Here is a 144179-nt window from a genome sequence, read left to right as displayed (position 1 = left end):
AGCTGAGATATCAAAATTCAAAATTTCGACCCGAAAAAAAAACGACAGTGTTACCCCTTTCGTTTTTTTTCATTTTCGGGCGAAAAATTAAGTTTCTCCAATCTTCTCAAAAGTCTGGATTATGATAGAGGGCTGTGAGACTTTGACCTGAGTGCAAAAATGGAGGCTCTAGACCCTTCCAGAGCTGAGATATCAAAATTCAAAATTTCGACCCGAAAAAAAAACAACAGTGTTACCCCTTTCGTTTTTTTTCATTTTTGGGCGAAAAATTAAGTTTCTCCAATCTTCTCAAAAGTCTGGATTATGATAGAGGGCTGTGAGACTTTGACCTGAGTGCAAAAATGGAGGCTCTAGACCCTTCCAGATCTGAGATATCAAAATTCAAAATTTCGACCCGAAAAAAAAACGACAGTGTTACCCCTTTCGTTTTTTTTCATTTTCGGGCGAAAAATTAAGTTTCTCCAATCTTCTCAAAAGTCTGGATTATGATAGAGGGCTGTGAGACTTTGACCTGAGTGCAAAAATGGAGGCTCTAGACCCTTCTAGAGCTGAGATATCGAAACTCAAAATTTCGACCCGAAAAAAAAACGACAGTGTTACCCCTTTCGTTTTTTTTCATTTTCGGGCGAAAATTAAGTTTCTCCAATCTTCTCAAAACTCTGGATTATGATAGAGGGCTGTGAGACTTTGACCTGAGTGCAAAAATGGAGGCTCTAGACCCTTCCAGAGCTGAGATATCAAAATTCAAAATTTCGACCCGAAAAAAAAACGACAGTGTTACCCCTTTCGTTTTTTTTCATTGTCGGGCGAAAAATTAAGTTTCTCCAATCTTCTCAAAACTCTGGATTATGATAGAGGGCTGTGAGACTTTGACCTAAGTGCAAAAATGGAGGCTCTAGACCCTTCCAGAGCTGAGATATCAAAATTCAAAATTTCGACCCGAAAAAAAAAACGACAGTGTTACCCCTTTCGTTTTTTTCCATTTTTGGGCGAAAAATTAAGTTTCTCCAATCTTCTCAAAACTCTGGATTATGATAGAGGACTGTGAGACTTTGACCTGAGTGCAAAAATGGAGGCTCTAGACCCTTCTAGAGCTGAGATATCGAAACTCAAAATTTCGACCCGAAAAAAAAACGACAGTGTTACCCCTTTCGTTTTTTTCCATTTTCGGGCGAAAAATTAAGTTTCTCCAATCTTCTCAAAACTCTGGATTATGATAGAGGGCTGTGAGACTTTGACCTGAGTGCAAAAATTGAGGCTCTAGACCCTTCTAGAGCTGAGATATCGAAACTCAAAATTTCGACCCGAAAAAAAAAACGACAGTGTTACCCCTTTCGTTTTTTTTCATTTTCGGGCGAAAAATTAAGTTTCTCCAATCTTCTCAAAACTCTGGATTATGATAGAGGGCTGTGAGACTTTGACCTGAGTGCAAAAATGGAGGCTCTAGACCCTTCCAGAGCTGAGATATCAAAATTCAAAATTTCGACCCGAAAAAAAAACGACAGTGTTACCCCTTTCGTTTTTTTTCATTTTTGGGCGAAAAATTAAGTTTCTCCAATCTTCTCAAAACTCTGGATTATGATAGAGGGCTGTGAGACTTTGACCTGAGTGCAAAAATGGAGGCTCTAGACCCTTCCAGAGCTGAGATATCAAAATTCAAAATTTCGACCCGAAAAAAAAAAAACGACAGTGTTACCCCTTTCGTTTTTTTCCATTTTCGGGCGAAAAATTAAGTTTCTCCAACCTTCTCAAAACTCTGGATTATGATAGAGGGCTGTGAGACTTTGACCTGAGTGCAAAAATGGAGGCTCTAGACCCTTCCAGAGCTGAGATATCAAAATTCAAAATTTCGACCCGAAAAAAAAACGACAGTGTTACCCCTTTTGTTTTTTTTCATTTTCGGGCAAAAAATTAAGTTTCTCCAATCTTCTCAAAACTCTGGATTATGATAGAGGGCTGTGAGACTTTGACCTGAGTGCAAAAATGGAGGCTCTAGACCCTTCTAGAGCTGAGATATCAAAACTCAAAATTTCGATCCGAAAAAAAACGACAGTGTTACCCCTTTCGTTTTTTTTTCATTTTCGGGCGAAAAATTAAGTTTCTCCAATCTTCTCAAAACTCTGGATTATGATAGAGGGCTGTGAGACTTTGACCTGAGTGCAAAAATGGAGGCTCTAGACCCTTCCAGAGCTGAGATATCAAAATTCAAAATTTCGACCCGAAAAAAAAACGACAGTGTTACCCCTTTCGTTTTTTTTCATTTTCGGGCGAAAATTAAGTTTCTCCAATCTTCTCAAAAGTCTGGATTATGATAGAGGGCTGTGAGACTTTGACCTGAGTGCAAAAATGCAGGCTCTAGACCCTTCCAGAGCTGAGATATCAAAATTCAAAATTTCGACCCGAAAAAAAAACGACAGTGTTACCCCTTTCGTTTTTTTTCATTTTCGGGCGAAAAATTAAGTTTCTTCAATCTTCTCAAAAGTCTGGATTATGATAGAGGGCTGTGAGACTTTGACCTGAGTGCAAAAATGGAGGCTCTAGACCCTTCTAGAGCTGAGATATCGAAACTCAAAATTTCGACCCGAAAAAAAAACGACAGTGTTACCCCTTTCGTTTTTTTTCATTTTCGGGCGAAAATTAAGTTTCTCCAATCTTCTCAAAACTCTGGATTATGATAGAGGGCTGTGAGACTTTGACCTGAGTGCAAAAATGGAGGCTCTAGACCCTTCCAGAGCTGAGATATCAAAATTCAAAATTTCGACCCGAAAAAAAAACGACAGTGTTACCCCTTTCGTTTTTTTTCATTTTCGGGCGAAAAATTAAGTTTCTCCAATCTTCTCAAAACTCTGGATTATGATAGAGGGCTGTGAGACTTTGACCTGAGTGCAAAAATGGAGGCTCTAGACCCTTCCAGAGCTGAGATATCAAAATTCAAAATTTCGACCCGAAAAAAAAACGACAGTGTTACCCCTTTCGTTTTTTTTCATTTTCGGGCGAAAAATTAAGTTTCTCCAATCTTCTCAAAACTCTGGATTATGATAGAGGGCTGTGAGACTTTGACCTGAGTGCAAAAATGGAGGCTCTAGACCCTTCCAGAGCTGAGATATCAAAATTCAAAATTTCGACCCGAAAAAAAAACAACAGTGTTACCCCTTTCGTTTTTTTTCATTTTTGGGCGAAAAATTAAGTTTCTCCAATCTTCTCAAAACTCTGGATTATGATAGAGGGCTGTGAGACTTTGACCTGAGTGCAAAAATGGAGGCTCTAGACCCTTCCAGAGCTGAGATATCAAAATTCAAAATTTCGACCCGAAAAAAAAACGACAGTGTTACCCCTTTCGTTTTTTTTCATTTTCGGGCAAAAAATTAAGTTTCTCCAATCTTCTCAAAACTCTGGATTATGATAGAGGGCTGTGAGACTTTGACCTGAGTGCAAAAATGGAGGCTCTAGACCCTTCCAGAGCTGAGATATCAAAATTCAAAATTTCGACCAGAAAAAAACACCGACAGTGTTACCCCTTTCGTTTTTTTTTCATTTTCGGGCGAAAAATTAAGTTTCTCCAATCTTCTCAAAAGTCTGGATTATGATAGAGGGCTGTGAGACTTTGACCTGAGTGCAAAAATGGAGGCTCTAGACCCTTCCAGATCTGAGATATCAAAATTCAAAATTTCGACCCGAAAAAAAAACGACAGTGTTACCCCTTTCGTTTTTTTTCATTTTCGGGCGAAAAATTAAGTTTCTCCAATCTTCTCAAAAGTCTGGATTATGATAGAGGGCTGTGAGACTTTGACCTGAGTGCAAAAATGGAGGCTCTAGACCCTTCTAGAGCTGAGATATCGAAACTCAAAATTTCGACCCGAAAAAAAAACGACAGTGTTACCCCTTTCGTTTTTTTTCATTTTCGGGCGAAAATTAAGTTTCTCCAATCTTCTCAAAACTCTGGATTATGATAGAGGGCTGTGAGACTTTGACCTGAGTGCAAAAATGGAGGCTCTAGACCCTTCCAGAGCTGAGATATCAAAATTCAAAATTTCGACCCGAAAAAAAAACGACAGTGTTACCCCTTTCGTTTTTTTTCATTGTCGGGCGAAAAATTAAGTTTCTCCAATCTTCTCAAAACTCTGGATTATGATAGAGGGCTGTGAGACTTTGACCTGAGTGCAAAAATGGAGGCTCTAGACCCTTCCAGAGCTGAGATATCAAAATTCAAAATTTCGACCCGAAAAAAAAAAGACAGTGTTACCCCTTTCGTTTTTTTCCATTTTTGGGCGAAAAATTAAGTTTCTCCAATCTTCTCAAAACTCTGGATTATGATAGAGGACTGTGAGACTTTGACCTGAGTGCAAAAATGGAGGCTCTAGACCCTTCTAGAGCTGAGATATCGAAACTCAAAATTTCGACCCGAAAAAAAAACGACAGTGTTACCCCTTTCGTTTTTTATCATTTTCGGGCGAAAAATTTAGTTTCTCCAATCTTCTCAAAACTCTGGATTATGATAGAGGGCTGTGAGACTTTGACCTGAGTGCAAAAATGGAGGCTCTAGACCCTTCCAGAGCTGAGATATCAAAATTCAAAATTTCGACCCGAAAAAAAAAACGACAGTGTTACCCCTTTCGTTTTTTTCCATTTTCGGGCGAAAAATTAAGTTTCTCCAATCTTCTCAAAACTCTGGATTATGATAGAGGGCTGTGAGACTTTGACCTGAGTGCAAAAATTGAGGCTCTAGACCCTTCTAGAGCTGAGATATCGAAACTCAAAATTTCGACCCGAAAAAAAAAAACGACAGTGTTACCCCTTTCGTTTTTTTTCATTTTCGGGCGAAAAATTAAGTTTCTCCAATCTTCTCAAAACTCTGGATTATGATAGAGGGCTGTGAGACTTTGACCTGAGTGCAAAAATGGAGGCTCTAGACCCTTCCAGAGCTGAGATATCAAAATTCAAAATTTCGACCCGAAAAAAAAACGACAGTGTTACCCCTTTCGTTTTTTTTCATTTTTGGGCGAAAAATTAAGTTTCTCCAATCTTCTCAAAACTCTGGATTATGATAGAGGGCTGTGAGACTTTGACCTGAGTGCAAAAATGGAGGCTCTAGACCCTTCCAGAGCTGAGATATCAAAATTCAAAATTTCGACCCGAAAAAAAAAACGACAGTGTTACCCCTTTCGTTTTTTTCCATTTTCGGGCGAAAAAATAAGTTTCTCCAATCTTCTCAAAAGTCTGGATTATGATAGAGGGCTTTGAGACTTTGACCTGAGTGCAAAAATGGAGGCTCTAGACCCTTCCAGAGCTGAGATATCAAAATTCAAAATTTCGACCCGAAAAAAAAACGACAGTCTTACCCCTTTCGTTTTTTTTTCATTTTCGGGCGAAAAATTAAGTTTCTCCAATCTTCTCAAAAGTCTGGATTATGATAGAGGGCTGTGAGACTTTGACCTGAGTGCAAAAATGGAGGCTCTAGACCCTTCCAGAGCTGAGATATCAAAATTCAAAATTTCGACCCGAAAAAAAAACCACAGTGTTACCCCTTTCGTTTTTTTCCATTTTCGGGCGAAAAATTAAGTTTCTCCAATCTTCTCAAAAGTCTGGATTATGATAGAGGGCTGTGAGACTTTGACCTGAGTGCAAAAATGGAGGCTCTAGACCCTTCCAGAGCTGAGATATCAAAATTCAAAATTTCGACCTGAAAAAAAAAACGACAGTGTTACCCCTTTCGTTTTTTTTCATTTTCGGGCGAAAAATTAAGTTTCTCCAATCTTCTCAAAACTCTGGATTATGAAAGAGGGCTGTGAGACTTTGACCTGAGTGCAAAAATGGAGGCTCTAGACCCTTCCAGAGCTGAGATATCAAAATTCAAAATTTCGACCCGAAAAAAAAACGACAGTGTTACCCCTTTCGTTTTTTTTCATTTTCGGGCGAAAATTAAGTTTCTCCAATCTTCTCAAAAGTCTGGATTATGATAGAGGGCTGTGAGACTTTGACCTGAGTGCAAAAATGCAGGCTCTAGACCCTTCCAGAGCTGAGATATCAAAATTCAAAATTTCGACCCGAAAAAAAAACGACAGTGTTACCCCTTTCGTTTTTTTTCATTTTCGGGCGAAAAATTAAGTTTCTCCAATCTTCTCAAAACTCTGGATTATGATAGAGGGCTGTGAGACTTTGACCTGAGTGCAAAAATGGAGGCTCTAGACCCTTCCAGAGCTGAGATATCAAAATTCAAAATTTCGACCAGAAAAAAAAAACGACAGTGTTACCCCTTTCGTTTTTTTTCATTTTCGGGCGAAAAATTAAGTTTCTCCAATCTTCTCAAAAGTCTGGATTATGATAGAGGGCTGTGAGACTTTGACCTGAGTGCAAAAATGGAGGCTCTAGACCCTTCCAGATCTGAGATATCAAAATTCAAAATTTCGACCCGAAAAAAAAACGACAGTGTTACCCCTTTCGTTTTTTTTTCATTTTCGGGCGAAAAATTAAGTTTCTCCAATCTTCTCAAAACTCTGGATTATGATAGAGGGCTGTGAGACTTTGACCTGAGTGCAAAAATTGAGGCTCTAGACCCTTCTAGAGCTGAGATATCGAAACTCAAAATTTCAACCCGAAAAAAAAACGACAGTGTTACCCCTTTCGTTTTTTTTCATTTTCGGGCGAAAAATTAAGTTTCTCCAATCTTCTCAAAACTCTGGATTATGATAGAGGGCTGTGAGACTTTGACCTGAGTGCAAAAATGGAGGCTCTAGACCCTTCCAGAGCTGAGATATCAAAATTCAAAATTTCGACCCGAAAAAAAAAAACGACAGTGTTACCCCTTTCGTTTTTTTTTCATTTTCGGGCGAAAAATTAAGTTTCTCCAATCTTCTCAAAAGTCTGGATTATGATAGAGGGCTGTGAGACTTTGACCTGAGTGCAAAAGTGGAGGCTCTAGACCCTTCCAGAGCTGAGATATCAAAATTCAAAATTTCGACCCGAAAAAAAACCCACAGTGTTACCCCTTTCGTTTTTTTTAATTTTCGGGCGAAAAATTAAGTTTCTCCAATCTTCTCAAAAGTCTGGATTATGATAGAGGGCTGTGAGACTTTGACCTGAGTGCAAAAATGGAGGCTCTAGACCCTTCCAGAGCTGAGATATCAAAATTCAAAATTTCGACCCGAAAAAAAAACGACAGTGTTACCCCTTTCGTTTTTTTCCATTTTCGGGCGAAAAATTAAGTTTCTCCAATCTTCTCAAAAGTCTGGATTATGATAGAGGGATGTGAGACTTTGACCTGAGTGCAAAAATGGAGGCTCTAGACCCTTCCAGAGCTGAGATATCAAAATTCAAAATTTTGACCCGAAAAAAAAAACGACAGTGTTACCCCTTTCGTTTTTTTTCATTTTCGGGCGAAAAATTAAGTTTCTCCAATCTTCTCAAAACTCTGGATTATGATAGAGGGCTGTGAGACTTTGACCTGAGTGCAAAAATGGAGGCTCTAGACCCTTCCAGAGCTGAGATATCAAAATTCAAAATTTCGACCCGAAAAAAAAACGACAGTGTTACCCCTTTCGTTTTTTTTCATTTTTGGGCGAAAAATTAAGTTTCTCCAATCTTCTCAAAACTCTGGATTATGATAGAGGGCTGTGAGACTTTGACCTGAGTGCAAAAATGGAGGCTCTAGACCCTTCCAGAGCTGAGATATCAAAATTCAAAATTTCGACCCGAAAAAAAAAAAACGACAGTGTTACCCCTTTCGTTTTTTTCCATTTTCGGGCGAAAAATTAAGTTTCTCCAATCTTCTCAAAACTCTGGATTATGATAGAGGGCTGTGAGACATTGACCTGAGTGCAAAAATGGAGGCTCTAGACCCTTCCAGAGCTGAGATATCAAAATTCAAAATTTCGACCCGAAAAAAAAACGACAGTGTTACCCCTTTCGTTTTTTTCCATTTTCGGGCGAAAAATTAAGTTTCTCCAATCTTCTCAAAACTCTGGATTATGATAGAGGGCTGTGAGACTTTGACCTGAGTGCAAAAATGGAGGCTCTAGACCCTTCTAGAGCTGAGATATCAAAACTCAAAATTTCGATCCGAAAAAAAACGACAGTGTTACCCCTTTCGTTTTTTTTCATTTTCGGGCGAAAAATTAAGTTTCTCCAATCTTCTCAAAACTCTGGATTATGATAGAGGGCTGTGAGACTTTGACCTGAGTGCAAAAATGGAGGCTCTAGACCCTTCCAGAGCTGAGATATCAAAATTCAAAATTTCGACCCGAAAAAAAAACGACAGTGTTACCCCTTTCGTTTTTTTTCATTTTCGGGCGAAAAATTAAGTTTCTCCAATCTTCTCAAAAGTCTGGATTATGATAGAGGGCTGTGAGACTTTGACCTGAGTGCAAAAATGGAGGCTCTAGACCCTTCTAGAGCTGAGATATCGAAACTCAAAATTTCGACCCGAAAAAAAAACGACAGTGTTACCCCTTTCGTTTTTTTTCATTTTCGGGCGAAAATTAAGTTTCTCCAATCTTCTCAAAACTCTGGATTATGATAGAGGGCTGTGAGACTTTGACCTGAGTGCAAAAATGGAGGCTCTAGACCCTTCCAGAGCTGAGATATCAAAATTCAAAATTTCGACCCGAAAAAAAAACGACAGTGTTACCCCTTTCGTTTTTTTCCATTTTTGGGCGAAAAATTAAGTTTCTCCAATCTTCTCAAAACTCTGGATTATGATAGAGGACTGTGAGACTTTGACCTGAGTGCAAAAATGGAGGCTCTAGACCCTTCTAGAGCTGAGATATCGAAACTCAAAATTTCGACCCGAAAAAAAAACGACAGTGTTACCCCTTTCGTTTTTTTCCATTTTCGGGCGAAAAATTAAGTTTCTCCAATCTTCTCAAAACTCTGGATTATGATAGAGGGCTGTGAGACTTTGACCTGAGTGCAAAAATTGAGGCTCTAGACCCTTCTAGAGCTGAGATATCGAAACTCAAAATTTCGACCCGAAAAAAAAAACGACAGTGTTACCCCTTTCGTTTTTTTTCATTTTCGGGCGAAAAATTAAGTTTCTCCAATCTTCTCAAAACTCTGGATTATGATAGAGGGCTGTGAGACTTTGACCTGAGTGCAAAAATGGAGGCTCTAGACCCTTCCAGAGCTGAGATATCAAAATTCAAAATTTCGACACGAAAAAAAAACGACAGTGTTACCCCTTTCGTTTTTTTTCATTTTTGGGCGAAAAATTAAGTTTCTCCAATCTTCTCAAAACTCTGGATTATGATAGAGGGCTGTGAGACTTTGACCTGAGTGCAAAAATGGAGGCTCTAGACCCTTCCAGAGCTGAGATATCAAAATTCAAAATTTCGACCCGAAAAAAAAAAAACGACAGTGTTACCCCTTTCGTTTTTTTCCATTTTCGGGCGAAAAATTAAGTTTCTCCAATCTTCTCAAAACTCTGGATTATGATAGAGGGCTGTGAGACTTTGACCTGAGTGCAAAAATGGAGGCTCTAGACCCTTCCAGAGCTGAGATATCAAAATTCAAAATTTCGACCCGAAAAAAAAACGACAGTGTTACCCCTTTTGTTTTTTTTCATTTTCGGGCAAAAAATTAAGTTTCTCCAATCTTCTCAAAACTCTGGATTATGATAGAGGGCTGTGAGACTTTGACCTGAGTGCAAAAATGGAGGCTCTAGACCCTTCTAGAGCTGAGATATCAAAACTCAAAATTTCGATCCGAAAAAAAACGACAGTGTTACCCCTTTCGTTTTTTTTCATTTTCGGGCGAAAAATTAAGTTTCTCCAATCTTCTCAAAACTCTGGATTATGATAGAGGGCTGTGAGACTTTGACCTGAGTGCAAAAATGGAGGCTCTAGACCCTTCCAGAGCTGAGATATCAAAATTCAAAATTTCGACCCGAAAAAAAAACGACAGTGTTACCCCTTTCGTTTTTTTTCATTTTCGGGCGAAAATTAAGTTTCTCCAATCTTCTCAAAAGTCTGGATTATGATAGAGGGCTGTGAGACTTTGACCTGAGTGCAAAAATGCAGGCTCTAGACCCTTCCAGAGCTGAGATATCAAAATTCAAAATTTCGACCCGAAAAAAAAACGACAGTGTTACCCCTTTCGTTTTTTTTCATTTTCGGGCGAAAAATTAAGTTTCTTCAATCTTCTCAAAAGTCTGGATTATGATAGAGGGCTGTGAGACTTTGACCTGAGTGCAAAAATGGAGGCTCTAGACCCTTCTAGAGCTGAGATATCGAAACTCAAAATTTCGACCCGAAAAAAAAAACGACAGTGTTACCCCTTTCGTTTTTTTTCATTTTCGGGCGAAAATTAAGTTTCTCCAATCTTCTCAAAACTCTGGATTATGATAGAGGGCTGTGAGACTTTGACCTGAGTGCAAAAATGGAGGCTCTAGACCCTTCCAGAGCTGAGATATCAAAATTCAAAATTTCGACCCGAAAAAAAAACGACAGTGTTACCCCTTTCGTTTTTTTTCATTTTCGGGCGAAAAATTAAGTTTCTCCAATCTTCTCAAAACTCTGGATTATGATAGAGGGCTGTGAGACTTTGACCTGAGTGCAAAAATGGAGGCTCTAGACCCTTCCAGAGCTGAGATATCAAAATTCAAAATTTCGACCCGAAAAAAAAACGACAGTGTTACCCCTTTCGTTTTTTTTTCATTTTCGGGCGAAAAATTAAGTTTCTCCAATCTTCTCAAAACTCTGGATTATGATAGAGGGCTGTGAGACTTTGACCTGAGTGCAAAAATGGAGGCTCTAGACCCTTCCAGAGCTGAGATATCAAAATTCAAAATTTCGACCCGAAAAAACAACAACAGTGTTACCCCTTTCGTTTTTTTTCATTTTTGGGCGAAAAATTAAGTTTCTCCAATCTTCTCAAAACTCTGGATTATGATAGAGGGCTGTGAGACTTTGACCTGAGTGCAAAAATGGAGGCTCTAGACCCTTCCAGAGCTGAGATATCAAAATTCAAAATTTCGACCCGAAAAAAAAACGACAGTGTTACCCCTTTCGTTTTTTTTCATTTTCGGGCAAAAAATTAAGTTTCTCCAATCTTCTCAAAACTCTGGATTATGATAGAGGGCTGTGAGACTTTGACCTGAGTGCAAAAATGGAGGCTCTAGACCCTTCCAGAGCTGAGATATCAAAATTCAAAATTTCGACCAGAAAAAAACACCGACAGTGTTACCCCTTTCGTTTTTTTTTCATTTTCGGGCGAAAAATTAAGTTTCTCCAATCTTCTCAAAAGTCTGGATTATGATAGAGGGCTGTGAGACTTTGACCTGAGTGCAAAAATGGAGGCTCTAGACCCTTCCAGATCTGAGATATCAAAATTCAAAATTTCGACCCGAAAAAAAAACGACAGTGTTACCCCTTTCGTTTTTTTTCATTTTCGGGCGAAAAATTAAGTTTCTCCAATCTTCTCAAAAGTCTGGATTATGATAGAGGGCTGTGAGACTTTGACCTGAGTGCAAAAATGGAGGCTCTAGACCCTTCTAGAGCTGAGATATCGAAACTCAAAATTTCGACCCGAAAAAAAAACGACAGTGTTACCCCTTTCGTTTTTTTTTCATTTTCGGGCGAAAATTAAGTTTCTCCAATCTTCTCAAAACTCTGGATTATGATAGAGGGCTGTGAGACTTTGACCTGAGTGCAAAAATGGAGGCTCTAGACCCTTCCAGAGCTGAGATATCAAAATTCAAAATTTCGACCCGAAAAAAAAACGACAGTGTTACCCCTTTCGTTTTTTTTCATTGTCGGGCGAAAAATTAAGTTTCTCCAATCTTCTCAAAACTCTGGATTATGATAGAGGGCTGTGAGACTTTGACCTGAGTGCAAAAATGGAGGCTCTAGACCCTTCCAGAGCTGAGATATCAAAATTCAAAATTTCGACCCGAAAAAAAAAGACAGTGTTACCCCTTTCGTTTTTTTCCATTTTTGGGCGAAAAATTAAGTTTCTCCAATCTTCTCAAAACTCTGGATTATGATAGAGGACTGTGAGACTTTGACCTGAGTGCAAAAATGGAGGCTCTAGACCCTTCTAGAGCTGAGATATCGAAACTCAAAATTTCGACCCGAAAAAAAAACGACAGTGTTACCCCTTTCGTTTTTTATCATTTTCGGGCGAAAAATTTAGTTTCTCCAATCTTCTCAAAACTCTGGATTATGATAGAGGGCTGTGAGACTTTGACCTGAGTGCAAAAATGGAGGCTCTAGACCCTTCCAGAGCTGAGATATCAAAATTCAAAATTTCGACCCGAAAAAAAAAACGACAGTGTTACCCCTTTCGTTTTTTTCCATTTTCGGGCGAAAAATTAAGTTTCTCCAATCTTCTCAAAACTCTGGATTATGATAGAGGGCTGTGAGACTTTGACCTGAGTGCAAAAATTGAGGCTCTAGACCCTTCTAGAGCTGAGATATCGAAACTCAAAATTTCGACCCGAAAAAAAAAAACGACAGTGTTACCCCTTTCGTTTTTTTTCATTTTCGGGCGAAAAATTAAGTTTCTCCAATCTTCTCAAAACTCTGGATTATGATAGAGGGCTGTGAGACTTTGACCTGAGTGCAAAAATGGAGGCTCTAGACCCTTCCAGAGCTGAGATATCAAAATTCAAAATTTCGACCCGAAAAAAAAACGACAGTGTTACCGCTTTCGTTTTTTTTCATTTTTGGGCGAAAAATTAAGTTTCTCCAATCTTCTCAAAACTCTGGATTATGATAGAGGGCTGTGAGACTTTGACCTGAGTGCAAAAATGGAGGCTCTAGACCCTTCCAGAGCTGAGATATCAAAATTCAAAATTTCGACCCGAAAAAAAAACGACAGTGTTACCCCTTTCGTTTTTTTCCATTTTCGGGCGAAAAATTAAGTTTCTCCAATCTTCTCAAAAGTCTGGATTATGATAGAGGGCTGTGAGACTTTGACCTGAGTGCAAAAATGGAGGCTCTAGACCCTTCCAGAGCTGAGATATCAAAATTCAAAATTTCGACCCGAAAAAAAAACGACAGTCTTACCCCTTTCGTTTTTTTTTCATTTTCGGGCGAAAAATTAAGTTTCTCCAATCTTCTCAAAAGTCTGGATTATGATAGAGGGCTGTGAGACTTTGACCTGAGTGCAAAAATGGAGGCTCTAGACCCTTCCAGAGCTGAGATATCAAAATTCAAAATTTCGACCCGAAAAAAAAACCACAGTGTTACCCCTTTCGTTTTTTTCCATTTTCGGGCGAAAAATTAAGTTTCTCCAATCTTCTCAAAAGTCTGGATTATGATAGAGGGCTGTGAGACTTTGACCTGAGTGCAAAAATGGAGGCTCTAGACCCTTCCAGAGCTGAGATATCAAAATTCAAAATTTCGACCTGAAAAAAAAAACGACAGTGTTACCCCTTTCGTTTTTTTTCATTTTCGGGCGAAAAATTAAGTTTCTCCAATCTTCTCAAAACTCTGGATTATGAAAGAGGGCTGTGAGACTTTGACCTGAGTGCAAAAATGGAGGCTCTAGACCCTTCCAGAGCTGAGATATCAAAATTCAAAATTTCGACCCGAAAAAAAAACGACAGTGTTACCCCTTTCGTTTTTTTTCATTTTCGGGCGAAAATTAAGTTTCTCCAATCTTCTCAAAAGTCTGGATTATGATAGAGGGCTGTGAGACTTTGACCTGAGTGCAAAAATGCAGGCTCTAGACCCTTCCAGAGCTGAGATATCAAAATTCAAAATTTCGACCCGAAAAAAAAACGACAGTGTTACCCCTTTCGTTTTTTTTCATTTTCGGGCGAAAAATTAAGTTTCTCCAATCTTCTCAAAACTCTGGATTATGATAGAGGGCTGTGAGACTTTGACCTGAGTGCAAAAATGGAGGCTCTAGACCCTTCCAGAGCTGAGATATCAAAATTCAAAATTTCGACCAGAAAAAAAAAACGACAGTGTTACCCCTTTCGTTTTTTTTCATTTTCGGGCGAAAAATTAAGTTTCTCCAATCTTCTCAAAAGTCTGGATTATGATAGAGGGCTGTGAGACTTTGACCTGAGTGCAAAAATGGAGGCTCTAGACCCTTCCAGATCTGAGATATCAAAATTCAAAATTTCGACCCGAAAAAAAAACGACAGTGTTACCCCTTTCGTTTTTTTTCATTTTCGGGCGAAAAATTAAGTTTCTCCAATCTTCTCAAAACTCTGGATTATGATAGAGGGCTGTGAGACTTTGACCTGAGTGCAAAAATTGAGGCTCTAGACCCTTCTAGAGCTGAGATATCGAAACTCAAAATTTCAACCCGAAAAAAAAACGACAGTGTTACCCCTTTCGTTTTTTTTCATTTTCGGGCGAAAAATTAAGTTTCTCCAATCTTCTCAAAACTCTGGATTATGATAGAGGGCTGTGAGACTTTGACCTGAGTGCAAAAATGGAGGCTCTAGACCCTTCCAGAGCTGAGATATCAAAATTCAAAATTTCGACCCGAAAAAAAAAAACGACAGTGTTACCCCTTTCGTTTTTTTTTCATTTTCGGGCGAAAAATTAAGTTTCTCCAATCTTCTCAAAAGTCTGGATTATGATAGAGGGCTGTGAGACTTTGACCTGAGTGCAAAAATGGAGGCTCTAGACCCTTCCAGAGCTGAGATATCAAAATTCAAAATTTCGACCCGAAAAAAAACCCACAGTGTTACCCCTTTCGTTTTTTTTAATTTTCGGGCGAAAAATTAAGTTTCTCCAATCTTCTCAAAAGTCTGGATTATGATAGAGGGCTGTGAGACTTTGACCTGAGTGCAAAAATGGAGGCTCTAGACCCTTCCAGAGCTGAGATATCAAAATTCAAAATTTCGACCCGAAAAAAAAACGACAGTGTTACCCCTTTCGTTTTTTTCCATTTTCGGGCGAAAAATTAAGTTTCTCCAATCTTCTCAAAAGTCTGGATTATGATAGAGGGATGTGAGACTTTGACCTGAGTGCAAAAATGGAGGCTCTAGACCCTTCCAGAGCTGAGATATCAAAATTCAAAATTTTGACCCGAAAAAAAAAACGACAGTGTTACCCCTTTCGTTTTTTTTCATTTTCGGGCGAAAAATTAAGTTTCTCAAATCTTCTCAAAACTCTGGATTATGATAGAGGGCTGTGAGACTTTGACCTGAGTGCAAAAATGGAGGCTCTAGACCCTTCCAGAGCTGAGATATCAAAATTCATAATTTCGACCCGAAAAAAAAACGACAGTGTTACCCCTTTCGTTTTTTTTCATTTTCGGGCGAAAAATTAAGTTTCTTCAATCTTCTCAAAAGTCTGGATTATGATAGAGGGCTGTGAGACTTTGACCTGAGTGCAAAAATGGAGGCTCTAGACCCTTCTAGAGCTGAGATATCGAAACTCAAAATTTCGACCCGAAAAAAAAACGACAGTGTTACCCCTTTCGTTTTTTTCCATTTTCGGGCGAAAAATTAAGTTTCTCCAATCTTCTCAAAACTCTGGATTATGATAGAGGGCTGTGAGACTTTGACCTGAGTGCAAAAATTGAGGCTCTAGACCCTTCTAGAGCTGAGATATCGAAACTCAAAATTTCGACCCGAAAAAAAAAACGACAGTGTTACCCCTTTCGTTTTTTTTCATTTTCGGGCGAAAAATTAAGTTTCTCCAATCTTCTCAAAACTCTGGATTATGATAGAGGGCTGTGAGACTTTGACCTGAGTGCAAAAATGGAGGCTCTAGACCCTTCCAGAGCTGAGATATCAAAATTCAAAATTTCGACCCGAAAAAAAAACGACAGTGTTACCCCTTTCGTTTTTTTTCATTTTTGGGCGAAAAATTAAGTTTCTCCAATCTTCTCAAAACTCTGGATTATGATAGAGGGCTGTGAGACTTTGACCTGAGTGCAAAAATGGAGGCTCTAGACCCTTCCAGAGCTGAGATATCAAAATTCAAAATTTCGACCCGAAAAAAAAAAAACGACAGTGTTACCCCTTTCGTTTTTTTCCATTTTCGGGCGAAAAATTAAGTTTCTCCAATCTTCTCAAAACTCTGGATTATGATAGAGGGCTGTGAGACTTTGACCTGAGTGCAAAAATGGAGGCTCTAGACCCTTCCAGAGCTGAGATATCAAAATTCAAAATTTCGACCCGAAAAAAAAACGACAGTGTTACCCCTTTTGTTTTTTTTCATTTTCGGGCAAAAAATTAAGTTTCTCCAATCTTCTCAAAACTCTGGATTATGATAGAGGGCTGTGAGACTTTGACCTGAGTGCAAAAATGGAGGCTCTAGACCCTTCCAGAGCTGAGATATCAAAATTCAAAATTTCGACCCGAAAAAAAAACGACAGTGTTACCCCTTTCGTTTTTTTCCATTTTCGGGCGAAAAATTAAGTTTCTCCAATCTTCTCAAAACTCTGGATTATGATAGAGGGCTGTGAGACTTTGACCTGAGTGCAAAAATGGAGGCTCTAGACCCTTCTAGAGCTGAGATATCAAAACTCAAAATTTCGATCCGAAAAAAAAAAAACGACAGTGTTACCCCTTTCGTTTTTTTTCATTTTCGGGCGAAAAATTAAGTTTCTCCAATCTTCTCAAAACTCTGGATTATGATAGAGGGCTGTGAGACTTTGACCTGAGTGCAAAAATGGAGGCTCTAGACCCTTCCAGAGCTGAGATATCAAAATTCAAAATTTCAACCCGAAAAAAAAACGACAGTGTTACCCCTTTCGTTTTTTTTCATTTTCGGGCGAAAATTAAGTTTCTCCAATCTTCTCAAAAGTCTGGATTATGATAGAGGGCTGTGAGACTTTGACCTGAGTGCAAAAATGCAGGCTCTAGACCAGCCTTTCTCAAAGTGGGTGCCGCGGCACACTGGGGTGCCCCCTAGCTGTGTCAGGGGTGCCGCCAAAAAATTACGTAGGCTAAAAAAAATGTGAAAAAAAAAAAACCCAGAAAAAAAAAAACAGCTGACATTTCATATATAAATATATTTGAATTTACATTCTTCTTTTTAAACATATGAACATATTAATAAAATTGTAAATTCATTTTAGATAAACATATAAAATTAATCATAAAAAAATCCGTCTCACAAGACCGAAGCAAGACACACACAACTTGACGCAAGTGACGCAATCCATAGCAACGCGTTATAGCAACACCTCAGACTGACAGAAACGTAAAAATAAACGTGAATTTAGGCCACTTTAGTTACAGCATTATGGATCGTTTTTTGAAAAGAAAATCCCCACAAGAGCCGGGGATTTTTATTTTATTTTATCTGCATCCTGCACTTCATTTGAGTTCTCCTGGTCTGGATTTGTTATTGGGTTCTTGTATTGGGCGGTCCACCTCTTACGGTTTTATGGCATTTGTGTCTCTGATTAATTACTTTGTGAATTACTTTGCAAACCTGTGTTTTTAAAGGTGCTATAAAGTTTTTATTATTATTGTTATTTACAGTTCATATTATGCTCTGTTCATTACTGTTCTGTCTAACTAAACAAGACATTTGCATTTAAATTTGGGTTATGCAGTGTTTTTAAATTATATTTTACACTGGGGTGCCTTGAGATTTTATGCACTTTTGAAAGGTGCCCTGACTGAAAAAAGTTTGAGAAAGGCTGCTCTAGACCCTTCCAGAGCTGAGATATCAAAATTCAAAATTTCGACCCGAAAAAAAAACGACAGTGTTACCCCTTTCGTTTTTTTTCATTTTCGGGCGAAAAATTAAGTTTCTTCAATCTTCTCAAAAGTCTGGATTATGATAGAGGGCTGTGAGACTTTGACCTGAGTGCAAAAATGGAGGCTCTAGACCCTTCTAGAGCTGAGATATCGAAACTCAAAATTTCGACCCGAAAAAAAAACGACAGTGTTACCCCTTTCGTTTTTTTTCATTTTCGGGCGAAAATTAAGTTTCTCCAATCTTCTCAAAACTCTGGATTATGATAGAGGGCTGTGAGACTTTGACCTGAGTGCAAAAATGGAGGCTCTAGACCCTTCCAGAGCTGAGATATCAAAATTCAAAATTTCGACCCGAAAAAAAAACGACAGTGTTACCCCTTTCGTTTTTTTTCATTTTCGGGCGAAAAATTAAGTTTCTCCAATCTTCTCAAAACTCTGGATTATGATAGAGGGCTGTGAGACTTTGACCTGAGTGCAAAAATGGAGGCTCTAGACCCTTCCAGAGCTGAGATATCAAAATTCAAAATTTCGACCCGAAAAAAAAACGACAGTGTTACCCCTTTCGTTTTTTTTCATTTTCGGGCGAAAAAATAAGTTTCTCCAATCTTCTCAAAACTCTGGATTATGATAGAGGGCTGTGAGACTTTGACCTGAGTGCAAAAATGGAGGCTCTAGACCCTTCCAGAGCTGAGATATCAAAATTCAAAATTTCGACCCGAAAAAAAAACAACAGTGTAAAACCCCTTTCGTTTTTTTTCATTTTCGGGCAAAAAATTAAGTTTCTCCAATCTTCTCAAAACTCTGGATTATGATAGAGGGCTGTGAGACTTTGACCTGAGTGCAAAAATGGAGGCTCTAGACCCTTCCAGAGCTGAGATATCAAAATTCAAAATTTCGACCAGAAAAAAACACCGACAGTGTTACCCCTTTCGTTTTTTTTTCATTTTCGGGCGAAAAATTAAGTTTCTCCAATCTTCTCAAAAGTCTGGATTATGATAGAGGGCTGTGAGACTTTGACCTGAGTGCAAAAATGGAGGCTCTAGACCCTTCCAGATCTGAGATATCAAAATTCAAAATTTCGACCCGAAAAAAAAACGACAGTGTTACCCCTTTCGTTTTTTTTCATTTTCGGGCGAAAAATTAAGTTTCTCCAATCTTCTCAAAAGTCTGGATTATGATAGAGGGCTGTGAGACTTTGACCTGAGTGCAAAAATGGAGGCTCTAGACCCTTCTAGAGCTGAGATATCGAAACTCAAAATTTCGACCCGAAAAAAAAACGACAGTGTTACCCCTTTCGTTTTTTTTCATTTTCGGGCGAAAATTAAGTTTCTCCAATCTTCTCAAAACTCTGGATTATGATAGAGGGCTGTGAGACTTTGACCTGAGTGCAAAAATGGAGGCTCTAGACCCTTCCAGAGCTGAGATATCAAAATTCAAAATTTCGACCCGAAAAAAAAACGACAGTGTTACCCCTTTCGTTTTTTTTCATTGTCGGGCGAAAAATTAAGTTTCTCCAATCTTCTCAAAACTCTGGATTATGATAGAGGGCTGTGAGACTTTGACCTGAGTGCAAAAATGGAGGCTCTAGACCCTTCCAGAGCTGAGATATCAAAATTCAAAATTTCGACCCGAAAAAAAAAAGACAGTGTTACCCCTTTCGTTTTTTTCCATTTTTGGGCGAAAAATTAAGTTTCTCCAATCTTCTCAAAACTCTGGATTATGATAGAGGACTGTGAGACTTTGACCTGAGTGCAAAAATGGAGGCTCTAGACCCTTCTAGAGCTGAGATATCGAAACTCAAAATTTCGACCCGAAAAAAAAACGACAGTGTTACCCCTTTCGTTTTTTATCATTTTCGGGTGAAAAATTTAGTTTCTCCAATCTTCTCAAAACTCTGGATTATGATAGAGGGCTGTGAGACTTTGACCTGAGTGCAAAAATGGAGGCTCTAGACCCTTCCAGAGCTGAGATATCAAAATTCAAAATTTCGACCCGAAAAAAAAAACGACAGTGTTACCCCTTTCGTTTTTTTCCATTTTCGGGCGAAAAATTAAGTTTCTCCAATCTTCTCAAAACTCTGGATTATGATAGAGGGCTGTGAGACTTTGACCTGAGTGCAAAAATTGAGGCTCTAGACCCTTCTAGAGCTGAGATATCGAAACTCAAAATTTCGACCCGAAAAAAAAACGACAGTGTTACCCCTTTCGTTTTTTTTCATTTTCGGGCGAAAAATTAAGTTTCTCCAATCTTCTCAAAACTCTGGATTATGATAGAGGGCTGTGAGACTTTGACCTGAGTGCAAAAATGGAGGCTCTAGACCCTTCCAGAGCTGAGATATCAAAATTCAAAATTTCGACCCGAAAAAAAAACGACAGTGTTACCCCTTTCGTTTTTTTTCATTTTTGGGCGAAAAATTAAGTTTCTCCAATCTTCTCAAAACTCTGGATTATGATAGAGGGCTGTGAGACTTTGACCTGAGTGCAAAAATGGAGGCTCTAGACCCTTCCAGAGCTGAGATATCAAAATTCAAAATTTCGACCCGAAAAAAAAACGACAGTGTTACCCCTTTCGTTTTTTTCCATTTTCGGGCGAAAAATTAAGTTTCTCCAATCTTCTCAAAAGTCTAGATTATGATAGAGGGCTGTGAGACTTTGACCTGAGTGCAAAAATGGAGGCTCTAGACCCTTCCAGAGCTGAGATATCAAAATTCAAAATTTCGACCCGAAAAAAAAACGACAGTCTTACCCCTTTCGTTTTTTTTTCATTTTCGGGCGAAAAATTAAGTTTCTCCAATCTTCTCAAAAGTCTGGATTATGATAGAGGGCTGTGAGACTTTGACCTGAGTGCAAAAATGGAGGCTCTAGACCCTTCCAGAGCTGAGATATCAAAATTCAAAATTTCGACCTGAAAAAAAAACCACAGTGTTACCCCTTTCGTTTTTTTCCATTTTCGGGCGAAAAATTAAGTTTCTCCAATCTTCTCAAAAGTCTGGATTATGATAGAGGGCTGTGAGACTTTGACCTGAGTGCAAAAATGGAGGCTCTAGACCCTTCCAGAGCTGAGATATCAAAATTCAAAATTTCGACCTGAAAAAAAAAATGACAGTGTTACCCCTTTCGTTTTTTTTCATTTTCGGGCGAAAAATTAAGTTTCTCCAATCTTCTCAAAACTCTGGATTATGAAAGAGGGCTGTGAGACTTTGACCTGAGTGCAAAAATGGAGGCTCTAGACCCTTCCAGAGCTGAGATATCAAAATTCAAAATTTCGACCCGAAAAAAAAACGACAGTGTTACCCCTTTCGTTTTTTTTCATTTTCGGGCGAAAATTAAGTTTCTCCAATCTTCTCAAAAGTCTGGATTATGATAGAGGGCTGTGAGACTTTGACCTGAGTGCAAAAATGCAGGCTCTAGACCCTTCCAGAGCTGAGATATCAAAATTCAAAATTTCGACCCGAAAAAAAAACGACAGTGTTACCCATTTCGTTTTTTTTCATTTTCGGGCGAAAAATTAAGTTTCTCCAATCTTCTCAAAACTCTGGATTATGATAGAGGGCTGTGAGACTTTGACCTGAGTGCAAAAATGGAGGCTCTAGACCCTTCCAGAGCTGAGATATCAAAATTCAAAATTTCGACCAGAAAAAAAAAACGACAGTGTTACCCCTTTCGTTTTTTTTCATTTTCGGGCGAAAAATTAAGTTTCTCCAATCTTCTCAAAAGTCTGGATTATGATAGAGGGCTGTGAGACTTTGACCTGAGTGCAAAAATGGAGGCTCTAGACCCTTCCAGATCTGAGATATCAAAATTCAAAATTTCGACCCGAAAAAAAAACGACAGTGTTACCCCTTTCGTTTTTTTTCATTTTCGGGCGAAAAATTAAGTTTCTCCAATCTTCTCAAAACTCTGGATTATGATAGAGGGCTGTGAGACTTTGACCTGAGTGCAAAAATTGAGGCTCTAGACCCTTCTAGAGCTGAGATATCGAAACTCAAAATTTCAACCCGAAAAAAAAACGACAGTGTTACCCCTTTCGTTTTTTTTCATTTTCGGGCGAAAAATTAAGTTTCTCCAATCTTCTCAAAACTCTGGATTATGATAGAGGGCTGTGAGACTTTGACCTGAGTGCAAAAATGGAGGCTCTAGACCCTTCCAGAGCTGAGATATCAAAATTCAAAATTTCGACCCGAAAAAAAAAACGACAGTGTTACCCCTTTCGTTTTTTTTTCATTTTCGGGCGAAAAATTAAGTTTCTCCAATCTTCTCAAAAGTCTGGATTATGATAGAGGGCTGTGAGACTTTGACCTGAGTGCAAAAATGGAGGCTCTAGACCCTTCCAGAGCTGAGATATCAAAATTCAAAATTTCGACCCGAAAAAAAACCCACAGTGTTACCCCTTTCGTTTTTTTTAATTTTCGGGCGAAAAATTAAGTTTCTCCAATCTTCTCAAAAGTCTGGATTATGATAGAGGGCTGTGAGACTTTGACCTGAGTGCAAAAATGGAGGCTCTAGACCCTTCCAGAGCTGAGATATCAAAATTCAAAATTTCGACCCGAAAAAAAAACGACAGTGTTACCCCTTTCGTTTTTTTCCATTTTCGGGCGAAAAATTAAGTTTCTCCAATCTTCTCAAAAGTCTGGATTATGATAGAGGGATGTGAGACTTTGACCTGAGTGCAAAAATGGAGGCTCTAGACCCTTCCAGAGCTGAGATATCAAAATTCAAAATTTTGACCCGAAAAAAAAAACGACAGTGTTACCCCTTTCGTTTTTTTTCATTTTCGGGCGAAAAATTAAGTTTCTCAAATCTTCTCAAAACTCTGGATTATGATAGAGGGCTGTGAGACTTTGACCTGAGTGCAAAAATGGAGGCTCTAGACCCTTCCAGAGCTGAGATATCAAAATTCATAATTTCGACCCGAAAAAAAAACGACAGTGTTACCCCTTTCGTTTTTTTTTCATTTTCGGGCGAAAAATTAAGTTTCTCCAATCTTCTCAAAACTCTGGATTATGATAGAGGGCTGTGAGACTTTGACCTGAGTGCAAAAATGGAGGCTCTAGACCCTTCCAGAGCTGAGATATCAAAATTCAAAATTTCGACCCGAAAAAAAAAACGACAGTGTTACCCCTTTCGTTTTTTTTTCATTTTCGGGCGAAAAATTAAGTTTCTCCAATCTTCTCAAAAGTCTGGATTATGATAGAGGGCTGTGAGACTTTGACCTGAGTGCAAAAATGGAGGCTCTAGACCCTTCCAGAGCTGAGATATCAAAATTCAAAATTTCGACCCGAAAAAAAAAACGACAGTGTTACCCCTTTCGTTTTTTTTAATTTTCGGGCGAAAAATTAAGTTTCTCCAATCTTCTCAAAAGTCTGGATTATGATAGAGGGCTGTGAGACTTTGACCTGAGTGCAAAAATGGAGGCTCTAGACCCTTCCAGAGCTGAGATATCAAAATTCAAAATTTCGACCCGAAAAAAAAACGACAGTGTTACCCCTTTCGTTTTTTTCCATTTTCGGGCGAAAAATTAAGTTTCTCCAATCTTCCCAAAAGTCTGGATTATGATAGAGGGCTGTGAGACTTTGACCTGAGTGCAAAAATGGAGGCTCTAGACCCTTCCAGAGCTGAGATATCAAAATTCAAAATTTTGACCCGAAAAAAAAAACGACAGTGTTACCCCTTTCGTTTTTTTTCATTTTCGGGCGAAAAATTAAGTTTCTCAAATCTTCTCAAAACTCTGGATTATGATAGAGGGCTGTGAGACTTTGACCTGAGTGCAAAAATGGAGGCTCTAGACCCTTCCAGAGCTGAGATATCAAAATTCAAAATTTCGACCCGAAAAAAAAACGACAGTGTTACCCCTTTCGTTTTTTTTCATTTTCGGGCGAAAAATTAAGTTTCTCCAATCTTCTCAAAACTCTGGATTATGATAGAGGGCTGTGAGACTTTGACCTGAGTGCAAAAATGGAGGCTCTAGACCCTTCCAGAGCTGAGATATCAAAATTCAAAATTTGGACCCGAAAAAAAAAACGACAGTGTTACCCCTTTCGTTTTTTTTCATTTTCGGGCGAAAAATTAAGTTTCTCCAATCTTCTCAAAAGTCTGGATTATGATAGAGGGCTGTGAGACTTTGACCTGAGTGCAAAAATGGAGGCTCTAGACCCTTCCAGAGCTGAGATATCAAAATTCAAAATTTCGACCCGAAAAAAAACGACAGTGTTACCCCTTTCGTTTTTTTTCATTTTCGGGCGAAAAATTAAGTTTCTCCAATCTTCTCAAAAGTCTGGATTATGATAGAGGGCTGTGAGACTTTGACCTGAGTGCAAAAATGGAGGCTCTAGACCCTTCCAGAGCTGAGATATCAAAATTCAAAATTTCGACCCGAAAAAAAAACGACAGTGTTACCCCTTTCGTTTTTTTTCATTTTCGGGCGAAAAATTAAGTTTCTCCAATCTTCTCAAAAGTCTGGATTATGATAGAGGGCTGTGAGACTTTGACCTGAGTGCAAAAATGGAGGCTCTAGACCCTTCCAGAGCTGAGATATCAAAATTCAAAATTTTGACCCGAAAAAAAAAACGACAGTGTTACCCCTTTCGTTTTTTTTCATTTTCGGGCGAAAAATTAAGTTTCTCAAATCTTCTCAAAACTCTGGATTATGATAGAGGGCTGTGAGACTTTGACCTGAGTGCAAAAATGGAGACTCTAGACCCTTCCAGAGCTGAGATATCAAAATTCAAAATTTCGACCCGAAAAAAAAACGACAGTGTTACCCCTTTCGTTTTTTTTTCATTTTCGGGCGAAAAATTAAGTTTCTCCAATCTTCTCAAAACTCTGGATTATGATAGAGGGCTGTGAGACTTTGACCTGAGTGCAAAAATGGAGGCTCTAGACCCTTCCAGAGCTGAGATATCAAAATTCAAAATTTCGACCCGAAAAAAAAAACGACAGTGTTACCCCTTTCGTTTTTTTTCATTTTCGGGCGAAAAATTAAGTTTCTCCAATCTTCTCAAAACTCTGGATTATGATAGAGGGCTGTGAGACTTTGACCTGAGTGCAAAAATGGAGGCTCTAGACCCTTCCAGAGCTGAGATATCAAAATTCAAAATTTCGACCCGAAAAAAAAAACCGACAGTGTTACCCCTTTCGTTTTTTTTCATTTTCGGGTGAAAAATTAAGTTTCTCCAATCTTCTCAAAACTCTGGATTATGATAGAGGGCTGTGATACTTTGACCTGAGTGCAAAAATTGAGGCTCTAGACCCTTCCAGAGCTGAGATATCGAAACTCAAAATTTCGACCCGAAAAAAAAACGACAGTGTTACCCCTTTCGTTTTTTTTCATTTTCGGGCGAAAAATTAAGTTTCTCCAATCTTCTCAAAACTCTGGATTATGATAGAGGGCTGTGAGACTTTGACCTGAGTGCAAAAATGGAGGCTCTAGACCCCTTCCAGAGCTGAGATATCAAAATTCAAAATTTCGACCTGAAAAAAAAACGACAGTGTTACCCCTTTCGTTTTTTTCCATTTTCGGGCGAAAAATTAATTTTCTCCAATCTTCTCAAAAGTCTGGATTATGATAGAGGGCTGTGAGACTTTGACCTGAGTGCAAAAATGGAGGCTCTAGACCCTTCCAGAGCGGAGATATCAAAATTCAAAATTTCGACCCGAAAAAAAAACGACAGTGTTACCCCTTTCGTTTTTTTTCATTTTCGGGCGAAAAATTAAGTTTCTCCAATCTTCTCAAAACTCTGGATTATGATAGAGGGCTGTGAGACTTTGACCTGAGTGCAAAAATGGAGGCTCTAGACCCTTCCAGAGCTGAGATATCAAAATTCAAAATTTCGACCCGAAAAAAAAAACGACAGTGTTACCCCTTTCGTTTTTTTTCATTTTCGGGCGAAAAATTAAGTTTCTCCAATCTTCTCAAAACTCTGGATTATGATAGAGGGCTGTGAGACTTTGACCTGAGTGCAAAAATTGTTATCAGAATCCCGATAATGACATGGATCCATCACAACATGTCTTCATATTAGGGACTGAAGTGAGTGTTGGCAGTCAGGTGCTGGAGGAGTGGAGGAACGGATGTGAAGAGGACACAATCAGCGCCAACACGCACTCATTCACATAAACACTGCTGGGCTTATTACACACATCACAGGGCTCCAGACTGCGACCAAAATTTGAGACTGTGCGACTGAATTTTACATCCAATCGCACATGTGCGACCAGTAAATTTGCCACACGTTAAACGCATGGTAAAGCGTGGAAGGGATGAGTCAATGAATCCGTGACAAGAATAGCGCGCGTAAACGTTTGGGAAGGAGACGGAGACAAATATCACAACCTGATGTGCGTCTGAGCAATCAGCGATCTATCGACTCGTTAGTCGTTACCTAGCAGCGAATGCAAACAAAATGAAAGCGGAACGAAAATACGCCACTCATGTATGATTAGGACCGTGGAGCAGCAGCTGCGATCCGAACCATAAAGCCTCGAACTTGCCAGTCGCGGGCCGATCTCGCTCACGCAACTACTGTTACTAGGAGATCCAGTGAAGAAATCCATTGAATTCGCCTCAGAATTAATAACATCAACACCACGAGATCCAGTGAGAAACACTCCGATTCGGCGCAGAGTTCTGTTATCAGATCAAACAGCGCTGACGTGGAAACCAGGAGAAATACTTATAGAAGGCTTTCAGTCCACAAATCAGCCTAACAGAACCATGGAATTAGGCTAATGTAGTAAGTTAACTCTAACCATAAATATGATAATGTGTAAGAAATAGTCAAATGCTTACAAGTAGCCTACTACACATCTTTTCCCAGCACTTCAATAATATCATATATAAATGTTTTTTTGTTTTTTTTTTATGTGATTACCAACGCATTTTTTGGTCAACCTTTAAAGATTGTCCTAAAAAGAAAAAATTTAAGATGTTGGAAAACTCTTATTTAAACACTTAAAAAATAATAATACCATTGTAAACAGTAGGATGTTTATTGGCTATTTTCACTCCATGTACATATTTTCACTACTTTTATTAATTAATATTAAGACATTATAAATGATAATAACTAAAGTTAATTTCATCTACACCCTAAATTAAGCTTAGTGATTTATTGTCAGTGCTACCAGAATTTTTTTTTTTTTTTTTGTAGAACTCGCTGTGAGTTCTCATTTGAGGTGATGCTGCCCTCAACTTTGGGTCTGGAGCCCTGTGAAGTTAAAATAAAACAGCATATCATAATGTTAAGTCTATTTATTATTAAAGAATTTGTCAGTATTATAGTTATTTTGGGGGAAATTTGAATAATTGCATTGCAAGCTGAGTGTGCCCCTAAATTTTCTGCTTGCGCTCCTAAAATTTTCAGTCAGGGGCAACAGCGCTCCTAGTAAAAAAAGTTAGTCTGGAGCCCTGCATCACTGATCTGGCACTGCACTACTGTGTACTAGAACAGAAGTAGGTGCACACGCACAAACACACAAACACACAAACACACAAACACACACACACACACACACACACACACACACACACACACACACACACACACACACACACACACACACACACACACACACACACACACACACACACACACACACACACACACACACACACACACACACACACACACACACACACACACACACACACACACACACACACACACACACACACACACACACACACACACACACACACACACAGTGTGTGAATCTCAACAAAACCAGATCCTGGTCACACTTCACCCCAAAATATAAAGCAGGAAATATAAAGACTTAGACCTGAGTGCAAAAATGGAGGCTCTGGACCCTTCCAGAGCTGAGATATTTATTATGGCATAAATGCTACGTGGGATCTCAATATCTCGGCTCTGGAAATGTCTAGAGACTCAGAGACTTAGACCTGAGACTCAGAGCTGAGATATTGAGATCCCACATAGCATTTATGCCCTTAAATATCTCAGCTCTGGAAGGGTCTAGAGCCTCCATTTTTGCACTCAAGTCTAAGTCTCATGGCCCTCTATCAGAATCCAGAGTTTTGAGAAGATTGGAGAAACTCAATTTCTCAGCGCTAAAAAAAATAAATAAATTAAAAAAAAAATAAATGTAAAAAAATAAACGAAAGGGACACTGTCGTTATCTTTTTTGGTCGAAATTTGGAGTTTCTCTGATCTTCTTGAAACTCTGGATTCTGATAAGGGCCATACTTGCCGACAGGTCAGGGTGTTATCGCGTGCAAATCGCGGGGGATTAGCAGACGATGAACACTTGCCAATCTGTTAGTATGAAAGAGCCAACAACGCAGCGAAAACGCTCGCAGACGCCTCGCAGAGCCCAGAAAAATATCTAGCCTGCTAGATATCCAGAGCCGTAGCGCAACTCAACCTCAGGGATGTCATGAGTGCAGCCAATCATAGCAATGCATGGGTTGAGGACACCAGGTAAATCTTTGTTTTTCTTTTCTTTTTTGCATTTTTTTTTTCTCAGAGCAGATTGTCGCACAAACAGTGTGCAGCACTAGTTTCTGTCTGACATCCGCATGTTGCCTTCTCTTCTTTACTGGGTATTGGCGCACATGCAGTTTCGTGTCATTTCTGGTTTGTTTTATTGCTTGGTTTTTCTTGACAAAACATATTGTAGACAAGATAGAATCGTTGGGTGTTGGGAGTTGTGAACTCGTTATTTATTTGATTATTTTCAGGATTTAGACCATACCATAGTAGGCTGAAACAGCTCTCATTAGTGTCAAAAATGATTTGCTCTTATCATCCAATCGTGGTTGTATCTTTATGTAGTGCGTTGTCAACTCATGTAGTGAGTTACCTCCTGTTGTGGATCAATCACGTTGTGTTCTGTGGTGTGAACAGCTAACAACTTGAACACTCCTGATTTTACTCAGAGCAAGTCATGTAGAGTGAACTGCACAGTTTTAAAATTATGTAGTGTGAACAAGGCTTAACCGTCACTTCTATGGCAATTTTTTTTTTAAATGTAATGTAAATCATATTTATCTCCGCCAAGGAGGCTATGGTTTTGATGGAGTTTGTTAGCAAAATAACTCAGAGTTATGAACAGATTTCAACTAAATTTTAACCCTTGTGCATCAATTAAAAAAAGTTACACATAGGTAAAAAGAGGACGAAAATGTCCATGTCAAAAAACTGTCATAAAAATGTGATGCTTTGGAGCACAGACTTAAGTTTCATTTTTAAGGTATCATTTTAAAGACCCTTTGCAGATTATTGCTGAAGTAAAAAATTAATAATAAGTAAATAAAAAAAAGTTATATAGGTATAAGTTTATGAAAATTATTTATAAAAAATATTTTATATAAAATATATATTTTATAAATCAGGTTGAACTCAAAACTGCAATAAAATCAAAGCCATAAATCTAAATAGGTTGTGTTCCAAAGTTGAGGTTGATATCTCAAAAAATGAGCTTTCAGTAACAGTTTGTTTGGGCGTAGTAAAATATTTTCCCCATTGGGTGCCAGCAAAACCCCACTGGTGCTCACAGTGATTGGATTTGAATTTGCAGTTTTTCTCTCTCAGTATTATAAACACACACATGCACACACACACATATTTTTTTATAACACACATACTAACCACACTCTGACATCCATACCAACACACCCACACAAATATTGTTGCATAATTTATCCAGTTGGCTCTATAGTATGCAGAAGCAGAAAACAGGAATAAAGTGATGTTTGTTTTACAGGCCAAACTTAAAAAAAAGGCATCATCTGATAAAAAAATAGTAAAAAATAAAAATTTGAATCCTTGCCATCAGAATGAAAGCCTCTTAACAAAGATTGCATAATTTTATAGTTAACTGAACCGGGGATTAAAAATGGAAGTTTTAATGGGTTTCAATGGGGACATTTTTGTCCAAAAGGTGCTGAGAGGGAGTATTTTTTGTACCTAATGTATTTTTTGTAACCTAATTTTTTTAAGAAAATGGCGGTGAAATAATAAAATTCCAATAAAAATACACACCTGTGCCAAGTTTTTTGCAGTTAGCTTTAACATAGGCAAAGTGATCAAAAAAACAAAACTGAAAAGGACAAAAATGTCCATAAGGATGCACAAGGGTTACGGAAATGTTGATAATGGGAAAAGGAACAGATGATTACATTTTGTTGGTGATCGGTTGAAGAAAAGTGGATCAAATAATACACAATGCCGGGAAATCCAAGCTGCTTGGCGGAGGTCTGTTTTCCAAGAGCTTTTCTAGTTCAAATATATGTGTACCTGTGAGAAACTCCTTCTGTAACGCTCCTGTATCAAGGCCCGCCTCCCCAATGAACCTGATTTTTAACCGACTAGTAGGCAATGCCTTCTTTTGTTGCTTCCATCGAGCAAGGCCCCACTCCACCAGATGGGATATTGATACAGTGAGAGGAAATTCTTCCTCATTGTTAACAGCAGCAGAGATGGCCTGCAGGACACCAAGGCTGAGGAAGAAATAAATGCCTGTTAGGCAGTGTGATTCTGGAAAGTGTGTATTGTTAGGTTAGAGGTCAAACTGTGGTGTATGTATGTGATTTATTCTTTCTCTATTGTGTGTTAGTATTTGCATATTTGTGTCATTTACCTTTTCGTTGCTTCTGTAGGGTCATATCTTACAGGTAATCCCTGGATTCTTTGACATGATATGAGGTACTTGGCCCCAAAAGTTTGAGAGCCTTAGGTTATTCACTGTTGAAGGAGACTATAGAAGCGTACAAACCTAGAAATTCTCATCTTTTGTTCTGAAGATGAAGAAGTTGAAGGAATGAAGTCAGCTTTGCTGAAATGACAAAACGAGTATGAAGTTAAGAGTGAAACCCATATCCTCTGACCTTAGCTGTAAAAATGTGTACAATAAACTCAGTACAGAAGCCACATAATAAAAGTTTACTTTATAGAAAAGTTGAATTTAAAGTTGAATTTAAACTTTTTAATTTAAACTTTTTGAGAGAAATAAATTGTTATGGTCAGGACTAACTGATCAATAAAATCATATAGCAACAGAAAAAAAAAAAAAAAAAAAAAACTTGTGTACTGTTGAAAGTAAATGTATATCACACACAGCACAGTCAGCCTTTATGGTAACAGCTCAGTCAATTTAAACGTATTAAATCCAACTGGTCAATACATTAGTCCATTGGTGGAAAGACTGACGCTTGGAGGGATATCACAAATATCTCACTAAAATGCTACAAAATCTTGACATTTTTATATTGACTAAATTGTGCTAAGATTCTGTTACCGCTCTTCACACTGTTACCTCTCTTGCATGTTCCTCCAGGTCATCGGGAGGAAAATTATGGCCACAGATTGGGCACATGGTCTGCAACTGGAATCACTTAAATGTTTAACATTAAAAGGTGGAGACAATAATACCTCAAAAATAAACACTCCACATCACAACATTCCTGTCTTTGAGGACACAAAAAACACATCTTCCTCCGTAGGCTGTCAGGAGGAATAAAAAATTGAAAAAGAAATTGTGACATGATTGCATATGTGTTGTTACTCATATTCAACAGATGTTTTTGCATAAACTGTTCATTGACTGACACAGCCTCATTGCAAATATAGCTTAACTACCTTAAATCCACATCACATAAGGTGGAACTGGCCACTATACAAGTTATGACAAAATTCAACTGTAATGTTGAGCCTCCTCTTTGTTCTCTTAAGACGTTGTATTCAAGCTTAATGGTTTCCCAACATTATCCATACAATGGGTTTATCCACACCTCAAGCACACCTCAAGTGGATAAGTATCTGAAGGCTTGCATGTTTCAACATGCAGCGCTAGGATTTGCAATGGATAGCTGGTGTGACAGGAGTGGCACCTTTGTCATACTAGAGAAGGACCTGGAGTCAGGAGGCAGTGGTTGAGTGTCTATCCTCCTGTACGGAGCAATACAGCTTAGAGCTCCGGACGTCACGTGACCTACTCTGTTTAAACCGCCATATTGGCAGGCAAGGCGGTCAGGGACCGGGACGTGAATGAATGACGGCAGCTTTAGTTTCAAGGCAACAGAGTTCACAGCACACTTTAATTCAAAAATACATATAATCTATGTATAATCTATGTAGATCTATAATGCCCCCGGGTGCTTTTCATGTTTATTGATAAAGGAACTGATAATTTTCCTGAAAGTAATAGGAGGAAGAAGAGCTAGTCAGCCTCCACAGAACATACAATCTTTTTATTTATTTTATTTTTCGTGCAATTTATGAGGGGGAAAAAAAAAAATTTAACGGACATGACAGTTCTCCATTATAGACCGATGTGAACGTGACTTTAAAGAAAGGCTGTGCTTTCTGAAGTCTGTGAAAGTTTTAAAGTAGCCTAATTGTATCTTATACAATTCCCATCTTATTTTAATAAATGTTTCATCAACCAATTGCCTTGGTGAAATAAATAAGACGTAAATGTAGAAGACGATAGAAAAGAAACAGATGCCGGCAGGTGAACTGGACTTTCATAGGCTAAATAAACCGAAACTCACCGTAAATGTTGCTAGGCTACTTGCCTCACAAACCTTATAAAATGTATAGAAAGCGTGATGTCAACTTTTAAAACAGAACATTTAAAAACGAAAAACATGATCTCTGCATGCTTACGTAATAATCCATATGAAATGTACGTGCATTTCTCTCTGGTGCGTTACTGTGAAGATCTCGAGTCAGCATCATCAACTTCATATCTTGAAGACGAAACTGACTAACAAAACCTTGTTTAATAATAAACAATTCAAATGTCTCCTTGCTATATTTGACATATTCATAATCATTAGCCTACCTTTGCCGGTTCTTTGCAGCTTTTAGATACCTTGGAGCGCCACCCTTGTTACATGAACGCACCATGGATCAGCACCAAAAACGTGATTTTTTTTAGCATTATCATTTTTTTTAATCTAAAATAAAAAAATCATGATACGAACCGAATTTTGGTATATTGTTACAGCTTTAGCAGGATGATTGTTACAGCCTTAGTCGTTTGTTGGTTGTAAAAAAATAAATAAAAAAATAAAAAGGCTATCTGAACATCTTTGCCAAGCACAAACCAGTACAGAAGTACTCAATAAATTATCGGGGAGGGTCATGCTTTTTTCACAATCGTTTGAGGGTCATAGAAAAATTAATTACTGGTGAAGGGAGTCTCTTCAAGTCTTTTTTGACTTTCCCAAATTTTTCCCAGACATGAAAATATCCTAATGATGCGTCATTAGTTGTCCATTGAAATAATCAATAAAAAAAAAAAATGAAAAACCGTTTATGGAAAGTGTGTGAAACATTGTGTTTTATGGGATAATGATAATATCTTTACTGACACTATTGTACAATTATTCTTTTATATCTTTATGGTGGGATTAAATGGATTAATCAACAGTTTAAACATTCCCCGAGTCATTTTGAAATTATATGGTTTTAAAATTTTAAATAGACTTTAAATCATTCAACCGCTATATCACAGCCGCTCTGGTGGCTGGCGCTCTCCTGATTTGCCTGCCAAAATGGCGGAGTTTAGATTGCGTGACGTCAGCTGCCGGAGCTCTATACTTGCAGTCTTCAAGATTAGCCCAGTATATCACTGTTCCCAGGAGACACCATATATAGTTTTCTAGAACCCCACCCACTTAACAAGAAAAGTTATTTAATAGTTGAACTCTATTGAAATGTGACAGTACTCATCACTCAAGATATTGATTCAAATTTTTTTATACCAAGATTAGATTGGCCATGGGTAAGTGTTCTATGTACCTGTTCCTTTGTAAATCAGCCAGCCCCCAGACACACTTTCCAGTTTTGGATAAAGATCTTTGAGGGTTGAACATACCTTCAAGAGTAATATACACTACCGGTCAATTATTTTAGATCAGTAAGATTTATGTTTTTAAATGAAGTCTCTTCTGCACACCAAGGCTGCTTTATTTGATGAAAAAAAAAAAAAGACAAACAGTATTATTGTGAAATATTATGACAATTTAAAATGACTGTTTTCTATTTTAACATATTTTAAAATGTAATCTGAAAGCTGAATTTAACATCATTACTGTTGCGGATTGCACATCAGTTTTCAGTGTCACATGATCCTTCAGAAATTATTCTAATATGCTGATTTTATGCTCAAAAAACATCACTTATTATTTATGTTGAAAACAGTCGTGTACCATTTCCCCCCCCCCAAAATTCTATGATGAATAGGAAGTTCAAAAGAAAAGCGTTTATTTAAAATATAATCTTTTCTAACATTATAAATGTCTTTACTGTAACTTTTGATCAATTTAACTCAAATAAAAGTATTTTCTAATTTCTTTCCCCTAAAAATAAAAAATAAAAAATTTTTAATGACCCCAAACTTTTGAATGGTAGTGATTAATGTTACAAAAGCTTTCCATTTCAGATCAATTCTGTTCTTTTGAACTTTCTTTTCATCAAAGAATCCTGAAATAAAAATGTAAAAAACTGTTTTCAACATGGATAATAATCATAAATGTTTCTTGAGCATCATATTATAATAATTTCTGTAGGATCATGCGACACTGAAGACTGGATTAATGATGCTGTAAATTCAGCTTTGATCACAGGAATAAATTACACTTCACTATATATTCACATAGAAGACCGGTGTTTTAAATTGTAATAATATTTCACAATATTACTGGGGTTTTTTTGGACCTGCGTCCCAAACCAGCTTGCAGATGGAAAACTTCTTCACTGCCTTTGGGAGTGCGCTCAACAATTTTGGGTAAGACATAAAATGTAACTTCTATCTCTTTGACTGGTGTGGAGTGGTTGGAAGGCCCTTGAACGTGCCGGCGCTTTCCCTTGGCTCCAAAAAGGGCAGGAAAAGACCGGTGATGATAATTTATTAATTTGAAATTACACAATACAAATACACATTTCACTAGCTATAGTTTGAGAATTTAAATTGATGAATGTAAGGGACGAGTCAGTTTGAAAATGAAACCAAATACAGTGAAGAACCTTGTCATTTCTGTGTGGACACTGGGTCGGCCAGCTCTCCCTCTTCCGTCTGCTAGAATGACATGCCGTGCACAGGAGATGCATCACATTATTTTATACATGAAGAGTTCAGATGCAAAAGCCTCTAAACGCCATTTGAAATTTTCTTCTAAAATGACCATTTTTATCAAGCTTGTATATTTAAGTACAGTAATTTCACTTAAATGACAATTAATAGGTAATCTTCATTGCCATTTAAGTGAAATTACTGAACTTAAATATACAAGCTTGATAAAAATGATAATTTCAGAAGAAAATTTCAAATGGCACTTAGAGGCTTTTGCATCTGAACTCTTCACATGTTAATCTGGGTGTGTGTGTGTGTGTCATCTTATTTGTTGCGAAACTAGACAACACCTTGGAGTCTCTGGGCCAATTTGATGTTGGGCACTGGGCCCAACGGGGGTAGCTCTGTATTGGGCACTGGACCCAACAGGACCAGGGGAAGGTGTTTCATTTGTGAGCAAATTTAGGAGGTGTCTTGCTGAATTGACTACTTCCGAGTTGTCTCCCTGTCAAAATATACAAATTCAGCAGTAGGTTGGAAAAGCTATACAATACATCAACTTAATAACCCATAAAACAATATAAATAATAATAAATATTACCAAATCAAAAATTACAAAGTGGGATGTTTTCCATATTCCAAAGAAAATATATTGCAAAAAGTTATTCAAGTAAATGGCTAGCTATATCAATATAAAACAAAATATTAACAAAATAGGCACTATATTTATAGACCACTATGGGCTATATGCACGCAGTTCCGCATTTGACGCAAGGATGCTCTACAGTTTCCGGTTGTGGAGATTAAAGCGGAGAAAAACCGAGGAAAACAGGATTATGGCAGAGTCTTCAAAATTTACTGTCCTCCCGTCTTTGAAACGAAACTTTCAATTATTTTATAATGTTTCCTAGGTGGCAACCACTTTATAATTTAGTGTGTTTTTTTAAGATCAAAAATAGTAATAATTTATAAATAAAAGGCATTTTTCCTAGACTGATTTTAGCCTCTGATTCGAACACTTTGTTTGAAGGGTTGTGTCTGCTGTGTGTAACCGGCCTCTGCTGTGATTGGCTGACATGCTTGCATATGAAATAGCTATGTATTACATGTGAAACTCTTTCAAATAATTTTACTACAGCTATTATAGGTTTTTACTATTACATCTATCGAGATTACTGAATCGTGAGATGTTTTTGAAGTATTCAGATCTCCCATCACATAAAGTGTTGCTGTGATGGGCATTGAGCAACAGATGACAGTCTGTTGATCGCGAGAATGAAGATATTATCATTGTAACGCAGTTTCTGCCTTCTCTGCTTTCACTAATGCAGACGCGATCATGTACATACAGTAAGAGCTATGTTGTGCAGTGTAACGTGCGTCATTAAATTCATTACGAGTTTGGCTAGTGTCGCTTTCTGTATATAATTTATTCACAATTTAATACAGAATTTATTCACAAGTTTCTTTTTTTCATCCTACTAAAAGAAACAATGTGAAGTTGATATTTTAGTCTCACTGGCTTGACTTACTGATGCATAAACAGTATTGAACGATTTTAAAGTGAAAGATTAACGTACCTGTCTGAACTTGAACAACAATTACACAGCTCGATCCGAGGCCAGCTCTTGGCAAGTTGAGGAAACAGTCGTCGGTGGAATGTTTGAAAATTTCCAGAGAAAATAAAATTAACCCATTGTTTCCATTGAGGCTCGGACGAAGGAACTAAAATATACTTTTGTGTTCATGTGTACATCCAAACACTGAGCAACTGCCATGCTTCGGCTGCGCAGCTCCGTCTCGTCTGTCATTGAACATGGGCTGGCATATGCAAATGTTTGGAGTTGTACATATTAATGATCCGAATCTATGTGGAGATTCGCCTGTTTTTCAGGGGTGTTTTTCAAAAACGAGATTTAAGTAAGAAGGAGAAAACAATGGTGTTTGAAACTCACTGTATGTCATGTCCATGTACTGAACTCTTGTTATTTAACTATGCCAAAATAAATTCAATTTCACATTCTAGGGCACCTTTAATATAATTTTAAAAAGAAGCATAAACACAACGAGGGGTGTCTGTTTTATCTGTTTTTGTGACTAACGTTTCTTTAGCATACCCATGGAGTATAAAATTCAATATACACAGTGGTGTAGTGGTGCCTGGAGAAGTGGGTATACTCTTAATTTATGCCCCCAATATTTTTTTTAAGCGACCCAGCAAAGGATGAACGCCCTGTGTTATAAACAGTGACATGTAAGACTACTAGTCTTGCATTAGTATTCAATATGCAAGACTATAGAATAGAGTATAATGAATACAATAGAACACATAGAATCAGTAGTAATCTTGCACATCAGGGCCGCACATATAGTTTTCTAAATACCCAGGTGCCAGGTCCCATAAATGTTATTGTTAGGGGGGTTCGGGGGCATGCCCCCCCGAGAAAATTTTGATTTTCCTGATCTCGAAATGAGCATTTTAAGGTGTTTTGATGGCCAAAAAAATGACAACAATAGCTTTAAAAGCATGAAGTTGCCTATTTGATCAGATTCTTAAACATGAGAATCAGTTCCAGTTTCAGCGACTTTTCTTTCCTAAATTAATCAATGTTTTTTGGACTAATCTGTTAATTTAATTAATGGTTCAATTGCTCACTCAAAAAGACAGTCACTTGTCGCCACCCTCTGGCTAAATGATGCAATTGGCGCAAACGCAGACAAGTCAAACACATTCGAAAAAATGTTATACAAATATATTTATACAATAATAATGGCAATATATTTAATAGGGTGCTTGTGTTGTTAAATTGAGCTTGTAATTTCCACTGCCTTTAATCAAACAGATTATTTCTGTCGGTCATTTAAAACGTCTATTGAAAAACAGACGTAAATTTGAGCTACTTGCATCTTATCTCGCACTGTCGTTAACTGAAGTGAAGCGTCGCGTTGGGATTCGCGCTCAGCTCGCGCTTCTATGAACAAAAATCCTGCATTCTTTGATTGGTCTCACGAGCATTTTGATATTGACGAGCAGGTGAGTGCTGAAGCAGATCAGATGAGAAGGTCAGTTATCGTCGCGATGGGAGAATCATTACAGCAACAAATTAGAGTTAATATTACGGGTACAACTCTAACGGGGTGTTTTTTTTATTCACGAAATTGGATTAGCAACTAAATGATGCGCATCAGAGGGGATTTAGAAGTGGGTATACGCAATGCCGACTGAAAAGGAAGTGGGTATACGCCGTATACCTGCGTATACCCTGCACTACACCACTGAATATACATTCTCAGTATTGCATTGGACTCTATGATCGGCGGAAGTTATCGAGCATCCTTAGACCTTCACCGGAAATACCGCAGTGCATAGAGCCTAGGGCTGGACGATTTTATCCCTTAAAAAAATCTGCGATTTTTTTTAATAAAAAACTCGGTTTACGATTCGATTTTTTTTTAATCAAGTAGAATTTCTATAACTCGATGTTGAACTGATAATAACTCTACTTAATACAACTTCATTATAAAGAAAAACAACAAATCCCAAAAAATATCATAGATGACAAAAATGCTATTATAAACTAGATTAATGGATAATTCAGCCGTAAAATTTAGTCTAGAAAAATCACAAGTGAAGTGCACAATATTGATACGAGACAAGTTCATTGCTCTTTGTATTGTACATTCAGGAAAAACAAGATAACAAAAATCAAAAGGATCAATTATTAGTCTGGTCCACTATACAATTGAGACATGTATCAAATGTATAACACAGCTGTTTAATGAGACAGCAACATATGATAGGTAGGACAGAACAAGTAAGGCTATTAATAATCTTTCATTAAGCAAAAGTATTATGATATGAAAGGCTCCAACACGTCGCGGCACAAATGCACATGCCGAGCGCTGAATGATGTGCTTGAAACAACATGGAGTCTATAGTAGGGATGTTCGCCAGCGTCATATGTGCCGTCACGAAATGGGCGTGGGCGCGAACTGGTTGGCAGAAAGAACCAAAACATATGCAGCAGTCTAGGCTGTGTGTTCGGTCAGCAAAATGATAATTCTTTGTACGAAAAAGCTAAAAGGAGATGTAAGGTAAAGCTTTTATATAACCAGGGTTCATGTTCTATGCCCGATCCATATCACCTGAGTGAGAATTGGAGCAAGAGCCCGAACACATGGCCAGATTTGACATTCGGCGACATCTACCTGTATCTCATAAACACGCCGTCTATGTTTACCAGAGAGTCAATGAAGGCGTACAAATCTTTAAATGATCATAATTATGAATATTACTTGTGTTAACTGGATAACTGGTAAATTTGTTACAACTAGAGTAAAATAGAGGTGTAATTTGTCCATGGGCTATATTTTGAATCAAAATTATCTTACCTCTGATATGGTCAACATATACGTAAAAATGTATCAAAGAAAATACAATAATTTCCCCTTAATCTATAAGGGTGTGTACACAGATGATACACTGACTGTAGAGTACCCAATCTTTGGGTTAAATTATGACTTTATAATACTGTGCGGCAAAGGGCCAATACTTTTCTGCCAACCAGAGCACATGTAACCGCGTCGTGATGTCACAGGCGAAGATCCCTATACATAGTTCCCACATGAGGCACAACATATGGGCATTTGCCGACCCGGCGCCTGCTGAGGGCAAAACATTAGAAGAAGCAATACGAGTTAAACGAAGTGAAATGAATTTCGCGCTAAAAAGTGAAAATGGTCATCTCCTGCTGGGTCAATGGATGATAAAATCGTGCCGGAGGTTCAGTTAAATTGGGATTTTACAGTATACCGTCATTAGACTCAATATGGATGTGAGAAGACTAAGGCCACATCCACACGAAGCCAGAGCTTTCCCCATCCGATATTTTTTCCCCCTTGTTCTAAAAAAAAAAAAAGTCCGTGAACACGGTGGCGTCTCGAAAAATATCTGCATCCACACGAAACCACTGAAACCGACTGAAAACGATGTAGTATATACCCCAGACCAGTATGTGGCGCCATAGAGATGCACTAAAAATGCGAGAAGACTTAGAGCATGCGCATAAAACCTTGCGCGCTGTAGGGGGTAAAATAAAACGCTATGAAATAATATTACACACAGTTGCTTATTTTTTTTTTTTTACCAAGAACTTTATTGAACAACCATAAATTGCCTGGTACAAAATAGGGAGTCACTATATTCGATTAGTTAGCAGACTCAGAAAGCTTGTCACAAACAACCGGCAAAAGTAAATGTGTCAAATATAGACATTTTAATTGTTTATTAATAAAATAATGTATTCTGTGTCATTCTAGACTGAAAAAAGGAAGTTGATGAAGCTGACTCGCCACTTTGCAGTATTGAACGCGCCCACGGAGTAGGCTAATGCACTTCATACGGATGAGGCTAAGAGAGAGTATCTGTTTCTTTTCGTTTTGAATTGTTGTTTGTCAATGTTGTTTAAACGTAGACATTTCAAGATTTCTATATATTTCAGAGTTACGGACTATTTATGAGACGAGCTCCAGTTCAAGAGCCATGCAAGTTATATCACGCCGGAACGTCCATGTCCTGATTATATTCTGCTATAGCCTATATTTGCTTCTTTTATTAAATTAACTGGTTGATGAAACATTTATTAAAATAAAGTTAAAATTTATTAAAAAACGAAATTCACTTCAAAGAAGGGCTTTATACAAACCAAAATTTAATGTGGTCAAAATTAGCTCTCCCGATATAGCCTTTGATGCATATGCATGCGGTTCACTTTTCATAGATTCAATAAACATTCACTTTACATAGATTCAATAAAAAAATATAACATATTTAAACATAAATATTAAACTAAATACATTTCTCTTTAATGGATACAACACGTACGCTTAACCTACAAGGAAATGTAATGTCGGAGTGGAACATTACAGGGGTGTGTTTTTTGAATAGCCAAAATAATCAAATAATTCCCATCGAACGTCGAATATTATTTTTGCTTTAAATCCCCATCCCTGAAATGTCTTTATCAGACAACAGAAGCAGCATACGAAAGAAAGTATAGGCCTAAAAAATAAAAACGCATTCAAGTAAATAATAAATAAAAGAATAGAAGAGGCTGAGAAGTTTCTGCCGCATTATATTATATTATTATTCAAGCAGTTCGGCAGTTGTTGTTGTCTGACTAGTCGACACGTGGGGTGATGACATCATCGTTTCACAAAATATACGGATTGGCCGTACACACGAAAACGCAAGGGTGTTTTCAGATTTTTCCACCTTGGGACCCGGTTTCAAAAAAAAGCGGTTTCTCTCTCCCAAAACGGCAGATCCGTGTGGATGAAACGCCAATACGTATAAAAATGTATACGTAGCAAAACGCGTCTTCGTGTGGACGGGGCCTAAGCTTTTGTCAGTGTAATTGCGAGTGTAAACAAACATACAAGTTAACACATTGCAGTTTAAATTATGTCCTGTACAAAAAAGGTATTAAAAACATACAAAACAACATTGTTTCCACTGTTTGATCTCACATTCAGCATTGCAATCTCAGATATGTCCCTAAAGAACCCGCGTATAATTTAGTTCGGCATTACATTAAGTTAATTCAATTGCACGAAGTTATATATTTTTATATTACCGAACCATGACGCCCCACATGCATATTACAGAAAGCACCGGGGCGGTGACTGTTTTAAGGGGAACATACGAATTAAGTTGTGCAGGCTATGGCTTTTAGCAGCATGCTACTTCTATGATGACTAAGTTACTTTTTCATTGAGCAATCACCAAACCAGCCCCACGGCAATCTGACCCCAGACAGCAAACTGACATTGAATCAACGTGGAAACGACGTCTCTCCTGACATTGAAACAACGTTGATTTGCTCATCGAATTAACGTTGAACCAACGTCAGACGCGGCATTCTTCAAAGCTAAATGAAATCGAAAATTGGTTTGCTTTCATAACGTTGAAACAACGCGTTGATTTCAAGTTGATTTTCCGTTAGTTTTGAAAGAATGACGCATCTGACGTTGGTTCAACGTTAATTCGATGAGCAAAACAATGTCAGATCAACGTTGTTTCGATGTCATATTTCCACGTTGATTCAATGTCAGTTTGCTATCTGGGACTGTACGCCTCCAGTGATTTCCAGGCTCGGAATTGCTATGTGTAAAAACTTCACCAATACCAGATAATGGTACACATGAAAATACTGTATCTGAGGCAAATCTGTATAACGTTAATCATTGCTCAGTGCTTCCTTCGTTAGGCTAACTTGGATCCACACCATTTATGAATGAAATTTTCGCATTGTACCTCTCTCTGCCTTGTTTTAATAGTCTCTTTATAATCTATTTCACTTTGTCTCTTCATGATTTTCAGAACAATATAAACAGAAATAAATATTTGTTTGTAAAATGACATTCTCTGATAATACTTTGTAAAAAGCTATGGTAAACACAGCAGTTTTGCCCTCAAAGATGGCGTCTCCGGGGAGGTCACGTGACACTGTTTTGCCTGTGGGAACTATGTATAGAATTTAATTAAACAAAACATCCAGCTTTCTTTCGAAGTGTAAATGTGCTATTTTGTGTTCTATTTCTAGGAATTTGCTAACTTACGCATTCAATTCAAATGAATAAGGTTAGTGCTTTGCTGTACAGTAATTGCCCTGAATTGTATGGCCTTACATTATGCTAGCACAAACACAGCGACTTACACGCTTACTTCTCTCTCACTCTCGCTCTCTCTCAGCAGCAGTAACGTTACTCTGACAATGACAACCACGAGGAGAAGTTATTGAAAAAACAAACAAAAAAACACTGAAGACATGACCAGTCTACTTAGCGGCGGCTCACACTAGTTTGCAACAGCATTTTCACCGGAGGAAGAGGCAAACGCTTAAAAATAATAAACACCAGGCAAAAATTGTTACCAGAGCTAGTAGGCTACCATAGGGTAGGCTACCATAAAAAAGTGGGATTTAACGTTACTGTGTTAGCATTAGCAACGTCGGGAGAAAGATTTAATTTCCCCCGTTTCTACAAAATAGCAACATTAACAACGTTAAACAAAAGATCGTTAGACCGTTAAAAAAAAAAAAAAAAAAAAAAAAAAAAGTCATTACCTTTGTCCCAGCCGAATCCATGGTGGTGGTCACTGGTCACGCCAGTCGGCCCGCAGCAGCACACCAGTTTCAGAATCCCGATTCCCAACGCCAGAACCGGAAGCAAGGGGCGGAGTTAGGTTCTAACCAACAACAGCGCCAGGCTCGTAAGTGAGGGGCGGATCTTAGGTTTGAAACCTAATAACACCACCTTACGTAATTTGGAGGGTATTTGGTATTTTTACACGTGAATCAGCTTTTTGAACATGAAACCTCTAGATACGTAGCCTATGTACTACATTACAGTAAGCATTTTAAAACATTGATTTTGTGTAATATAATTGAATAGTTTCAGTTATCCGTTTCATTGTATTATGAGTAGGCTTACTTCCTGATTATGATGGTGAAAAAATAATACTTGAAACTTATGGGCATTTTAATCATAATCGTGTAAAAATGTCTCATCAGAATAAAAATTAATCAAGCGTCAAGCAGTCATCCTACCAGCAGCGTCTCGGGTTGATTGATGCGCAGGGCATCCGAATTGCGTTGTATTTCTCTCTCATACCTCATAACTTCCAGTTACAAAGTTTTCCCCTTTCTTCAAAGCTGGAAAACCCTGCAAGCGACAAGCGCTGTTCTCATATTGTTTCGGCCTGTGTTTGGTCTCTAATGCGCTCTGAGTCTGAGGAATCAATCTTTATCAGGTGCGCTCGCAATTAGTTCGGCTTTTTCCGACAGATGCCGGATGACGTCACCCGGAAGACGGCGCTCTTCGTACCTTTCCGTAACACCATCTATGACAATCAATTCGGCAAAACCGAAAAAAAAAATCTCTTCATTAATTTCTCAAGTAATATTTACAATAAAAAATACGTGTTTGACTTCACAGTCATTTTTTACCTGCAATAAGAGATGTTATGCAAGGTCAGCAATAGTCTTCTGTGTGAAATAGAGTATTTTACTCTGAAGTTTATTTTGAAGCAACATATCTCTAGTAGGCCTACATTTTTTTTCTTTAAGTAGTCAAGTTCTATTTCTCCCCTGATTTCTATTTATTTTTCAAAATACTCTATTTTCTTCTTTTAAGGACTCATAGGGAACGAATTTCACCTGTGTCGTTTGTCACACATGCCTCATGCAACAAATAAAAAGGAAAAGTTGTCCACCTCTGTATCACTGCTTTGTACAGACTCCTCTGTAGGCCTTTCTATATGTGGACTCCTGTCAGGTGCAAGTGGGAAGAGTTATGCTCATAGATTTTTCTTCCTAAAAAACAAACAAAAAATTAAAGCTGCAAGCAGCGATGGGCGGGCCCTCGCACCTGTAGCGCGTTGGGGTGTGAGACGGCCGCGTTGCATATTGTACAGCTCAGCCGGTGCGGCTGTGAATTTGGTTCGCTGCTTCGGTAAAGGTCACTTCCTGTTGCCAGCAGGTGGCGCTATGACTTAGGGTGAATGTCAGCATGTAGATTTGTTCAGGGCAGGACTCTTGTCAAATGTGTAAAATTTCGTGCAGATCTGGGCATTTACAGCCAAGTTACTACAACTTCCTGTTTCATGGCGAATCATCGCCGCCACGGACACGCCCATTGAGGAAAACGCGCAGATAGCACAACTTTTCATCGTCAATGCCTTTAGAAGGCACAGTAGAAATTTGAAGTCGATCCGACTAAATCCCTAGGAGGATTCGTTAAAGTACGTAATGAGTAAATCATCCCAAAATGGCGGTAAAATTAGAAATGGCCGACTTCCTGTTGAGTTTAGGGCATTGCTCCAAGAGACTTTTCTGTGCGTGTGGACATGGTAGATGTACCACAGAAATTTCGTACATGTCGTTCAAAGGTGCGGCGGGGGCTGCTTCGTTAAAGGTCACTTCCTGTTGCCACTAGGTGGCGCTATGACTGAGGGTGAATGTCGGCATGTAGATTTGTTCAGGGCGGGACTCTTGTCAAATGTGTCAAATTTCGTGCAGATCTGGGCATTTACAGCCAAGTTACTACAACTTCCTGTTTCATGTCTTAAATATCATTGTGGGTTTCAAAAGATAATTGAAGAATAAACAGCTAAGATTTTAAGCATCCAATTTTGTAGAATGGCCCATATAGTCAACAAATTCAAACTTTGATGTCTACGTTGTGTAATCGGTTAAGAACAAATGTGCTGAAAATTTCGATATGCGTCAAGTTCAGTCTTGAAACTTCAGAGGGCGCAGGCTGATCGGTCCTTTGCATGCAATCTCTATTCATATCATACCGCATGGCATGGCACAAGATGATTGGCCTCTGCTGATCTTGAGCCAGTCATTTATTTAGTGCTCAACATTTAAATTGTCTGGTTCAGTGTTTGTTGCTTAGGATAGACCTACAGCACTGTACCCAACCCCCCAGTCCCACATTTTGTGACTATGGCCTTTACAAGTTATTGGCCAAGGCCAAACTGTGAAACATCTTTTTTTTCAGACTTTTGTTTCATAACATGGAGGTTTAACCATCACATCCTGTAAACATAAAACTGAGATAACGTACTAACTTTAACCTTGGTCATGTCAAGGCAGATTAACCGGTCAACAGCCACCCCTGTTACAAAAACAAAACAAAACAAACACACACACACACACACAAAAAAAAAACTTTTAACTATTATAAGAATTCTACTTCTATTACTTCCCTGACTTTTGCTTGACCAGCTCACTTTGAAGGCTTTTGATCATGGTGACGTGGATTTGCAATGAATCAATAATTATATGAATAATTTAAAGATGCTCTTATCTTTTAATACAATACTAATTAATACAATGCTAAATCATAAATCAGATGTACCTATGTACAATAACATACTGAAGTACTGCAATCGATTTAAATATTACATTGTGTTTAATTTGTCAGTACAGTTCAGTGATAATTCATTCATTAATCCACCTCTCCATAACAGAAAGACTATGACCCACATCACTGGTTTAAAGAGCCGCACGAGGTTTATGAGCAATGACTCTAAACCACTAGAAACTTGAGACATAGAAACAAAGAAAAGAGAAAAAAAGACAAAAAATATGCATATCCAACATCAATCAGTTGCTTTGAGTTTTTCATTTTATCAGTATCAAAGTGTTGCTAAAGTACACATGACTCATTTCCTGAACTTCACATAATGTAAGCTAAATAATTAGCTTATTTTTTACAATAAGCCGATAAGTTTACCACACATATAATTTAAATCATATATAATAGATTTACAAGTTATAATACACACAAATTACTTACAACATTAAAAGTGGTGTGTTCATTGGGTTTAAATGTTAGGAAGTCAGCTGAGTATGGTTTGAGAATGTGAATGTCACCTTTAAATAACACAAACACACTATAAACAGTATTATTTACACTCTAGAAATTAATTACATATTTTATGAGATGAGTCCAAGACGTTTCTTGATGAAATGAACCACAAGGCGCTGCGGTCTCTGCTGATATTCCAGAAGAGCATCATGAGGTGAAGAAATCTGATCTCCCTCAAACCTGTTCAGCAGAGTCACACACACCACTGCAGCTGCAAAAAAAAAAAAAAAATATCATGCCATTGACCACTTTGAAGTAGTTTTAAGGTAATTCAATGCTGCATAAAGTGAGGCATACAAAGCAGTACTACAAGGCAGGACTATGTGCTATACATAAGGGTTAATTCAAGCGAAGATACAGTTCTGTTGTAAGATCTTAGGCAGAATGTCCAAGACGGACATACACTGTAACCGTTGATCAATCATGCGTGCAGAGCGTCCTCGCAGCAATGCGATAATAGGATTCCTATTATTATTATTAGGGGCCAAGCACCGAAGGTGCAGAGGCACCTATTGTAGCTGTTAGCATTCCTATTATTATTATTACTATTCTTCGTTCTTCCGACTGGGAGTCTATGGCAGCCCATAACCACTTACAGGAAAGTTGTAACAGTTTAAAATTCTGAAAGAGGACAGTCCCAACATCAAATACACGAGTAATTACGCGGGTTTGTTTATTTTTTTTTAATCACTTTTACTCAAGAAATGCTAGCTGGCAACAAAGGATTCCATTCATTGTGCTAAGCTAAGCTAGCGCTGACCCTGTCAAACTAAAACAATGCATGCACTGAGACAAAAATGCATTTGCACACATATCTAAATGTAGGAAAGAATGAGAATAAGCAATATTTCAAAAAAAAAAAACGGTGGAGTGTTCATAGTGTTTTAACAACTCAGTTGAGGGATAGTAGCAATTATTCAACATTGGCTAAAAGCAAATCAAACTTGTAATCTTGTGTAAATAAATCATCTTTTTTTATATACTTCCATTATTAGTAGTGTTAATGATTTGGGGTTTGTTAAATGTTTTAATGTTTCATGTTTTTGGTTTGTGTTTTTTTTTTTTTTTTTTTTTTTGAAATCATTACTTAATCATGGAGAAGTTTTTATTGGTTATAATATACTGATGTATGTTTGATCAATTGTGGATAATTGCGATTTTTGCATGTTTTTATTTTAGGTTGCCATTTTAAAAGTTTGCAAGGTGGAACGGTTAGCCTGTTGAGATAAATCTGGCTTATTTAAAATGTATGACTGTTGATTGATGAGCACTATCTCTTATTTTTGTTTATCCCCCTAATAAGCAGCCCAAAGGCAACAGACAAAGGCGGTTCTCCGTTTCTACATTTTGTAAAAAAGAAAAAAGAACAAAGAAACATCATGCAATTTTTAACATGCAATGAAATCATTCCTATATGTCAATTTATATATCAGTCATGGTGGCTGTGTAAAATGACTCTGGTGTGTTATAGTAGTGTTGATGACAACAGACAATCTAAATTTCTGTACCTTTAAGATTGCAGACACGACACATGGCAGCAAAGACAGTGGATTCCATCTCAATGTTCCTGACGCCTGCCTCGTTGGCTTTCCTGAGATATTCAAATTTTTCTTCAGTGGAAAATGAGCACAGGGCACCATCCAGTCGCCCCTGACCTATACAGGAAAAGCAGGTTATGTATGTCACTATATGAAAAGAAATATCCTTTAAGTGTACTTCAAAAGCACATAAATCCATCGATCCATCTATTAATCGTATTTGAATGCTTGTTTGCGAGTACCCATGTTGTACTGTAAATACAGTCACGGTTAAAGCAGTTGTTAGGCAAGTCTGACATTTAAACTACGGTTATGGGTGACACACACAGTATAGCTGGTGAACAGATTTGGCATAACTACTTTACTTCATTGATACAACTATATTGTATATTTTAGTATGGCTAGAACACTGTATTGACCAATCAACATCCAGTGCCGAAACAATCAGGTTTTTTTGTATCGGATTTTTACATTCAGCAACTAACATTTCATTCAGTACATTTGATTGAGTTCATGCATTCACTGGGAATCAAACCTATCTTGGCATCACTAACAACATGCTGTACTGTTTAAGCTGTATACAGGACCAAACCCAGTATGGGCTAATAAATAAAACAAAGTATAAAAACATTGCAGTACCTTCGTAGAAGTCATGTGTGCACATTGTGTTTCCAATAACAGTAGGAATATCTGGAAGCTCTGAGGAATACTGCAGGAGCTCTTGGGCTACATCTTTATCCAGCTCTGTGCTCCTGATGATAACCTTGCCCAAAACCACCTGCTCAAACTGGGGCCTGAAGAAAGAGTCCACAGCTTTATCTGTGATCACTACGGTCCCTGCAGCCAGACCTGTGTGTTCAAACAAACAGCAAACATTTACTAGAAAGTTTTACTACTACAGTTTTAAATTTCATATGTAATGCTTTGATTCATTTTTGAGTCTTCACAATTGCCGTTAAAGTTCATCCATTTCCTCAGGGTGATGTATTTGTGCTTCATAACTCAATGATTCAATATTAAGCAGGAAGTACTCACCAACTCCACCTGACGTGCCAATGCGAAAGATGATGACATCACGACAACGAGCATGATAGAGCATTTTAATGAGCTCATGCAGCATGATGGAGATGGAGGGAACACCCATGCCATGCTGTCAGAGACAAAACGGAGGAGAATACATCAATTAATATGCAAGTGAAAAAATATAGCCCACTGCAGATTATGATTGATGCTAATGATTACACGTTTCATCCAATCAATAATTGTTGGAAGTATATAGCTTATGCATATATCTATACAATACATCTGACCACAAGTTCTCCACACACACACACACGGAGAGAGAGAGAGAGGGATCGATCATTAGCTCAGTAGTATTCACTGGCTTTGAGATAAATGTCAACTACCACTTGATAATATTTATCCTGTATACAGTGAAAGGCTCCTACAGTACATTAACCTACATCACATGATCTTCATAAAAAATTTCAAATCAATTTACAGGTATTTATGATGAATCATAAAGTGTCATAAGGATTTCAGACACTCACACTAATGGACAGCACAGGTCCCACTTTATACATGGAGTATCGGTCCGTTCCCTCACAGATATCTCTGATGTCTGCAATGTTTCCGGGCAGCTCCAGCTGCTCATGGATGAACTGGGCGAAAGATCTCATCCGATTGGGACTTCCGCCAACACAAACAAACTACAGAAGAAAAAAACATTGCTAAATGAATCACTTTCCAACCAAAAGTAACATTTTCCATTCAACTATCTGATGTTGCTTTTGTTTTGCTCTGTGTACTTTTTTTGTTTTGTTTTTTTCAAGATTTGTCCTTTACTGGTATAACATGTAGCTCAAGAAGTCTTAAATCACACAATTCAGATGTATAATTTCAGCTATTCTAAAATCTTGGTTTAATGGAGAAGAAGATAAGAGATCTAATTCATGGATCTAAAGCACCATGCCCTTTTTTGGAATAATACCCTTCTGTTGTATGTCAGTAATCCTTTAAATTAAAAGGTGTATTTACTTCCTGTAATATTTTTAATGGTAAAAGACAAGATATTCTATCAGAATATTTGAAGAGTTCAGATGCAAAAGCCTCTAAATGCCATTTGAAATTTTCTTCTAAAATGACCATTTTTATCAAGCTTGTATATTTAAGTTTAGTAATTTCACTTAAATGACAATTAATAGGTAATCTTCATTGCCATTTAAGTGAAATTACTGAACTTAAATGTACAAGCTTGATAAAAATGATCATTTTAGAAGAAAATTTCAAATGGCACTTAGAGGCTTTTGCATCTGAACTCTTCATTTCTTACCCTATAACTTGTGTTCAAACTGTTGTAATTGATTCAACAAAATAATTCTGGCTCAAATAAATATGAATTAATTTACCATTTTATTTTCCAAATTATAAATGAAAATATTGCACAATCAGATCCCCTTGGGATGATACAAGAGGATTTTGATTTTGTAATATTGACTGGCTGACTATACTGTACATCAACCATAATTTTCATCAATCATCCTCTAAAGACTAAAGACTATCTTTCTTCAAAAATTACATTTATCTGCCGTCTAAGGCTAGGGCTAAATTTGAAAATGCCATTATCGTTTCAAAACTCTCTCCATCCAAGGATTTTCATGCATTTACCAAATTGCTCGTCCACACTGAAACTTACTAATTATGTTAAAGTTATAACAAAAGCTCACTTAGATGATACCGAAAACCAAACACAATAAAGTTCTCATGCTATGCTCATATCACAATATTTTTATTAGCAAAATATACCACCCCTCAATGTTGCTTCCAGGTCGCAATCAATCGCTATTCCATGTATGGTCTTGCTATGGACAGCAATGTAACGCATCTGTCATTTTTGTAGTAATTGTAACATGAAGATTGAATAAAGTAACGTCTATTTTTAACAACATTATGAAAGTAAAAAGCCTAACTCATGTCTGGTTAGGACTTCTATACACACCTTCACATCCCCAAACATTTGGGGCAGGTCATGGGTCTTGGTGCCAAGGTTTAAGTGGTAGAGTATGTCCTCTTCCATGCTGTCCAGGTGAGGGTTTTTCACATACTCCACCTGTCTGTGACACATCACTGTTATTGCTGCTGACTAAGAAAATGTAGACTGTTAAACACAAATATTTCATATGTTTCGTATAACACATGACATTCATGAAGTCATCAAGATCAAGTGTAAAAAACAGCAAACGTAAAAACTGTTTTAATCAAAAAGTGTTTTACTTAAAAAAATGAGAAAAAATATGAAAAAAAAATAGTTATAAATAGATTGAAATCAATGACCAAAGCAATGTTTTCATTAAAATAGCTTTGCAAAGCAACAAGCCCATTTTCTCAATATCCTGACTATTTAGACATCAGAACCGAAACCCATGCAGTATATCCAAAGACCCCAAACATGAAGTCTTTACACATTCATCAACCAGATATTGTCAAGTTAATCTGTTAAAGATGTGTGCTTTCTGAGTAAATGAAAGTTATCTTACTGAATGTAACTGCTGTGTTCATTTCCAATGTTCAGTAAAATAGGTGCCATGATTGCAGTTCTCGATAATCTGCAAGAGAGCGGTAAATATAAATTCATTATATATTCACATATATAGGAAACAGAAACATGCAGAATTTATTCCATTTTTGTACCTGGCAGCAGTTGTATCTTTCAAGAAAATCCTTCAATCCTGTAGTTCTACTGCTAACTTTTACCCCTTTACTATGCAGACCTTTGCGTCATCAGGACTCTTGTAGAATAAAAATGTGTCTCACTAAGACAGGCTCTTATAAAGAGCTCAGTATTCTCTGATTGGCTATATAGGTAGGTGTAGCACCTGCTCCCTCTGTCTCCACATGGTTACTGATCTCCTTTCATATGTTAACAAATAGACTTATGCTCTACAGAGAGATGCAGGACTGCGCCAACATCAACACAGTTCAATAAACAGTCAAAGAAGTGTGTGCCTGGTTTGATGTACATGTGTATGTGTTTAGCTTATCTAAACATAGCTTACATAACTTTATCTTGTGTCCTGCACCTTCACCACCCCATCATCTGCTCCAACCCATCGATTGAAAATAAAGTTTTAAAATGTCTGTTTTGTAAATAAAAATAATGCGCATAGTTGTGTACATTGATAGATCATAAGGTGACTGCACCAGTGTTTGAATGAATAAGTTACAATCAATAGTGCTAGCAAAGCTAAATACTAAAATTTAATATTGTTCGTTAATTTAAGAAAATATTGACATTCAGTGCAGAGGGTGTGCAGTTCTGTGCAATTCACTGCAGTTCTTTAGTTCTGTTTAGTTTCAGTGTATTTTAGACTGGTTGCTCATTTGCCTGTGTTCATTTATTAATTCTAAGCCTGTTCTGCTTTCCATTGATTACTCCTGTGTATTTGAACCTTTAAAGGAGTAGTTCACTTTAAAAAACAAAACAAAACTTTTGCTGATAATTTACTCACCCCCATGTCATCCAAGATGTCCACGTCTTTCTTCAGTCGAAAAGAAATTAAGGTTTTTGATGAAAACATTCCAGCATTTTTCTCCATATATAATGCACTTTACTGGTAACCAAATGGTTCAAGGTCCAAAAGACCGTTTCAGTGCAAACTGCAAACTGTTCAAAGGGCTTTACGATGATGATGAATAAGGGTCGAAACGATTGGTCATTTAAAAAAAAAAAAAAGTTTTATAAGCTCAAATGGTCGCCTTGCTCTGTTCTGTGATGCGCGGTCGTGACTCTCCTGTTCGAATTCGTTCATCAAAATGAATGAATCTTTTTCCGGGTCAATTCATTCAATTCGTTCGTTGAATGAACCAAATGACACAAAAAGATTTGTTCATTTTGATGAAGGAGTTCGAACAGGAGAGTCACGAACGTGCATCACAGAACAGAGCAAGGCGACCATTTGAGATTATAAAACTTAAACTTTTTTTTTTTTTTTTTTTTTAAATGAGCGATCGTTTCGCTTATTCATCGTCTGGAAACGTTTAAATCCAACGCATTCTCGTTAGTTTGTTTGTAACGCTTCTTTCTTGGTGAATTGCACTACCACTAACCCCAGACAAGAACAAGATTTTTTTGAGCCACCCCCTTTATTGCCGGTGAGGAGGACATCACCAGCCGTTTCCCAAACGGCAGCACGGATTAGGAAAACTGATCATAAGACCAATTAAAAATTTCTTCTGAAAGACCTTACCATGATCTTCACTTTAGAATTAATTAATTTTGCATTATTCACATTAATTATGAATCTGTATTTAGTAGTTGAGATACATGAAAAAAAAATTTATTGATTAGATAGTGAACTATTACTTAATAATTTAATTATCACAGTTTCTTGTTATAGTTTTTCTGAATTGCTAAAACACATTTCTTGAAACCATCACTCACTTTCTCTATCTGAAAAATCAAACAATGCTTTCAGATCATACACAGCGAGTCAAAATTATAAACACAACAGATCATTCATTAGACATCACGTTAAAAATTGGAGAAAAAAAAATATTTTACAGAAAGAGTGATTTATTCGACAAATTGGTTTAGGTTATTGATAATTTTGTTCAGAGAATGGGGTTAAGTCTGATTTATCAATTCAGAAACACTGTAATACTTCTAGAATGTTCATGTCTATAGTTATTCATTAACAATGGAACAGAAATCTAAAGTGTTACCCAAATTTGTTGGCACAGAACAGATTATATATTAAACTCTTTCAGCCATAGAATAACCTTTATTTCTTAAAGCTACAACCTGGAAGATTTTTTTTTTTTTGTTAAAATGAACAAAATTCCATTGAGCAAGTAGATTAAAAACGAAGTGAAAAAACAAGATTTCTAAGATTTAAACACGTTGTTTAAATGGTATGTGTATATTTACCTCTATCTGCACACTGCACAGGGTTTTGCAACAGCTGTTCAATAGATTACACATTAAGTCAAAGCAAAAAAACACGAATTTGAAAAGCACACTGTGTACAGTAGGCCTACTCGTCACAATATCACCCTAGTTTGGACTTGTTTTCTGTTTTGCATCATTAGTGCCACTAGTGTCGTAGTTACTGATTTGACTTATCATCACTGTCAACTATGTATTAAAAGAAAGAACAGAGCCTCTGCTTTAAAAAAGTTTTTAATTCTAGCTTCATACATTTTTTTTTAATTAAAACTTAACTGTGGGTGAGATTCATAAAAAAAGCAACATTTTGAGAAAAAAAAAACTGAGAAAAATGCATTTTTGTCAAAGACAGCAGGTTGGATTCAGCATGGTGATCAAAACATAGATGGAGTAGATTGTCTAAGTCTAAGGTTGCAAAGTCCTATACCAGTTCCTGGGTCAATATTTCATTCATTAACTTTAGGCAGTTTTGATTCATGGTATTTAATGCGGATGATCATGTTATTTTACATATGCATATTACATATTCTATCGCTTGCTGCTTCTTCTTCATCTGTGTTTTGATCAGGAGATTCGGGGGGGGGGGGGGGGGGGCTAGCCTCATTAAACCCATAATAAATCATATGTCATATTTAACTGTACCATACAGAAATTGAATAAGGTCATAAAACTGACCGCACTGCATAAATTATGAATGAAATATAGATTAATCATTATCAAAGCTATAAGCATTCTTTAGTCAAGTGCAGTTAATAATTTCTGCTCTCTTATGTCTCGTCGCGCAGAAATGGTTTAAACATTTGCGTCTGAATAAGAGCGTGATCATAATCCTAGCTAAAGGATGACAGAAAGAACGGATGGACACTGCGTTAATTGCCATATTTTATAACGTTAAAGCTGGACAAAAAATAAATAAATAAATAAATAAAAAAAATCGCATGCGTTGACAGCACAGGTCATACATTACTGACAGAAAATACTGAGAAGTGGATTCATTTTCATGGTAGGCCTACACAGAATGTTTTTTTTTTAGTAAGCTAACGTTAACGTTACACATAATGTTATATTTAGCTAATTTCCTGAATCAACCAACTCCTTACTTTTTTTTCATCCATGATGACATTAGTCAAGTTGTTTCTGGCGTTTCATCACTGACTGTCGCAATCTATTTTTGTAGTCGATGTCGATGGTCGCAATTTATTTCGTATCTTCTTCTTCTTCTTTCAAGTTTAATGGCAGTTGGCAAACCGCCACCTACTGGATTGGAGTGTGGACAACAATGTTAGTAATGACCAAAACCCTGTTAATTAAATGAGTGTCTTTTAAAAAATAAAATAGTAATTAATATATTTTAAATTGCTTTGGGCCATTCCCTAATAATGCTTTGATAGAAAAAAACTTCAATTTCCATTTAACTTAATAATTGAAACAATTTAAATCTTTCAATCTCCTGGACTGAAGCAGAGGCTATACTCTTCGATCTCTTGTTATAATTTTATGATCTGACAAATCTTTTGTAATATAATAATAATAATTGTAATAATATATAATAATAATATTTTTATACTTTAATATTTTATTGCTGATTATAAAATCAGCAATAAATTCCCATCAGATAATACCTCGCATTTCTCTAATAAGACAATACATTAGTGCAATATATATATATATATATATATATATATATATATATATATATATGAAGAGTTCAGATGCAAAAGCCTCTAAATGCCATTTGAAATTTTCTTCTTTAATGATGATTTTTATCAAACTTGTATATTTAAGTTCAGTAATTTCACTTAAATAACAATTAATAGGTAATTATAATTGCCATTTAAGTGAAATTACTGAACTTAAATATACAAGTTTGATAAAAATTATCATTAAAGAAGAAAATTTCAAATGGCATTTAGAGGCTTTTGCATCTGAACTCTTCATATATATATATATATATATATATATATATATATATATATATATATCTGTATATTTATATTACATTATAAACATTACATATATTACATTTTATATTATTATTATTTATTTTTCAGTATATTTATATTTATGTTCCTCAAAGTTTGCAGCGCAGTAATAAATGGTTTTCCACTGAGAATAGCCTACCAATTTGCATGGAAAATATGCTTTTACAAAAAGTCTAAAATTTTAAAAAATAAAATGTTTTATCTGGTCTGAATCAACCGTTGTGTATTTTGTCCACAAGATGGCGTCAGAGCACGCGCTGTGGTTTAAGATTATGAAGCAGAGACGCATGCTTCTTTTTTATTCACAAACATTTTGAAACTATACAGAACATAGATGGGACTAGTCATGTAAATAGTGACTATCAATGACTATCATCAGTTGTTGTAGGTGTAATCAGGGTATGCCTACTATGGGTGGACTATGATAGCGGTTAGGATCACAGAGTCAGTCCTGGTTGTCCCCACCAGATGACCGTCCTGGCTGTAGTGTGGACTTTTGTGGGCTACTCTTACCTGAAACATTGCTGATTACTAAAAAGAAAAAGACAATTCTGCCCAGGTCTAATGTGTGCTGAATGAACATAAATAGGCTAGAGCACAATTCAATCGCAGGATTTTTAGGGGCTGATCAGCTAACAAACTCTTCTGGGTGTGTCTATGCCTCGATGGGATGTCTATTTCAGGGGGTTTGGCCTCGACTGTTCCCAGACTGCACAATGGTGGGAACCCTGGGAGGGCAGCTCTGCAGTTGGTTGCTATTTTTAAACATTACATCCACAATCTGTCAAGGCCTGCTCCACAGAGACCTGCCACCAGCAGTCTCTTCAAGCCACGGAATTCAACCCGGGACAACTCTCCAGATGTGATGGAAAACATCTGGGCTGAGCTGCAGACAGGCTGAAAGGATCTTTCTCTCACTCGGTTGTACTTTTGTACTAAAAGAGGTGTCTATAGAAATTACATTTCCTAGGGTTTTTAAAACCTCTGATATTGGTGTAATGAGGTTTCTGTTTAGCTAGAAATCTATAGCCTACTCTTACACTTGACTATACTACAACCAATTCACAAGTTGGAAATCCAGTCCCAGATAGAAATGATCCAGTGATGTTAGTCAGTTTGGCAGGGTCGGGTACTTTTCAGGATTGCTTGAGAATGCCTTGTAAACTGTAAACTGAGTCAATTTGTTCATTTTGTTCGTTGAATCAACCAAATGACTCGAAAAAAGATTCTTTCATTTTGATGAACGAGTTCGAACAGGAGAGTCACGGACGCGCATCACAGAACAGAGCAAGGGGAACATTTGTAGCCTAGATAGAAATCTAGACGCACCCTAGCGGCAGCAAAAATTATTTTGCAGTAGGTCTGGCATGCCAGGCTAGAACATTTGAGCTTCTAAAACTTAAACTTTTGTATTTATTTTTTTAAATGACCGATCGTTTCGCTAGATGAGACCCTTATTCATCGTCTGGTGTCGTTTAAAGCCCCTTGAAGCTGGACTGAAACTCTCATTTGGACCTTGAACTGTTTGGTTCCCAATGAAGTCCATTATATGGAGAAAATCCTGGAATGTTTTCATCAAAAACCTTAATTTCTTTTCAGCTGAAGAAAGAAAGACATGGACATCTTGGATGACATGGGGGTGAGGAAATTATCAGCAAAAGTTTTTTTAAAGTGAACTACTCCTTTAAGTTAAATGTAGATAAAACTTATTTATAAAGAAAATAAAAATGTTTAACACATCCAAAATTATGACTCAATCATCCATGATCACAATACTCAATTATCAAAACAAACTAATTATCTAAAGTCATTTATTTATTGCTTTAATTTACAAAAAAAAAAAAAAAAAAAGATTACTTGTCATTTATTACACTTAGTAGTTAATGAAACACTTTCATATTTTGTTTCAGAACAGGTTACATTTAGGCACACAAAATGCATACAACATATATTTTCCACTTTCAATTCAAACTTCTGACATGGAAGAGGAGGAGAAGAACCCAAAGCTTACTGCATGAAAGACAGAAACAATGCAGAATTAAAAGTAGCTTCCACAATTGTCCTGTACTGAAGAGGAAGATAATCACTTCCCCTAAACTCTATTAATGTTTTTACTGTGAAATGACAAAAACATCAAGAAGTATAACTGAAGCAGAAGCATAAAAAGTTACATTGGTGGGCCTTGTCTTCAGAAGTTTAGGAGTACAAAAAGTCCACTAAAACTGTGAGAAAATATCACATTAAATACAACTGAAAAAAGTATCATCCACAATCTTGGTAAACAGCATTTACTTAAGGAGAGTCCACTGTTTGCTTTGCATCCAAAGAATGCATTGCTGCTTGCACTCAAAAAAAAAACAACAACAAAAAAAAAAAAAAACGTGGGTCCGACCTTAAGAAAAAATAAAAATAATCCATTTATTATTAGCAGATGTGATAAACCAAAAATAAAAATGATGCCGCCCACATTCCAGTGGCAAAAAAGCATATAGATTTTGCCAAGATACAGCTATAAGACAATACCACCTACTATAATTAGCCTCTTTACATAAAGCTGCATTTACATGAGCAGTTGTAAGTACTTGTAAGTAAAGGGGCACACTGAAGCGACTTAGCAAAGATCGTACCAGCGTTCCGGTTATTAGCGTTCTTCTATGAGGCCTTCCGAAACAAGCGCTCACAGATGGTCTTAACCGATCTAAGTAATCCCAGATGTGAGAACCAAGTCTTCCTGCTGCATGGAGGCATTTCCACATTTGCATAATGGTTGTCTAGTTTTTAGGGGAGATCTTTCGAGCATTGGAGATTTCATTATAAATGCAGGCTGTGGACGGTCTTTAGGCCCTGTGAAATCTAACGATGAACTGCATAAATATATACGAACAATGCAGGAATAATACGCCGCATTTTAGTGACACATTAAAATTGTGGGGAAGTGATTTATAAGTGGAATATAAATGTATGAAAAGAACCAAGTAAGCATTGATAACCATGTTTACATGCTGATTTACATGTTAAAAAGCAGGATTCAAATGATATTGTTTGGCATTTATCATGAAAATGAATCATTATTTGGCTTATAAATAAGAAAGTGTCTGCACTATAACATCTACAAGGTCATTTCTTTGTCCTGGGCTAAATGGCACAATATTTTAGATCTCAAAATGCCTTATGATTTGGCAAGTTTTCTAATAAATTACTGTTCAGCACTAGAGAAACAAAATGAGAATAGAACACATCAACCAACCAGTCAGTCTTTCCTGACCACCACCCCAGTGAAAAAGTGCAATCATACATTTTTGAGCTCAGCAAAAACCTTTCAGCATCTCCATTTACATAGTTTCACCCCGAGTATGACAACTAAAATTAGTTGAGCAAAGCATGAGGTGAGATTCACCAAGCAAATCTTCAGCCGATGTCGGCCAGAAAGCGTCTAGTTGTTATCATAGTGTTTTTTTATTGTTATTTCAATTAAAGACTAATTCTTGTGAGTCCCAAGAATTAGGACGAGCGAACAACGGACTTCAATCCAACCATTAAAATCAGGGATGCAGTAAAATCTTTAGAACTGCTGATTTGACTATAGAATAAGAAATGACAATGACAGGATCAACATAATTGCACAATGATTACGGGATTGGGGGAGGGTGAAAAATCTCAGAGATGACCGATCTGACCCCTCCTTATGGTGACGGAACTGACACTTCCAGAAGGCGGTTGTTTTTACGTTTGCAGGCGACACTGTTGCCGTTCTTTGGTGTACCCTGGATGAATTTTACACACACTTTGTCCTGTTTGAACTGCACTAAGAACCTGAAAGAGACAGAGAGACAACTTATGCTACAAGAACGATACTAAGGAAACAAGACGCACAGAAATGTTGGACACTTACTCATCTGAAATATCGATCTTGATCTGGTTCCTGTCAGCTGAAGCTGCACCGGTGCGATGAAGTTTGGTGATAATCTCAATCAGTCGGTCGCTGCTCAGCAGGAAGTCACCTTTGGCTGCAGACACGGCACCCTAAAGAGAGAGCATGGTCAGTAGTGTTCCTGACTGCCTTGTGTGAGATGAGTTATTGAATGCCGTACCTCTTTGAGCTTAAGAGCGAAAAAGCCATCGTTATGCGTGCTCACAGACACACTGCTGAGGTCTAGCAGAGGAACGCTGGCCTTCACCTGGCCTGTCTTCTGATCCGCAAGAACCAAACTCTTCTTGGTCAGGAGGAATATTCTTGGAGCTCCCTAAAAAGTAAATCAGTAGACTTTAAAGAGTAACTAAACCCTAAATTAACTTTTTTGTTGTTGTTAATGATCTGTAAGAATGGATCTTTATTAATACCAGTCATTGATTCGAGTAACTTTTTTGACATTTGTGTATAAAGTGTTTTATTTCTACAATATATGGTGTAAAAACGTCTTAGTGCTGCCCTCTTCAGGTTGAACGGTGGCTACTGCAGTTGAATTTTCCTATTCGATGTTCTGCACTTCGTGACATAGGCAGGTTTCAGCTCACCACGCTCTTGGTACGAGCTACGTCCTTGGCGGTATAAAAGCCAGCTTGTTTCGTCAAAACCACTGTAGCAAGTCAGGAGTTGGAATTGTGAGATTTGAAAATGATCAGGATAGAGTGTTTTAGCATCTATTTCGTCCACCCCTCTATCTCCGCTGGGGTCTGCCCACTTTTCAGCATTTTTCAAATATTGTCAGTGGGTGGAGTCAGGCTCTGACCAGGGGTTTAGTTACCCTTTAATGTCAAGTTTAGACAAAAAGGATGAAAATGACCCCCATGATAGCCTTTTAAGAGTTGGTACCGTCAAACAAAATGATGTTTCAAGTCAGTAGGCTTGCTGCTGATGTATCTGATGATTTTAGGAATACATTTCTTCAGTGAAATTTAAAGAGGAAAAAGTTTTTAATATAGACATTTACACACAAAACAACGGAACAGTAAACGTAAAAACATTCTGCAGATGCAAACAGGTAAAAATTCGTTTTTTTGGGTGTATTTTTGTTAAAGTTAATTTTGACTGCGGGCATGTAGTCTTTATTTTTAATGGAAGGAAATGTAAATGTAAAATTAAAGTCAATGTCAAAGAACAAGTGATATTTAAAAAGTTTTCTAAAAAACATTCACCACACAGTATTTTACACTTCCTTTCTTTTGTGCAAATGTAGAGATATTTTGCTTTTAGACAATCATTGAAAATTTGTAGAGTGATCCAACTCATCACTTTTTCAAGATTACTTAGTGGTTTTGTGAATGGCACAAATAATTCCAATCACTAGCCTTTTTGGATACCTAGCATCTAAATTTCATGTACCATAACACCCTTTTACCATAATGACTGGAATTTGGCAAAAGAAATGGTCTGTATGCCACAGACAGTAAAGTAAGTTTGACTGAAAAATGAAAGACAAGTCATACATTTGATTGATCAGTCCTGTTATTAGCTTAATTTTAATTGGCACAGGGATACTTGTACTCACCTTGCCATTGGCACGGTTGATTTTACTGACCACATCTGCAAGAAGAACTCTATCCTCTGCCAAGCTGTTTAGCTTCTGGTACTTTGGGTTTTTGGTTATCTCCACATAGTCTCCTTTGAAAGGCTGCCCCACACTGTAAAGCACAGGACATCGGTTATCGCAATAAATTGCAATACTGCAGATATATGTTTTCTGTTGGTAAATTACACAAAGGAACTGTTTTTCCCCCTACCTGCTAGGATACAAGGCCTTCTTATCTTTGAAGAGTTCACTAGCTGCAAGCTTCTCCTCATAGGTAGCCTTCTTTTCTTCAGTGAACTGGCTGCGGTATTTCTTACACTAATAGAAGGACACCAGGATTGTAAATGCAATGAAAATTATATTTATTATTTTTTAGCATTTAGTCATTTATTTGTAATAAATTAGTGGGCTATAAATGTTATCTATATGCTGAATTATGTTTTTTAAAACGTACAATTGGAGTCTGACATCTGGCTTAATTTATGTCTGATGCATTACAATTGCAAGCAGTATCAATAATGTCAAAAATGTGATGTGCAGTCAAATGTCTTGGAGTGTGTGCAGTTGAAATGAATGTTCTCATATGATACTCTTGTTGTGCTTTGTGAACTTGTAAACTTATTTTAGCCAAGGCTGCAAAGCCGACTCCATGTTACAAATATGTTAGACTCATCACTTCTGCCACTAAAGATTGCTTTATAAATAATCTTCCAGATCAGTTTTCATCATCTCAGCATCCCAGATAGCTTAAAAGAACTCAAAAATTGCGACAGCAACTTTTAACTCTCTCCTTTCCAGCACTTCAGACACAGTTGCTCCTTTCCGCTAAAGAAAATAGTCCAACGCCATGGTACAACGAGCACACTTAGGTCCTTAAGAGAGCAGCCAGAAAAATGGAGCACAATTGGAAGAAAACCAAACTAGAGGTATTTAGCATTTCATGGAAAAAGAGCACGATTGAAGTAAATCGGACCGCAAGGCTCAGTACTAGGACCGTTGCTGTTCACTCTGTACATGCTTCCCTCAGGAGATATCATTAGGAAGCATGGCATTAGTTTTCACTCTTATGCTGATGATACTCAGCTCTATCTTCACGCCCTGACAAAACTTACCGATCCACAAAATGAACGGAATGCATAGCTGATATAAAAAAATTGGATGACTAGCAATTTCCTACTACTTAATTCTGAAAAAACAGAGATTCTAATTATTGGACAAAAAACGTCATCACGTAATATCCTAGAATACTGTCTAACAATTGATGTCTGCTCTGTCAAGTCCTTGTCGTCGATTAGGATCCTGGGGTGTACTCTTTGATACCAATCTTTCATTTGAAAGTCACGTGTCTAGTATCTGTAAAATCTAATTTTTTCATCTTAAAAATATATCTAAATTACATCATATACTCTCAATTAAAAATGGGAGTATATGGCATCATGAACATCAAGCCTAGATTATTGTAATGCTCTACTGGGTGGTTGCCCTGTACATTAATAAAACTAAAGCTGGTCCAAAACGCAACATGAGTCATGACAAAGGTCTTATGAGTTAATTGTAGATCTAGAGTTGTATAATGACACAGACCCTCCACAGATGGAAAGCCCTCTTGAGCTCCTTGTGTGTCCCATCTAGGAACCCATAGGGCCGAGCTGGCCAGCTCTTATCAATCGGAGACATGGAAGGCATCGTCTTCTTCAAGCCAAGGAAGTACTTCTGCATCTGTAGATACAAACTTACATCAGTGTACCAGGGAGTATTTTCTTTCTTCTCTGAAAAATGATTAAATGGAGAACATGTAAATAATTTCCTGGGGTAGTACCACCAACTAGTTTTAAAATGTATTTCTTGCACTGCGTTGGGTCACAAGAAGTCAACTAAATGTGAAAGAAAAGACCTAATTCGCACTCATGGACTCAACAGGCAAAGAATTCCTCTTTCTGCTGTTATTAGCTTGATATAGTTGGTTACGGCCAAATATATAAATGGAATAAAAGTGAAAATAATCATGCAGAAGCACTCTAGTTTTACTATCTCTGGCAAATCCAATGGTTTTTTGATAGCGAATCTTTATAAAGACGTGATACTACACAGTTTGTGGCAAATCATTAGGTAAACATTGGCTTGCCAACTAGTAAGACTAGTAAAAAGTATTGGTTAAATCAGCTACAGAAGTCACTTACAATTCTCTGGATGGTGAAGTCATAGATCTTCTTGCCAGCATTAGCTCTGAAGAACTTTCTGTATTCCCGACGGACCTGTGAAAAGGTGGGTTTAAATGGTCACTTCTTTGTATTGAAAATCTTGTGATGACAGCAGGGATGGGACAGGACACTATCAGTTCAGACAAGTGGTGCGTAACAAGAAGGGTCTTAACACCAAAAGAGCAGCAGACTGGAAAGTAAAGATGAGAGAACGGATGCTGTAAAAACCAGGAGAGATTCACAGTCATACTTTTGTACACGACAAATCATTTCACAGAACTTGAAAGGCTCAGACAAAACAAAACGGGTAATGACAGCAAGTTAAAAAACAAAACACACACAAAACAAAAAAAGGCCTGTAATGTCTGCAAAAGCCAACAGTATATTAGGAACAGCATGCAGACAGGGCAGGCACACAGCAACAGACAGAACACATGGCTGTCCTATGGTTGAGCTACTGGGGCAAAGTTTTCATGTTTACTCATTTCTGTCATTGATAAATCCATGCCATTCTGCTCTGTTATTCAGATGGCATCTCGCAAGCCTAGAGTATTGGGATAAAGCCGGGCGTAACCTGCAGATCATTTTACAAGTGACAGCTCATTTAAATACGTCATAATGGCCTGTCCTGCAAAAACTTTGTTTTGGACTGCTTTGGTCAGAGTTTCCCTCCATATATAAATAAATATATATACACACATTTTGTAACAAACACTATAATATTTTATCGGGTAGAAATTGCTATTCGCGAGCGAGAAAATAATAAGATAAAACCGCTTAAATTTAATGTTTATGTGTATACAGAGGGTTGATTGAATTCTTTATGAAAGAATTTTTGTTGAACACATTCATTAAGTGCCTATCATCTTTCAGCAAGAAGTTATAAGGTAGTAAGGGATAACGTTCATCCAGCCGGTGATCCTTTCAGAATAAACCCCCGACAGAGTGAGGTGGACCCCGATACGAAGAGCACGGCGATTTCAAATATTGAATTGGTATACAGTCATACCACTTATTACACAGCATTCCGTCACATACATAATTATAGAGATAAGAGATATTGATTTCAGATTGAATGGTTTTAAACTCATACCCGTTTGTATCTAACTGTATACAAAATATTGATTTGGCTGAGTTTTAATATTTCATTAGCTCACCAAAAGAAAAACATTCCTAGTAAGCGTATAGCACTGCTGACTTCAGTGACCCTGATGAGCCTGCGTTATGCTTTCAGTGGTTGTCATCACACGGCTCCGCTTCACGTCGGTTTATTTTGAGATAAAAAACAGCTGGATGTACATTATCCCTTACATAACATACTGCTGGATGGCGCGATTGACCAATCAGAATCAAAACCACCGGGCAGTGTAATAATAGTTGAATCAAAATGCTGTACTGACAAATTAGCATCCAGGACAGGAACTACCCATTTGATCAGTTCCAATATTTCAAAGGGCGGCCCAGATGTTTGCAGTACACCCCGAACCCCCACTGACCTTGGAACAGCCCCTGACAGAGACCGCAATATCATCAGGCAGCCTCCACCTGACTTATGCGAACAGCTATTTTGCCCAGAGGAAGCTTTTCTAAAGCCATGGATTATGAAAACCGATTTAATTCTGCTTTCTGGAGACACATGCAGTATCTAAAGCCTCGTGGCATGTTTTTAGCACTTCATCCTCGCTTATGACATCAGTGACATGTGTCTTAGATGCTAATGGACCTGTGGAACTATGAGGTTAGATTATATTGTTAGTACATAGCAGAGCAGCTGGTTAAGGACACTTAGAGGCTGGTTAGGTGCCACTCATTTCAAGGCCTGGCAAGTACCAATGGTTGGAAGATACCTTTAGTCCCAACCAGTAGGCCCAAATGACAGCAATGGCGTGCTTACGCCTGGCTTCCTCCTTCAAGCGCTTCAGCTCTCTACGTGCCTGTGAAAAAGGGAGAGGGGCATGAATGCAGAAAGGAGGGAATCAATTGAAAAAAGCGGAGGGCAAAGAAGCAGCATAACACCAGGTCCACGCCACACAAAACTGCACCCCATTACCAGATGGTAAACAACATATTCTGTGTTTGCTGTTGGTTAAGACAGATGGACATTGTTGAGGTTTTCCTGTGGAGAGCACATTTCTTTTCATGGGCTTAACAAAACATGAGCGAGAACAAGGGGAAAAAGAGCAATAAAAAAAGAAAGCAAGAGTGCACACCACACAAACACACAATAAAACAAGCCACATCAACCTCAAGAAGGCACTCAGATTGAGTGGGAGAACAGCAGTGCAGGGTGATTCCAACATGCAAAGAGAAGTTCACATGGGATTGTGGATGGAATGAAATTAATTTCCTCATCTATAGGATAAAAAGAGTCTTCATCAAGCCTGCCATGAGGTTACTCAGGCAATCAGAACGTTCCTCTTATAAGAAATGAAGACGGTGCAAGTACATCAGTTATAAAGCATTGCAGTTGTAAAACATTGTAGCACTCGTTCACAGTGCAGATGGGCTCTAAAACTTGCATATTATAGTTATTACATTAAATTGATAATCACTGGTTTATATAAAGTCATATTTATTTTTTAATAACCATGAATCAAAGAATCAGGATATGCAAAATTTCTTTAGTGACTGGTCCATTTTGACACTAGCATAAACATGAGACTATTGGTGGATTTGGGTTACTGTATAATTAAACTAAATAAAAGTAAAACATCAATTTATTGACTGCTCCTGACCACCCCTCAAGCTGACTATGGTTATTTTTCTTAATGGAAACTAAAATTGATAAAAGAAACATTTTAACTATATTAAAAATTAAAACTGGGGAAAAGGACCGAACTAAAATAAATTAAAATTGAGTCTTAGGTTTGAACGATTTTGAATTTTTTATATAATATCATTTGACAGAGTAACTTTGACAGCCCTAAAATATTAGTAATATTAGTAATAATGATGGGGTGAAGAAACTGACCATATATCTATTATAACTACAATAACTATTCACTGGACATTGCGAGATATGACTAAACATAAGGTGTCCAGACTCACTCTTTGGGATCGGTTTATAAAATGGTGCGTTTGGTAAAGACAGAGGTCATCCGGCTGTGATGCAAGCCTGCTGCGTGGGAATCGGCCCGCTCTGCACGGGTGACCGTCTGGATGAGCTTTAATCCATCGGCAGTCAGAGTAAAGAAGCTTAAAATATCGCATTCGGTTCTGCCCCCAATGCAATACCGTTGACCATACTCTCTCTGCTCCCATCCTCTGCCATTCCATCTAATATCTTACAATGAGCTACAATAAAGTGCAAGTATGATTCATGCTGTGGGGTCCTGAATGCATCAGCATGCACAACATAGGATGAGCTCAAGGAAGATGGGTCATGATCCAGTCCACCTCATGAACACATAAAGGTGTGAGATGGGTTAAGTGGATGACGGGACGCCACACAGACATAATGGTGAATACCTTAGTTCCTTGCCAGCAGGCCCAAATGACAGACACGGCCTGTTTACTGCAAGCTTCATGCTTTAAGCGCCGCAGTTCTCTTCGAGCCTATCCAGAGTAGTGTTTTTTTTTTGTTTTTTTTTTGGAAAACGAAGGAAAAGAGGGTGGAAAAGTATTGAGAACAGAAGCTAAAGACACAAGAGTGTTTTAAATCATAAGTTTTGTAAATCAGTAACATTGTATTTGAACTAAAGTCATGTATTTGGACTGCTGCACTGCGTTGACAATTAATACACAAATTAAGGATAATTTTTGGTTTCAATATCTCAAAAAGATTAATCTTTCCCACAGCCTAAGCTAACTTACGCAATACTCGTTCCCTCTTCTAGAGAAAACCGAGGTTACGTTAGGTAACCGATACGTTCTTAAGACCAAAATCAACTTGGACTTTTCAGTACAGTTTTAAAATCTTCAAAACATGAAAGGAGAAACTCATCAAAAATGCAAATAAAGAATAAAGGAGTGATAAAACATTTGTATATTGTTAAAGGGTTATATAGAAGTTGGAAAAAAGGGTTAGTTTTAAGAACATAAGATTGATACATCACATGCAACTCAGATTCATCAGTTTCATTTTCTGGGTCAACTCAATGTCAGCAAATGAACAATGTTAGTAATTTCCCATTATTTCCCACAATATGTTACCAACAAGATAATAAAACAGTTAGTCACACGCAAACTAAAATATGTCAATAACAGTGAGGTGAGGCGGGATGGGACACGACTTCATTTGGCAGGCTTGTTAAATACCTTAGTTCCAAGCCAAGCTGCCCAAATGACAGACACGGCGTGTTTATTCCGTGCCTCCTCCTTAAGACGCCGCAGTTCCCAGCGAGCCTGCGGATGTTAGCCAGGAGGGCCACGTGGAAGCAGAGATAGGGTGGCAAAGGTTAAAGACAGAAATATGATAAGAAAAGAGTGATTGAAAAGAGTAAGTCGCATCAAAAGGAGAAGTGAATTAGGACTAGAGAGAAAAAAAGAAGGCAAGAAGCTCCGGTGTTCTAAAATCTAACCCCTTATTCATAGAGAAACTGAGTTCAGTACCTGAGTTCCATGCCAGAAGGCTGAAATAGTCGTGACGGCCTGTTCGCACCGCTTCTTGTGTTTCAGTTCACGCAGAAGCTTCCGGGCCTGTGAAAAAAGGGCCACTGTTACATAGTGGGGAAAGACCGGTTGGCTACATTCACACTGTCAAGTTTTTAGGATTGACAACCGCATTTATTTACAGGTGTGAATCTCGAAATGTCCCGATAAAACAGCATCTTACATTAGCATCCTGACTGGCTGTTAGCTAGTAAACATGCAAGAGGAATCAAGACTGTATTCTTTCACTAGTAAACATAGCGAAAGTGAAAAAAGTCATATCAAAGATGGGGAAGTCCATAAAACTGAAAGGTTCATCCATCAAATCTTCATTAACTGACAACAGTTTTTATATTTGGGTTTAGACCGGAGCATTTGAATTGTGCAAAAAACACAAATCGAATGGTAGCAGCTCCAGTAACTGGATCAAAAACCTTCAGGTGATACACAGCTCATATTTCCATAGATATGAGAACCACAGACGAAAACTCACAACACATGGTAGACATGAGTTTTTTTCAGTGTAGAGCATCTCTCTTAAACAACTAGTTGTCTAGTCCGGGTCCATTCACCCAGCGCAGGTTTTTTTTAGATAAAGCGGATGAGAGTCCTGAAAATGTACGGATGTGAGCTTGGAATGCGGTTGTCACTCTCATAAATTAACTGTGTGTAAACATAACTGCATTTTGGACTCAAATACTAGACTGACAACTGTTTTCTGCTGCAATGGGAATGTGGGCTTTGTTTGCTAAAGGAAATGACATGCAGTTTACCAGAAACCTACCTTCCATCCACGGATGAATGACTGAACCACTAAGGCAGAGCACCTGATTTTCTGGTACTTCTTTTGTTGCTAAAATAATAAAAAAAAAAAAAAGCAATCTTGAAACAATGAATCATGTAGAACATAATCAATGTTTTCTATGAAAGGTGTAGAAAAGGAAGCGCACCGCAAATCTTCGGTACCAGGCGGAGACCACCACCTGGCTCTTCTTCATCAGGAGAAAGTGAGTGCGGCACTTCCAGCCACGGTAGATCTTCTGGATGAGTGTTGCCAGGTCCTCTAGGCACTGTCTTCTCTTTTCTTCTAAGAAGAAAAGCTAAAGAAAAAATATATATATATATATCAGTATCAAAATAAAGAATAGATTAGAGGCATTTTAGGCAAGCAGAAAAAATCTGATATTTTTGGCATATGTGACTCAAATGCTTATTTGCTAACCAGGAAAAAAGGCTTTTTTGATCATCAGGGAGCAAAATGTGATTAACACCCCAGACAGGTTCAGTACTGTCATTTCCTTAATTTGTTCACACTAACATATGGCTCATCTTATGTATTCAGCAATGAATGACAGGTGTCCTGAATGAGCAGATTCAAACACAACATACTGCACAGATATGTCAGGATGGACATGTGCTAAGAAAAAAAAAAGTGCTGATGGCATTACTGTCATTACTATATCAAGGGATGTAGATAAACACTGTCTGAATGAACGGATCAGATTTCATCCCTTGCAAAATGACAGCACAGACAGTCAGTCTCAGATTTGAACAAGATCGGATTTGAAAAAATGCAGGCAAAACTAAGATATACATGATCAAATTTCCAAGGATAAGACTGTGAGAGTTGATGGAGAAAACATTTGTTAGACCACATGATGATCGCCAAGACCAGAAAAATAAATTCCATCCATTGTGGGACCAGCATCCTCTAACATTAAGTAGTTATTAACAGTTTGCAGAACCTTTCCCACCTTCACACGTAAGAGTCAATAAAAAAAAAAACAAGAATAAAAAGAAAAAAAAAAAAACATGTGGCCATTAGTGGAATTGCATTAGCATAGTTCAAATCATACTTATCAGGCCATTATCCATTTGTTGCAATAAATGAAGAGGTATAATAACCACACGTTCAGTATGGTGTACTGCAAGGCTCAGTACTAGGACCGTTGCTTTTCACCCTGTACATCCTACCCTGTTCAGTTTTCACTGTTACGCTGATGATACCCAGCTCCATATTTGTTTGTGGCCCAATGAAACATTAAAATTTACAAAACTAACAGAATTTCTAGTTGATACATTTGATGACTAGTCATTTCCTACTTTTAAATTATTAGGAAAAAAATGGTTTTAGTTATTGGATCGAAAACTTCCGCATATTTTTACCTAGTCTCTAACACTTGATGGCTGCTCCGTTACATCTTTGTCGTCCGTTAGGAACCTGGGTGTGTTATTTGATATCAATCTTCTATCAATATCTAAATATATACTGTATCTCTCTATCTCTATCTATCTATATACACACAGTATAAAAATACACAGTATATAAATAATGACATATGCTCTTCATGTCAGATGCAATCATGACCTTAAGACTAGATTATTATAAAGCTTTACTGGGTGGATTCCCTGCATGCTTAACAAAAAAAAAAATGCAGAATGCAGCAGCTAGAGTAGGTGGGGGCGATAATGCAAAGATTTCATATCATGATTGTTTTTCAGAGAAAAAAAAAAGAGAGAGAGAGATCATGAATCTATGATTTTTTCATGTTGGTTTTACTATTTTGCATGCGACTGAGCAGCCCAGCCAAACTAATTTCCCTGTTTTAAAAAATGTAGCCTCACAAGGTAACAAAATCTAAAAGAAAAAAGAATGAAAGACCATTTATGCCATAGGGGTGGGCGAAGATAAAAATCTTTTTATTATTATTTTATCTTTATTATCGAAAGTAAGAAATTGAAATCCGTGTAGTTTTATTTTTACTTTTTTTTTTTAAATTCACTGAATAAATGTAGCATATACAATTTATACAGTGAAGGGCAGTTAATGGTTTTCTCTTTCTTTCGTTGTTTGATTATAATTATAAACATTATTGCCGCTTGTCATTATTGTTTGGTAGGCTGCAGTCACTTTAAGACCTCATGCACAGATCTAATATAATGACACGCATCCGGTTTTCTCCACACTGTTTACGTTTATTTAAGATATAACTGATAGTGTTTATGGAAACCTTCTGTGTATTTGACAGTTTAAGTCCAATAAGACTCGAAAGATTACTTAGATTGTTACTCAAGCATTGTTTGACAAGCTTTCAGTGTGCGTGCACTTCAGGTGCACACCATCACATTTCACATAACACACTTCTATGAATTCAAATCCATTAAAGGATTATTAGGCTGCATAAAGTAGGTCAAACAGATCCGGGAACACTTCTCACAACATCCACTTGTTACTTCTATGATAATTTAAGTCTACCTGTCTCATTCTTATCCCAAGGTTACATAGTCAACCGGATCCAGATGGTGGACCTGCACCTAGACACAACGACAATTCAGCCCAATAAGTCAGCAGAGACTGTGCCAACTAGCCAATCCCCTGTGAATACCTCGTCTAACAGACAACCATCGGCAGAGATCCTCAGCAAAGACCACAATAACCAGAAAAGTCCTCTGGACCAACCCTGATGGCCAACTTCGTCTCCATAACAGCGTGATGAATCCGATCTTCAAGCAGAAAGAACTGGATGAAATGTTTTGAAAGTTACTAATCCACATTCTGACCCACGACTAGAGATGCAAAACAAAACTAGATCGCTCCCATTGTAAAAACAACAAAAAAAATCTCAGTTAAAAAAGGTTCTCAAAAACAGGAGTAAAAGTGCACCATTTGACAAGATTTTGTGGGCAAAACAGGTCCTTTGTCTGTCAATAGTGTAGCTATGTATAAAGCACAGCTCAAGCAGAAACTACTTTCAAACCAAGCAGCTTTATTTTGGTCAACACAGTAAATTCACTTGACTATCTTGAACATGTGCTAAATCTGATGGGGAACCTTTCACCCTAATGTGGAACTCCCGATCATGCAAATTCCTATTGAAATAACTGGATTTGGAAATACATGCGAGTTTGAAGGTCACTAGTCCGTGCACAGGTTCATTTTGGTGGAAAAGAGGTGAATGATGATTTGACTATATACCCAAGAGGTCAAACACGATCTCTAACTCCATGGCATTGAATTAAAATCTGGAGATGGGAGATTATGCAGGATAGGACGCTCTGTACTACTGCTAGATCAGTGACTGACACCCAAGGATTCAGTGCAGGGTTTTCATGGGCTCCTCTGGAATTTCTCAGTTGAAGTCTCATTTCCCAAACTACCAAACAGTGGAGAGGGGGGTGGGGGGTATAAGTGAAACCATGTGTGCGAGTGCCTGTTTGCGTTTCTTTCATGGGGGCGATTGCTACTAATTACATGAGAGAAGCCTGACAGAACATGACTTCCTGTTTGAGAAGCTTTAAAAAAAACCTTGAGAGATCCAACGCATTTTCATCCTAGGGCATCATATAGTGACACTTTTGAAATTTCGTCTAAATCCAACACACATGGCACCCTTTGGCGTCAATATAACACACAAAGAGCTTTGTTCGGTTATGGTAGGTTTAGTCCTGGGGTAGGTTTACGGTTACACCACTAGGAGGCGCCTTCTGGCCCATTTTTATGGTTACACCACTAGGAGGCGACTTCTGGCCCATTTATATCTGCATCTCATATTGACGCTAAAGGGTGCCATGTGCGTTGGATGTAGACGGAATGTCAAAAGCGTCAGTATATGACGCCTTGGGATGAGAACGGGCTGGAGAGATCATGCGTATCAATTGTACAAATCCAAGCCTTTCGCCATGTTGGAAGAGGAATTGAGCCAAATGATACATTCTCCTGGCTAGAGCCATCTTCTGTGTAACAGCATCAAAATCGCACTCTATGAACTTAAGAGTAGTAACTCACTCACCGTTCTGGGGTTCCTGATGAAGATCTTCGAACGGCCATAGGCAAACTCCTCTGCATTAACCTGCAGACCTGTCAGGAGAACCTTGACACCCTCCCTAATAATAAATAGGCCACCAACTGTCAGTCAACCAATCTATTCACAAAAAGCATATACGTGTGGGTTCCAAATGTCTGAAACTAAATTGCATCTAAATTCGAACAATTTGAGTAAAAATTTCCCTTAATTTCTCGTATTTGGTATTATTTCTTTTATACTTTTGGAAGATGCATTTATACGAAGCAACTTTGAATTACATTTTACCAATATGCTCATTCTTTGCAAACTGAACTCACTACCTTGGCATTGCTATTGCAATGCTTTACCAGATCTACACAAACAAGATCACAAATAGTGCAGAATCTGTTTTCAATCATTTGCCCTTGGTTTACATTTTACAAAAGACTTTGACATTTATTTCCAGTGAAAAAAAAAAAAAAAGATTTTCAATGTAGTCTCAGACTTTGGGACCCCACTGTAAATTCTGGCACATTACTGAACAGTTTCTGTTAAACAACAAGTTAAAAGTAAAGGTGCACAGTATGATTTGGCACAGAAACATGCACCATGTTAAAGATAACAAACAGTGTCTGAATGATATGAATGAAAAGTAAAACATAGTCTAGCCACAGTCGGCATAGAGATGATGATAACATTCCAGTGAAAGATAACATGATAACATGAGTCCAAATCTCCATGAACACAAGATTCTCCAATCAGACAATTCAGTGAAATGACTCAGTGTCCAGAAGTGACAGTTATGAGGGCCAATTCTGTCCTGGCATGTTTGCCATCAGATACAAGTACATTTGAAAGAGTATTTTCTGTAGCCAGGCGAAGTTAAGGTAATCGTTAAACTTACAAAGCATTCAGGGAGATTTAAAACAAGAGGCAGCATGTTTAAATATCTACAAATGAATAAAAAGATCATGCAGGTGGAGGTACAAACATTGAAAGATCTTCTTAAATCTCAAATGTGATGACAATATAATGACATCAGCTGAACAGCATGTTCAGAAAAAAACAAAAGCCTGCAGAAGTGTTCTTTAAAAAACGAAATAAAAAAACACACAAGACCTGTATGACATTCTTTATCAGTGGGGGTCTAACCTGGCTGGGCCCCTCCAGTGGGGCCAGGTCTGCTTACAGAGCATCTTGTAGCGCTCCAGGCAAGACTCATAGGCCTGGCGGAAAGCATAACCAGCCCTTCTTACGCGTACATTCTCCATCAGACCCAAGTAGCGCACTTGGTGACACACTAGTGAGTCTGTGAAAATGTGGGCTGCTTTCTTGTCATTGGGTTTGATGCACCTGAACACAGACATAAATAATTACTCGAGTTTGAATAGAAAAGCAGTTTGTTGATTGGGTGAATCTTCAGAAACCCTTTATTTAACGGTATTTTGTGCAGGCTTATTATAGTTAACTAACAAATAAAACAAGTAAATATTACTGCAAAAAAAAAAAAAAAAAAAACATAAGCTGAAATAAATCTAAAAAAACAAAAACAAACTTACTTTGAAAAATGTTTTGCTCTTTTGTTGTACTACCTATAATGCTGTTCAAAAACAGTAATCCTAAAATATGCTTCACTTTCTTTACACAAAATTGATTCTTTGTTTTGGGATGAAATGTGGTCTATTATATTTTGTGAGATCCAACATATTAGGTGCATATTACCATGGCAAGGCAAGCAATTTTGGAAAGTCAAAAAATATTAAATAATGGTTCAATGGATCACAAAACTCACGGTTCGGATCATATTACGGTTTTAGAGTCAAGGATCAGTGACACATAATTTTTTGGATCAGCAAGGGAAAAAAACTTTTTTGGGGTGTGGGGGGTAACTTTAAAAGTTATTACTTAAAAGCACTCTTTAAAAACTCCGATACCAAAAATAACTTGCCAAACTAATAAAGTTCAAAAATTATTAAAAGCAACAGTCAATAATACACATAGCCAAGTTACAAATAAAGTAAGGTCAAACGAATATTCAGGTACAAAATGTAATAATTAAATGTAAAATAATACTATATTGTTCACTGTACACATTTAATATAAATTTATTTTTTTAAAGCCTTGTTTTATTGTTTGATTGACATGACAAACAACAGCAGGTATTTATAGGCTGCTGCCCCTTCAAGCCTGAATGCATGGATCCAATATAATGATACACATCCGATTCACTTAAGACATAACCAACGCATTCTCATCCTATCATATAGTGAAATTTCAACACACATCACAACACAAATCCAACACACATGGCACCCTTTAGCGTCAACATGCACAGAGCTTTGCTCTGTTATGGGTAGGTTTAGGTCTGGGGTAGGGTTAGGGTTAGACCACTAGGAGGCGCCTTCTGGCCCATATATATCTGCGTCTCATCTTGACGCTAAAGGGTGCCATGTGTTTTGGATGTAGACGAAATTTCAAAAGCGTCAGAATACGACACCTTGGAATGAGAACAGGCTGAACGTAACTGAATGTGCTAACTAGAATACCTGCTGAGATGGGTATTTTGACAAAAATGTGTGTATGTGTCTTGTGTCGATTCGGAGTTGTGCGGTCTGAAACATGCCTGTCTCTGTGTATGTGACCTTCGGGTGTGTGCGGCTGTGTGCACAGATAACAGCGTGCGAGTACGTAATTAAATTCTCTTTTGCCTCTTTTAGTGCTAAAATGGTTTAAAATCTATTGAATGTGTACAATGGTAAGACAAAACGTGCAAATTATAAACATTTACAAATGATGGTTAAATCTGCAAATCACATTTGTGTCGAACTCTGCAGCCTGGTCCGTACAGATCACGGATCAACTATGATCCGTTTTAATTTAAGGGATTATAAATGTATGTTTCTAAATAAACTTGATAAATATACAGTATATACTGTATATATATATATATATATATATATATATTTTATTATATGTTTTAAGATTACATTGCTGTTTAATTAAATGATAATCCAAATACAATGCAATTTAATGTTCCATATAGGGTTATGTCATAATAACGTCAGTGTCAGAAGGTTTGTGATTGTCACCTGATATAGTTGGGGTTCTTGGTCAGCAGGTTCTTCATGAGCGTTCCCACTGAGGCTTTGAACTGGAATCCAGCTGTGGGGGGCCGCTTAAGGTTCACTTTAGCTGGATTTCCCTCAGGAAAGAGAAGCTTCATCAGACTGTGATTGGCTTTGTACATGGCCTGGGATAAATCTCTGTAGAGGAGGTCATTGTTTTTATCCACAAATCCCTCCGCCCGATACACCACCTGTGTATGCAGAATACTATTTTAAATAACTCTTCTTTATAGACTTCTCAGATCTTTACAATGTGCTTTTTTTCTAAAAAAAACACAGAATGTGGGTTAAAAAAAGAGAGTGAGAGCTTGAGGTAGTTGAGAAATAGGGAAGCTGTTTATGAGCTCACCTTTCCAGCATAGTGCTGGATGCGGAAGCAGTTGTGTGGAAGGCTGTGGTCTGTGAGGAATTTGGAGTTTTTGCTCCGTCTGCTCTCAAAATGCTGGTGTTCAGCGCATACGGTGTTCAGCTTGTCTAGGAATGTCTCATCGGTCACTGTGCCTGGCCTTAAACACTCCTCATCCAACATGGCCAAAATCCCATTCTGGTTCTGAAACCAGATTATGTTCATTACATTAAATAAATATATACTTTGTAAATCTGTGGAATTTAAACCATGTCTGTAAACTTTAAAACCATCTTTATGCTAGTCTCCTACTTAAAACTGACAAAAATGAACCTTTTATGAACTGTAAATACATGGCAAGTTATTTACCCATTGCGGCTAATACATCAGAAGTCTCGTACATTCACAGAAAATCGTTTAATTCCGTGTTGCAAAATAAGGTGTATGCAGATTCTGCAAGTATTTCTCATTAAGTCTATAATGAAGAGATCCTTAGGATTACAGCAACAAAGACACAATTCTCAAATGGTGGTTTTTCAATATTTATAAAACTACTGTCAGAAACACTCACATTTTCGATGAGGTCACATATGATGGCGTTGTTGAAATACTCAATGTTGGTCCACTCAATACCCTGTAGACAAAAATAGGCATCAGTTGTAAATTTCTAAAGAGAAATATTCCTAGAACACCAACTTAAGCAAATCCTGTCGTCAACAGTCAAACCTGATTGGTTTAGGAAAGATACAGACAAGCTTTAGTAAACCTGAACAGGTAAACAACACATATCCAATTACACAAAGTAGTAATCCTCCCACGATTATTTCTCAACTGTATAAAAGCAATGATTTGATCTTATTGCAAATTATTAAAGTGCAATTTAACTGAATACATAGGTTATTAAAGTGAATGACCTAATCATTAATAATGATTAATATTTACATGAATGCTACTATTATTAATATTAATAGTAAATGCAGTTGACATTAAACAAATAAATAAGTATCATGAATTATATGTAAACTGTAATTAAACTATTATACATTTGAAATGTTTGTTTACAAAGCTAGAACATAAAATAATGTAGTTCATTGTAGATACATGACTTGCACTAAAGAGAGAAGAATTGGTTAATTGGTTAACGTACCAACCCCGAAATTATAAAATAAAACAATTCTGTATCAAAATGTATAGGCAGGACAAGTAGTTTGTTTGGGCATGGTTTGTAGGGAATTACAAACCCGCACACATATGTTCAAACACACAACTATAGAATCAATTCTTAATCCGCATGTGAACGGCATCAGCGTTTATCACAAGTGTTTAAAGTCTGTTGGGAGAGAACGGTGTCGTCGCCCTTAAGTTAATAACAAATTATCATTTTGACGGAAGTGAATCAATCAAAACTAACTTTAGCTGGAAAATAAAATTATTAAAGAACCGCTATCAAACCAAACCAAATTATATGTGTATCTTTGTAAAGCTTCTTTGAAACAATCTACATTGTTAAAAGTGCTATATAAATGAGGATGACTTGACCTAACTTAAATCAAAAGTTATTTATGCCAATTAATTGTCAACAAAATTGTCAAACACAATGCAGTTCAGCCATGCAGTTTAAGCCAGTACATTGGCTTGATGTACTGGTCCCCCCTCATGATTTGAATATTGGGTGACAACTGAACTGCGTTGGATGATGACATCACTGTTTTCTCTAAAGCTGCTTTATAGATGAACTCATTCCATAATTGATGAACTTTATTGAACCAAACTGAATCAACACTAAACCGTTTGCAACTGAATAGTAACTATTGTCTTTTTAGAGCTACTTCATGACTGAATCAATTTCCTTATATAAATATCGCTATATAAATTAAGGTGACCTAACTATGATATTTATGGTCTGGAGTGCAAATGTATATGTCCTATGGGCTATATGCACGCATAAGTTCCGCATTTGACGCAAGGATGCTCGTCTATTTCCGGTTGTGTAGATTAAAGCGGAGGAAAACCGGAGAAAACGGGATTATGGCAGAGTCTTCAATATTTACTGTCCTCCCGTCTTTGAAACGAAATGTACATACGTTTAGATGTAATTTTATATACAGTTATGTTTATTTGATATCATTTTAAAAAGAAGCATAAACACAACGAGGGGTGTCTGTTTTATCTGTTTTTGTGACTAACGTTTCATTAGTATAACCATGGAGTATAAAATTCAATATAAATTCTTGCTATTGCATTGGACTCTATGATCGGCGGAAGTTATCGAGCATCCCTAATGCTTCACCGGAAATACCGCCGTGCATAGAGCCCATTACAGAACTATGGAATGGGCCATAGATTTAAACAGAAAATCAGAGCCAATCAAGGCCACACTGGATTAACATGCTGGAAAATAGCTGTGGGCTAATTGGACTGTGTGAAAGCTCCTCAAACTAGGAGGTAGATGCAAGCGGGAGGAGGGTTCAAGAATGGGGAATGTGGAATGTGGATTGGGGCAGACTGGTCCCTAGACCCCTGCATCCCTCCTCAGTCTCCAGAGCAGTGGTATTTTCCCATGCACTCTGCTGGAGTGAAGCCAGAGCGTGTAATATCACAGTGCAGGGGTCACGGCAGCGTCAGGGCACATACTCAAGAGTTCTGAAAGCAAACAGAGCTCCAAACTCTTCAGGGACAATTGTGTTTACCCTGACTGGAGTGAGGGATTGTTTCCGTCCCCACAATCACAGCACAAAAGGAGAGGGATTGTTAGAAGAAAACAGTAGACAAACTCTGTTTGGAATAAGACACTAGCTTACGCCATTAATTATCACCTATTTTATAAAATATTACAGTAAACAGTATGGATGCATCTAAAATCAAAAAGTAGTATAGGGAAGTAAGAGATCAAGGAACATTCAAACTCAATGTTAATGTAACATTTCATTTCATTATGAGGTTGGTCTTTGAAAGCAGCATGGATGCACCATTGATTTCCTACAATATCCCACAGTCCTTTTATTTTCTACAAGTCTTTGTGGGAAGTTTGTAGCATACCTCCCGGATATACTCCTCCTGCTCTTCGCGGAGAGTAAGCTCGATGAAGATTTGCTGGAGTTTCTCATTGCAGTAGTTGATGATGAACTGTTCAAAACTGTTGTCCTGCATGAACAGAAGGATAAATGAGAACCAATACAACAAATCATAACTCTGATAATTAAAATCCACTGCAATCTACAACACACCGCAAACCAGCACACTAATACACAGCAACATTATTTACTAAGCACCTTCCTCTAGGAACCTCTATAAGCTGAATACAAGCTGGAAAGTTTATTTTTGGATTTTTGTAATGCCACACCAATCAAACAACAAAAACACATCCACATCTCTAAATATCTCTCATGAGGTTGGCCTCCCATTATAGCTGAGCAATGACATAAAAACTATTATTATTACAGCAAACTTAACACTGGTTTGCTACCAAAAAGCTACACTGGATATATTAAATCATTCTTAATTTGCATGTGATGGATCTCCAAAACGTTTTCGGCAAAAAAGTTCTTAAAGAATTCCTAGGAAATTACTTGTATTGGAATAAGTTGTCAAAAACAACCCTGTGCAAAGTTTGCTCTTACAAAACAGATCTTTATAGCTAAGATTAAGCAAAGTACAAGAGGTGACATGGTACACTACATATGAAGGCTGCATAATCTTATCTGCATCTTTTTATAAAGGTGAAGTCTTTAATCTTTTCACATCCAGTAGATATGTGAAAAATGCTTTTAGGGTTAAAAAAACAACAAAAAAAAGTTTCCCTTTCTCATGCTAAACCCTTAATCAATGTAATTAACACCACTGTTCAATTAAATAAACAGTATTAGATTTTTATGCTCATTTGCTTATGATAAAAGGTTAGGATTGTACTATTTATCCATGATACTGGGGCTCAGGAATTAACAATACTCTTCTTCAGTCAGCAATCTTCAGAGCAATCCTAGGGCATGTTAGTCTCTGCAACTAAAGCCACTGCAATTATCAATACCATGGGCCTGGCATTAGGAAAAGCCAAAAAAAATCACTTCCAAAATGCAGCATATGGCACACTGAAAAGCACCAGCTCATTGTTTCACTTGGCAATGCCAGCTTAATCTTGGCACTAGCACATCAGCCTAGAGCTGCAGTGTTTTCAGAGTAACAAGAATTGAAGAAGTAAATCTGTTCAAAGTATAACCTCAACAACTCTTGCATTTTCTGTAGGCCAAAAAGCTCAAAAACACTGCAGTCTGATTTCAGTGAAGCTTAAAGAAATACTTCACCCCCTAAAAAAAATGTTATTCTATCATTATCAAATCACGCTCAAGCTTTGAATTTTTTGGCTGAACTGAATAAATGATGCTCATGTTGTAATATCAACAGTACAGGGCATACCGACACTACTAGGAAACACTGTGAAGCTCTAACAGTGGCTTACGCTGCTGAGGTAAAAGAGCTGAATTAAGACTAGGATTAAGTGCTAAAAATTGCAGCATGCACACTGCCACAGGATTTCCTCCACAGGTCTACTTACTCCATCCTGTCGCCATGGCCACAACAACATAAACAACATTCAGGAGAGAGTGATACAGTCAGACATCAGAACACATGCAATGGACAAATAAAAACCATTGGCTGAAAGATGAATTAGAAGGCCCAGACCGAATGTGTAGACATTTTTCACTCTTTTTGGTGGAAAATGAAGTGTATTTAAACATTAAACATGCTTCTAAAATATAGACTTAATAAAATATGGCGTTCAGATTCAGTGTGGGCCAGAGAAGTAGTTCTCTGTATTATGTTAAACACTTGTGAGATTTAGTATGACAACTAGGGATGCACCCATGCTGCACTCGTACTCATTAAAATGCTCCGATACCAACAACCTATACTCTGCATTGTGTACAGTACAGTGTTTGTAACAAAGAAACCCTGACAACAGAATAAACAGAGCACAGTTGATATATCAGCGAAGGTTTAAAAATGCCTTTTTATACCATGCAAAATGCAAAAATTAAAAAAAATAATAATAATAAATAATTAAAAATGCAATGAAAATACAGGTATTGGTACTTTGTATCGGTATCAGACACATTCTAGGGAAAAGTGGTATAGGTGCATGCCTTGCAACAACAATAAAGTCATTATTATAGCCATGTTATTAGCATAAAAACAGCATGGGATGGTGGAGGTGCACAGTAAGTGTGTCAGCCCAGAAATGCAGGACACTTATTTTAATTAACATCCAAATATTGTGTTTGGTGTATGTGTGTGTTCAGCCTGGGAACCTCCCTTTGCATAAACTGTGAAGTGTGAACATGTGTCAAAATCCCAGACCAAATCTCTCACCTCAAAGATTTCAAAACCGTAAATATCCAGGACTCCCATAACTTTCTTCGGTTTCTTGGTTTGAGCCTAAACAAAAAAAGAAGACAGTGAGTTATTAATCATAATTCTAAGGCAAACCTGACTTGGCCATGCACAGCACATGGCAGGATCAGGATCTCGTGGTACAATAAATACTCTTGTGTCACTAGCTATAAACATATCATATCAAACAGTCACATTAACTTGAAATAATTTGCTCAGCAAACTCAAATTCAAATAGGACACTCAAATTTCCTGACCAGCTTTCTGTTGCTTGGTTTAAAGTAACTTCTGTATGAGTTGACAATTTTGACAATATATAGAAAGCATAACCATAATAGCCTGGTTCAACACTTCATTGCTCCCTATTAATCATCATAGACATTTTAAAATATTGCTGATTTCTTACTAAGTACTAAATGTTTTAGCTCCCCAGTACTTGAGCGAGCTCTTAAAGCATTATAGTCCTTCATGTCTATTGCGATCTAAAAATTTGGGCCAGTTGATAATGCCTAGACTATCAAAATTGACTGCTGACAGTAGATCCTTTTCCTATTTAGCACCAAAACTCTGGCTCTGCATGCATTGACACCGTAATATGAGAAATGAACTGGGCGATGACATCACGGTTTTCTCCAGAGCAGCTATATATATATATGAACTAAATTAATAACAAAGATGAAACATTACTGAACTTACTTAAGCTGGACTGTGACTATTTTCTTCTGGAAACAAACTGTTGCATTATTTTCCTGTTATCTCTGTAAAGCGATATTGAAATCAATGAAAAGCCAGAAAAACATACCTTAATGCTTTCATTGATTCGGTTCACCAGCCAGCTGAACATTCGGCTGTAGAGGTTTTTGGCAAGAGCATCACGGGCATAATAGGCCTGAAATGGGAGACGTCTCAAATTATAATCGATGTTCACAAAGATATTGTTTAATCTTTAGCTCCAACCCACTCAATGTCTCGAGGCTGCATCATGTAACAACACTTTTATCACAGTTGAAAAGACCAAAAAAAGATTCCTGGTCTCATCTTGTGGCTTGGATCCAAATGTGCAGAGGTCTGTCATCTATCAAGTTAACTTTGACCAGAAATGCATTTTAAGTTCATGGATAAACTTAACAACATGAGGCTTTGCCAAGGACACGTCACAAGATGCTAATGGGATGCTCACTTAGATGCAATTATTGCAGTAATCAAGCTTTTGGGTTTATGGATTCCAGCAGCCTTTACTGAGGTTTGGCCGGTTATATCTTTTGACCTCTAATTATGTTGTTGGCTTGACAACAGTGTTATTGTACAAGGTTAGGTTAAGCGTTTTTGTTTTGTTACTGCTTTTTTTTCTTCTTCAAATATTTAAATGTATAAAATGTTTGCCTCTCCTAGACAGCTCAATCTGCATCCACTCTGTGTTGCTCTTTTATCTTTTCTAACACAGCTTACAATCAAATTCCACAGATTTATCATTTCTGACTGTATGTCCATGCAAATCTTTCAAACTATGTTCACCAAACTTGGAACAGACCCACAGGCTGTTCTGACGTAGTATGCTTTAGCTATTTTATTTTTATTTTATACACGTTTGAATGTGTGTGTTTATGAATGAGAATGTCAATGTATCTAAATGTTTGTAATAGTCCTGTGTTGTATTTACTTCATTTATGAATTTCTATTATGATCTTGAACCTTAAATGAATATAAATATGAATATAAATATACTTTATTTATTTTTTATTATTATTTTTATTATGTGATCAAGTATTTAAACTGCGTAAGTAAGGGCAAATTTTGTCCTCATTGTTTTGTTATATATCTGTCTGGATGTCTCTCTGGGGAACTTTGTCTCCCCATCATCTACACTGAAAATGCAACAAAGATTTACTCTCTACATTGGCATTTTTGAAGTTGAATCTGAAATACTTGTAATAGTGATAATTACTATGTGCCAGGTCAATCAGATGTCCTTTCATTCATAAGTGATATGATTTAATGCTAGTTTAAAAAAAAAAAAAGTTAGTTTGTCATCATATTTTAGGCTTTCCAAGATCTTTTGATCAATGCATTTCTATCACTTTCAGTCATTCAAAATTACAGAATGATGATTTAAAAAAAAAAAAAAAAAAAAAAAAACCTTCAAGAGACTGAGAACATGTATAGATGTAGAATCAACCATTTAAAAGGAGCTCAACCTACAGAGAAAGAGTGTGCTTATGCTGACCTGAGCCACGTTGAGCGTGGTGGACACCTTCTCCATCTTAGCCTCCACCGTACGAAAGCTGAAGGCTCTCTCTAGCACAGACTGTTCAATGCCTAGCAGCTCACACATCTCCTTGAGGTCTGGAACAGGAAATGCAAAAGAAACCCAGGCAGATCAGGTTAAATAATGATTTATGGATAGACTAGACACAGACAGTGTATTATGTAATTTAAACAAATTTGGCAAATGCCAAAGATGAGCATAAATCCTCCACCTCTTTAATAAAAAAAAAAATCAGTTTTGTGTAATAATGTCTTTAAAATGTAAAACTACAGTCATACAGTTTTATCAAAGGCTTATCCGAGAGTCTAGAGGTCAAGGTTTAGACTGATATATATTAAGCCCCTCTGCAAGCAGTTTAAGCTATAAAATATTTTAAAAGTGTTTCTTTTTTGAGAGGATCTGAAAATCAGGTAGACCAGCCCCGCACCCTTCCCACACCGGCTCAATCTGCCTCATTTTAGCAACATTGCCATCAGGTCAAAAGGACAGATGAAAGCACATTACTGCTAATGGGTTTAAGCACAGCAGACAAACCAGACGCTGTAGTATGTAAATGGAGGTGTTGACATAAGACTGTGATGTTTAGTCTGGGACGGTCAATGCCCTGGACATAGGAAACTACTAGAACAACCAGTGACAAAACCGTCATGCAGTGCATGTATTTAAGTAGTTGACATTTTGTTTTAGACAATTCTATTTCATTTTATAAATTCTATTTAGACTTAAGTATTTACGTCACACTTAAAAATGCATGAATGTCACGGCATTGCATGAAAAATGCTGCTAGAGTTTTTCTAAAAACCAATTTCTAGGAAATTGCTTTCAAGGTCATTATAGTGACACTTTTATTTGCACTGTTTGCAGGAAAGTAAATATTTCAGGCCTGTACGAGTTTTAGCATTATTTTGAAGACATTTTTTGCCTTAATTTGTTCTTAACAGAGGTAAACTGAATGTTTAATAATTATAGAGGAATTGAAAAATGGTTTAAGATTATTCCAGCATGGACAGGACACATCTGTCACTGATTTAAATATATCTACCCATTAGTCAAGGAGGCATTCATCTGGCTTTACAAAAACATTTTTTTTTTTTTTATCATCAGCTTATGCATAAAAAAAAGCTGCAAGAGTGATTTGGTTAAGTACCTATGTGGTTAGAGTCGATTAACTATACAACCAACTGCAAGCTATTACTGTAAATATATCTTGACAGATCAATAGATGGCAGTAGTGAACAAAGGGTGAGCAGATGAAGGCATGTTATATACAAGATAACAGTACGTGCTGTTTCACAATTCATTTTAATTTGATTTTCTATGCAAGCAAATTTTAAATCATTAATCCTGATTGTGATGTTTTCATTTGTAAATCAGAGGTTATAAAAAGAGGAAATAGCAATATCTAACCAGATCTCTTAAAAAGCTTTTGGGTAGGCAATGCTTTCTGACAGAGCCTGGAACTCACCGTTCTTGTCCTTTACGCGACTCTCATCAAACCCGTTGACGCGAGACTCTGGTTTAAACTCTATATTTCCTAGCTTGAGAACGGCAGCCACCAGCTCAAATATTGACTGAACCTCATCCTCCATGAAGCCCACAATTTGCATGGCATTCTGGGAAAACAGAAGGGAAAATATTTTTAAATCAATAGTGGTCTGCTGATGGACATTTAACATGGTAGTATATATGGTGGCTTCTGTTAAGTGATTGACTGGACCACTACACTAATGGACAGCCTGAGGGTGTTGAACAATCTAGAGGAAAAACTAATGACAGAAATTTCCATCACACCACAGGCTGTCAAAGAGAAAAGATTGAGCATTTGGAGTTGGTCTTGCAAGCAGTTCATTGGCAAAGTCAATGGTCTAAAGGCCAGAGATAACAGTGAGTGAGCCTCGAACGTGACGCAGCTCAAAGGGAATGACATTATCCTTACAGAGTGGAGAAACTCTCCAATAATGTTTTCATGTTAATAAGACAGGCAAGCCGTGTCTCCAAGAATGAAGGTTCTGCTGAGATTTGTATATTATTTACAGCCTTGCATGAATAGCAACCATCCTCCCTTGTGGAAGTGTTTACTGTCTCCTACACACAAAGCCTTATTTATGCTTAACCTTATAAACTGCAACTGTCTACACTGCAAAAAAGCATGTTTCTAATTAATTGGATTTGACTCCCCAGGCAAGGGGTTAAAAGACAAAGCCAGAGGCCCAGCACATGCTGAGTTAGGGTGTTCTGATGTCAGCATGGAGCTTAGCTTAGACATATTATTCATCAGAACTGCAATGCATTGTCTGATACAGTGCTGGATTCTGACCAGTTTAATGTGGGCTGCATTGTTTGCTGGGACACAAACACTACAGTGATTCAAATGTAATGTTATGAAACGACAATAATACTTTGTAAAAAAAGAAAACATCAAAAATTAAATCTCTTCTGCGTTCTGATGAAGAACCCAGGAGCTCTGTACTGTGTTTACAACGCAAATAGCGTAGGAGATCAGACAGAAGAGAAGAAATTGTTGTATAAAGTTGTTTTACTTATGTTTTTTGTGCACAAAATGTATTCTCGTAGCTAAATCAACACATTAAATAGCTTATAGCTATTTGCAAACATTTAAAAATGCACGTAATTTGTTATAAATTTGTCTGGGAAATACATTTTTAAATGTTAATAAAACCATATTTTGTATGTCAGAAACCAAGTAGATGTTTTAAAAATAATAATACTGTAATAATAATAATAATAATAATAATAATAATTCGTTACATTTATATAGCGCTTTTCTGGACACTCAAAGCGCTTAAATCATTAAATAATCTCTTTACCAGAGCCAGTGAAAAAGTCAGGCAAGTGCTCAGGGGAAGTACACTACTGTCTCAACCAGGCCAGCAGAAAATAATCTTTTTGTCAAGTCCAACAACATGACCCGAAAATAAATATGCATAATAGAAGGAAAAGAAAACAAAAGCACTGATTTCTATTTGCACAAGTCAGCTAAGAGCAGGTGGAATTCCCCCTTAAATGAACCTTCAAGTCTTTAAGTAGAGGCTTGAATGAAGCTCAAATTACATAATGCCACAAGGCAAAGTGTCTTGCTTGGATCAAACTCCACCTCAGTGGGGTAAAGGATGATATTATCCAGTTAAGCTGAGGAGATAAGGTGCTTTGCTAACCTCTCATCATACAGGGTGCCATGGATCAGAGCTAATCCCAAGACAGTCTGAACCAATGTCTCACATGATGTAATGTGTTTAGGAACCAGCTACTATATGGTAGGCTTGAAAGCAAACTTACCCTGACTGTTCTGAAACTGGCAGCATCGTCCAATCCATTGACTGTTGCCGAATCCAAGCTAAGGTAGTTGTATTTGCTGAAGTCTCGGTCCAGCTTCAGTTTTTCTGAAAGAAAAATGCAATTATAGAGTTCACTTGACAACAATCTTTGGTAACTGAGCACTGTAATTTCTCACAGTTGTTTTTCTATCTGTCTCTTTAACTGTCTATGTATTAGTCATTTCATAAGACCCTGTTGCCATCAGATTGTGTTACTTCTGTGTGTTTTTTTTAGTCCAGCTCACCCCTTTGATGCCTGAAATCAAAGTCTGTTATTGTGTTCTCTTTTGTTAAAAATGTCAGAATGGCCATGGTCCAACGTGGTGCGAACCCACCCGAAAAATGAACAATGCGTTCTCAGGTAAGCTTACTGCAATCTGTTCCTCACCATGTTCTGAAAGCCACTGAATGGATAGTGCATCCAGAATACACATGTAATCAAAATAAAATGCAAGTAGTCTCTTACTGAGCAAGTCATCTGATGCTCCAGAAAGCAGCTGGTAGAAGATGTGGAAATTCCTCTCACCCCTGGACTGCTTTACCACACGGGATTTCTCCAAGAGATCTGTGAAAGGGAAATATCAAACAGTTCATGTGCACCCCACACAGAGATTACAACAGCTGGGGGCGTTGTCCCCATGGAAAAAGTAAACACTTGCCATTAAGTGTTGTCCCCAAGTAAGAAAATAAATAAAACATTGATAAAATAATTACTTTTCTCCTTTGAAAGTTTTAGCGAGACTGTTTAAACCTAAAAGACAGGCCTAACATGAGATGCAATGCATTCAAGCACTGATATTCTCAATGAAGTCAATGTGTTTTCAACCTCATAAATGATTTTCTCAATATAAAATGTTCTACTTTATTACTTTAACATTACTTTTATACTGTATCCACCAATCAGAAAATCAACTGTTTCGGCCCACTCCCATAAAATATTGTAAAAAACACAAGTCTCTCTACACTTCTGAACATCTTTCATATTTAAATTTGTATATATCTTAATATTTTGCAATGAGATTCAAATTCTTGTCTCATTCACTTTTCACTTTTTCACATTTTGTTGTGAAATACAGTTTAGCTTTTGTCTTAAACCACCTACTCTCAGGAAGCGAAAAAGTTTGTCATAAGGACAAATATAATACATGATAAAAATTAGCTATTGGCTACAAACAATTCTCTCCAGTCGTTATAGAGGAAACAAAGGTGTTTTCCTGTTTACATTAGAATGAATATTTAGGTATCCATGGTGAAGCTTTCATTGTTCATTGTATTTAGATTGAGACAGGAAGTCTCACAGGAGATATTCATTTGTAGGAGGGACATGTCACACCACCTCCATCCATCCTGTGTATCCAGTAGAAAACAGCAGCATCAGCCTAAAGCCTTGATTATCTTATCATCAACCACATTTATTAGGTTGACATGAGAGAAGACAAGACATTGCTTATCTGTAACTATAAAACCTGGGCTGAAGGCATAACTGTTAGTAAGTCAGTCCTTTTGTTTCAAATATCCAAAACATCATAAGGTTGTCATTTAGGGCTCGTGAAACACTAACCGATCGACCAGTCACTCAAACTGGAGTACTATTTAATGTAGGTTACAAACTCTCCTCAAATTAATTAGCTAATGTGTCAATGGACAGTTGTACGGACAGTTAGACAAGTGTCAACGGTTACAGGAATTTGCTGTGGTATAACAAACTTAGGTTGATTAATTATCACTCAATGCCAAGTGGTAGCACTTTCGTTTCCATTTAAAGATTTTAAAGGAGTGGTTCGCTTTAAAAAAAAAATGTGCTGATAATTTACTCACCCCCATGTCATCCAAGATGTCCACGTCTTTCTTTCTTCAGTCGAAAAGAAATTAAGGTTTTTGATGAAAACATTCCAGGATTTTCTCTATATAATGGAGTTCATTGGGAACCAAACGGTTCAAGGTCCAAATGAGTTTCAGTGCAGCTTCAAAGGGCTTTCAACGACACCAGACGATGAATAAGGGTCTAGTCTAGGACCCTTCGAGTCATGACTCGAAAAAAGATTTGTTCATTTTGATGAACGAGTTTGAACAGGAGAGTCACGAATGCTCATCACAGAACAGAGCAAGGCGAGCATTTGTGCTTATAAAACTTAAAACTTTTTTATTTATTTTTGAAACGCTAGATAAGACCCTTATTCATCGTCTGGTGTCGCTTAAAGCCCTTTGAAGCTGTACTGAAACTCTCATTTGAACCGTTTGGTTCCCAATGAAGTCCATTATATGGAGAAAAATGCTGGAATGTTTCCATCAAAAACCTTAATTTCTTTTGGACTGAAGAAAGAAAGACATGGACATCTTGGATGACATGGGGGTGAGTAAATTATCAGCAAAGGTTTTTTTTAAAAAAGTGAACTACTCCTTTAAGGTCACTGTCGCTATAGTTGAGAAATTAACTGTTATGCCAGCAATAATTTATTGGGTTAGTTGACATAAAAGAAAGGGTAATGATTTCATGTTGAAATCTATATGAACCTATTAGACAAAGTACATATTTTAGGTCCTGCAACTGGTCACCATTCCTCATCATTTCAACAACTCATTAATTGGAGACTACAAATGAACAAAGTGCATGAGAAAACCATGAGATAAATGAACCACTGGCTTCAACACTCAAGGGTATGTGTGCCAAACCACTAGACTGCTGGTCAACCATAAAAAAAGTAGTTGTGCACTACATTCCAAGTGTTCTGCATCCATATATACAGTACTACTGTTCAAGTGTTTAGAGTCAATGAGAATTTTTTTCGTATTTTTGAAAGAACTCTCTTATGCTCACCAAGTCTGCATTAACTTGATTATAAGTACAAGAACACAAACAGTTCTAGTTGTATTTCCACTTCAGCCTGGTAAGGCACGAGATGGCACGATCGCACACCATTATAGTCCCAGGATTTTCAGCAAGGTTGGCTACAGTTTCTAGTGTGCTATTTGAGCCAAGTAAACACAAGTTAATGCTAAAATTAAAAGAAATATTTGATCATCCTCAATAACACCATCGCTATTTACATCTCATTCAATCTTCAAACTCTTGTGATTCCAAGACAATGCATTTTTTATTACATTCCAAAGAGCTCTGTTATCAGTTCCATGGTGGAAAATCAAACCATATCCGTGCCTGGCCTGATCGGCATGGGATGGAATTGGTTAAGCAACGAGGATGGTGGAAAAGTGGTTATATAGTCACAAACTGTCGCTGTGCAAACATTTTTCCAGCTTTCTTCTTTTTGTATTAAAAAAAAAAACACAAAACAGCATAAAGGCTTGGACCAACCTGAGGTTGAATAAATAATGACAGATTTGGGGTAAACTATTCATTTATTCCTTCTTGGGAACTATTATAGAGACACACCATGGTCTCTGCCTTATAATTATACTCACAATTACTGATGACTCCACCAATGGGGTCTCCTTTGAAGTCAAACTCGATATCCATGTACTTTCCCTGTATAAGAAGAAATTGTTAGCACATCCCATAAAAAGAGCATGGTGGGTTAGTTGATGACATGGTTCTTTATTGTCGTTTAACAGGGCCTTCTTGTGCAGTCAAAATAAGATATAATCAAGTTTTTAAGGTCTAAGAAGTGTGTCCCTCCCCTATGGTGACACTACAAGGCCTTTAGTACTAATGGAAGGCTTGCTGTGGAGAACCACGTGGCTCTTCAGTGGCTGATGGTAGGAAAAGACGCATTACCACGAGGGCAGTGATCACTGCAAATAGGGCTGAAATTTGAGCCTTCCATGAGGCAGATGGGAAAAAAAGACATTCCCTCTAAGCGCAGTCAATTCTCCAAGCACAGGCCTGTTCATTACACATGCTGCCAATCATACATAGATTTGCAATGGAGTAATGCACTACTGTGAGAGAAAAGGCTGTTTTTTTCTCCGCTGCTGTAATGGTAAAATAAACTTTTTTTTTTTGTCTTTCTGTCCCTGTACACTATTTGGGAAAGGAACAGTAAGCTCAGTGTCTCTAGAGCCAGTAAAAATGTTCCCTCTTTATTTATATCCAACAGCACTTCTGAAGGAAACTGCGTTAGAGGCTGATGGATAAACTCGAAAAATCCTCTGCCAACACAGGAAGTAAAAGCTGAAAATTGCTTTGGGAAACGTTATAACAGAGAGCTGTTGAAAAATGATATGATAAAATGGTGCTTGAGATACAAAACATGAAATTTCAAACGTTAAAAGTGTTAACATGGCATCTATAGGGCAGCATGACAGTCCACAACTGTTTTGATCATTCAAGCTTCAAATTTAATTTAAAACAACCATTGTTGACCAAAGTGCTGTACAAGATTACCATGGTCTAACACCAAAATTAAAATAAACACTCACAAAATATTAAAAACACAAGCATACAAATGGGTTTTCAAAAGACTTTTAAACTCAGACACTGTAGTCACTGTTCTGATAGAGAGTGGCAATTTGTTCCATAGCTTGGGGCCAACTACTGCAAAGGCCCTGTGACCCCTGCATTGTAGTCTGGATCTGGCTACTCGTAGTAGATGACTGGTCTGTGATCTGAGCAATCTGACTGGATTGTGTTCAGTAAACTCTGAAAGGTACTAACGCTTTGTATACAAACAACATTAAGTTTGTAAGTTTACAGAAAACTAAAATGAAATTATATAAAATGAACTAAAGTTCTACTTGAGTGGATCCAAAAAATATTCAGCTAAATGCATTTAATATAAATTTAAACTAAAGTAAATTTTAGAGCCAGACCGATAAAGGATTTTGAAGGCCGATACCGATACAAATATTTTTGGGTTTTAAAATCTGATATATCGGTCGATATATATATTTTTTTTATTAAATGTTGTTGGATTTCACACACGTGTAAAAGAAAAGCTAACTTTTCTGCACAAGATACGCTTGATACTTTTTCTCCATGTCTAAATGTTCACTCCTCGCAAGTATAACTTTCATTTTACAATGCAGACACTGTAACTAGAGATATGCTAACTATAAATACAGTAATCATTACTTTATTTAGGCAGAAAAGGTTCATTGTGGTTTCCAAGCTCATTAATGTTAACGTTAGTGGTTTTTCACTGATGATAGTGGCATTAGCTTGCTTTGTGGTTAGCTAGTCTATGATGAGCCATAATTTAGCAATAGAGAACATCATACTGCAAGTTGTAAAACATAAATTTTCAATATAACAGGCCAAGGAGAGATGATTGAAGCGTATTTCGTCCGTTTTTATTTTATTTTTTAAATATTCATTTATCGGGCATTATAACTGCCGATACCGATATTATGGAAAATGCCTAATATCGGCCGATAATATCGGCCGGCCGATATATCGGTCTGGCTCTAGTAAATTTTAACTAAAATGCAAGTGCAAGTGTCTAAAAACATTAAAAGAATATATAGTAATTCGCCTTTGGCTAAGCCACGCCTTAGAATGTAGATTGACCAATCACAGCGCAGCCAAGAACGAGCTCCCACAGAGGTCTGACACTTTTTTTACAGCACTCAATTGACTTTCAACACAGGCGTCTAATATTTTTGGTCTCGGCAGGTTATTACTGACGTATTTTATCAAAAATTATGGTTAAACACTGTGCCCGGGGCATTTGTAACACAGATACGCGTTTCCCAGATAGGTTGGAGGGGGCGTCCGTTTTTTCCCTTCCCAAAACCAAAGTCAAATCCCGACAAGTGTCGTCTTTGGATTAAACTGTGTGGACATCCTCATTCAGCTAAACCCAACAAAGATCAACAAGCACATCTTTTTTGCTTCTAACCTTACTGTGAAGTTATACTAGTTAGACCGTTTTATAATGTTTTAGGTTATGATTTCGGTTCTCATACCGGTTGTTGATACGCTAGCACACGCTGCTAATAAATACAACAATATAATCGTGTAGTCCATTTTTTACTTATACTTAGTGGAACTGAATGATTTTTTTATAATTATAACCAACATTTCTTACACCTGAGCAAACATCTTGTATCCATTGTTTGCCGCTATGCATTATGGAATAGCCTTTGACAAAGGATGCTTTTAAATTTTTCATAATAATGTAACTGCATTTGTGTTGGGATTTGGGAGTGTGTCTATGATGCCTTAAACTCGCTGGGTTTTAAAACAAAGCCACATAATTAAATGCTTATGTAACACTGATGGTTTCATGTGGGTGATGCAAGAGCCAGTAAGAGTGTTCAAACTATTTTTTGTGCATTTTGACTCACGAATTACTAAAATTTAGATCAACAACAACAACATTGACTCAACACTGGTTTGTTTACCCTGTTATGTAAATTAAACAGCACCTCTGTTAAACCACTGAAAGCACTGGACAATTCTGTGTGGTCTGACCTCTGTAAGTACACACTCTATAGCTCAGCGTATGTTTATTTAGTGATTTAGTGTGGTCAGGCCGTGACAGACAGCTATAAAAAAGCCAAACTGTCAAAGAGCCACACCATCAAACATACAGTATTTGCATAAATGGAGGAGATATTGGACTCTGCTAATCTTTGCTGGTTGTTGAATCGCATTGTGGGAGTCAGGAAATCATAGAAAAACAAGCAGAAAAGAGGCATCTGGAGGTACACAGGGTTCTGTTTGAATCTGTCAGAATTGGCTGTCAGAATGTGTCGGTCAATAAGAAGAGGAACACAAAGCAAACTCCCAAGAAAAGCATTGATAAGAGAGATCACTTTAGGGGTGGGCTGACAAAGCAATAGAATGATTTGCCTGTGTTTAGATCACTGATCAAAAGTCCATGTTGATCTAATCTAAAGCAAACATGCGCTAAAGGGAGGAGCAGCATCAAAGCAGTCGTAAAATATTATTCCTGGTAGAAGAAATAGATACTCACAAATCGAGACGAGTTGTCATTCCTCACGGTTTTGGCGTTACCAAAAGCTGAAGTGGAAAAAAACATGCAGCGAGTTAGTCATTCAGCACTACATTTCTACTTTGACTGATGTCATCTGGTGGAAAAATTATCCTGAATCCTCTCAGCGCATTTTTCATCATATTCATGAAACATAAAATAATTAGATGGCTAATAGCAGAAACAATTCCATATGTCCATCAATAAATTTGTCCAATATAAACAGTATGAGTATATGTGTATTTTAATTAACTGTGATTTGGCAGACACTTCAATCTGAAGTGACTTTCATTGCGTTTGCTGTTTATATTTTATCAGTTCATGCATTCCCAGGGTTTTGAACCCATGACCTTGGCATGACTGTTTAAGCTTCAAGATGGTAACACAACAAATGAAAGTATCACTGTGTATTCAGATTAAACAAACAATGGCTACATTTAGAAAAGCATACTAACATATTACTGCAATAGATAGTATGCATGTATGCATGGGACATTCAGATTACCTACTACAGTACCTTTGCAGTATACAAAACAGCACATTGCACAGAATACTGTATCCCACAATGTAATCTTCCATTTCAGTGACAAATAAACTTCAAAATAAGTCTCAAATTAGATTAGTTAATAACTTTGAAAATAATTTTTCTTACTTATAGATAAGTAAGAAAAAGTGGCTGTGTAAACTGTACAGAGTTTTTTTTTTTTTTTTTTTTCTAGATTTTGTTTATTTCCTGTGACTTTTTCAGGCCTGGTAACATTTTTCCTAAGTTTTCTTAAGTTATCCATCAACAAGAACTGGCTCATTTCTTTCAAATCTATTTTGTTCTTCACTTTTTTTTTACCTGCTTTCCCAATATGATTCAACTGAAACTAACATTAAGCACTCTTAAAAATAAAGGTTCCAAATAGGGGTTTTCACAGAGATGCCATAGCATAGAAGAACCATTTTTGGTTCCCAAAATATCTTTTGAGTAAACAGTTTCTTTTATTTCAGTTCGTTTTCTTTTATTTATGAACATATTAGAAATCTAAATAACATTTTACCACTATAAAAGAACCTATGTGCAATGGAAGGGTTACATGGATGTTAAAGGTTCTTCACAAAACCATAGATGCTAATAAAGTTCCTTTATTTAAGTGTAACATGTCCCTCATTAAATAATGCATTTTTTGCTTTTTCCTTCTGAACGCCATCTCCTCAGAGTATAACCTAAGCCCCTTTCACACAGCGTGTTGATCCCAGGAAATTGCCAGAACGCCTTCTGTGTGAACGCAAACACTAGGTTGGGGACCTAGTAACATTGCCGGAATCAGTCCCGGAACGCATGCTTTGTAAACAAAAGCCAGGACCAATGCCGTAAGGGGTGTGTCATAGTGACGACGTTCGTGCCATCGCGCGACTCTGTTGCTCTTAGAAGAAAGTTTGTGTTACAAAGAAAGGAACGGGAACGAAGCAGAGACCAGGAGCTCCTCACTATCCACACTGATGCTGAGATCGTTCACCAGCTTATGCGCGTGTACATGTTTTCGACGCGTACGTTACACGTCTCATCCTGACATCATGTGTCTTTCCGGGATATTTACGGGTTGTGTGTGAACGCACTCACAGATCCCCGCAAATCAGTAGCAGTGTGAATGAACCGAAATCAAACAATCCCGGGACAAATGCCGGGTCACATTATACGTGTATTTTCCAAGATCTCTGTGTGAAAGGGGCTTTACATATACAGAAAGTCTATGGTAGAGAAATATGCAGCAGGAAATGTTCAGGACCCCCAGTGTGGGGGCTCATTACTTCCAGCAGCTAAACTCTCCCAGATGTGGGACTTCACTCTGCTCAGAGTCCGGCTGCTCCATCTCCATCTCATTGCTTATGGCCATTTCCTGTTCATGGCCCCACAAAAAAACACAACTGTCTGATTGCCAACAGGGACCAGGGAGCTTTTGGCCCATTAATAGGGGTAGGATTATGGGAAAATCCAAATGATATACGTCAAAAATCAAAAGATCTGCCACTCGGCTTGCCTTTAACTGACCTCTAGAACATCTGCTACAAAGGACATGGGACCTGAAGAACCTAAAGGTGTGACAATTGGTACAAAATAAAAAAAAGAAACAGAAAACTCACCTTCAAGCACAGGATTGGACTGAAGCAGCTGTTCCTTCACTTTGTTCACCTCCTGGCCCTTCCCACACACTGCCGCCACATATGACATCACAAACTTACTGGCCTCTGAAAAACGGACCACAGAAGAATGAGGTCAGGGATCACCTTCGAGACAAGACCTCACCTCCAAAAATCCCCTTTACATCAACTCACTCTGTTTAAAGGAAGAAAACGCCTTTCCCATTCAAACTCCCCCATTCCTTCATAGCCAACCATGAGATCAACTGTTTAAAGGAGTCTTCAACATTCCATTGAGCTGGTGCTAATAAAGAGATGACCGAACAACTCAGGCCCCGTCCACACTACTGCGTTTTCGTTTTAAAAACTGAGAGCTTTTGCTGTTTGCACCTCCCGTCCAGACTAAAACGGAAAGTTAAGAAATGCTGCTGCTCCGTTTTGCGTTTTTAATCTCCGGAGTGCTTTTTAATGTAGACGGGACAAAACGGAGGAGTTTAGAAGCGATGACGGCGACGCAGAGGCTCACGCTCGGCTCTATGATTGGGTGTAATCAGTCATGACGTGTCCTTCCCTGATTCGTCAGCCACTGTTTACACTGGCACGCGCATGCCCAGTGTTGGTGAATAGTCACGTGATCCGTGTTTTGAGTCGTTTTAATGTGGACGTAAATCAACTCTAATATGCAGCTAAAACGCTGGTGTGGACTGAGATCGTATGTGTTTTAATTCTCTGTTTTTAAATGAAAACGCAGTAGTGTGGACGGGGCCTCAAATATAGGGGAATGTTTGTGCATCAATATCCAGTATACCTTACATAAATAATAATAAAAGAGATAAATTGAAGATATAACAATTATTGAAGTTAGTTAGTAGTTAGTAGAGTAGTTCACTAGTTCACAAAAAAAAAAACATTTGCTGATAATTTACTCACCCTCATGTCATTCAAGATGTCCATGTCTTTCTTTCTTTAGTCGAAAAGAAATTAAGGTTTTTGATGAAAACACTCCAGGATTTTTCTCCCTATAATGCACTTCAGTGGGAACCAAACGGTTCAAGGTCCAAAAGACAGTTTCGGTGCAAACTGTTTAAAGGGCTTTAAACGATTCCAGACGATGAATAAGGGTCTTATCAAGCGAAATGATTGCTCATTTAAAAAAATTTTTAAAAAAGTTTAAGTTTCAAAATGAACAAATCTTTTTCCGAGTCAATTCGTTCATTTCGTTCATTGAATGAACCAAACGACTCGAAAAAAGTCATTTTGATGAACGAGTTCGAACAGGAGAGTCACGAACGTGCATCACAGAACAGAGCAAGGTGAGCATTTGAGCTTATAAAACTTAAACTTTTTTTTTTTAATGACCAATCGTTTCGCTAGATAAGACCCCTATTCATCATCTGGAATCATTTAAAGCCCATTGAACAGTTTGCAGTTTGCACTGAAACTGTCTTTTGGACCTTGAACCGTTTGGTGCCCAGTAAAGGCATTATATGGAGAAAAATCCTGGAATGTTTTCATCAAAAACCTTAATTTCTTTTCAACTGAAGAATGAATGACATGGACATCTTGGATGACTTGGGGGTGAGTAAATTATCAGCAAAAGTGTTTTTTTTTTAAAGTGAACTACTCCTTTAAGTCAGATTTATTTCCATAAATCAGTTCAAAATATCGATTTAAATGATTCCATTTAAGACGTATTCACTGATTTGTTTGCATCCTCATGCAAAAATGCCAACGGAAGTCCCAGCGTGCCTTAACAAATATATGTTGTCAAATATTGCTGCATATTAAATTGGTGCGTATAAATGAAAATGGTTGAATTTGACTTCCTTCAGTTCATTTCATAAAAAAAAAAAAAAAAAAACGATGTGAAAATGATTCTAAAATATTTGTTTAAAACTGTTTTAGTTTTTACATGAAATGATTTAAATCTACTTGGCACAAATGGCTGTTTAAGATTTATCTTGTTCAACACTTAATGACTTTCCCATGTCTGGACCTATGAGAGCAGTGACTTACACACAGAAGTGCTGATATGAAATGTTTTCTGAAGGGAACGACGCCCACTTATGTTTTAGAGATTTACAGCTATGTTTGGACTCTGCTCAATTCACATAACTTAAACTATAAAGCATTTTGATCAAATCTAATACGTAGAGGTAGAGTGATAATCAAGCAGATAGAAAAAAACGCCATAACTCCTCATTTCATATAGCTTAAGCATGGATCCTGAATAGGAGAGTCCAATTTAATTTATTTCTGAGCTGTGGTAGATTTTCATTAGTACAGAAGAGCATTTAGAAATGAACAGTCACCTTGACTAACAGTCAATGTTTTTCATCAGCCCTTGCTCTGTAGTATGTAGTGCGTGGATTACCACAATCCCCATTTATCTCATTGCCTTAACTGTTGGACATCCTGGATTTGAATGGGTGGCACAGTAAGATGCTCATTTTAAAACAAGAGTTCAGTTATGCACTGCTAAACAGCTGTGGGTTTGTACAATTACAAGATAACTTCTTTCAAATGAACATGACAGAGTTGAGCTGATATTAAAAAAACTCAAGCAAAAGTTCAGTCAAAAGAGCACTACTAAACCTGCTTGTCAGATGTACTTGCAATTCAAAAACTACAATTAAAAGTGTGTATTTTATTTTTATTTTTCTTAAATCGATAAAATAGGCATGTTGAGGAAGTCATTAATTGCTCAATTCTCTCTATTTTCTGTAAGGCACATATTTATTTTTTTAAAGAGGGGCAGGCACAACTTAATTACACATGATTTCTGAACAATTTGCCATTCTAAAAAGTAAACAAAGAAAAATTATGTGATGTCTCAAAAGGGAGAAAATGAAATGGTATCCATATGTAAACACTGAATGGGAGCAAAATTAAAGTGTCAAAAACATTTATGATTGGATCATAAATTATAAGGAACATAGCACCCGTTACCCATTTGTAGATCTTGATCTGTTTCCCAACACCGGATGAACAGTTAGTCCTCTAAACTAATTTAATCCAAGATACTACATTAGATTGCAGATTAGTCCAACTTGCCTGCCAATTTTACTGTTGATCTATCCAGAATCTATGACATACATTTTACTCTCTACTTATCCAACAAAGACAATGCAATGGAACTACTGTAAAATGTAATAGGAGAGAGTTAAAATTTTGTTTTATGGGTGAATCATCCTTTGACACCATTGTTAAAGATGAATTGGAGAGAATTTAGGAATGAGTGGATTAAATGAATAAGAAAGAAGGAACAGGAAATGACATCATATTTAGAAAGTATTAGCATCACAATACTGAAAAAATGTAAAGTTAGCAGCATCAATACTGAAACGCTACTCTTCTTCTGAGACTTTTCAAGCTAGAACTACCAAACTCAGACTAGACATTCAGACTGTTCAAACTCAAACTTTATGCATTGAATGCATTTATGCACTGAAAACCTTTTAAAGCTTTCTGGGCAGGCTTTCTCAAGCCAACTCGAAATTTTGTCTCAAAAAACTTTTTATAGTTTGTTACTGATTAGCTTGATTTCAAGTGCAAGTATTTTAAGTGGTCTTACCCGTCTTTCCTGCCCCGCTCTCTCCAGTGATGAGAATACACTGGTCTTTATCTTGATCCCGCAAGGACCGGTAGGCCTCATCTGCCAGAGCATAACTGAAAAGAGAGAGATAATTTTCAGGCTTAAAGAGTTAATTGAACAGCAAATCAAAGCTTGCATTTGAAATAAGGCACATTTCTTCAGTGTTCTGCTGAATCTGTGTCATATCAGAAGTTTACTTCAACCATCTAGACCTATTATTAACATACCGATCCTAAATCGAGAACACTTTCTGATATGCTCCAATAAAAGGCATGGATTAGAGGTGGAAATTGCAAGTGATGGGCACACACCAGGGATTCAATATGTTTAAAACCTGGACAACACTACTAGGTCAAATTTATTTTCAAATGGATTAGGGTAGTGGATTTTAGAACCCGGATTTTAAATGGGACAACAAGAGGCGACAAGACGGTACCAAAATTGCTATTCAAACACACACACAAAAAAAATCCTTGCAATTAAACTTTGAATTCATCTTGATAATATTGCATACAAATTATAAATTAAATAGCTACAAAAATAGTAATTCTCTGCACAACACACATTGAGCTCAAGCCATTTTACAAAGTGTATTTATTGCATGCATGATTTGGTTTAAGAGAGTGTTCACTTAAAAATTAAAATTCAGTCATCATTTACTCACCCTTCAAGTAGTTTCAAACCAGTATGAATGTATTTCTTCTGCTGAACACAAAAGATTTTAAGATATGTTTGAAGAATGTCGGTAACTAAACAGTTGATGGACACCATTGATTTCAATAGTATTTTTTTTCCCTACTATGCAGTCAATGGGGTGCATCAACTGTCTGGTAACCAATATATCATCTTTTATGTTTAGCAGAAGAAAGAAATTCACAGGTTTGAAAAACAAAATTGAGGATGAGTAAATGATGACAGAATTTAATTGTTATTCTACTGCGCACAACCACACCACAACAGACCTGTGATCCATGTTTGGTCACAACCCTCAGGCAGTCTGTTGAATCATTTTGCTAATTTTCTTTTCAATGATAGATGCATAAACAATTGAGAGCACTTGAGAAAATTCCTCAGACCAATTACATTTGTTTTGTATGATTTCCTGATAGAAAACGAAAAGGATATATCTTCTTAATTAATATGCAATTAGATTAATTCTACATAAATTCCAGGACGGGGAACAATAGAAAAGTGGGTCATATTATCCACCCAGTGAGCTCTTTAACAGTGATGTAATTGTAAAGGATTTGTTTGAAGAGAAAAAGACAACAGCAGCAGTCTGTCAGTTCACATTTGTATGAGTGGGTTTTTGGCTGCGGTAGACGCTGGGCGTAAACACGTCCATTGCTGACTGACACTCTCCAGACTGAGTGACCAGCTCTAAATAAATTGGCCTAAAAACAATGCTAATTTCAACCCATTTTTTTTCTACCTCCCAGTCTGTACTTCTCAACAATCATTACTCAGGAATTTTCCAAAACCACCACTAATAATAGGTCTGATTGTGAGGGAAAAGCTGCATGTATTTCCCCTCCTCTAAGTCTAGATTTGTCAGGTTCACAAGTAGCTATAGTGGTATACATATAGTCATAGTGTACAAAAACTCCATTGATAAGGAGTTCCAACTAAGGTTGAATGGAATTGATGTAATAATTTATATGCATGTTCTTTATCACCATGACAAAACTGCCATATTTGATGTGGCATGCCATACATTATAACATTTGAGAATTTCACTGGATTGCCCTAAAATGTCAGGACTTATTCAACTCACAAAAGATGGTAAATAATGCAAGTAAATAAAATGTTAAAGGGATACTCCACTTTTTTTGGAAATAGGCTTATTTTACCACTCCCCCAGAGTTAAACAGTTGGGTTTTACCGTTTTTAAATGTATTCAGCCGATTTTTTTATATTTAGAAGAATATCAGTAACTAGACACTTTCTGGTCTCATTGACTTCCATAGTATATATTTTTCCTACTATGGAAGTCAATGAGACCAGAAACTGTCTGGTTACTGATATTCTTCGAAATATCAGAAAATCAGCTGAATGGATTTGAAAACGGTAAAATTCAATTGTTTAACTCTGGGGGAGTGGTAAAATGATCCTATTTCCAAAAAAAGTGGAGTATCCCTTTAAGATACCTTACAAACAACAACCATGCAATTCATTGGCTTCAAAATCTTTCAAGTTAGCTACAGACAGCATTTTAGGCTGTTCCCAAAGTGTTCAGGATGATTATGCTGCCTTCTATGATGCTTTACTATAGTCAAATCCAAAAGGCACTGTCATATTAGCAAATTATGTGGGCAAAGAAGGTAAATTTCCTTTATCAATAGTGTAACGATGCATGAAGCACCACTTACACAGAGGTCGCTTCCAAACAAAGCAGCTTTATATTGGTCATCGCTGTAAATTCAGGTATTCAAAGCTTAAACTTGAATCTGATGTGAAATACAGTTGGGGAAATATCTCTTCTCGTGTGAAACTGTGTGGATCCACCTATTGACTGTTATAATGTTATACATCAGACCCACCCCACCAAACTGTTTACGTTCACTTAAGACCAAACCAACAGTGTTTAGAATAATATTCGCCAAGACAGAAATTTTGAAAAAATTCGGTGTGTGTATGACCGTTCAAGCACGCTGTCTGAGGCGTCTGTGTGTAAGTCAGTGAAAAAGTAGTTCACTAGGTTTTGTAATAGAGCCTTCATTTAAATATTCAACCAACTAAGTATTAACACTCCAAGCAAAATCTTGAATAGAACAGACTGACACGCCAAAAAGTTGCACTGAGAACTAAACCCAAAAATATGGAGTCCATCTGATGCTGGTTTAGGCTCTGGGCGGAGGTCTGGGAGTAGAAAAGTAAAGAGTAGGAGAGCCAGAAATGGCACGGGGCATTACATCAATCCAGAAACGTGCACAGCCTAGAGAGCAGATGTTTGAGCATTGTGAGGTGGCCAAAACGCTCGACATGGCCCAAACAAAAGAGAAGCATAATACAATTACCCAAACCCTGACAGAGGAACATGGGAGGGGTCAGGGTCCCATTGAAGGAACTTTGCCAAAATGGCAGATCTGGACGCTTTAGGCACTGCAAATCCTCTTTAAGTGGAGGCGGGTCAATGTGAATATGAATACCTTAAATCTGAATATGAATGGACCCTTTAGGCTTCCTCAGTCAGTCTTACTAAGAGTAAGAAAAAAGACAAGCACTCTTCCAATGACAAAAGGGAGGAGACACGTGTGTGGTATTTGTCCTGAACCAACTTTGAGCTAAAAATTGAGTTTTGGCTTGCATTCAAAGACCAAGGAATCATTAGATGTTCTTCGCAATGTCTTCATGCCCCGCCTGGGGCCACACCATGTGCGGAGAGAGAGGAAATTAAGAGTAAAGTGAGAACATCTGTAGTTATATTTCTCTGTGAGATTAACAGAAGGTTAGGATAGAGGGGTCAGTTTGCTAAGTCTACCGTACAAAAGAGAGATATTTCTAGAGTATACATGCATCACTGAATGCTATAAGACTTGGAGAGATGAAATCTGTGGGCTTGGAGTATCCACATCTGACCAGAAGCTGAATGAGAACTTCAAGATGAATGGAGGAGGGATTAGCACATGGCCTACAGGAGACTGAACAGTAATTTCAGATAGACTTAAGGTCGTGGTAAGGCTCAAATCCACAACATGGGCCACATAGCAGAAAATAGTTGGTTCCTACCACCCATAGTCCTACATAAAAGGGAAAACTGATCACAAGGACAGGAACACCCAAAATACAGCTGGTTCAATGCGGTTAATGTACAGAGCTTTTCTGTAGAAGTGATTCATTTACACCGTCCCATCTAAATAACATATTGTTTCTAAATGATACCACTTAATTCATTAATATTGAGAAAGCTATATTTTTAGTAACACATGTATTTCTTTATTCTAATTATTACAAAACTCTACTCTGAATGTTCTCAACCATGTTACAGTTCTAAGTTTATTAGTTTCTGACTAATAAACTGAGCCGTGACTTCTAAAGAGGCATTCATTTACAGATTAGCAAGAAAAATGCAGACATTCAAGAAACCTCTTTCAAAAGTATCAAGAATCAAGTATCAATTTAATTCTAGACTTTAATTTAATTATGCATTATAGATAATTATAATTATACTTTTTTAATTATAATGCATTATAGATAAAGTAAAATCATATGTGATGTCACAGTGCTTTTTTTTTTAAAGTTATTTGACCATTTTATTTATTTTTTTAAACTAGACTTTAATTTAATTATGCATTATAGATAATTATAATTATAATTTTTTTTAATTATAATGCATTATAGATGAAGTAAAATCATATGTGATGTCACAGTGCTTTTTTTTAAAGTTATTTGACCATTTTTAATTTAGTATATATATATATTTTTTTTTAAACTCGCAAAAGCCATACATTTGACAGTATTTTACAGTAAAATTTACAGTTCTTTACCTATACTCAAGGTAAAAAAACTGAGCTATTTCATAACATGCATATATACAAATAATTAAATAAAATGCCAAATACTCAAGAAATGCCACACAACAGCTCGGCCATTAAACACGTTTTTTTTTTTTTTTTTTTTGGACAGGACAAAACACACTGTATAAAAATAATGAATTGTGGCTCAGTATGCTGGACACCACGCTGGACTGGAATAGGATATCCATATCTGCTTCTGAATGAGCCACAGCGGAAGTAATGTTTTCCAACTTGAGGTGGACTGATCACAGACACTGAAACAAACAATGGACCACATAAGCCCCGGAGAAGGAAAGGCCAAAAAAACAAAACAAATGCATTTAACCAGGTGGCCATGAACAACTCAGCTGCTTCATGCACAAATATGGCTCCTGTTTTAAAGACTTTAGTGTTTCCGACTCTACATGTACATGGAGAAGCTATATTGCACAGCCTGAGAGAGTAAACATCTACAGGATGTTATGCTTTTCTATGAGAGATATTAAAAAAGACCATGTGACGTTCAACAGTTCAAAAAAAGCGTTTTTGTTCTCCAAGTCTGAATTTAAAACAATGAAAGATATTAGGAGGTCTACTATATTGAAGCCTTTAACCTAACCGTAAAATTGACTTTACAAAATGGATAGTTCAGACTTCTCAAATGTAATATTTATTTTGGGGAAAAAACACAAATTTTCAATTTGCTGAGTGTTTTTAACACAAATGTTACTTGTTGCACATGTTGTGTTGAAACAATAGAGACCTATACTTGGGATCCCCTTCACACATTCAGGAAGTAGCAAGTCGGGCTGTTTTTAGTCACCCAAAACCGGATGACTTTACTGCTTCCCTCTATCTGCACTGACTCAGCTTTCCTGACGTCTGTGCACTGTATGTTCTGTCATGTGTCCTACATCTGTCCTTTGAGGAGACCTATACTTGAAGAGTTCAGATGCAAAAGTGCCATCAGATGCTCTAAGTGCCATTTGAAATTTTCTTCTAGATCAATTTATCAAGCTTGTATATTTTAAGTTCAGTAATTTCACTTAAATGGCAATTAATAGGTAATCTTCATTGCCATTTAAGTCAAATTACTCTTCACTCACATTCAGGTCAACCAAGAGAGGTGCCAGTGGGAAGTATTTTAAGGGAACATACCTTCTTTTGGGAAACTGTGAATAATCCAGAATGCATTGCAATGAACTCATTGGGAAAATAAACTTGGCATCCAAATATGCCAACTTCCCTACTATATAGTGTAGCAAGAAAAGTATGTGAAGAGAGCAGCATGACCAAAATTTTCGTTAAGAATTCATATAAGAGTGTATAGGCGACTACATAACAGTTCTGAGCTTCTGAAGAGAGCATCCGATGCACTGTAAAAAATATTGTTGGTTTAACTTAAAAAAGTAAGTAACCTGGTTGCCTTAAAATTTTAAGTTGATTGAACTGGAAAAAGTGAGTTAATACAATGAAGGAGATTAATTGAATCATCAGAAACTCAACTGGCCATAGGGGAGAAGTTGTAAATAGCAATGAAGTGGCGCAACATGACAATGACAAATTGGTATGTAGTACACCCAAATTTCATTCATACTAAAAACATTTATACTATAGAGTAGTGATGCACCAGGCCCAATACTATGCTTGAGTACTCGTACTCATTAAAATGCTCCACGCAGTGTATCAGAGTGCTTGAGACAAAAAAAAAAAAAAAAAAACACAGACAACAGAGCAGAATGGATATTTCAGAGAAGGATGTCTATGAAGAAAATGTATGTAATTACAAGAATGTTAAACAAAATAAATATTTATGCCTGTTGGAATCAAATGCATGTTGCGGTTTTAAACGGGTCATGAACTGGCTTTTTAAATTTATTATATTGTTGTCTGAGGTTAACTTATGATGTTTGCTTAGTTTTTACATTCAAAAACATGAAAATGAATAAGTAATAGGCTATTTTCTACGTTTGCAGAGGCTTGTGTCAATAAAAGCTTTTATTGGACTAACAAGGACGTTTTCAGTTCTGAAACTTACAGGATATTCTTATAATATGATAACCTCTTAGATGTCAAAAGGTCAAGGAAAATTTGATTTCTCAGTTCATCACACCTTTAATATAATAATAATGGACTATTTTTTCCACAGAAAGTTTAGCATGAAGGCTAAATTAGTTGACATTTCTCTGGCTTCTCTGCAAACTTGCTCACAATATATTCTGGGATTGGTTTCTCAGTAAAGGATTATGGCCAAAGCGAACCATCTTGGATGCAGCCTGTCTAAGCAGTAATAAGAAGGCTTTTGTTGATTCATAGGAAAACGGATGAACTAAAATGTATTCCATGCAAAATAACAGTGTGCTTTAAAGGCCCAGCACAAACCTTTGTCTGTTCTGATGTCCTGATGCCCCAGAGAGAGAGCATCCTCTCATTCATTCACCCTCACTGCGCAGGGAGAAAATACAGCTTTCCAATATTCAAAGTCGATTACAGTGCAAACTAGAAATGGCGTTTGCCAATGTAGTGGGTGACACACGCACACACGTGGTCGATGGGTTGTACAAAGAAAGAATAGTTGAACATGCCACAAAAATAAAATACATCACTTGACATGTCTCAATGGGAGGAGAGGGGGGTGTGACCCAAGCGTGACCCTGAATGGATGTAGTGCTCTTGGGGAGGTAAACGGTCTCCAACTAGACGACAAACGATGTCATTGTGGCACGAGCTATAGCTGTGGCCAAGGGGAGGCTGTTCCACACGAGCCAAAGCTTGTTTATCCAACCCCGTGGCAGGAAATGAGGGAGAGGGATAGTGAACATGCTGGGAGAGGGGGTCACCTTCACATTTTGAGAGCCAAAATAAATAAAATTATATGGTGCAATAGGGTGATTATATAATGGTCATAACTTAGCACAGCATAGCGTGGCTGACTATCTCAAAGTATGCTTGCTTAAGTTAGCAGAACGTCTCACGGGAATGAATTCATTTCTGTGAACAGCCTTATATAAAGCTGTCAAGCCTGGGATATGAAGCAAAAATAAAAAAAAACAAAAAATACACAGAAAAATCGGTTAAAATGAATTTAATTATTGGACATCTAGAATACAATATTTTTAAAAATACATTAAAAAAAGTTTGCAAGTTTTTTTTAGCATTATATTTGATACATAAGGCTTTTAATAAATGTCTTAAGGTTAAAAAAAATGGCAAACTATCAATCAGATGACAGAAGAAATGTAGTAGACGGTGTTCAAACAGGTATTGGTTGTTAATCATTTAGATTAACATAAAAATGTGTGCATCAAATCTGAGAAAATAAAAATGTTCTTAAAGTTGTTGTCATGAAGACATCACAAAACCTAGGTTTTACTTTAAAGAATTTATTACTTTACATAGAGCCTGTTGAGATTGTAAATCACGATGATATGACTGATGGCAACAGTCGGCAAGGTAAAATTGGTAATAACAGTAATATTTTAAAAGACATGGCATAGCGAAGGATCAATTACTCAATTAAAACAGCAATTTAACACATGGCTACAGTTTAAAGCTTATTTCAAACAAGTGCCAGATTCCATGGGTGAAAAAAAATAAAATAAGGTCAAGTGTAAAGTCAAGATGTGAAGTCATTGCTGCAACCCTGAGAAACCGAGGAAAGTCAAAGCAAAAATGTAAACAATGAGAAAAGCAACACTGGCTGAGGCCAAGTTCATGATATACCATAGTTCTCGATAGGACAATTATAAATTATAAATCCACACAGAGCAAAAGCATGATACTTAAATATTAGGAAACTCGGCAAGCAGATGAAGTCCTGAATACAGTAAATGATTAAAATATTTATCCGTTTCATATTTACATACTAAAAACGGACAATCGCGAATATGAATGCATGAATTTTAATCCTTTATGGATTGACCTTTTATCAATAACTGACTTAACTGGCTGACAAAAGAAATGTAAACACTTGTGTGCATTCAAATGCATATCTATTGACAACGGAGGGAAGGTGATTTAGATATTACACAACCTGAGGCAGAACAAACAGTGTGGAGATGATATATTCAAACTCATGCAATTCCATAGAAGGGACTTTCCAGTTGGGAAGTGAGCATTTCGCCCCACTTTATTCCTATGGCCCCATAATACTCCACACTTTTATTCTTCAGCAGTGAATACTGCTGGGACAGAGGTGGTTAGCTTTGCGTTTCACTGCCAAAGGATGAGGGTGGGTGGCCACAATTACATGAGAAGAGAAGCTTCACACTCTACCAAAGAGCACGTCTGCCAACGCAAAGTCCAGAGTTCATCTCTCTCTGTGCTAAAAGCCACCGCTGATAACAACAACCGGGATGACACACTCACTTAAATGTCCATGTGAACGTTGAAAACTATTTATCAACACATGTTATACAATATTACCTGGAAGCATGTGTGGGATGAGCAACAACGAACAAGAGTCGCCTGCTGCTTATAAAACTGTGCTGAAGTGATGGAGAAAAAAAAATTAAATGCAGAAAGTAGATTTTCTTTTTCTGTCCTTTGCATTTACCTAAGATCTTACCAAGGTCACATTTTACAATCTGATAAGCAATAATTGTAAATGTAGATTGTGAATGTAGATTGTGTGACATCACCTATCATTTATGTAAGATATACAACTTAGAACTTTGCTCATGATTGACTGGGCAATCAATAATCGTTCTGATATCCTCACTCCAGCAGTAAACTGAAATGGTACCGTACAAACCCCAAGCAATTTACATTTCACAGTGTAGGGAGAAAGTAATGGGCTATTTTCTGTAAAACCCTGGATCGTTAAGGGATTCTGGGAAAGCAAACAACTGTAGCGACTCTGTAAACAGCAGAGGTAGCTGAACATTTCCTTATTACCTAATGCTAATTCCGTACACAAGCAGCTGAACAGACAAAATGTGGTACTGTACGTTTTCCACATGTATTGTCATGCAACCACGATATTATAATTGTAATGTCTCCATTTTGTGTAAAATAAAACGGTCTTAAAACACCTCATTTACACACATATATATATATATATTAATGCTGCTATGAATCTAATAAACTTTGACTAATCGTTTATATGGTCTGAAGCAAATGGCATATCTTTTGAACAGTAAATTAAATACAATAATTGAAAATGTTACTTTTTAACAGTAATAGCTGCATTTCATTGCAACAAATTCATAACTGCGATCTTCACAATTTGTTGGTTGTTCCTCATACACGCTTGCTGTCTATGGGTGACTTTGAGAAGTTGCTTTTAAAGGCACTTTATAAACTAAAGTTTATTATCATTCTAAAACAATCTGCAATGAAATGTGATCAGGCTGAAATCACAGGCATCAGAGATCATCTGCCACTGGGATACTGAGATATAGTAGGTGCACAGAAAAAGCACACGGTTTGGCGAATGTTCTAAACTTGAATCTCTCATTAGTTCTTCTTGATTCCTCATTATATAAGACCCATTTAGGCGGCAGTTTCAGCGAGTTTGTGCCAGTCTGGAGTTTAGGCGTGATGAGAGAAGCAGACATCTGGCCCACACCCTTGATGAAACCTGCCTCCTGCTTCCCATATGTGTGTGAGATGTGGCAGTGAGAGACCAAGTCAAATAAAAGAGTGCACACACAGCACTCCCCAAATTCACACTCCTGCAATTTGTGGGAATGGAGTGATCATGATCTGCTATTGATGATGATGATGATGATGACCCCTGATTCCGGGTTGAAATAATGATGAATTCATCCTGTAATTTGTACATCTCTTTTTCAGCTTGTAAAGATAGTCATGCACAGAGACACACCCTACACTATGTAGTAAATGCTTAGTGATGTTATAGTAAACAGGTAATCAACAACATCAAAAATACACAAATTACATGTACACCCATCCCTGGCCTACAAGTAGGAGTAAAGTGCAGAGATAATATTAGCTTAAATTGCGGTTTTCAACCTCAAGGAGGGCCGGACCGCCTTAACCAAAAGGTGCAACATGGCACAATCCAAATATGATTCATTGCAAGCCTCAAGTCTCAAGGAAACAATGGACTTGAAAGCATTCGAAGGCAGAATAGTTCACCAGAAAATGAAATTTGATCATGAAAGAGCAATTAAACATTTTCTTACAACATATTTTAAGCATATTATTGGGAGATCTAGAGTGACAGTTGATATGTATATGCATTTTGCCTACCATACGGTTATAAACATCTATAAGCTATCAGAATTTCGTCATTTTTTGACCATATAAATATTAGCATTGCACACTGGAACCAAACACTGACCTGCAAATCTTCAATAATGCAAAAATCCACACTTTACTAATATTAAAGGTTTGGGAATTGCTTAAAAACCTGCACCCAGCTAAATGGTTCCAAGACAAGAATGTAAATTTCAAAGAAAATTAAATTTGTATCCAAACATTTGCTTTGTGTTTTTTTAAAGCTGTATTTAAAGTAATTTATTCCAAAATCATCTGGTACCCTTTCTTGGCAGGTGTGGTTAAGTAATCCCTGTTGTATTTCAATTGTATATCCATTCATCTGCTTTCCCAATTGCTTGTCTAGGTAGGGGTCCTAGTCCTACGCTTGAATGCTGGAGCCAATCCCAGAATATTGGGGTTGCAGGCACTAGGCAGGGAAACACCCTTGATGTAAAGCCAGTCCACTGCAGTGACTTCACCCCCGCGATACATTCTCTCTGCAAACAATGCCCTGGTGTTACTCAAGAGCAGTGCTGAGAGGTCCCATTACATCATTACACAAAATGTAATACAACCCATCCCCTGAGATACAGCGGCTCAAATCTGGGCATGACACACTGACCAAAGCCCCCATCTGCAACACCATTTAAGAGCCCCATTTTCCAGAAAAAAGACGAGGATAAACACCTGCCACCAACTTTGTCATGCAGATTACTAAAACAACATTCAAAGCCACATGTGGACACTGATTGGCTTATAGGATGTTTAACGTCAGTGTTTAATGTGATGAATGCTGGCTAGTGCATTCAGTGACAGTGTGGCTTTGTCAAAACCATTTCCCAAATCCAACCTTAACTGAAACGGACCTAATTAGCAGGACCCATGCAGAATATTCAGACATTCGCCCTCAGATTTTGAGGGAAAACAGTGGAATTCAGCAAAACTGATATAAACCTTGTAAAATGTGTTCTGCATGTGCAGATTCAGTGTAGACTAATTCATATGCAAGTGATTAGTAAGGCACTACACAGGCAACGACAAGTGTATTATTCACCAAAGGCTCCTCGTGCAAAGCACATGACTATTAGAATTTTCAATATAATTAGTTGTTAGCATGTTGCTAAGCTAAATGTCTTGGCACATACACTCACCGGCCACTTTATTAGGTACACCTGTCCAACTGCTCGTTAACACTTAATTTCTAAGCAGCCAATCACATGGCGGCAACTCAGTGCATTTAGGCATGTAGACATGGTCAAGACAATCTCCTGCAGTTCAAACCGAGCATCAGTATGGGGAAGAAAGGTGATTTGAGTGACTTTGAACGTGGCATGATTGTTGGTGCCAGAAGTATTTCAGAAACTGCTAATCTACTGGGATTTTCACGCACAACCATCTCTAGGGTTTACAGAGAATGGTCCGAAAAAGAAAAAACATCCAGTGAGCGGCAGTTCTGTGGGCGGAAATGCCTTGATGCCAGAGGTCAGAGGAGAATGGCCAGACTGGTTCGAGCTGATAGAAGGGCAACAGTGACTCAAATAACCACCCGTTACAACCAAGGTGGGCAGAAGAGCATCTCTGAACGCACAGTACGTCGAACTTTGAGGCAGATGGGCTACAGCAGCAGAAGACCACACCGGGTGCCACTCCTTTCAGCTAAGAACAGGAAACTGAGCCTACAATTTGCACAAGCTCATCGAAGTTGGACAATAGAAGATTGGAAAAACGTTGCCTGGTCTGATGGTCTCATGACATTCGGATGGTAGGGTCAGAATTTGGCGTCTACAACATGAAAGCATGGATCCATCCTGCCTTGTATCAACGGTTCAGGCTGGTGGTGGTGGTGTCATGGTGTGGGGAATATTTTCTTGGCACTCTTTGGGCCCCTTGGTACCAATTGAGCATCGTTGCAACACCACAGCCTACCTGAGTATTGTTGCTGACCATGTCCATCCCTTTATGACCACAATGTACCCAACTTCTGATGGCTACTTTCAGCAGGATAATGTGCCATGTCATAAAGCTGGAATCATCTCAGACTGGTTTCTTGAACATGACAATGAGTTCGCTGTACTCAAATGGCCTCCACAGTCACCAGATCTCAATCCAATAGAGCATCTTTGGGATGTGGTGGAACGGGAGATTCGCATCATGGATGTGCAGCCGACAAATCTGCGGCAACTGTGTGATGCCATCATGTCAATATGGACCAAACTCCCTGAGGAATGCTTCCAGCACCTTGTTGAATCTATGCCACGAAGAATTGAGGCAGTTCTGAAGGCAAAAGGGGGTCCAACCCGTTACTAGCATGGGGTACCTAATAAAGTGGCCGGTGAGTGTAGAAATACACACAAAAAATTGTTAAATTGTCATGAATATTTTGTTCAATACTGAGGAGCAGAGCACATGAATATCACTGTAATGCTAGTTATTGTTCTCCACTAATCAAACACAATTTGGCCTAATGGACTGGAACACAGCTGCAAACTCTCACTGCCGAGGGATGAGCATGAGTATTGGGTGGCAGGTGCAAGCAGGAACACAGGAAACCGAAGACCCCAGAGGGAAGACCGGTGCCACCTATTCAATATATATGGGCAATGACAGTGTTTCAAAGATGTCTGGACAGACAATGCTTGTCTAAAGCATTTGGCAAAGCTCTTCCATTTAATTAAGATAATGTGTGTGCTGTGGTTAAGGATGAGGTAATCAATCACCAAGCATGCGGAAAGACTTTTCATATCTAAATGTCTGTTCAAAAAAGAGGTTGAACAACTATTATGCCCTTTTACGAAGTCTTACGATCATTGTTATAGGGTTGCTGTCATTGCAATGTCTGTCCTCTTCGCAAATACATGAAAATGTATTGTCCTTTACTGACTCCTGGTAGAACTGCAAGACCAGTAAATGCAGAGAAGCAATTTTAGCTGTGCATAGAAAAATTGTCTTGCGGGTTTTGCGTCATCTGGTCGGCCTACATAGTTTATATATAAAAGCTTTTTAATAATGCGTAAACATTATTTTTTTTCTTTTATACGTTGTTACAAATTTTACATTTTATACAAAATGTTAAAAACTGTCAATCATTATTAATTATTTACTTTAATAAATATGTTGGAATTAATCATTCAATGACTCAATCAACAATTTTTTTTTTACACGTCAAGTTGTTGCCAACTATTGGTGTAAAAATGTCATTAATAAAATCTTTCTTTGAAGTGTTAAGTTACTTTCAAAAGGTGATTTACAATGTTTTGATCTCTGCCGTAGACATTAGTATTTATATCTGAACTATATATCCAAATTTTAAACTTCTGTGATCCAGTACTTCTGTGAACCAGTAACAGAAATAATGATACTGTATGGTTGAGAAGACTGTCCCATACCTATATGACGACTGCTCAGGTCAACGGCTGCGGCAAATGCAGATCTCAATGTTCCGCTGTGATCATACGTACTTAAGGGTTTAATAGACATCGAATCATTGTCATTTAAAAATAGGATTACATGGGTGTCTGAACTGAGATGTTCATGAACACTTTTAGTCCTGAATTATAAAAAAAAAAGCTCAGTTTAGTAAAGCAATAGAGTAAAATGTGCTGAACACATGGGGCAACATTCTGCATGAACCTCAGACAGAGATTTCATAAAGACCATTGAAGGGACAGTTCACCCTAAAAAAAGATGGGAATTCTGAACGCAGACAACCTCGTTCACAGTTTGATTCGAGTGAATTGCTCTTACCACACTCAGATGACCACTAAGCCAAAGACAGCAGAAAAGTGTTTGGAAGGGAGAGGTGACACCGAGGCTCTTGAACCATGTGTGGTTGCCAGAATGAAGCGTTTCACATTCACGCTGGGTCATTAACTAAAACCATCTCAGCACCAAAGTTCAAGCTCACATTCCAGCAGTCAGATAAGCATTCAAACATCCTATCAAATCCAATTTTTGCTTCATACAAACTAATTTCTTCTCATTCTAAGTCCTGCACCAGTCTTCACTCTGGGCTGTCAGATTGCCCTGTCATTTAGACCTCGTGTGAGGGCACATAGCTCTTGTTAAGATATAGTGGCAACCAGCAGATGTTTGCCACCTCCAGTGAGTGTCTATCAACACGCCACCATCTGTAGTGATTAGTGAGCATGGTGGTCTCAGACACTTGTCTCCATGGCTATGATCCTCGAAGCTCAGCTACCAGTTCCAACAAACCCCTGATGCCAAGAAAACCCTTAGAGATAAAACCTTTACAATTGATTGGTTAACAAAAGATTCATTGCACTGGACATCCTGTTAAAAACAGGTGGGCATATGAGCTCTCAATGCCTCAGGCCCATCTGCACACTCTGTTCTCTTCCAAAAACAAACACAGTAGTTATACATGATTCAAAATCAGCAATAATAATGTGGTCTTAAAACAGGGGAGTCATCGCTTGGCTTTTGATCAGCTTAAAAATCTTAAGTCATAAAGCTGAATTTGGCTACTTTAACTTAAAGCAGTCAAGCTAATAAATATAATAAATAAATATTTATTATGGTTTCTTTTTTTATATTATGTATTTTATTTCCTCATTTGATTATTTTGTTCTGGACTGTAGCATTGTAAGTATGGGAAAGGCACATTAAAAAAAATGTATTATTATTATTTCACATTAAGGTTTGGTCATATGATGATTCAAAGTGTTTTAGACTGTTTATAGAAAGAGTCTGTACGTGCGCATCTTGTATGTGTAAAAGTGATCCAACTAATTCCTGCATTTAAATCTTTAAAAAATGTTTCACAGTACTAAAATAAAATACTATATTTAATGTTGAGTATAATATAAAAATGTAATGAGGGCATATTTGTGGGTCCTGATAAATCCAAATGTCTGATTTTACCATTTAAAAAGCATACATTATCGGTGGCATGGTCCAAGTATGTGTCTAACATAAATCTGTATTTTTAGCTTCAGAATAATGTATTTTTTGTCTTTCTGGTGTAACCATTGTCAACTGCATTGGGGACCAGGAACAAGTCCAAGTCTACTGAAGTCCAACCCCAATTTTGCTTATTAATAATATTTTAACAGTACATTCATACCTTTGTTTATTTGTTACCATACTGTGCGCCTTAGAAGTAATAATAATAATAATAATAAAATCTTCTTCTTTATTTTGGCTTAAACTATTGCAAGAGTATTGTCCTGTGAGAATCGTATTGAATCATGACATGAGTGCATCATTACACCCCTAACAACGGATGAAGAGGAATCATCACATACAGTGTCACTTTACAGCAAATACACTAAAAACTGACAATATAAACCCCAATAGTCACGAACAGCTGTTCAAATCAATAAGGGTTGTGTGACCTCTTAATGGATAGGAAAGGATTATTAGGGATGGACAACTTGCAAACCCTGTCAAAGTCTCATCTTACAAAAGGTCTACCACAATAACCTCAAGCAGATGGCCTGACTTGGAGATTAAAATCAAATTATGGAGTTTCTTACAAAGTCCTCAACCTCCCAGGCTTTGACTAGGACCTAATTAAAAGAGACCTTAATCCAAGCCTCTCATCCACTTACTGTACACTATGACCATGGTCTCCAGTCCTGCTCTAGAAGGGCCAATGTACTGAAGAGTTTAGCTCCAACTTCTCTGGAAGTTTCTAAGGTTGTATATAAAATCATACCCTATACTACTCCACTATATAGTCGACTAAAAATAAGGGTGTTCAGTCTGTCTTCAGGAAGCCCAATGTCCTAAAGAGTTTAGCTACAATTTGCTACAGCACACTTGCCTGGAAGTTCCACTAATACAGTCCACCGAATTAGCGAATGAAAACCAGTGAGCCAATCAGGACATTGAGTGTACCAGAAGAACTTTGCAAGGTAGTGCAAAAGTTCAAGTGGATGGGTATTCTAGCGGCTAGCCATTAAGTGTACTATTATGGGATTGAATGATAATATCCACCATGGATTTGGATACCGATATAGTTGTGTCCCAAATTACAATCTATACACTATGTGCTTAAGCACTATGTACTATGCACTTATACACTATGTACTTAATATGCACTATGTACTCAACACTTTATTTAAACTTTATAAGGTTAGTTTGTCATTTAACATCAGAATCTGAATGGCCATCTTGCTCCTCTACGTAATTACAGCTGCAACAGTTGAGTGCAAGAAGTGTCCAACATTACACACTTCATTTTTTTCAGTTTTTGGGGGTAATAGCCTAATTTTCAGTGTGAATACACTGCTCACTTTTTACGCAACAAAATGGCATTGAATAGTGCATAAGTACACAAATTGGAACACACCACTTCATTAGTTTGTTCAGGTGTGTATGACCTTTAGTCCACAAGTTAAAAGTCTGGCTAGAAGACACTAGGCTCTTCATAATCTTTCTGAAAATGATAAAACAAGCACAGACTTGACAAAAACTTACCCGAAAGCTTGACAGCAGTTTGATTGCAGGGGCTCTGGGCCATTTCGCTACTTCCACTGCCCTGCCTTACTGCTCTGTTTACAGAGGTGATGAGGTGATGATCATAAATATAGTCTAACTCGTGCTGTTAACAGAACCGCTAACGGCCCATTGTCCCAGGACGCCTGAATGTACAAGCCCGGGAGGCCTGTAAACCATGAGCCATCTAAAACGTCCGCTTCTCAGGCATGACAGGAAAAGCAGCTGCCCTGGAATGAGCTCAGAGCCTGGCTTCAGATCAGAGGAGCATCGACCCTGACTTCACTGTAACAGTGCTAAGACTAAAACATGAATATGGAAGGAATTAAGACTGAAGCAGAACTCGCATACCACACAAAATATTTACTTAAAGCAGATCAGATGAACATGATGATCCCAGAAACAGAAGACAGATCAATTTAAAAACACAAGGAGAGCAAACTATGAACATAGGCGAGAGCATCAAAAGATCATAAAAGGAAGAAAAAAATATTGGAAAAGAAAACACAGCTGTACACAGCTGTTTATTTGAACTTTCTTTTCCGGGAGAGTGTATAGAATGAGTAGGAAAAGCGTATTGGAACAGCCATTCCATTCTCAATGACTCTTGTTTTTGGAGTTAGATGTTTTTTTTAGAGGGCAAGTGTGCATCTGCCGATCAAACAAAGCAGACTGCTTTGTTTTGATTTGGCAGTCTGGTCAGGCGGCTAGCAGCCCACAAGAGAGACAGATGGTCATTAGCTGGAGCAGGACAGGACAGTGAGCTGGAGTAGCCCCTCCCCCGGCAACATGGCTGGACAACATGTCTCAGGGGTCGAGTAGATGGGTACAATGTTTATTAGGGCTGGGTAATAAATATCGATTTCTCGATATTAGTCGATTCTCATTTTTACAAACCGATATCGATTCTTAAATCTCAAGAATCGATTAGTCATCCTGTTTCGTTTGAATGAATGAGACATTGTATCGCGGCTGCGCGCATCCAACAAATCGCAATAATCTTTGTCCTTTGTTACTATTGATATGAAACAAAGTCTCAATTTTCAAATTACGTCCATTTTCTTTAGAAATTCAAAAACATAAACAACGTTTTGGCGCTGTGGCGTGAGATCGCTCTGGCGCAGCTCCAGAGAAGCAGCAGCGCTGATCTCTCTTCCGGGTTAATAATACCAGTTACAGCGCGAAATAAACATGAATGAGCATCTGAAAGTGTGTTAAAAGATAGAGTACAACTTATCTAAATCCCTATCATGTCACATTGATTCGCTCAAACTGCGTTTCATCCGTGGAAAGACGTCAGTTAAACAGCTTGTAATCAATGTCATGTATCGTCATATTTACCTCAGAAAACCCACATAAACTCGTTAGTCCACACTCGTTAGTGTTCTTCAATATTTAATGCATATTTGAATAAATCTGGCAAGTTTTTATGACAGCCACCATTTAAATGTTTATATTTATATAATCTTCTTATTATAAAAATAAATAAAAGTATAATTTAAGTGTTTGTATAGCTATAAAACAGTTAATTATTACCTTCATATTAGGCTAATGAAGCCTAGTAGGCTACAACTAGACTATATATAGACCATAGTTTACAGCATTTAAGAGATTTGATTCCCTTGAAAAAATTTGCCATTTATTGTAACTGATATCCAAAATAATCGATATTGAATCGAATCGAAATCGAATCGAATTGCAAGCTTGTGAATCGAAATCTAATCGAATTGTGAAATTTGTCTCAATACCCAGCCCTACTGTTTATGCACAACCACTCTGCAAACATGACACCACTGGGGGGCTTTCACATTATTATTGATAAAAGTGCTTTATAAAACCTGCATGGCTTTTCCAACTCTGTGTATTCATTTCATGTCTGCTCCGATTTTCTCAAGTTTGCGCTCTGCTGACCAGAAAGCCTTGAAGAAACGAGAAAGAGGGCCCTATCGTACACCCGGCACAATGCGGCGCCAGGTGCAGTGTTTTTTGCAAGTTTCAGCCAGACGCAGGTATGATTTTCACAATCTGCGCCACGTTGTTTAAATAGCAAATGTATTTTTACTTTAAGCAAAAACTGCAAAATAGATGGAAAAATAATATTAAATATAAACAATAAAATTAAATAAAACACATTTGCAAACATCAGTCAATAATCAATTTGGTGCGGACATGCTGCCTATCCCCAACTGTGTGTAATCTTGCGACACAGAGGTCAATGGACGGGAAGGATCTAAACTCACATGTGTGGACTGAGCTCATAGAAGTTTCTGTTGCGATACTCCTCCACCTTTTCTGCTGTGTAGATGGACAGGGACTTGTAGGGGTTCATTGAGATCACCACACTGCCAATGTATGTCTGTAAAGGAAAGTGAAAGAAGTAGAACCACTAATCAACAAAGAAGAATCAAGCATGAGAATTTGTGAAAATACCTGAAATGAGTAGAGACAACATAACCAGTCATTTATTTAATATACAGTTTATAGACTAATTTTGAACCCGAGTGTTGTCACTGCACACTGTTTATGCACGAGTCAAAAAAAAAAAAAAACGTAGCCTATTATGAAAATTATGGTAATAGTGAATTTGTACTGTTATTGTGACAACCCTAAAAGTTCACTGTATTATTACATGTCAAATCTAGTTCATCCCCTGAGAGACAGACATCAGCAAGCGGCGCATTTGCTGGCTCATTCTGTTGTAGGAACAGAGGCGGCAGCAGTTTAGGGGAGTAACGCTACAATATGCCTCCGTATGCAAGATCCAGATGGGAATTCCTGGGTATTGTTCAGACAGGCGGGGGGCCCGCAAGCAACTGAACAAGAGAACACAAACAAAAATGTTTGGAATCCCAGGAAGCATCAACATCACAGGGTGGTCAAAAGTGGCCAGCCTGGACAACTGTGTCTGAAATAGTCTATTTCAGAAGACTTATACAAACATTGAATCATTTGTTCCAGCTTCTCTTTCTTTAAGTCTTTCTTTTCGTATACACTACAACAGATTTTCAACTTATCACGTTTAAAGCAAATCTCAAATGTCTGAGGAGCCTCAGAACAATGTCTATTTCTTGCTGCCGTCTTCAACCTTTCATTACAGTGAGTGTTGCATAAGGCTTGCAGCTGGAGGATCAGACCTCACCCATGGCAACACAGCCTATTGTCAAGGTGTTCACAAGAGGCATAATGAATGCTTACGATATAAAAAATAAAAAAAATGCAAATGGACAGATGAAGTGAAAGTTGAAGAGATTTTTTTTTATTTTTTTTAAATCAACAAAAGCACCAGACATCCCTCAATGTATACACTATGCTTTGGGAAAATTAATTGGGAAAATTCCAACAACTTCATTTATCTTAAAAGCTTTTTGAAATAAATTCCTAAAATGACATTTGTTGACAAAATTTGTGCTTATGTTTTTGTTTTTTTTGTGATAAAAAAAGTGAATAGTTTACATTGAAATATAAAAATAACCGAATAAACAACTGGAAATTTGATTAACTACATTAGAAGGAAAATCAGTTAACAAATGGTCTGCCTATATTTTAACTCATTTAATACCGTCATTTACTCAATTGTCATTTATCAACTGACGCAGATAGGGAATGTAGACAAAAGTTGGCCACTTTGAGGAAATAACTAAATTCCCATACATTAATTTGTGCTATTTCATAGTTTTGATGACACGGAACTTAGTAAAAAAAAAAAAAAAAAAAAAAAAAAACATGCTTCAGTATTATTAACATTCAGAGCGATTCTTCTTTCCACTCAAAGAGAAGAGAACTGACATCTCTCAAAAATATATGTGAAATATGATAGCATCCTCCCATTCCCAGATGTATTTAAACACTGTCAACAATGGTGACACTAGAGATGAGACTACTATCGGTGCATTAGAACAGGAGTAGGCCAGTCTAAATGCATCTAAATGAGACCTGGTGCACCTACATTTTGGCAGAATGAGCAACTGTGGATTAATAAAGAACATCACTAAAAGACTGAGCTACACAACTATCTTTATTTATTTTTTGCAGTTTTTTCTTGCAGTTATACTGAGCAAAGTTTAATGACATCAATAAATACAAGGACCTTTGTTTCATAATTCCGTAACGTTTGTTCCATAATTCATAGTTTCATAAAACTGGGCTCATCATAGCCTCGTTTTACAGGGCATTGATTAGATAAGGAGATAACTCTTTGTTTTAGTATTGGTGAAATGTAAGTGATATGATAGACAGTGGAGACTCCCAGAAACTTCATGAACCGTACAATATAAGCTTAAAGGGTTAGTTCACCCATAAAAGAAAATGGCCACCCTCATGTCCCTCAAACCTGTAAGACTTTCGTTTATCATCGGAACACAAATGAAGATCTTTTTATTGAAATATAAGAGCTTTTGGTCCCTCCATTTACAGCTACACAATTGACACTTCAACGCTTAAAGTTCTTAAATAGATCTGAAAGCTAAACCATATGAATTGAGCGGTTCAGTCCCAAATATTCTGAAGAGACATGATCACTTTTATGATGAGCAGATTGAATTTAGGCATTTATTCACACATACAATCATTCACTCATTCATTAACTCACACATCAGTTGTGGTAAATGGACGCTCAAGCATGTTTGCTTGACGTGTGAGAACCAATGAGGTTCATTCTCATGTTACGCAGCATGTTTGAGCTTCAGGAAACGTTTTTTTCTTGCGTATCAAGCTGGTTTAGTTAAGCTTTGGTTTATATTCGCTGACCACTGTTTATATGCAAATAAAAGTACAACCAAAATTAAATCCGTTCATCATATAAAGCGAGTCTCTTCGGAAAATTTGTATTTTTATGGTTGATTTGACTATAACTTTAGCCTGGATCGACTTGATCCATTGAGGAGTAATTATGATCAGGCAAAAAATGTTCGCGCCAATCAAATTGATCTGCAGGGACGTTATCATTACGTCATCAAAGAACGCTTAACTGGTTTCCCTCAGAGATGACTGCAGCTGGAAAACTGAGATGTATAGATTCCACTGTCGCGTCTGTTGTAAAATAAATCCACAGCGCATTCAATTTAATAGACGAACAGAGAACTGCAATCAAGGCATTTGTCGATCGGAAAGATATTTTTGCCGTCCTTCCTACATGATTCGGCAAAAGTGTAACTTATCAGCTGGCTCCGATGGTCGCTAAGAAGATGGGACGTAATGAAAAGCCTGTGGTCGTTGTGGTTTCTCCTTTGGTCGCACTCATGGAGGAATAAGTAAAAGAAGCAACACTCGCTATTTTACTTCTAAAATAAGTAAGTTCTGTAGTTGACAACTGTATGCAAAGTAGTTGACTTACTGCGTTGCTCTGATTGGTTGTAGGTCTACCGACCATCCAATTGAGTGCAGAGTTTTTTTGTTTTGTTTTTTCTGGTTCGGTTAAGACACACCTCATAACCAAAGCCCTACGGAGCAGTTTCAGACTCATATTCCGACAAGAATATGAGTATGACGAAGTCAGGCTACTATAACTTGCCAACAAGAAAAATAAGTTGCACAAAGAACAAATATATTGTAGTCTAAATAATTTTGTTCTGGTCAGCACCTTTCTGTGTAATTTGCAGATTAAATACAAGGCTAGAGGTTATATTACAGGAGTGCAAATGGACATTGAGGGTAGTGGGTAGTCGAACTCTTAATTACAGACTAATCGCACTCATCAACTGTTTGTGACCAACTACACAAGTTTAGTCTTTTATTACTGGAGAGATAATAGCTCTGCAAAATATAAGCAAGCCTTTATAAGGGTTCATTTTAATGGTACCACACAAAATGCAAACATGCCATTCAGCTGGATCATTTAATCTTGACATTTCCTGGTACTGAAAGCAATTTTGTAAGAGGTGTGGTGACTAATGCAGCAATCCATTTGGAACATTTTTCATTGATTTCATTGCCCCACCTAAAGATAAATCTTATATAATCTCGAACATGTTTGGAGCTTTACAGCTCATGCATTGGATAGCTTGGGCATGGAAACCTGTTTGTTTTTGATTATCTCAATCGTGGTGAGTAAGTTGTCACGAAAGTTTTTTATGTGCATGTGTTTTAAAGCCATATCAGATTAAACGTCTGATATGAGTTTTTCTGAGCACTGTTTTTGCATCTTATTGAGCTTAAACGGTCAAACACACACAAGGTAGTCAAAAAACACAGTCGGTTATGTCTGTGAACATAAACAGCTGGGAAAGAAATCGCAAGTGTATATTCGATTGGTGTATTAAAGTGACGGCAGTTTAATGTACAGTACCTGTTGCTGTCTATGTTGTTAATGTGAATCAAACAACAAGCGAGGAGATTAACGAGTACAACTCACTCAGGGACGGAGCTAAGCTAATAGGGCAAACTTAGGTCAAAATGGAGTGCATTCCTAAACAACTCATTTTGAGACACGGTTTCTGGTTTATGGAGAATACAACAAATGGATTGGATGGATTTTTGCCATAATATGGTGGTTGCGTACACACACTGAGGAAACATTAAATGAAGTAAATTTAGCATAAAAGGTTCCCTTTAAGAATGAAATGTGTAAGTTATATTGACTGTTTTCAAACAGGTTTCCTTAACACTCACAGTATCTGCCACTGGTCGAATAAGAGATAGCCAATTGACTATTTAATAGTGAAACAGAGCTTGATCTTGCCCTAAGAAAAGTATAAAATTCTCAATTCTTCTTGATATCCATTCATATCCAAAACTTTTCTACTTTGGATATTAAACCAAAAAACGACTGAACAAATATACATGGATTCATTACTTACATAGATCTCGTTGTGATCGAACCGCTTCTTTAGATTCTCAATGAAGGTGTCTTCTGACAAGGGCTCAAGGAGGACCATATCTCCCACCCCTATCATATTGTCGAGAAGTGATGTCTTCACCTCCATTTTGGACAGCACCCCCTAAAGAAAAAGTAAGACAATTATCAGAAAACAGTAGGCATTGACTTCCATTGACCTATATTTATTGTCTTACATATTAAAAATACAATTTATACTGACAAATGACTTCAATACAACTCTTGAATGATAAACGTTATACATTTTTGATAAAACATTTATTTTGATATTTTTTTGTGGATATTATTAACTAAAATCAAAACCATTCATTTAATTTATAATGAAATAAAAACAATGCACAAACACAAATGCACATAAAAAAAATGTGCATTTCTTTTAAAGAACTAAAATTAAAATTTAAAAACACACACACTAAAGGCAAAGTTTATAAAAAGAAAACAAAAAACATTAAAACTTTACATAAAATAAAAAAAGAAGAATAAAACAAAAACTTAAATAGATCAATTGTTTTAAAATAATGTTGTGGACTGGAGGATTAATCTAAAAATAATTGTGGTATAACGTGGAGCCAACGAGCCAGATAAAGTAAATAAAAAAAAAATGTAAACGCCAAGACCACATTTTAAAACAAAAATTTGGCAAATGCATTTTCAATTGAATTCAAGATTTTATCCACTTTTTGGACACTATTGTTATTGCTAAACTAAAATAATGCTAATAAATTCTGTAAGCAGCACTTGACTGAACTGACATGTTCAGTTCTGTTCAGGACATTAATTCCACCGGGAATTATGTAACAAAAAACCCTCATCCCAGCTGATGACCCACAGATATTCCCAAGATGTTTAAGCAGTAGTAAAGTAATCAAAATGTTACCACTTTCTCACTAAACAAATTGAACGGCAATAAAAAAAACAAAAAAAAAACAACAACTTTATTTCAATGTTTACTTTAAGCAAACCCATCACGTAACATTAAATTGTGATTTCACAGTTAAACTGCAAGGTACGCTAATTTTACCCTTGTCTGGTCACTAATCCAGGTGCCAATTGCATTCAGGGCCTTGATACCAGGCTTTACCGAGCCCCCTAAACCCCCTATGCACTGTTCAAACAAATGGGCAATGGCAAAGTGTGGTGCTCAGCATAAAGCTCCTCCAATAAGAGCCTACGTTTTCACTCCCAGCTAAAACAAAAAAAAAAAAAAAAAAAAAACAAAGCACCCAGCATCACCAGTCCTAATCAAACATCAGTAATGAAACAAGCTCAAATAAAGGGCAGACAGTGTAATTCATTGTGGTTTGTTGATAACATAAACAAGTGTCATTTGCGTGCACTGAGAAGCATGACTGAAAAAGTTTAATGTAAATGAAGGATTAAGAGGTGAAAGCCAACAGCAGATCTTGGACTGATAAGCTTGCAGTATTTAGGGTGGAATTAGTCATCAACTTTCATTCTTTCTTATCCACTAGTGCACTCATAAACGTTGGCATTACATTAAGCATATAAGTACTCTAGATAAAAAAAAAATAATCCTGTACATCATCCATCTTGCCAAATCAAATGATCTCTCTAGGAGGAAAATGTCCCTCCCCTAATATTGTTTGCCAGCAACTAGCAATATATAGTAGCAAATCATGGATCACAGCTGAAATAAACTACAACACATAAACAAAACAAAAAAAACCCAAAAAAGTCTTGACTCATGAGCACATTGATTTGTGCCACTGCCACCTATACTTCCTGTTTGAACATCTATACAGAAATAAAAACTGTGCTCATCATTTCATCGGTTCTTTAGCTTTAGCTTTTTTTTTTAAATGGGCTTCTTCTATAAAATAGTGTGGAGCACATTAATAATAAAAAAGTAATAATTTAGAATTTGAAAACTTATACTAAATAAATTATTAAAAGCAGCATTGCGGAAGTTCTGCAATTTCTTATCGTTACTGACACCAGTGGCCATTAGAGAAACTGCAGCTCGTTCTCGGTGCGCATGCTCGCACGCTCGTTGGCTGCAATTGAAAAGGCTTTTTTTTTTTTAAACTTACGAGGAGTTTCCGTGAGTGTCTGGATTGGCTGGAGGCCAAGTCGACGAGTATGCGCATGACGTCACATTTTGTGAATTTTCACGCCAATTCGGACCCGACTCCTCCACACACAATTGAGCCTACAGGCTGATACAGGCAACCGTGGTGAACAGTCATCGGTAATCATGCCATAATCACTCGCCATTCTCCCTCACTCGTCTTGCTCCCAACAGTAAACATAATAAATGGCGACTGTAGAAAGCAAAAGCCGAATACCGGACATTTTGGGCAATCTCGAAATCCCGGGCAGACTCATCACGGAGACTCAATGGTAGCCTAGACTTGTTGTTTAACTACTGTGTAGAGGTGTAACGATACTCGAACCGAAAAACGGCGATAGAGAACTCACGATTCGAATCGTGATACTCTCATTGCGTACCCAACACGGCCCACCCTCGGCCCCGCCCAGCCCGACTCAATGGATCTCATGTATTATGTGCACAGTCCACAAGAAATTCAGTTTTGTAAATAAAAAATAAATAGCAATATTTCTAAAAAATAAATAGCATCTGAATTTAGGTTAATGTTATAGTAATGTGCGGCTCCCAGTCCCTATATAGTTTACAGCATTAGCAGATTTTTTTTTAATCCCTGTGAAACATTTAATAGTAATTGAATTAATTTAAAGACAAAGACTTTTTTTCATTAAACCACTGTTCTAATAACAAAAAAAAAAGCCATTTTAACTTTCTAAACTGAACCGAGACGTCAAAACCGTGGGAAAACCGAACAGTCAGTTTTGTGTATCATTACACCCCCACTACTGTGCCCTGTCACCGGTAGGCGTGGCCTCCAAGGGCAGCACAGCAAGTGCATTCTGGGAGTTGTTGTCTTTCATCTACATAAGCAAAAAAAAGTTTCTCAGTCTAGAAAGCTCCCAAAAAAAATTCAAAAAATAAATTTCACATTTATGACATAAATGACCCATTTTAAATAGGCCTACACATTCATCTTTCCAGAACTTTGTGAATGAGACAGATACTGTATGACTCTGACTGCTAATAAAATCACAGTTATCTCAGCCATCTGCTTAGAACAATGAAGCTTTTTTGAATTGTTTTGCTTTATCTTTGCTGTCGAATAATATTGGGGGAAACCACCTATCTCTTGCTCAATTTGTGTCTTGGCAACAGTTGTAACCAAGCAGCCGGCGATATAATCAGCTACCTGTGAAAAAGGACAGTGCAAAGGACCACAGACTAAAGGTCATACAAGACATGGAGAAACCATGGATGTATCCAGCAATTCCAGGGCTCGCTCTCCCCACTGCATAGCAACTCCTGGCAAAATCTACAAGTCTGACTGAATACCAGCTGCTCTGAAAGGGCAAATTATTGACCAATAAACATTCTCGTCAGAAAACCAGTGTTTTTAATTCTTTAAATCCATGATCATCAGTGCTTAAAATACATATTGGTAAAGATTTGGTTTCACATAGACAGACTTTATATAAAAACTTGTTTAAGAATAGCATTTATTTTAATATCGTTTGGTTTATTTTATTTTGCCTGTATGCCACATGGCACAAATGGGCAGTTTATACTGTGGACTTTATACAGAAAGAGGAGAAAAACAAGCCAGGAAACCAGGTGATAAACAGGCACCAGCAAATATGTGGTATTAAATCTGCCAGTGATGGGGTGGGTATGTCTCTGATCATAACATTTATTCTAGAAGGAAAGATTACAGAAGGGAGAAACATAAGAATGTACTGCAAGTCCAATCAAAAGTGGAAACTTGGAAACGGTTGTTCTACTAAAATTTCCAAAAGCGATCCTCAGTAACATGAACGTGAATGTGTGCTGGTAGCCTAGTAGCCCAGATTCCCCAAAATGACATCACTACATTTGAACAGCACTGGTGTACATAGACCATATAATAAATCCTTCAGAATCAATCCACAGATCAAGAGAGGAAGGATTAGTTTTTTTGTTTTTTTTTTGGACAAGGACAGCACATCATCTAGTATTTATTAATTTATTTATTGTACTGGAATTGCTGCAATGATTTTGATAAAACTATTTACAAAGCATAAAAGCTGATTGAATGAACAAACAAATGGCTGAATGAATGAACGAATGGCTGAATGAACGAACAAATGATTCTAGGCAACAATATTTGGTTGAATGTTGTTTTTTCTAAAATATATTGAATATCTTTAAGGCGATATTGGGATAAATATATACACTGATACAAACTACTTCCTATTTTCACTATTGCAAAGGAATTGGTGCTTTAAACAAATGGGTCATGCAGTTTCCATACAGTGCATCAGGTCAGACATGTTTTTCTGGTCATAATTGGATGCAGTTGATGTGCATTAGCAAATAAAGGCATCATTGTAGGAGCCAGATTTCAGAATCATCGCATAGAACTCCAGTCCCCACAACTCTTTATAAATCCATCAGATTAAGCCGCGTAGTATTTTTAGTTACATGACTGCCCTAAAAATGAAGCCACCATGTGCAGCATCAGCATTAGTATTTCACTGGATTGACCGGCTGTCACCTTTCTGAACTGGCCCACACCCAAAACTCTGCAGCTGCCCTACATTTCTAAGTGCAACACCAATAATGTATAATTTAAAATTCCTGGAAGTGTGCCACGTGTGATTTTCCATACACGGACAAGGCAGAGCAGAAAGCCCCTCTTTTTAAGCGTTCACCAAAAACAACCAGACATACACTAAAACAACTGAGATCAAACAGACCCTCCATTTACATTTTAAAACACACTGAAGTAAAATAGGATATGATACAAGCTAAATGGGATTCGGCAATTTCAGCTCAGTTTAAAATCAATCCATGCCCTTTCTAAAGGTAAAAAAATCTGGAAATGCAGAACCAAAACGTTAACCTGACACTTGCCAGTGGAACAAGTTAACAACATAATTGGGTTTAATCGAGTACAGACTGCTAAATAAAGGGCCAGACACATGGCTGGTGATGGCAAATTCAGGGATCCAAATGAAGCGATGGGGCAAAGCCATTGTGGCTATTTGTGTGTATATGCAAGCATGCTCAGTGACCTGAAACACTGCTATGCGAGTCCACACCGTTTCCAGGGTAAACCCTCGGATTGACTTTCCACAATGCCACGGGAGCCAGGCTTGGCAGTCTAGAATGAATCCCTGAATTGCATCTTTGGGACATTTATCATTTAAAATAATAATAATAGTAGTAATAAAATGATGGTTCATAACTCCAAGTCTTGCTTTCAGCAACTAAAATTTTATGAATTTCTACTAAGCCACCATAAAAGCTCACTCATGTCCAAAATAAGCCTATGAAGATGAAGACATGCGTTTGAAAGTCTCAATCATGAAGCATCATAAATAGGCTTATAATTAAAAGCATCTAAATCAGTATTCTATATATGCTTACAATATGAGTGCTTTAAAGGCTACTTTTATAATAGTTTCAACTGAGCAGCATCACATGAAAACGTGACATTATAATTCTTTGCGACAAATAACCTCGCTACAGAGTAAACCAGTGCTGTTAGCCATGAGACTGAGATAGTGAAGTGACAAGAGGTCATTGGGTCTCATTCACCAAGCATGTGAACAATTTAAAAAAAAAAAAACAGATCACGATTCCCCAAAAATGTCGTAATAAAATGTATTCTAAATAGACGCAAAATTATAGGAACAACAAGCCACACTGTAAAAAAATATTGTTGGTTTAACTTAAAAAAATAAGTAACCTGGTTGGCTTAAAATTTTAAGTTCATTGAAATGAAAAAAGTGAGTTAATACAATGAAGGAGATTGATTTAATCATCAGAAACTCAAAACTCAAAATATTATGTTATCTGAACTACATCAATTATTTAAGTTGATTTCACAAAAGAAAAAATGTTGTGATTACAAATCATGAAAATGTTTTTTTTTTTTTTTTTTTACAGTTGGTAATCATGGTAAGAAGTTATACTTCATCCGAATATAAGACATGACTATAATTACATTGAAGTAGGCCTATGTTGCACAGATGGCTAATAAAAGGTTAGAAATGTAGATCTGTATAAAACTGTGACCCTGGCAACACTGTCCTGAGGCATGTCTGAGACAGTAGAGCCGCCTCAAGTCTGTTGATCTTATCCTCACTGTGCTGATTCATGAGAAGCTGCTGAACCCTTAGCAATAATTGTGTTCTGGTTGAACTTCTCTTTAGTGGCACCAACCAATGGAGACAAAAAACAGAACTTCACTGAAGTATGCCTCACATGGAATAATTTTATATTTTGTGCACACATTAGTTTTTCAAATGTTTAGACAGGAGAAGAGCTATGCTATGGTGAAATTTCAAATGAATATCCTTTAAAAAAAAAAAAAAAAATCAATGTTAAAGGTGTTATAGGAGAAGGTGAAGAGCAGGATTCTTCAAATCTGGCCCCTGAGGATCACTATCATAGGATGTGTCCGAAATTGCATGCTATCTGAGTAGGAAGGAAGTACATTACATTAGGAATGAACTTCATGAACATTAAACAAGTGCATTCTATATAGTATATGAGCGAAATTGAGACTAACTTTGTCATGCTGGCTTTATCATGTAAGTCACTACACTGCCATTCACAACTTCTCTATACTGTCCTCACGGGATAGAAAAGGGTCCATCGAATGTGAACTTCAGATTCTCGGCAGAAGTAATAGGTAATTTACTTTTCTCCAACTGTTTAGGAAATACTCTTTTCACATACTGTTTTTTGGCTATATAGAATATGCATAAAGAGGTTTAGCGCCCACCACAATCAATGAAAAAGCTAATCAAGTCCTATGACTGTACTCCGTATGCCTACTTAACTACTATAGGTGAAAAAAAGTATGTCCGAATTCATATTCATAAAATATTAGGTAAAACGTACTGTCACAGTATCTTTTTTTTCTCCAAAGGCAAAACTCTTCAACACAGAGTTCTAGGCTTGCAACCAGCTCCAACATGAGTCACAACACAACATTCAAAGCAAAAAGTAATACTCTAAAAAATGCCAAAAGGACCAAAACGATGTACTCAAGTTACAAGGAAAATAACTGTATGAAGCACTTGAAACAATGGTATCCTATACATCTATTTTATAAAAGTCCTTAATTAAAGAATAGCATATAAATTCTGCAAGATTTCGAGAGAGCAGTGAAACTGACTTGGAATAACAATTAGATTTGAGAATTTTGTAATGTTGTTATTTTATTTACATTAAGTTGTAGTGTGGGCAATGATTTTGAGTTTGACTTTACTCATCTGTGAAGAGTTCTCAACCAAACATTTACACTCCCTTTCTGTAAAAACTACATCTGATATAAAGGGCTATTCCATTAGAGAAAGTGACTCTATATTGTGTGAAGCTTGAGAGACCTAAGCCTCTTGAGAAGTCAACACTCTCTTCAGTCTCTCACATCTGTTGATTGTGGTTTGCAAAGGACCTTTCCAGAGAAGAGCGATGTATTTGTAGGCGTCCAGTGGGTGGAATTATGCATAAGCTCCAAGTGAGGTGAGAGTAAGGTGCAAAGAAATTGCATGACTTGTGGTACTCTTCATTTCTACAAAGTTTAAAGCTAGAGAAGAGACTTTATGTGAACTCATTGTTTTATGACAAAATGATCTGATTTAGAGAAATACCTGCTGCAACATTGAGGGAATTACACAGAGAGTTATAAAAAAAAAATCTACAGTCAGCCAGAACATAAAGCCAACTGTTTCCAGTTACACTGATTAAATACATTACACCAAACCCAATATGAGCAGTTTCTTGGCACTAACTGTTGGCCATCAACGGTTTCCATAGACCATAAACTCAGTTCACTGAGAGTGTAAGTTCTGCAGGCAGCAATATGGGTATCTAACATGAAAGGAGGAGACCCTTTAATTTTACAAAAAAAAAGAGAAAAGTTTTAACTTTTTGAGTGCTTTACATAAAGAAAAAATCCTTCACTTTCTCCATTTGATCATATCCCATCATTCCTTAAAAGAGCACTAACAATTACGACAATAAGGAAGTTTCCACATACTAGGCTACTTATTAATGAATCAAACCAATAACATCAAAGTAGCTTTTAGTGTCAAAGTGCAAATCACAACAATTATGTAAGTCTAATGGCTTTAATATCTCAGAAACATAGAAGTAATAGAAATAAAAAAAAATTCTGCCTGGTGCTATGGTTTCCAGGGTGTTGCTATGCAGTTGCTCAGATGTTTTGTCTGTGTTGCTATATGGTTACTTAGCTCTAGATGGTTGCTAAGATATTGCTATGCAGAAAACCTTAGCATGTCGGTATATAGTTGTTGAAGTGCTCTGAGTAGTTGTTCTGATTGGGTTTTAGGCCATTGCCATATAAATGTTCGGTGTGATTGCCAGGGTGTTGCCATGTTGTTCTGAGTCTTTTTAGCATGTTGCTATACAGTTGATAGGGTGTGATTGTTGTTAGGTGATTTGAATTTTAGAGCATTGTTGGTTACTACAATCTAGATGGTTTCTAGGGCATTGCTATGTGGTTCTGAGTGCTTTTAGCATGTTGTTACGATTGCTTGGGTGTTCTTGGTGGCTGGGATTAAAAACCTTTAATCCAACATAATACAAGCAATAGTAATAGTGATGTTTATCCTGCCACACACCACTAACAAGTTGGGGACATTGGGCAAAAAGTGGTCTTAGAAGGCTACACTCACTGGGTTTTGATAGATCCAGCTCAAACTCAGCAGGCTTCGGGCTTCTTTGTCTCTGCCACTTAACTTTAAGACCATTGACGCTCCCTGTGTGTGTGTGTGTGTGTGTGTGTGTGTGTGTGTGTGTGTGTGTGTGTGTGTGTGTGTGTGCTGCCATATCTACCGTCCATGCAAATAGTCTACTGTTGCGCTCTTTATGTTTTATGATTTAAAAGTCTCAGGTTAACGCGCAGTTGCTTGGATATTGACCCAAACATGAAACATTTTTATAATCGAGGCTCTTGCTCCTTCCTCCCTTAACCCTTCAGATAATGTTAAGTCTTCAGCTCAATTACCCGGTTTACACTCTGAATAAAACTTCAATCCTGTTTTCTTGAGCATCGATGCGCTGAGTTCATCGGGTACGCGCTTTTCTGTTTAACTTACGACACGCATTCTGCAGCAATAGCATAAAGTAAGGTCACCGTGAAACCGTTCAAATTAAAATCACCGCTTGCGTCTCTTTCTTATATTTTATTCATCAACCGAGTAAGTAAATGTGCTGCAAATAGAAGTTTAATTAGCAACCCAAAATTTTCACCCTGAATGAAAAAGCCACTTTTAAATGAATGAAAACATAACTTGCCTCAGCTCTTGATTAAAATATCCCTTTTAATCCACCTTTGAAGGCAAAGCGATATCCCGCTCTAAAAAAAAATTGGGAAAGATGATTCGCGTGTTGCCTTCCCCGGCGCTTTTGTCTGTGTATGTCCCGTGAGCAGTGTGGGACGCGTCTCTCGTGCAGTGAAACTGACTGATTCTAGGCTACTGCTGCTCCATGAGCACGGGGAGTGGTGACTGGTCCCACTGTGATAATCACCTTATCCCAGAAAAACGCCCATCTCCTCCAACCCTTTTGAATGAACTGCCACAACTTTCGGTTAGTACAAAAACTAGCTGCAAGCAACACTGCCATCATGCGTCGTCTTGATGAAATTGCACCACTCACATTGAACTAGAAACTTTAACTCATCCAACACACACTACCAGTTAAAAGTTTGGGAACACCTAATCGTTGTTTATTAGGCTAATAATTTCTCCATTTTAATTTAACAGTGAAGAGTAAGCCATTAATTCTATAAAAATTTAAAAAAAAAACATAATGGAAGAACAAATTTAATTATGCTGCTAACAATAGACTGTAATGTAAAATAAATATTATTTTAAATATAATAAAATATAATAAAATAATAAATATAATAAAAAAATTAAAATGAAAACAAACAAACAAAATGTATGCTAGCTGGACACTTGTTGCTAATTTTTAACAAATAAAAATAAGTATGCGTTAATATCGAGTTGAGTTTTGAGTCGGAAAGTTAACTCTCAGTTAAGTGAGTCAGTTCAATAACCGAATAATTCATAGGAGTTTTTTATTCCCCAAAAAGAGCAGGCTTATAGGAGTCATACACTGTAGGTGCAGGAATTGCACACTGGTCAAAGTCAATGGATACCCTGGATTTTGAATCACTAAAACGAATAACCGAGGCTATGCGGTTGCTAAGGTGTTCTGGCCTGGGTGGTTTTTAGCACGTTGCTATATGGTTGCTAGGGTGTTTTGAATGTTTGCCAGAGGCAGTTTCAGGACAGCCACGCCAGGCCAGCTCTCTCAGACCGAAAGTTAGTGTGCGGAGATAGCATGAAATGACGGCGATGACTCAACCTGATGAGTGGCTGGCAATAACAATAACACAATTATGCCACAAAAGTCTCAGTTCTGGTAGCGATAAAGATTAAAAGAAAAAAATAACAACAAGAACCTAAAGTACAGAACCTAAAACCGTGAAACGAACCAAACTGTGGGTTTTGTGAACTGTACCACCCCACGGTCTACACAAATCCGGGCACTGGACAGTAAGGACCCTGGCTCACTACACATTGGACCCTATTTCCAGTGGCATGCATGACTGCATCCTCATTGAAGGAATAGAGCCTAGTGAATCTCTGAATTTCCCCTGCTTGTGAAAAGAAAGTCTCAGAGGACTGGATACAGGGCCATCTAGTGGTACAATGTACAAGAGCCAGTACTTGGAATATAGCTTCACTGGATGAAACACTTACCTCATCATTGATGCAATTTTTTTTCTGTAGTGCACAAATTAAAGCACAACAACCGTTTACCCTTTGATAATATATTTTAGGTATAATATTACTTAGTGCAAATAAAAGTCAATATTAGTCAGTGTAATGTAATTGCACTGCTTAACTCTGTTGTGGGTGCCCAGCGAGCTAGCAATTGATAGCTTTTTATAACTGAAAGAATTGTATAGCTATGGCATGTTTTTCACATACAGTTATTTGTATAGTATTAACATATTATTTATTCAGCTTGAATAGCAGTATACCAGTATGGAATAATGTAATGTCAAAGAAGTTCCAGGGGGGAAAAAACATTTTTTTTTTCTACAAAGTTGTAAGAAAAATAAGAACATAGCCATAGATTTAGTGAGACCAGGGGTCATGTGGTTATTAAATGTACTTGTGTAAATGTTTTTTTTTATTACTATTATTTTTTTTATTCAATTTTTACAAAAGCTTATGACATTTTGCAACAAAAATAAGACAAACACATAATGGGGAAAACACATAACAGATATTACATTGTACAGAGTAAATCATTAAATTCTACAAACTATTTTTTTCCCAAATTTGAGATGTTTTTACTTGTGTACATGTGGGAGACGGTAACTTTTTATATAAAAGCGGTTTGACTGTTTGGGCTGAGTCTACAGGGTAGACCTACAGATAAGGCTAGCGTACACAGAAACTGCAATGGCATCATAAACAGTTTCCCCAATATTCCAATGGGCTGTTGGTATGTTTAGTCTCTTTTAGGTATCTTGAACTTTTATTTTGACGGGATGATTGGTGCACCACTTTTATCTGGACTGTGAAGGCGCTGTAGTGCGCCACAACACCGGAAACAACGTTTGTTCTACTTTCACTTAGAGCAGATCCTAGTAGAAGTACGTGATATGAGTAGTTTGACATAACGGATGTAAACATGTCACATATGTCATTGAAAGAGCAAAGTGGCTGTCGAAAACTGTTAAGATTATTAACCCTGGACGACTTGCTCGCCCTTAAAGATACGGTAACGAATCGACTGATTGCTGTTGAGAGCACACAAGGTAGCTAAGACTAACTTACTATGAAGCTAACCTTTTTCCAAACTGTTCTGTAAATGTCTGGTGGCTAGAAAAGTGTTTAGGTTGGCGGCACACTAAGTTAAATTTTGAGCAATTGTGACTTGTTTATTGTGAGCTGTGTATCTGTCAGTCTGTTACTGTCTATTTCCTTATCAACAGAGGCTATTGAAGCCATCATAACTTACTCAAAAGATGCTGAGGAGCTCCTCAAGAGAAAAAAGGTACACCGGGATGTCATTTTTAAGTATCTTGCCAATGAAGGAGTTGTCATTCTCCCTAATAGTGAGAAACATCAGCTGGTCTTGAGAACCATTGAGTTGTGGTCGTCTGGTGAGGTAGGCATCGAGACAGATATTTTTATTTTACTCTGAGTGAATCTCTAAACACAATTTGTCGAAAACATATTTGGGTGATATGCATCGCAATCAACAGATTTGTTCCCCCTTGAAAAAGTCAATTTTTTAGGACCATTGAGGGTTGCTATATTGTGTTTTTTTATGACACTTAAAGGGATAGTTCACCCAAAAATGAAAATGAAATCATTAATTACTCACCCCCTTGCTGTACCAACCCCTTGACCTTCGTTCATCTTCGGAACACAAATAAAGATATTTTACATTAAATTTGAGAGCTGTGTCATATAGGCTGCCTAAGGGATTGAAACTTGACGGCCCAGAAAGTCATTGAAGAAAATGTTTAGATATTCCATGTGACTACAGTGGCTCAACTTTAAGTTTATCAAGTGACGAGAATACTTTTTGTGCAAAAAAAATAAAAATAAAAAAAATAACGACTTTATTTGACTATTCCTTTTCTTCCTTCTGGGCCTGAGACGAGAGTTCAAGAGATTTCCACGACGCATTTTAATGCAGTGCCGCATTAAAAGTATTAATGTCTTTCAATAAATAAATAAATCTTACTGACACCAATCATTTGTGTAATTAAGTAATAAAATAGCCTCCCCATTTCTTGAAAAGCACTGGCTGCCACTGCTTGAGGATTTTCTTATTACAAACATCACTTGTGAAGTTAAGGTTTTATAAGTTGTATTTTGACCTGGTCCATATTTCAAACAGATCTCAAGGCATGAGAAGAACACAGTCATTAAAGATGAGGTTGGCGATGGTCTGTCAGACCTTGCAGCTTTGGGAAAACAGTTTTGCCAGTGGTTCTTCAGCCTTCTGAACTCTCAGAACCCCAGTCAAGGGCCTCCGGTGCAGGACTGGGGTCCTCAGCATTTCTGGGAGGACGTGAGACTTCGACTTCTCTTATGTACGGGAGAGCAGCGTGTAGATGAGTTCAATGGGGCACAGATTGTCAGCCAGCGGCTACATGCTCTTGCAGGAGAGGAACGTCTGTTGTTCTGCCCAAACTTGGAGGGTTCTGGGTTAAAGTATGTATCTTCACCTCATGGACTGGTGGTAGTTGCCGTAGCTGGGACCATCCACCGTGACAATGCTTGCCTTGGGATTTTTGAGCAAGTGTTTGGGCTCATTCGCTCACCAATGGACGATAATCGCTGGAAAATAAAGTATGTTTATATAAAAGTAGAAGCACAAGGTGCCATCACAGAGAGACAGTTACCATGTATTACATATGATTCAAAAGAGTTGCTGAGGTTTTGTAATTGAGAGTCAGAGATCTTTGCGAGGACATTTTTTTTTATAGAGATAAGAGATAAACTGGGTTAAACATGGAGGATGTAATGTTCTGTGAAACATCTTTAAACATCTGTAAACCACTTTATTGTGGGATAGATATTAATTGATAAAATGATCTTAGTTTGTATTTTTTTGTGAACTTAAGGACAGTTTCCAGTCAGTTTGACCCCTAGCAAACCTCAACTCAATTTATACTAAGATTTCTGTAAAATGTAATATTTCAGTAATTTTATGAAAATGATTGATCTTGGCCTTACACAATTTTTAATTTATAAACAAAACGTGTATAAAATAAACAATACATTTTATTTATTTTTTTTAGTCATTTTAGATCATTTATTAAACAAATAAACAAAAAAAAACAATTTAAGATGGCAGTCTTACTTTTATATCTTGATTTATTCTTTAATATAGAAATCCTAATTTAATTTATATAATAATTTTGTGTGAGGGCTATTTTTAAATTCACACTCAGAATGTCCTTTTTGAATTTGTATTAGAGCCAAAATTTTAATTGTTATGTCATTTTCTTCATTTAAAAAAAAAATGATTATTATTATTCATTTGTGAATTCAGGTTTACTAGAATTCAAACTGTCTGGAGTGTTAGAATCGTCTTAAGATTCCACTTAAAATACATTAAAAAAAATAAAATTACTGTATTTTTAAGTATACTTTTATCAATACTTGCATCACTTCCCAGTAAAATATTTGTCGAGAACATCTCTGTGCATCATGGCTTTTTTGTTTTGTTTTTGGTGACTCAAACACACGGACATCTGTATCTTGGGAAGGACTTTTGTTGTTTTTTATTACAGCTCCAAATCATTTCCTCACAATATTAATAATTATGTACAGCAGTGGTGTTACATTCACTCATTCCCATATAAAGGCCTCATGATCATCAGCTCTGTTGCTTTATTGCAGATGGAGCAATAACACTTTTCACTCCTTACTGGAATAAAGTACCTTTTGTGGGACTTGCGAGGCCAGAAGGGCGTTCTTTGACTCATCAAGCTCTAATTGGGCAGTAGATGAAGCAGCATTTCTCTCTGGAGGAATATGGAAGTGAACATAAGCCGGGCTGGGAGGGGTGTTTACCACAGCAATGTGTGGTTTCAGTGGGGAATGTTATATGTGGGAAATTATTCTTGGCGTTCGCTTCAAAGACTGACGCTTCGATAATATCATTTCTTGAGCTGTTTTTTAATGCCACGGAGTGCCATAGCTGTGGCGAAAGACGGCACCACAACCATTGATCTTTTTCCTGTTCACCTCCCCGAAAGAAAAATAACAAGCTCCTCGCCTTCTGTCTTTATAGCCGTGGCCTCTTTCTTTTTAATAAGTGGTTTGGCCAAGCTCACAGTTATGACGTGCAGGTTCAAAAATACAGTTCACTGGCGTCTGCGGATCATTGCGACTTCAGATTGTCTTTAATGGAGAAGTGTGTTTCTCATAAAGCCCATGTTAACGTCTTGAGGGTAAATCTCTTAGATATGTTTTGGAGTGGTGAACAATGAACTTTAAATTGGCGAGCCTATTTTTTTTTATTTTTATTTTTTGGTTATGTTTAAATTATTGCTTTAAAGGTTAGAAAATAGCACATAAGATCTTTAATGTGTTCACTTGTTTATGGCCTTTATAGGCGTATTCAAACTGAATGGCTGCGCTAGATTAAAACGTCTCTCTAGACGTTCATTCACTTATGAATCTATTTCATAGTGGAACTTAAGAGAATTTAGACGTTTGGGCTAAGCTTTATTGCTGTGCTGTAGAGAACCAACTTAAACTTGAACTATTAAGCTTTTTTAATTACTAGGACAATTATGCAATCGAGTTTATTAAAGAGCGGCACAATAAATCGTTTAACCGCTGCAAGGTTAACTCAATTACAACACCTACAATCTTATTCGTGAATGTCAATGTCCGTTAAACCGTTGACAAGTACTATTACAGCAAACAGTCAGATCTGCGAACATTCAGATCTTATTTTTAATTAGTAATTACTTCATGACTGCTATAAAAGTACATTCAGGCTAGTATACAAACAAATTCTCTCCCGTGGCCTCAAGGGATGGTAAAGTGTCCATTATATGCACACTTCAGAATCTATTTTATGAGTTATGAATGTTTGAATGTAGCTTGACACTTCAAATGATTGTATCAATTATTCCAGTAGGTGGCAAAGTGACTGTTAAAAATCATGTATTCGACATTGAGTCATTAGTTCAAGAGATTCAATCAAAAACGCTGATTCATCCAGTATGAAACAAGTGTACTGTAATAAAGTGTTAACGGAAATTGTTTTGTTGTATTCATTTAGCTGAAATGTGTATCTTTTCTTAAAGGGACAGTCCCTTTGGTATAGCTGAGCTTCAGGAAATAGTGATCTGGTGGCTTTTACAGTTACAGATTTGAAAAACTAAAGACAGAATTAAAGAACCCTAAACTCTAACACACAGAACCATTTTAGCATATAAAGGGTTCTTCATACAGTTCTAAATAGAATCGTTACTACATTAAAATAAGTTTTAAAGAACCATCTTTTTCGAGTGTATTTTGAATCATATAATTAATATGATTTTTAATGACTTCAATAATTTAATGTTATACATTTAATAATCATCATCATAATAATAGATTTTTTTAAGTAACAATTAACATTTTGTCATTGTTGTCTATTCAGAATCTTGAGAGAATCATGATTTTTCTATTCGATTTCTAAAAAGATTTTCAATTGATCCAGAATCGTGCAACTCTTGTACATCAGCTTGTTAGCCAGACTTTGCTGGTCTGCTATAGCCTATTTGTCACAAAATCAATGAAATGCCCACATGGGGGCACAGTTGCCCCATTATTTGTGTCAAACTCAAGAGACAAAAGCAATTATTTTAGGAAATCAATTTGTTTTATGCAACTCCAATGTTTTATAGTGCTGTTCATGTACCAAAGTGTACATTTTGAACTTTATTGCTGATTGCTTGCTTGTAAATCAATCTCATCCTAAGTGTATTACAAATACCTAAATTATTATGGAAACAATTGGTTGAAGTATATTAAAAGTGAACATTATTTATTGATGTATGTGACAATGTCCTTAGTAAAAGAGGGGTGGGGAAGAAATAGAAAAACTCCTTGGACCAAGTAATCCATCTATTAAACCTTTGACAGGCCAGACAAATCAATTGGTTAATTCAATGAGTTGCTGTTTGAAGTCCGAGAGACCCTCATCCATAAGAATTACAGACGGCATTTATAGTGCATCAGTGTACTGTGGTGTGTTTATACATGTGGGAAGGACAGAACCTGAAGACATGATCAACATTTATCATCTGACCTATGTTCACTTGTACACTAGTCTGTGAAATGTTGCAGGGATCAAAACAAACTTCCTCGTATGAAATGCCGGTGGATTGATTTAAATGAGAATAAGTTTATTTTGCTTCTGCCGTCACTGACCGTTTAAAAAAAAACAAAAAAAAAAAAACTTTTTTTCCATAAAGAGTAATGAGCCAATGTCATTATTATATTATATGAATCTTAATATTAAATTGATTTGTTACCAAAATAGATCTCTAAACAATGCTGGGTTGTTTTAACCCAAATTTGGGTCAAATATGGACAAACCCAAATGTTGGGTTAAACCAACTTCAGCTTTCACTTTCAACTATTTTTTTTTTAATTACATTTTTAACCATTTGGGTTTGTCCATATTTTACCCAAATTTGGGATGAAACAACCCAGCATTTTTTAGAGTAGTTATTGATAAACCAAATGTTTAAATTTCTCATAATTCAAGAGAACATTTAAGAGAACATTTGTTCGATTCTTAAAAAAAAGAACAGTATTAAATGGTTGAGCTTGTGAAATGTAATCAACAAAAAAAAAAGAAAAAAAAAGAATGAGATTTATTTTGTTGCTTTCTCACCATGCTAGAAAGGGTCCCAATAATATGTTTGTAATGGATGAACATTATGAAATAGCATGTTGCAAAGCTAAATAAAGTTACAATACAATAAATTAAATTTAATTAATACATTTAAAATACAACAGATTGCAATGATATTGTGTCATTGTGTTTGTTGGATATTTTAATTAACTGTTGGAAAAAAGGTTATAAAGTTTGTTTTTTTTGCTTCTTGGTATAATAGCTAACATGTTTTAATTTTACATTATAGTTTTTCTAACATAATCATGCACTTCAAAAGAAAAAAAAACGGATTTTGCGGATCTTATTTTTTCAAGCACTGATCTTTGTGGAGCGTGGTGAATATTAACCCTTTACTTCATTGTGGAGCTCTTTCAGTTCTACAGAAGAGGCAACGATGCAGAATTTGGGTTCCTCTGGTGCAGTGAATAAGCACAATGCAGTTCACCGAACGCAGTAAAACTGTTGACAAATGAAATAAATGGAAATAATTCAAGTGATGTTTGACCTTTATTTCACTTTAATGTTTACACAGCACAACAAATCAATCCTCTCAGAGCTGAAGGTGGTCTGTCAGAATGTCCTTTTTGAAGTATTTGGACACACACTCTGTAATATGTGTACGAGGAGTGAGCGGCGGGTGTTAAAGAGGCTTGAGTGTGTCTGCTGATGGGGAAATGATCATGTTATCTGGAGTGCCAGCAGACTGTCAGGTTGGCTTTGGCTGCTGTCCTCTGGCTCTTCAGGACATCTGCTGTATCTGCATCTAAACACTGATCTCAGGCCTGCTGCTAGCCTGTGTATATTAATTGCCCTTGCCTCCTTCGCTGTTTGCCACTGATTACTCTCATTAATTTCAATTCCCCATGCCCCCCCCCCCCTCCATGACATCAGCACACAAACATTCCGATGCAGTCTGGCTGCTGTTAATAAAGTCAGCGTCCACTATGTTGTTTCCAGGATGTGTCTGTAGAGTTCCTGTTTTAATTATTTAAAGGCAAAAAATTTAGTGGTAACACTTTAAGGTAGCAAAGATGATTAAACAATACTTCTACAATATTTGTTAATGTATTTCAAAATTTACTTTACATTTTTTTTTTTTTACAATCAAAATTATATTTAACTAACTTTAACAAAGATTAATGGTAACACTTTACAATAAGGTTCATTAGATAACACACTCTGCGTACATGGGTTGTTGGGTTGTTTCAACCCAAATTTAAATAAAATATGGATGAACCCAAATATTAAAAATATAGTTTAAAGTTTTAACCCAACTTCAACTTTCACTTTCAACTGTAATTTATTTATTAAATTTTTAACCCAACATTTGGGTTTGTCTATATTACACCCAAATTTGGGTTGAAACAACCCAGCATTTTTTTTTAGAGTGCATTAGTCACTGTAAAAAAATATTTTCATGAATTGTAATCACAACATTTTTTATTTTGTCAAATCAACTTAAATAATTTATGTATTTCAGATAACATCATATTTTGAGTTTCTGTTGATTAAATCAATCTCCTTCATTGTATTAACTCAATTTTTCCATTTCAGTGAACTTAAAATTTTAAGGCAACCAGGTCACTTAATTTTTAAAAATGTTAAACCAACAATATTTTTTACAGTGTATTTAACGTAAACTAAGAATGAACAATACATATCAAAGGTTGGATATGTTAACATTAGTTAATGCACTGTGAACTAACATTAATGAACAGCTGTATTTTTATTACCTAACATTAACAAAGATTAATAAATACTGTAACAAATGTATTGCTAATTGTTAATACAAATGTCAACTAATGAACCTTATTGTAAAGTGTTACCAGATTATAAAATGTTGTAAAAAATATATATTGCATATTGTCAGTTCATGATAGCTAGTGTTAATGGGGCTGAAAGTGTTTTGATATTAATGATACTCTACAGGTCAAACATTTGGATTGCTTTAAAGTTCCGAATGCTCAAAGGCTACATTTATTTGATCAAAATACAATAAATCAGTAATATTGTGAAATATTATTACAATTTAGTGTATTTTTACTCATATTCACCTCCAGGGATGAACAAACCTCGAAGAGCTTTCATATTCACCCAGTGATAATTGTGGTGATTTTAGTGGTTTAATCCTGTGAGGCTGCACAGGTCAGGCTGTAACGCTCTCTGAGGTGGTCATCATTAAGTCAAAGCTCATAAAACATTGTTTCAGTCCATGTTTTATGTCTAGCTGGTTATTTTTCTAGCAGCCTTTACGCAGCCCAGCTGTGCCGTTCTCCCGCTCTGTGTTTGTCACCTCAGTCCATGGCCATTCTGGGAAAGTGAGTGTGAAGGAATGATTCATTTTACAGCAGTACTGTTACCGGCCTCATGAGGGTGACACATCAGGGGTCAGTGATTATTTTTTGGCTCTCGGCAGAGAGAAACGCTCCCACCCACTGAAACTCCACTTCCGATCAAGGAGCTAATCCAATTAGAGAACAGTATTTTCACGGTGGAATGAAAATGGCAAAAGTTAATTTGCCATCTGAGGTCCATTTTACTGCAGTGCCATTTTTCACAGAAAAAAAACCCCTGAAGTTTTGCTATGATATCCTTTAGTAGTTTATTTACCTGTGGAGGTCTGTATAAAGGTGGGTGAATTATCCAATAGCATTCCCATTCATCTCCATGGCTGTTTCTCAGCTGGTATGTGTGACCTGTCAGAATTACGCAACCTGCTTATTGCGTCTTTACTCACAAATTTCAGGTAATTTTTTTTTTTCCAGATGGTTTCCTTAACCATAAATGTTGGCTGATGGCTCCAGAACAATATACACAGACTCAAAACAGCAGCATGGATGGAAAAAGATACACCGTTCAAAAGTTTAGGGACAGTAAGTTTTTTTTTTTCTTCATAAGAAGTCTCTTATGCTCACTGATGT

At 37.1% G+C, this 144179-nt stretch overlaps 3 protein-coding genes across 7 annotated transcripts; 1 reads left to right on the top strand and 2 right to left on the bottom strand.

Annotated features, from left to right (window-relative positions):
- Positions 1 to 45511: 45511 nt before the first annotated feature.
- upp2 (uridine phosphorylase 2) lies at positions 45512 to 51415 on the bottom strand. Its single transcript, XM_039683549.2, has 8 exons — positions 51321 to 51415; positions 51167 to 51235; positions 50629 to 50743; positions 49181 to 49339; positions 48666 to 48780; positions 48270 to 48479; positions 47601 to 47747; positions 45512 to 46303 (listed from the first exon to the last, which is right to left on the bottom strand). Exons 2-8 carry the CDS (start codon positions 51214 to 51216, stop codon positions 46161 to 46163), a joined length of 939 nt encoding a protein of 312 aa, XP_039539483.2. The 5' UTR covers positions 51217 to 51235; positions 51321 to 51415; the 3' UTR covers positions 45512 to 46160.
- Positions 51416 to 57359: 5944 nt separating this feature from the next.
- myo1b (myosin IB) lies at positions 57360 to 133318 on the bottom strand. 4 transcript variants are annotated; one of them, XM_039683542.2, is made up of 32 exons: positions 133105 to 133318; positions 123691 to 123831; positions 119137 to 119252; positions 99696 to 99790; positions 96125 to 96229; positions 93977 to 94023; positions 90522 to 90585; positions 87568 to 87666; positions 87064 to 87167; positions 85232 to 85379; positions 83725 to 83843; positions 82303 to 82389; positions 81480 to 81545; positions 79152 to 79256; positions 76684 to 76746; positions 76116 to 76316; positions 75731 to 75957; positions 73794 to 73994; positions 72648 to 72741; positions 68808 to 68957; positions 68642 to 68710; positions 67819 to 67905; positions 67525 to 67611; positions 66736 to 66822; positions 65115 to 65201; positions 63247 to 63321; positions 62651 to 62785; positions 61278 to 61384; positions 61046 to 61178; positions 59648 to 59800; positions 59449 to 59579; positions 57360 to 59369 (listed from the first exon to the last, which is right to left on the bottom strand). In XM_039683542.2, exons 2-32 carry the CDS (start codon positions 123814 to 123816, stop codon positions 59240 to 59242), a joined length of 3498 nt encoding a protein of 1165 aa, XP_039539476.2. In that variant the 5' UTR covers positions 123817 to 123831; positions 133105 to 133318; the 3' UTR covers positions 57360 to 59239. The 4 variants fall into 4 exon arrangements, with proteins under 4 accessions (XP_039539476.2, XP_088989492.1, XP_039539479.2 ...); XM_089133366.1 differs by lacking the exon at positions 66736 to 66822; XM_039683545.2 differs by lacking the exons at positions 66736 to 66822; positions 67525 to 67611 and having other exon boundaries at positions 133105 to 133317.
- A 2102-nt stretch (positions 133319 to 135420) lies between these two features.
- Positions 135421 to 138602, top strand: c7h3orf38 (chromosome 7 C3orf38 homolog). Of its 2 annotated transcripts, none has more exons than XM_089133365.1 (3): positions 135421 to 135649; positions 135827 to 135888; positions 136744 to 138602. In XM_089133365.1, the coding sequence occupies exons 1-3, from the start codon at positions 135523 to 135525 to the stop codon at positions 137296 to 137298; spliced, it is 744 nt and encodes a 247-aa protein (XP_088989491.1). In that variant the 5' UTR covers positions 135421 to 135522; the 3' UTR covers positions 137299 to 138602. The 2 variants fall into 2 exon arrangements, with proteins under 2 accessions (XP_088989491.1, XP_039539551.2); XM_039683617.2 differs by having other exon boundaries at positions 135827 to 136002.
- Positions 138603 to 144179: the final 5577 nt, after the last annotated feature.

Source organism: Pimephales promelas, chromosome 7 (assembly GCF_988280905.1).
Source record: "Pimephales promelas chromosome 7, fPimPro1.hap1.1, whole genome shotgun sequence".
In the NCBI taxonomy this organism is placed as follows: domain Eukaryota; kingdom Metazoa; phylum Chordata; class Actinopteri; order Cypriniformes; family Leuciscidae; genus Pimephales; species Pimephales promelas.
The sequence above is the reverse complement of the archived record's forward strand: the minus strand, read 5'-3'. Positions and strand labels throughout refer to the sequence as shown.

Excerpts from the sequence above, each read along its gene's own strand:
- upp2 (XM_039683549.2), bottom strand. The coding sequence starts at position 51,216 with ATGGCACCTATTTTACTGAACATTGGAAATGAACACAGCAGTTACATT. Across the intron at positions 50,744-51,166 it reads GAACACAGCAGTTACATTCA|ACAGGTGGAGTATGTGAAAA; the intron begins GTAAGATAACTT and ends GATGTGTCACAG. Across the intron at positions 48,781-49,180 it reads GACCTGTGCTGTCCATTAGT|CATGGCATGGGTGTTCCCTC; the intron begins GTGAGTGTCTGA and ends TGTCTCTGACAG.
- c7h3orf38 (XM_039683617.2), top strand. The coding sequence starts at position 135,523 with ATGTCACATATGTCATTGAAAGAGCAAAGTGGCTGTCGAAAACTGTTA. Across the intron at positions 135,650-135,826 it reads TGCTGTTGAGAGCACACAAG|AGGCTATTGAAGCCATCATA; the intron begins GTAGCTAAGACT and ends CCTTATCAACAG. Across the intron at positions 136,003-136,743 it reads AGTTGTGGTCGTCTGGTGAG|ATCTCAAGGCATGAGAAGAA; the intron begins GTAGGCATCGAG and ends TATTTCAAACAG.
- myo1b (XM_039683542.2), bottom strand. The coding sequence starts at position 123,816 with ATGGAGGTGAAGACATCACTTCTCGACAATATGATAGGGGTGGGAGAT. Across the intron at positions 76,747-79,151 it reads AGGAGGAGTATATCCGGGAG|GGTATTGAGTGGACCAACAT; the intron begins GTATGCTACAAA and ends TTTTGTCTACAG. Across the intron at positions 67,906-68,641 it reads CATTCATCCGTGGATGGAAG|GCCCGGAAGCTTCTGCGTGA; the intron begins GTAGGTTTCTGG and ends CTTTTTTCACAG.